Here is a 121,896-nt window from a genome sequence, read left to right as displayed (position 1 = left end):
CAGTACTCTGGAATGCCCTCCCGGTAACAGTTCGCGATGCCACCTCAGTAGAAGCATTTAAGTCTCACCTTAAAACTCATTTGTATACTCTAGCCTTTAAATAGACTCCCTTTTTAGACCAGTTGATCTGCCGTTTCTTTTCTTTTTCTTCTATGTCCCACTCTCCCTTGTGGAGGGGGTCCGGTCCGATCCGGTGGCCATGTACTGCTTGCCTGTGTATCGGCTGGGGACATCTCTGCGATGCTGATCCGCCTCCGCTTGGGATGGTTTCCTGCTGGCTCCGCTGTGAACGGGACTCTCGCTGCTGTGTTGGATCCGCTTTGGACTGGACTCTCGCGACTGTGTTGGATCCATTATGGATTGAACTTTCACAGTATCATGTTAGACCCGCTCGACATTCATTGCTTTCCTCCTCTCCAAGGTTCTCATAGTCATCATTGTCACCGACGTCCCACTGGGTGTGAGTTTTCCTTGCCCTTATGTGGGCCTACCGAGGATGTCATGGTGGTTTGTGCAGCCCTTTGAGACACTAGTGATTTAGGGCTATATAAGTAAACATTGATTGATTGATTGATATTGTTCCAGATGAAATATTTGGTAGGTGAAAAATGGTGCTTGTATACAAGAGAGCATGCTAGAAGGGCTTGTTTGTGGAAGTTTGAGAGTGCAACAGGAATCCTGTCAATGTTATAATTACACAATAGCAAAAATTTTAGGCCTCCAAGGTTAGAGAATACATGATGAGAAATAAAGTTCCAAATTGAGGTAAGGTCTTTCAAGTAGTGTCTTATCCAATTAATTTTAAAGGTGTTGTTTAGTGTAGTGAAGTCAAGAAAGTTTAGACCACCCTGATTGTAATTGTTCATTATAACAGATTTCTTAATATAATGAATTTTGTTTTTCCAAATAAAGTCAACCAGTATTTTGTCAATAGTTTTACATATTTTTTGGTGAACATCTAAAGAATTAGCTGCATACGTAAGCCTGGAGATACCTTCTGCTTTGGAAAGTAAGGTTCTGCCCACCCCTGCTTTATTGAGAGCTCATATTAATAGTTGGTGACGTCATCGTGCGTGATGACGTCACGCGCAACCCTCTTCACCGCCTGCTGTGACGTCACGCCGCCCGCCTCCCGCCTCCCTCCTCACTCGGCGCAGCGGCCACCGGATTCTGGGCTCCGAGCTGTGGGAAGCGCCGCTCCCCTCCGTGACAGTCAGCGCGGTTATTCGCCCCAAATTTCCCCCAGCGACTCCCGGGCGTCTCGGAAGGCACGAAGAGGGCGCCGGTTCCGTGTTGTCCATGCCTTGGAGGGGCGAAGACAGACGGTAAGTGTCCGCCGGCGCTTCCGCTCTCTTGGGGTAGGTTCCGGTGAACCGCGCCGGCTTTCGCTTCACCTCCTCGGCCCACGACTACCGCATTACTGCCCCCACGCTGACGCCGCGGACGGGGTAAGGGGTATTAGGAACTTATTTCCTCTGATAAAACTGAGCCGAATTGGGTTTGTCCAACCGGCTTAACGTCGGCGCCTCTCGGGTTGATTTACGGCGGTGCTTCTAGCCCGCTTTTGGGCCAGCTGTGCTGCGGCCACCGCGGTGTGTCATCCCCGCGTGACTTCGCACCGCCGTGTCGGCTTCCAGAGCAGCCATGTCGGGGCTCTCCAAAGCAGGGATGTGTACACCGCGTTATGTCGTCCCCACAGCACCCCTCCCTTCTGGGCACTGTCACGTCAGGACAACTGCTGCTGTGGATCATCTCCACATTCATTTTCAGCAGACCTTGGCAAACTAAGGCCCGGGGGCCACATGCGGCCCGTTAGGCTTTTCAATCTGGCCCGCCCGACATTCCCAAATATTTAGATGGAAAGTGGAGCTGCCATTATGATGTTTCAAATGACCATAAGTCTTTAATCAATCAATCAATCAATCAATGTTTATTTATATAGCCCCAAATCACAAATATCTCAAAGGACTGCACAAATCATCCTCGGAAGAACCCACAAAAGGGCAAGGAAAACTCACACCCAGTGGGCAGGGAGAATTCACATCCAGTGGGACGCCAGTGACAATGCTGACTATGAGAAACCTTGGAGAGGACCTCAGATGTGGGCAACCCCCCCCCTTCTAGGGGACCGAAAGCAATGGATGTCGAGCGGGTCTAACATGATACTGTGAAAGTTCAATCCATAGTGGCTCCAACACAGCCGCGAGAGTTCAGTTCAAGCGGATCCAAGACAGCAGCGAGAGTCCCGTCCACAGGAAACCATCTCAAGCGGAGGCGGATAAGGTCCCCAACCGATACACAGGCGAGCGGTCCATCCTGTGTCTCGACTCTGGACAGCCAGTACTTCATCCATGGTCATCGGACCGGACCCCTTGTGGAGGGGGGGACATCGGAGAAAGAAAAGAAGCGGCAGATCAACTGGTCTAAAAAGGAGGTCTATTTAAAGGCTAGAGTATACAGATGAGTTTTAAGGTGAGACTTAAATGCTTCTACTGAGGTGGCATCTCGAACTGTTACCGGGAGGGCATTCCAGAGTACTGGAGCCCGAACGGAAAACGCTCTATAGCCCGCAGACTTTTTTTGGGCTCTAGGAATCACTAATAAGCCGGAATCTTTTGAAGGCAGATTTCTTGCCGGGACATATGGTACAATACAATCGGCAAGATAGGATGGAGCTAGACCGTGTAGTATTTTATACGTAAGTAGTAAAACCTTAAAGTCACATCTTAAGTGCACAGGAAGCCAGTGCAGGTGAGCCTGTCTTGAACTACCGTATTTCCTTGAATTGCCGCCGGGGCGCTAATTATTTAAAACCTCTTCTCACGCCGGTGTTTACCAAAGGCATGCGGTAAATTTAGGCCTGCGCTTATAAATTTGAGTGTGATGTAAGGATACCATCATGAAAAGCACATTTAATAAAAAAAAAAAACTGTATCATGGTCTTAGCTTTACTTATAAATGAAGTCCATGCGCATCGATAACTTGTTTATAGAAGTCTTCCTTATCTTTCTTCAGTTTTAAAAGTCTGTCTCGATGGAGATCTTCCTTTATTAAATGATAAATGAGTTGTACTTGTATAGCGCTTTTCTACCTTCAAGGTACTCAGAGCGCTTTGACACTACTTCCACATTCACACACACATTCACACACTGATGGAGGGAGCTGCCATGCAAGGCGCTAACCAGCACCCATCAGGAGCAAGGGTGAAGTGAATTGAAGTGAATTATATTTATATATATATATATATATATATATATATTTTTTTTTTTACATTTAAACCAGTGTGGTTGGCACTGGGAGCAGGTGGGTAAAGTGTCTTGCCCAAGGACACAACGGCAGTGACTAGGATGGCTGAAGCGGGAATCGACCCTGCAACCCTCAAGTTGCTGGCATGACCACTCTACCAACCGAGCTATACCGTGAAGTGTCTTGCTCAGGACACAACAGACGTGACGAGGTTGGTACTTGATGGGGATTGAACCATGGACCCTCGGGTTGCGCACGGCCACTCTTCCACTGCGCCACGCCGTCCTCTTGCTTCGATTGAAAGTCCAGTTTAGAAAACATTTGTTAAAAGTGCAAGCGAGAGGAAAAAATAAACGATCGCTGCTCACTCTCGCTGCTTGTTGTCACTTCTTCTGCAGCCAAGTAGTCGCAAGAAGGATCACTAGCGCCCTCTACCACCAGGAGGCGGGAGTCATTTAATGACTCATATTTGACCCACGCAGCTACGGTATATTAATAAAACATAGCTGCTTACTGTTCTTTTTAGCATGTTCAACAGCTTGGACCTTAAATCCTACTGAATAGCTCTTAATCTTCTTCCCTTTATGCGATTTCAAATGATTGAAATCAGCCTCCTCCATTTTGAAAATGATGACTCGTGACGTGACGAGTTTGACCCGGCGGAAATTCTAGGCATATGCTAATTATTTGGCAAAACGAGTTTGACCTGGCATAAATTCTAGACATGCGCTAATAAAAATAATATTTTGCGAAAGAGTTTGACCCGGCATTAATTCTAGGCAGGTGCATACTATATACCTGGCGGCAATTCAAGGAAATACAGTATACGAAGTATTTCAATGGTTGGAATCTGCAGTTTTGCATGATATTTTAGTGACTAGTGTTGTCCTGATACCAATATTATTTTGATTATTTTCGGTACTTTTCGATTATTTTCTAAATAAAGGGGGACCAGAAAAAATCTTAGGGTGTGGCAGACCAACACTTTTCAGAGGCGGTATGGTACCGAATATGATTTATTAGTATCGCGGTACTATACTTATACCCGTATACCGTACAGCCCTACTAGTTGCTATGGTGATCTACAACAGTGGTTCTCAACCCTTTTTCAGTGATGTACCCCTTGTGAACTTTTTTTTAATTCAAGTACCCCCTAATAAGAGCAAAGCATTTTTGGTTGAAAAAAGAGATAAAGAAGTAAAATACAGCACTATGTCATCAGTTTCTGATTTATTAAATTGTATAACAGGCCCTGTGATGAGGTGGCGACTTGTCCAGGGTGTACCCTGCCTTCTGCCCGATTGTAGCTGAGATAGGCGCCAGCGCCCCCCGCGACCCCAAAGGGAATAAGCGGTAGAAAATGGATGGATGGATATAACAGAGCAAAAATATTGCTCATTTGTAGTGGTCTTTCTTGAACTACTTGGGAAAAAAGATATAAAAATAACCCAAAACTTGTTGTAAAATAAACAAGTGATTCAATTATGAATGAATATTTCTCCACATAGAAGTAATCATCAACTTAAAGTGCCCTCTTTGGGGATTGTAATAGAGATCCATCTGGATTCATCAACTTACTTCTAAACATTTCTTCACAAAAAAATAAATCTTTAACATCAATATTTATGGAACATGTCCACAAAAAATCTAGCTGTCAACACTGAATATTGCATTGTTGCATTTCTTTTCACAGTTTATGAACTTACATTCATATTTTATTGAAGTATTATTCAATAAATATATTTATAAAGGATTTTTGAATTGTTGCTATTTTTAGAATATTTCAAAAAAATCTCACGTACCCCTTAGCATACCTTCAAGTACCCCCGGGGGTACGAGTACTTTCATTTGAGAACCGCTGATCTATGTCACAGCAGCTCAGACGAGGCACCAAGCAGTGTGGGTGGGGAGCGTTTCCACAGAGTGTGGATGTGGATGTCAGGGACGGACGCGGAAGGAGATTTTTACAAGAAAGTTCTAAAGCTTAGTGATACATCACATATATCTGATTGTAGATGTTTTTTGTTTTTTTACCCTTCACGTTCATATTTCGCTGTGTTTGTTGCATTTGGCTTGATTGTAAAATATGTCCATTAAGGATGTTGTCAATATTCAGTGTTTTATCATTTATAGAAAAAAAATGAAAATTCCATTCCACTTTTAAAGTCATGACATTTTTAGCATTCAATCAGACTTTATTGTGAGGTTTTGTATTAGTTTTCCTAAAAATAGATATACTGGCCCCCCAGACACATTTTTTTTTTCTCTAAATTTTGCCCCCGAGTCAAAATAATTGCCCAGGCCTGATTTAAAGGCAAGTTTGAACCTGTCAGCAACATGCATATTCTGGGGATTTGGGAAAATGCCAGACTACCTGGAGAAAACCCAAGGACTGGACACTGGGGAGAACTCCTTCCAGAGATGTTACAAAGCAGTTTTGACCCTCAACTGGGAAGCGCAGAGTGATAAATGAGCTCTAAAATGCACCCACTCGAGTGGATAGTGTTGAGTCATCGTTCCTAAGCATTTTTTTAAGGGTTAAAGTAAAAAGTTTAAGTACCGATGATTGTCCCACACACACTAGGTGTGGGGAAATGTGTCCTCTGCATTTAACCCATCCCCTTGTTCACCCCTTGGGAGGTGAGGGGAGCAGTGGGCAGCAGCGGTGCCACGCCCGGGAATAATTTTTGGGTGATTTAACCCCCAATTCCAACCCTTGATCCTGAGTGCCAAACAGGAGGTTATAGGTCCGATTTTTATAGTCTTTGGTATGACTCGGCCGTGGTTTGAACTAACAACCTACCGATCTCTCACACTCTAACCACGAGGCCACTGAGTAGGTGAATCCTGTCTTTGCTAAACTCCTTGCTTCTTGTCTGTTTAATAGATGATATCAGGGGTTGAAGCTGACAGCTACAAAGTAAACAAAGACAGAATGCTGGACGACAGCAAAGACCCACAGCGTGCGGCGTAGAGACGGAGCCCACGATGCACGTCTGCATGCGACAATCAACAACGTCCACACAAAGAAGGACAGCGTCTGCACAACCGAAGCGCCCCCGACTGCCGATACAAAGCAGGAGGCGTTTCGGTTGTGCAGAAGCTGTCCTTCTTTGTGTTGACGTTGTTGATTGTGTAATCACACTTACCATTTTTCGTTTCGGTTAAAAGGTAAAAAAAAAAGTACCAAATATTGTCACCAATGATTATCCTCTGCATTTGACCCATCATCCTCGCCCCCTGGGAGGTGAGAGGAGCAGTGAGCAGCAGCGGTGGCCGCTCGCAGGAATCATTTTGGTGGTTTAACCCCCCAATTCCAACTCTTGATGCCGAGTGCCAAGCAGGGGGGTTATGGGTCCCATTTTTATAGTCTTTGGTATGAACTCACGACCTCCCGATCTCGGGGTGGACAGGTTCAAACACTGAACCTGTCAGGTGGTGACACCACCTGAATATATTTTACACCCCCGCGCTCCCAACCCCGCCCACTTTACCGACACTCGGGGGTTGCTGCTAGCGGGGTGTATAAAATACTCAGGATTTATCATGGATACAAAGGATTATGGGTATTTGTCGTGTTGTGTTTATGTTGTGTTACTGTGAGGATGTTTTCCCGAAATGTGTTTGTCAATCTTGTTTGGTGTGGCTTCACAGTGTGGTGCATATTACTAAGAGTGTTAAAATTATTTATATTACAACCATTAGTGTACTCTGTGTCACCCAGTATGCCTTGCAGTTGTGTGCGTGTGGCCTCGGAAGCCACACACAACATGATGCTGGACTGACAAGCAGATCGTAAATGCTGTAGAAGGCGAAAAAGCCCTAATACTTATCATTCTAGAGAATATTAGCGTCTCCTGTTGTCTTCTTCGCTTTGTGACACGGGTCTTAAATGGCTCTTTGAATGGTAAAGGATAACGATCCCAGAACCATGTATTTCAAATATTTCCGGATGGTTCAACCGCCACCCGCCCGAATCTAATTAAAATCTATTTTTTCGTCATGTCACCCACCCGACTCGCGGTTTATCCGTGGACTCCGCGGATGAGACCGCAAACCGCGCATTTCTAATATATATATATCTTATTTAGCTTCTCAGGCAAATCATATAGTAGATGTAGATACCCATATCGGATGTTCAGATTTACTTTACAAAAGCGAAGTATAGGATACTTCTCTTATTGCTTTATTTGTATGTGACTTTATTAAATATATTTATATTATCAGTTGGTGCTAAAATAAGTCTTAACAAGCTGCTACGCTTCGTACTGCCTCTGTCAGATTAGATTAGATTAGATAGTACTTTATTTATTCTGTCAGAAGAGTTCCTTCAGGAAAATTACAATTTTCAGCACAATCCCATTCAAGATCAGACAAACATTAAAGGGAGACAGAACAGGATCGCTGACGGGTCTGCCGGCTTCCAGCGCCCCTTACAAAAAAAGATGAGATACAGGTAAACAAGGGGGGGAGAAAAAAATAGAAGATTAAAATAAAATAAAAAAATCGGTCTTAGCCTGGGCAGTACGTCTCTGCAGCACCCAGCATTGTCCCACCCACACAACCATCTTAATATCTCAGGTAAATTGGACTATTTTGTGTTTTCTTTGAGATATATATTGTATATTGCCATTCAGCATACGGAGCGGAAAACACAAACAAAAATTGTAGGCCTCTGCATGCGACGAAGCCGGCCACAGTCTGTTCCCTTACCGTCTGCCTTCCCCCTGGAGACAAAACACCACCTTAACTTAAAAAATATTCTGGGGGGAAAATTGATTTATATTTTATATTTATTACTAGGACTTAACATGATGTAATTAATTTGCAGCAGCAAGTCTTTGTAGTTATATTTAGGTATAGCAACCACAAAAGAAGACAAACTAATTACATTTCTTGACCTTTTCTTACCTTTCATTTTGCTATCAAACACTACTAATATAACGTATTTCCTTGAATTGCCGCCGGGGCGCTAATTAATTTAAAACCTCTTCTCACTCCTGCACTTCCCAAAGGCATGCGATAAAATTAAGCATGTGCTAATTATTTTAAAACCTCTTCTCACTCTGGCACTTACCAAAGGCATGCAGTAAAAATTTGAGTGTGGTGTAAGTTTGGACCTTAAATCCTACTGAATAGCTCTTAATCTTCTTCCCTTTATGTGATTTCAAATTACCGGTATTGAAATCAGCCTCCTCCATTTTGAAAATGATGACAGGCGGTAATACTAAGCATGTGCTAATTATTTTGGGAAGCGAGTTTGACCCGGCAGTAATTCAAGGCAGGCGCATACTATATGCCCTGCGGCAATTCAAGGAAATACGGTAATAGGGAATAAACTTGATTGCATCACAGAACGTTTCTCAAACAAATCAAATGTTCAAACAAACATTTTACAAAGTGATCGCTGCAGACACAAGCATGGTCCAATTGTAGTCCACAAGTTGATGAAAGTGATATTTTTAAGAGCCATTTCCTTTGACGCACTTTTTTTCCCCCTGACTTTATTAACCACTTCTTTTCGGGGCTCTATGTAAGCTTTTTCCTATCTCGCTATAAAAACGAAAACGTGTGTGCTTGTCTTACTCAAGGATTGTCATTGATAAGCAAAATTCCCCAAAAATGTACTTCCTCTTTTAACATACCTATACGTTAGCGATGCACGGTTTGCGGTCTCATCCGCGGAGTCGGGCGGGTGACATGACGAAAACATAGATTTTAAATAGATTCGGGCGGGTGGCGGTTGGACCATTCGGAAATATTTGATATACATGGTTCAGGGATCGGCAACCTTTACCACTCAAAGAGCCAAACTAAAGAAGGCAACAAGAGCCGCAAAAATTCTCGCGAATATCTGCTGGCGTCGACCCATTTAACAAGTAATAGGTCGTGTTATGATCTCATTGCCTTGTACGCCTTTGCCAATATGTCAGTCCAGCAACATGTCGTATATGGCTTCCGCAAACTCACGCACACGACTGCAAGGCATACTGGGTGACACAGAGTACACTGATGGTTGTGATATAACCAATTTTAACACTCTTACTAATATGCACCACACTGTGAAGCCACACCAAAGAAGAACGAAAAACATTTCGGGAGAACATCCTCACAGTAACACAACATAAACGCAACACAACAAATACCCAGAATCCTTTGCATCCATGACTATTCCTGACTATATTATACACCCCGCTAGCACCAAACCCCCCCCCACCCCCCCGTGCATCGGTAAGGTGGGCGGGGATGTAAAATATAGTCAGGAATAGTCATGGATGCAAAGGATTTTGGGTATTTGTTGTGTTGCGTTTATGTTGTGTTACTGTGGGGATGTTCTCCCGAAATTAGTTTGTCATTCTTGTTTGGTGTGGCTTCACAGCGTGGCGCATATTAGTAAAAGTGTTAAAATTGTTTATATCACAACCATCAGTGTACTCTGTGTCACCCAGTATGCCTTTCAATCTTGTACTTGTGTCTGTGGAAGCGGCATACGACATGTTGCTGGACTGGCACACAGTTCGAACATGTTGATGTGCGTCAAAGGCAATGGTTTCATAGCGCCCACATAATCTCTTTATCTAGATGAGCACCAGCAAAATATTCGCGAGAATGATTGCGGCTCCCATTGACTTCTTTACTTTGTGAAAAGGGTCAAAATAGCTCTTTGGGTGGTAAAGGTTGCCGACCCCTGATATATAACAACGGGCAGGCGGTTGCGGTTTTGATAGAATGTTGGTTCGGGTGGATGGCGGGTGGACGACGACTTTAGTGATGCGGTTGCGGATGATATAATTGCCTATCCGCGCATTTCTACTATACGTATCTTTTAAATTGTTGACCTGGCCAGAGCAAGAAACTACAAGTGTGTATGCACCCTAAATGAGCATCTCTAATGCAGCATCAGCAACCGTTTTTATTTTCTGAGATGCTGTGTCTCCAGACCATGTTAATATAATCAAGCACTCTGCTCACCGACTTCCATCCAACTCCCCATTTGAAACCGTGGTCATGTTAGATGAACCCCCAAGGCTGGACTCCCGAGTGGGCAGCAGTCATGAGAAGTGGAGGACGGCACTGTGAAGGTCACTCTGCATATTCTCGTTGGCCTCGTAGCCACATCCTTTGCTTATATAACTGGGACTTTGCAGCTGCTAATATTTCAGATGTGGGTGTTTTGTCACAATAAATCCGACAATATATGTTGTGGGTAAGGCCGGGCGATATGGCCTTTTTTTAAATATCTCAATTTGTGCATGATACACAATATATATCTGGATATTTTGCCTTAGCCTTGAATGAACACTTGATGCATATAATCACAGCAGTATGATGATTCTATGTGTCTACATTCAAACATTCTTCTTCATACTGCATTCATATATGCTACTTTTAAACTTTCATGCAGAGAGGGAAATCACAACTAAGTCAATTGACCACAACTGTATTTATTAAACAGTTATTAAGCAGTGGCACAAACATTCATGTCATTTCCAAAACAGAAAGTGCAAGATTGTCAGAGACATTTTAAAACAAGCCATGAGTGCACTTTTGTGCATGATGTCACTAAGATGACTTATCAAAACAACACTAAATTAAAGTGCACTTTTTGTACAGAACGCCACTACAATAGTTTATAACAAATAAAGTGCACTTTTGTGCATGATGTCACACAAGATACTTTAATAAGTGTCAAATAAAAATGAAATCAAACAGTGTATATATGTCCTTAGTTCTGTGGTAGGTTCCTGCGGACGTTATCTCCTTCTGTTGACCAAAAGTGTATTTATTAATCAGTAATTAGTGGGTGACTTTTCCAATTACTGTATTTCCTTGAATTGCCGCCGGGGCGCTAATTCATTTCAAACCTCTTCTCGGGAAGAGCTGGACGAAGTGGCTGGGGAGAGGGAAGTCTGGGCTTCCCTGCTTAGGCTGCTAGAAGATGGATGGATGGATGTAACTGTGGCAATACGTGGTTTTGTGTCTCCAAAAACATCCTTAAAAAAGTCACTAGATTTGTTGCACTGTGGAAAAAAATAGCAGATCTCTGCTGCGCCACATCAGATCAATAAAACATTTCAAGCTGACTACAGATGTCAGCCATAGTGTAATCATTATATAGACAGAATCTTACAAAGTGACTATTATGCCAATTGACTATACAAATTGCATTCGTAACATTTCAGGGTTTATTATGACACGATAGTTAAGTAGCAATGACAGACGATAACCAGCCGGCAAGACAGGAGCCGTTTGAAACCTGCAATCACGTAATTGAGAAGGCGAACCATAATCAACGCCTCGGTCGGTGCAATCATTCCGACACTCCATTTTCACACACTTAAATACTCTCACCCTGCGGAGCTGGACGGAGTGGCTGGGGAGAGGAAAGTCAAGGCTTCTCTGCTTAGGCTGCTGCCCCCGCGACCCAACCTCTGATAAGCGGAAGAAGTTGGATGGATGGACGGATGGATGAAAGGGACAAGCGATAGAAAATAGATGGATGAGTGACCGTACCGTCATCATGTGAAAGTGGTATTGTTTACATTTTAAAACCTTATCTTTGATGGGGCAATTTGTTTATTTTGGGTCTTGCATTCCTGCAAAAAGACTCAGGACTGTAAACTACTTCACCGTCTTAGACTCTTTTTTTTTTCTCCATTTTGTTTTACTGCTGAGTAAAAATATTTTTCTATGTTCGTCTTACTTAATGCTTTATTTACCCAGTATGTTAATAATTATTAGGATAATATTAATGACAATATTAAATCAGCTCTAGTTTTTAGTACAGATGCTTTACAACTGGCGGGCTTACATTTGCATATTAATCGAGATCTTATTATATAAAATAATCATCGTGATTATTTTAATTTATTTTTATTTTTTTCATTTTGTTTTTATTGACATCCAGCATCCGACATTTCCATCCACTAAATCATATTCACATACATCACTTAGCCGTTGTCTGCCCTAAATGTCAAAAGTATTTTTTGTTTATATACCCATCCTGCCCCTCCACCCCAAAAAAAAAAAAAAAGAAACAGAGAAAATAAAAAACAGGTACTATCTACACATACATCAATTACATGAGCAAAAAATAAATAACATTGATAATAATGATAAACAGAAATAAAATAAAATACATATATACAGATATTTATATGTATATACACATATAGGGAGTACTTTTTTTTATTTTTTAAACAGTACACTAATTCGAGAAATTTAAGATAATTTTTTTTTCCAAATAGCCCAACTCTTTCATGTATTATTGTAACCTGACTATTACTGTACGTGCTGTAATGTTTGCCCCTTGTTTATCTGCATTAATAGTTGGAGAATTCTGACAGAGAACAAGTTATGAGGTCTTTTTCACCGTGCAGATAAAATTCATTGTAGCAATACAGGAAAAAGTGCCATTTATGGACATGTTCCTTTGTGAACACTAGCTTTTTTATATATATATATATTGCAAACTATTGTGATTTATTTAGATCATTGCAGTTGCAGTAGCAGGCAATGGCATATATGATTTATGCTGCTGTCATAAGACTTTTCATAAGAGTTATGTTTATTTTTGCTGTGTCTGTCGTATAAAAGAGTAAACAGGAACCCACACACAGCTGTAAGGCTTCCTGATCTGCATCTGTTATTATTATTCCTTATCAGTGAATCTAAATCTGTGCTGTTAGACAATATGGTGTGGAAGAAAGTGAAGGATTGTACACTGTTTGCAGTGTTGCCGAAAGGGGATACGGTTAAAGGCCGACTGAAAGCCACTACTAGCGACCTGTCTGATAGTTTATATATCAATGATGAAATATTAACATTGCAACACATGCCAATACGGCCGCTTTAGTTTACTAAATTGCAATTTTAAATTTCCTGCGAGTTTCTTGTTGAAAACCTCGCGGAATGATGACGTGTGCGTGTGACGTCACGCATTGTAGCGACATTTTGTTCCAGCCCGATCCCAGCTATAAGTCGCCTGCTTTAATCGCATAATTACACATCCATCCATCCATCCATTTACTACCGCTTATTGCGATGAGGTGGCGACTTGTCCAGGGTGTACCCCGCCTTCCGCCCGATTGTAGCTGAGATAGGCGCCAGCGCCCCCCGCATAATTACACAGTATTCTGGATATTTGTGTTGCTGAATCTTTTGCAATTTGTTCAATTAATAATGGAGACGTCAAAGAAGAAAGATGTAGGTGGGAAGCGGAGTAAACACAAACACAGCCGGCGTTTCTTTGTTTACATACCCGAAGGTGAAGCTTTACTATGGAACAGAGCGGTCAAGCAAGATGGTTCCCTACCACATGTTAAGCGTACGTGTGACGTCACGGACTGTTAGGAAATATTAGCGCTGCTACACTAGCAGCTAAAAGTCGTCTGCTTTAATTGCATAATTACACAGTATTTTGGACATCTGTGTTGCTGAATCTTTTGCAATTTGTTCATTTAATAATGGAGACGTCAAAGAAGAATGCTGTTGGTGGAAAGCGGTGGATTGCAGCTGCCTTTAGCACAGAGACACAGCCGGTGTTTCTTTGTTTGTTGTGAAGCTTTAACACAGAGCGGTCAAGCGAACATGTTTTCTCTACGTCAACCATCATGTTTTTGGATGGGGAAATTGTGATATATATCTTACGCACGGGGGGGGGGGGTACATGGGGGGATTGGCGGGGTTTGCTGCTAGCTGGGTGTATAAAATAGTCAGGAAGTGTCATGGATGCAAAGGATTCTGGATATTTGTTGTGTTGCGTTTATTTTGTGTTATTGTGAGGATGTTCTCCCGAAATGTGTTTGTCATTCTTGTTTGTTGCGGGTTCACAGCGTGGCGCATATTACTAAAAGTATTAAAATAGTTTATATCACAACCATTAGTGTACTCTGTGTCACCCAGTATGCCTTGCAGTCGTGTGCGTGTTGCCGCGGAAGCCACACACAACATGATGCTGGACTGACAAGCATGGGGCCGCATAGCTCGGTTGGTAGAGTGGCCGTGCCAGCAACTTGAGGGTTGCAGGTTCGATTCCCGCTTGTGCCATCCTAGTTACTGCCGTTGTGTCCTTGGGCAAGACACTTTACCCCCCTGCTCCCAGTGCCACCCACACTGGTTTAAATGTAACTTAGATATTGGGTGTCACTATGTAAAGCGCTTTGAGTCACTTGAGAAAAGCGCTATATAAATGTAATTCACTTCACTTCACTTATTTTTCGTCTTGCAGCATCTGTCAAAAAAGGCAGCTGTGAGCTTGGCTCCTCTGCTTCTCTCTGAGACACCGCGTGTTCACCGCAGCCGTCCGACCTCAAGATATGTCTTTACAGTCTTTAAAATCTCACTAAAACACTATTAAAAACAATAAGCAAATAAGGGATCTTCCAGAATTATCCTAGTAAATGTGTCTAATTACATCTGAAACGCTCACACTGCCGCCGCCCGGAGAGGTTGCTTTTTTTTTTTTTTTTCTAGTCCTTCACTATCAATATCGTAATTCACGAATCTTTCAACCTCGCTCAAATTAATGGGGAGATTGTCGTCTCTCGGTCCGAATTGCTCTTACTGCTTGTGGCTCCCATTACAAACAATGGGAATATGTGAGGAGCCCCGCAACTCGTGACGTCACGCGCACATACTTCCGGTACAGGCAAGGCTTTTCTATTAGCGAACAAAAGTTGCAAACTTTATCGTCGATGTTCTCTACTAAATCCTTTCAGCAAAATATGGCAATATGGCGAAATGATGAAGTATGACACATAGAATGGACCTGCTATCCCCGTTTGAATAAGAACATCTCATATCAGTAGGCCTTTAACTGCCCGCCACTGTTTTCGTTTTGCTCGATATATGTTCTGATTCTGTGCCAGGAGCATTACGTTGGAAAATAATAGCCCGTTCCTAAATCCCTTAACACTTTTCTCTTATTTTTTTTTCTTTGTCATGAAAAAGGGACGTTTTTGTCATGAAAAAGGGAGGTTTTTGTTGTTGGTGCACTAATTGTAAGTGTATATTGTGTTATTTATGTTGATTTAATCAAAAAAAATAGAAAATATATATATATATATTTAAAAAAAAAAAAAAAATTAATAAAACATTCTTCTGCGGCCCGGTGGTTGGGGACCACTGTTATAGGTGACCAAGTATATTATTATTATTAGTTTAAGTTAGTTTAGATACGTTATTTTAGAAAAATCACACATTTTTCAATTATATCAGACAAGGATGGATGGATGTTAGGTATATTTGCACAAAGTATCGGTAGTAGATCAGTATCGCCGATGCCAGCCTGAATATGACTTGTTATCGGGTCGGAAAGATAGTCAGTGGTATCGCACATCACTAATTCGAAAAACGAGGCTGATGAGGCAGGAAACAGAGGAAGAGCTTTCAGATAATAGTCTTTAAAGAAATATTGCAGCAAAGAAATATGATATCCTTTTTATTATTATCCACCCGTTGGCATTACAGTGACATTGAAAAAATTAATTTGACTGATTTATTGGGTGTGAGTTTTCCTTGCCCTTTTGTGGGTTCTTCCGAGGATGTTGTAGTCGTAATGATTTGTGCAGTCCTTTGAGACATTTGTGATTTGGGGCTATATAAATAAACATTGATTGATTGATTGATTGATTGATTATTCCTTTTTTTTCTTAGAATTATGTCTTCATTTGACCCAAAAATGGGTCTTTAAAAATGGAGGGGTGTTTTTGTATTAGCTTATATTTATGTCAGGTACAGTATTTTAGGTGCCGCCCCCATTTTCTCCTCTAGAAAAACCAACAGACTTGATACACTGTGGTTGACTAAGTATATCATTATTATTAGTTTAAGTTAGTTTAGATACATTATTTTAGAAAAATCACACATTTTTCAATTATATCAGACAAGGATGGATGGATGTTAGGTATATTTGCACAAAGTATCGGTAGTAGATCAGTATCGCCGATGCCAGCCTGAATATGACTTGTTATCGGGTCGGAAAGATAATCAGTGGTATCGCACATCACTAATTCTAAAAACGAGGCTGGTGAGGCAGGAAACAGAGGAAGAGCTTTAAGATAATAGTCTTTAAAGAAATATTGCAGCAAAGAAATATGATATCCTTTTTATTATTATCTACCCGTTGGCATTACAGTGACATTGAAAAAATTAATTTGACCGATTTATTCCTTTTTTTTCTTAGAATTATGTCTTCATTTGTACAAAAATGGGTCTTTAAAAATGGAGGGGTGTTTTTGTATTAGCTTATATTTATGTCAGGTACAGTATTTTAGATGCTACCCCCATTTTGTCCTCTAGAAAAACCAACAGACTTGATACACTGTGGTTGACTAAGTAAACGCTACATTCACTACTACATTATTCAAATTAAATTATTTCTAGATTAATTATTTCATTCTTATCTATGGAAACCTATTAGAGACATACTAAAACTGTCTACCATAAAATATTGTCCAAGTTCTATTGCCAAATCCTGCTCTAATCTAGGGAATTGTACCCCTGTTTTAGTGCAAGGGTGATTGGTGGTCAGAGGAGAGTTTATTGCCGTTGGAGAAAGGTCATTGCAGATTCTTCTTTTATGGTCGCCCCTGAGGACAAATGCTATTGTGTCCAATTGCCCCACTCATCTAGTGGTGTTTATAGAGCACAGGAAATATAAAGTAAGTTGAAATATGACTCTATAGGCCAGACCTGGGCAAATGAAGACCCGGGGGCCACATGCGGCCCGTTAAGTATTTCAATCAGGCCTGCAGGACATTCCCAAATCATTTTTTTAGATCTTTATTGGAAAGTTTAGCTGCCATTATGATGTGCAGACATGTTTTCCTGAACTATATAAAGTATTTCAATGTTTTGGAATCTGCACTTTGGCATGATATACTAGTTACTATGGTTATCTAGTTAGTTACTAATGTCATCTAATTAGTTACTATGGTCATCTACGTCACAGCAGCTCAGACGAGGCACCAAGCAGTGTGGGTGGGGAGCGTTTCCACAGAGTGTCAGTTTGAAATGTGGGTGTCAGGGACAGACGTGGAAGGAGATTTCTACAACAAAGTTGTAAAGCTTAGTGACATATCATATTGTGGGTGTTTTTTTTTACCCTTTGCGTTCATATTTCGCTGTTTGTGGCATTTTTGTTGTGTTTTGCATTTTTAAATATTTGGCTTCTTGGCTCTCTCAGCCAAAAATGTTCCCAACCCCTGCATGTTATCAACTCTAAATACTTCGCAAAATGTGGAGAAAAGAGACGTTTATTCTTACTGGACTCCAGCGAGGAAAATCCTCTGCCTGCAAAATTGTGTTTGTCCAATTATTTTGTGAGTGGGGATATTTTTGGTGATGCAGCACTATAGAAATGATGGAGAATGATGAAAGTCAGAACCCTCAAATGTTGGTAGAAGCCCAAAGCAGCTCTCGTTTCATGTTTAGTCAGAGAGCCAGCTGGAGGAGCAAAATCCACAGAGGCAGGAGAGGGCGTATAGAGATGAGAATGTTTTTCCCTGCCTTTACCCGAAGTAGTGGTGTGGAAACAGAGGAGGCCTAAACCTCCTGCAGCTGATGGCCCTTTTTCCCCCAGTTAGTGCGTGCATGCATTTACCAAGCAGCCCCCAAGAGAAAAGATGATATGGTTTATAGAGCAGTGTTTTTCAACCTTTTTTCAACTAAGGCACATTTTTTGCATTGAAAATTTCCGGAGGCACACCATCAACAGAAATCATTAAAAAACGAAACTCAGTTAACAGTAAAACGTTGTTGTCGCAATTGACTTTAAACCAGAGGTGTCAAACTCAATTTACGTGGGATGAAGAGTCTGGGTGAGGCCGGGCCGCAAGAAAATATTTCTTAAAAAAATATTTTAAAATGTCTTTATTTTTATTTTCAACGCAAAGTAAAATCAAAACATAAATGAACAAAATGAGAATAACCATATTTCCTTGAATTGCTGCTGGGGCGCTAATTAATTTAAAACCTCTTCTCACTACGGCACTTACCAAAGGCATGCGGTAAATTTAGGCCTGCGCTTAAAAAATGGAGTGTAAAGTAAGGATACCATCATGAAAAGCACATTTAATAAAAAAAAGTTATTATGGTCTTACCTTTACTTATAAATGAAGTCCATGCGCAGCTCCTTCTGATCAAAATCATCGATAACTTGTTTATAGAAGTCTTCCTTATCTTTCTTCAGTTTTAAAAAGTCTCTCTGTCTCGATGGAGATCTTCTTTTATTACCTCCCGCTTCGATTGAAAGTCCAGTTTAGAAAACTGTTTTATTTTAGATATGTAATCTTCCATGTTAAAAGTGCAAGCGAGAGGAAAAAATAAATAATCGCTGCTTGTTGTCACTTCTTCTGCAGCCGAGTAGTCGCAAGAAGGATCACTAGCGCCCTCTACCACCAGGAGGCGGGAGTCATTTAATGACTCATATTTGACACACGCAGCTACGGTATATTAATAAAACATAGCTGCTTACTGTTCTTTTTAGCATATTCAATAGCTTGGACCTTAAATCCTACTGAATAGCTCTTAATCTTCTTCCCTTTATGCGATTTCAAATGATTGAAATCAGCCTCCTCCATTTTGAAAATGATGACAGGTGAAGTATCACTTGTGACGTGACGAGTTTGACCCGGGGGAAATTCTAGACATGCGCTAATAAAAATAATATTTTGCGAAAGAGTTTGACCCGGTGTTAATCCTGAGCCGGCGGTAATGCTAAGCATGCGCTAATTATTTTGCGAAACGAGTTTGACCCGGCAGTAATTCTAGGCAGGCGCATACTATATACCCGGCGGCAATTCAAGGAAATACGGTATGTGTAGACTGCAAGATGACACCAGTAAACAACACAAAAATATAAATGTTTCATTGAGAAGATACAACATTACACTTAAAATGTGTCAAAATGTTTTACTACAACTTTGGTAAGCTATGAAGCCGCATCGCTTGATGGATTGTCCAAGCAGAACGACTACCGTAGTCAGACGTAATCTGCTTGAAGATATGGGTATTAATATGATGTATATAAGGAACACAAAGTGGCAACTATTGGCAGAAATATTATCCGGCGTTTTGTTTGGCAATTTTATGCAAAACCAACTTTTTTCATCTTCTGGTACCTGCTGATGTGTATTTGGGATTTGCATAAGTCCGGAACATTTGTGCACTTTTGCCATTGTAATAAAACATAGCTGCTTACTGTTCTTTTTAGCGTATTCAATATCTTGGACCTTAAATCCTACTGAAAAGGTCTTAATCTTCTTCCCTTCATGCGATTTCAAATTATTGAAATCAGCCTCCTCCATTTTGAAAATGACGGTTTGACCCGGCAGAAATTCTTGGCATATGCTAATTATCTTACGAAACGAGTTTGACCCGGCGGAAGTTCTAGACATGCACTAATAAAATAATATTTTGCGAAACGAGTTTGACCCGGCAGTAATTCTAGGCAGGCGCATACTATATACCCGGCGGCAATTCAAGGAAATACAGTAAGTAATGTGAGGCAATGCAAATTAAACAATAAAAAAACATAACAGTTTAAATTGGTCCAGGTTATCGGGGACTGTTATTACTGACGGACAGGTGTTGCGTTGCAGGGGGGGGTGGAGTTTACTGTTACGGTAGCACAATTTGCCCCGAACGGGCTAACATCACGACTAACGTGTTACACATCCGATTCTCCCAGCGACTCTCTGTCGGAGTATCAGTGCTGGGGTCCAGTGTACCACAGTTTTGTATTGTCGATGGGTTCTTCGGCGGAGTGCTTCGGAAGCTACCTGACCACTTGTCTCCCCGACGCCAAGAGAGGGAGCGAGAGAGAGACACACACATTGACAGAGAGAGAGAGAGCAGGCGGGCGAACGAGGGAGGGACGGAGGGAGGAAGAGCTCGTGCGGGTCTAGTGGAAAATAAGTTTCATCCTAGCACAGATACAAAAGTCTAACTTGAGCGCAATAGCTAATAACTCTAGCAACGCACTTTAAAGGCCTACTGAAATGAGATGTTCTTATTTAAACGGGGATAGCAGGTCCATTTTATGTGTCATACTTCATCATTTCATGATATTGCAATATTTTTGCTGAAAGGATTTAGTAGATAACATCGATGATAAAGTTCGCAACTTTGGTCGCTAATAAAAAAGCCTTGCCTGTACCGGAAGTAGCAGACGATGTGCGTGTTTGGACCGAGAAAGCGACAATTTCCCTATTAATTTGAGCAAGAAGGAAAGATTCGTAGATGAGGAAACTTGGAGTGGAGCACTAAAAAAAAAAAAAAAAAGGCGACGGCTCCAGGCGGCGGCAGTGGCAGCGTTTCAGATGTAATTAGACACATTTACTAGGATAATTCTGGAAAATCCCTTATCTGCTTATTGTTTTAATAGTGTTTTAGTGAGATTATAAAGTCATACCTGAAAGTCGGATGGCTGTGGTGAACGCCAGTGTCTCTGGGAGAAGCCGAGGAGCCAAGATCACAGCTGCCTTTTTGAGCTGCAGGAGGAGGTCGCATAATCCACTGAAGTCTCCGGTATGAGCCGACTTAATGTCGCAATTTTCCCATCCCAAAACTTGATGGTTGACGTAGAGAAACATGTTCGCTTGACCGCTCTGTGTTAAAGCTTCACAACAAACAAAGAAACACCGGCTGGGTTTCGGTTGCTAAAGGCAGCCGCAATCCATCGCTTTCCACCAACAGCATTCTTCTCGTCTCCATTATTAATTGAACAAATTGCAAAAGATTCATCAACAAAATACCGTGTAATTATGCAATGAAAAGAGACGACTTTTAGCTGTGAGTGGTGCTGGGCTGAAATGTTCGCTCTAACCAATAACGTCACAAACACGCGTCATCATTCCGCAACATTTTCAACAGGATACCTCGCGGGAAATTTAAAATTGCAATTTAGTAAACATGTGTTGCAATGTTAATATTTCATCATTGATATATAAACTATCAGACTGCGTGGTCGCTAGTAGTGGCTTTCAGTAGGCCTTTAAGCATACTAAAGTTGTGTGATGATATATACATGATTGTTCTAACAATTTTATACTAGTGTTCGGCCGCGGCACAGTGGATGAAAAACACTGGTTTAGAGCAGTGTTCCCCAACCTTTTTGTATCCGCGGACCGGTCAACGCTTAATAATTTGTCCCGCGGCCCGGGGGGGGTGGAACCCTTTTAATTTTTTTGTTCTTGTCATGAAAAAGGGAGGTTTTTGTGGTTGGTGCATTAATAGTAAGTGTATATTGTGTTTTTTATGTTGATTTATTAAAAAAATAAATAAATAAATAAACTTTTTTTTTTTTTTTTTTAATAACAATGAATAAAAAATTATTCTGCGGCCCGGTACCAATCGGGCCACGGCCCGGTACCGGTGGTTGGGGACCACTGGTTTAGAGTGCAAAAAGCCTCCTACACTATTTCAGACAATGCTGTAAGACAGCAGCTGTAATTGAATATTGCAAGTGTTAAAAGGTAGGAGGAGAGAGAGTTTGTAGTGTTAAATATAACAGTTACAAGCAGGTGAGTGGTCGCTGTTGCATAGCTACAGAACCATGCACCCTGCCAGTGTCTACCCACACACTGCCACCAGGCTTTTATTTTTTGCATTCGATGTATAGTCAGCTTAGGTTTTAGAGATCCCCCATCTTTGCAACTCCAAGCTGTTGACTACCTCCGATTTCTACTGCAAACACGCCAGCAGAACATCACTCAGAAGCACTCCGATGCAAAACAACGCTGCCAAAGAGCGACAGATGGAACTCGACCAAGCAACCATCCGTAGATGGCTTAGGGTTTTATCTCTGGACAAAACACTTTATGTGGCAGGAGTAAAATAAAATATGGACTTACCCCCCCCCCCCCCCCCCCCCCTGCCATCTGGGAAGACCATCTACGTTATGTAGAGGAGACTGAATGAGGTCACCTGAGACTGACTCACAATTTATGTTGTAGTTCCACACCAGGGTCCTTTATGGACATTTCATTGTGCATCTGGACACAGTCAAAAAGGTCCATCCCTGAAATGTTGCCAATAGAATGAAAACAGAATTCAAAAATTGCCAGAAGTTTAGCTAATTAGTTGATGTACACAAAATCTTCTTCTGTATATGTTGACTTCTTACTGATGTTTGTTACCGTATAATCCAGGGGTGTCGAACTCAAATACAGAGTGGGCCAACATTTGAAACGGAACAAAGCCGCGGGCCAAGGTTGAACAAATGAACCTTTTAATAGGGACCCAAACAAGTTTTGCATTAAATATTGAACAAGCAAGGCTTATATAACTTTAGTGACATGCAAAATCCAGTTTCAAATAATAATAATAATAATTAAAAAAAATATCAATGGCATATCAAATAAAATTTAAATAAAAATTGTATGCCTTTTTTTCTATTTGCAATCTTCTGAGGTGAATATCAATTTTTTTCCACAGGCTAATAATAAATTTGAAAATAAAACAACAATAATGAATGAACCAAACATTCAAGCCTTGAAGTAGCAAGAGAAAATGCATGAATAAAACGTTAATTATTGGTCAGTTTGCTGGAAGTTTTAGTGCTGCAAGGGGTTCTGGGTATTTGTTCTGTTGTGCTACGGTGCGGATGTTCACCCGAAATGTGTTTGTCATTCTTGTTTGGTGTGGGTTCACAGTGTGGCGCATATTTGGAACAGTGCTAAAGTTGTTTATACGGCCACCCTCAGTGTGACCTGTATGGCTGTTGACCAAGTATACCTTGCATTCACTTGTGCGTGTGTGTGTAAAAGCCACAAATATTATGTGACCAGCTGTTAGTATGGAGGAAAAGCGGACGTGACGACAGGTTGTAGAGAACGCTAAAGGCAGTGCCTTAAATGCACGCCCCCAATATAGTTGTCCAGGTGGAAATCGGTAGAAATTCGGGAGAATGGTTGCCCCGGGAGATTTTTGGGAGGGGCACTGAACTTCGGGAGTCTACCGGGAAAATTAGGGAGGGTTGGCAAGTATGAAATTTCACAGTATCTTGTTGGACCCGCTCGACATCCATTGCTTTCCTCCTCTCCAAGGTTCTCATAGTCATCATTTTCACCGATGTCCCACTGGGTGTGAGTTTTCCTTGCCCTTATGTGGGCCTACCGAGGATGTGGTAGTGGTTTGTGCAGCCCTTTGAGACACTAGTGATTTAGGGCTATATAAGTAAACATTGATTGATTGATTGATTGATTGATGAGTATTAGCGGTGAATGCGGTGTTACAGCGGCACTGACGCTGTAACACCGGGGGGGCAGCTCTAATGCTAAATTGATATTGTCTCAAGGGCCAAATTAAATTACACGCGGGCCAGAGTTTGACACCCATGCTATAATCAATCAATCAATCAATCAAAGTTTATTTATACAGTCCTAAATCCCAAGTGTCTCAAAGGGCTGCACAACGACATCCTCGACTAAGATCCCCCATCAGGGCAAGGAAAAACTCAACCCAATGGGCTACAATGAGAAACCTTGGAGGAGACCCCCGGGGCGACCGGTGCAATGGACGCCGAGCGGATCTATTCTATAGTGTGAGAGTCCAGTCCACAGTGCTCCCGTCCAAAGGCAAAACCTAGTAACTCCCGTCTAGCTGATTTTGCGAAAACAAAGGAAAACCAATCTATCTTGATGCCGTCTCACAAAGATCTACAAAGTCATCAAACATATAGATGTTTTCTTGAGCTTTTATTTTCCTTGCCGATTGAGCCATGGATTGAGTCTGCTCTCATGAACGTGTGCCCTTTCTCCAGATATTTGATCACAATCTCGGGTGGGCCCCATTCTGCAAGAGCCGTGTACAGCGTCCAGTTTTTATTTTGACCTCCACAGTTATCCGCCCAAAAGAGTATGCAAGGGGAAGCAATGAAGAACAATACATTTAATGAAGGTGCTTGCAACGTCCTGGGCCAATCTTCCAAATATCCCCTCCTGCCATAATATCACATAATCAGCTTGACCGTCGGCCCACATTCCTGCAAATGTCTCATTAAAGACAATAAGGCGACTGACAAAGAAGCTCCGATTGGTTCCTTGAGATACTAGGTTTTTCTGTTGTATCTATGTGGTAGTTGCTAGGTCCTGCCATGCGCGTAACAGCTTACTTACGGAACAAATGACAATATCGCATACACTAATGTAAAGCGTATCACCTAGGAACTCCAAAATTATTATCAGCTCAGTTTTGACCCATATTGAGTTACTGGGTTTTGCCTTTGGACGGGAGAGTGGGCTGCCAGCCGTAGATCTTGAGTGGAGACAAGTCAGCAGCTCAGAGACGTCCCCAACTGATGCACAGTTGAGTGGTCCACCCCGGGCCCTGACTTTGAACAGCTCCACAAAGGAGAGGGGGGGCAGAGAAAAAAAGAGACGGCAGATCAACTGGTCTAAAAGGAGGTCTATTTAAAGGCTAGAGTATACAAATTAATTTTAAGATGGGACTTACATTAAATGCTTCTACTGAGGTAGCATCTCTGACTGTTACCGGGAGGGCATTCCAGAGTACTGGAGCCCGAATAGAAACTGCTCAATAGCCCGCTCACTTTTTTGGGCTATCACGAATAAGCCGGAGGTCTTAGAATGCAGATTTCATGCAGGGACATATGGTACAAGATAGGATGGAGCTGGACCGTGTAGTATTTTATACGTAAGAAGCACAGGAAGCCAGTGCAGGTGAGCCAGTACAGGCGTAATATGATCAAATGTTCTTGTTCTCGCCGAAAGTCTAGCGGCAGCATTTTGTACCAACCTTAATCTTTTAATGCTAGACACAGGGAGACCCGAAATTAGTACGTTACGGTAATCGAGACGAGACGTAACGAACGCATGAATAATGATCTCGGGGTCGCTGGTGGACAAAACAGAATGAATTTTAGCGATATTACGGAGATGAAAGAAGGCAGTTTTGGTAACACTTTTAATGTGTGACTCAAAGGAGAGAGTTGTGTCGAAGATAATACCCAAACTCTTTACCGAGTCGCCTTGTGTAAGCGTTTGGTTGTCAAATGTTAGAGTTGTATTATTAAATAGAGGTCGGTGTCTAGCAGGACCGATAATCAGCATTTCCGTTTTATTGGCGTTGAGTTGCTAAATGTTAGCGGGCATCCATTGTTTAATTCCATTAAGACACGCCTTGTTACGGCCACTCTGTCGTTATAACGTTTCGAAAAAATACAAATAAAGTTTGCAGAGTAGCCTTGAGGAGGAGGTTTTATGACGCACTAAATTCCTAATAAGCACTCGCGAAGATACTTCCAGTTTCAAACAAATGTTGATTTATTTTCACACACAAAAAATATTCACCGTGTTTGAATTTCTATATAATACAAATAAACTTATTTAGTGGTAAACAAACAATATCACTCCTCACTCCTTCAGTATGACAGACAGACAAAGGCAGCGCCCAGCTGAAAACAATCAGTCAATCAATCATAATTCATCTAATACATCCAATAAATAATCAACAACTTCATTGGCATTATTGAATTAGAATTAGAATAATCATGTACTGTAGATATATTATCACGCAACTTTAGTATGCTTAAAGTCTGTTCCTTTAGTTATTAGCTATTGTGCTCAAGCTGCTTTTTTTCTATCTGTGCAAGGACAAAACGTCTTGTCTGAGGGGTGGCCTCAGCCGCAGATGTTATCTTTGTTTTAGCCCGGTAACATCCAAGGACTTCAAGGACCTCAACAAAGATAAGATGACAGCACGCAGACAAAGCAGAAACAAGGAAATTACAAGGCCCAGCACATTCCGTCACATATTGTGCTACTGGACCTGTTTTGCATAATATATGTGACCACTCCTGATGTTGACTATGGAACTCCTGAATAAATAGGACGCGGGAGCTGAACCTTAGAGCGTAGAACGAGACTGCGACTAAGTGTGCAGCTCCATGCGTTCTCCTCATGAGCTAAATTGAACTCTGTCTCTGCATGATTCCTTGCCTCCTGTCTGTTTAATAGATGTCATCAGTGTTTGAACCTGACAGTAGAGTTGGGTGACATGAAAGCTAACACCTCATGTCTCCTGCAGACAGCGCTGGTGCCCCTGACTGGCCCTCAGGATGAGCGAGGCAGATAGTCAGTTCTACAGTGTTCAGGTGGGGGACTCCACCTTCACTGTGCTCACCCGCTACCAGCAGCTCCGCGCCATCGGTTCCGGTGCCCAGGGCATCGTTTGGTAAGCATCTGTTTTACTACCTTCTGAGAAAGGATATTGTGTTTTTTGATAAATGAGTGAATTAAACGTTCTCCTCTTGGTTGATGTATTTCAGTTATTTGATTTGGTTTAATGGACATTTGATGGCAAAACTATCACACTAACCAATCAATTTTTTATAGAGACATTTTTGTATCTTATTAGATTTTGCACATTGGTCAAAAAAATAAACAATAAAAGCAGAATTGCCTTCAAGTGCATTCTCCCCCAAAGTTGTCATGTTGCCTTTCCCTTCATAGATTGCACTGTATTCAAATGGGGTGTTTGGACCATCATTTTGGACTTTAATCAAGTAACTATTAATCTTTTCAGAATGTTTGCCTCTAAAAAGTAATGGTCCGTGGCAAATGACCAGGAAAGCTAATGATCAGATTATCTTCTAATGTGTTCGGGCCTGCTTAGCCGTGGCAGCACCATGAAAGTTGTTAAAGTGAATAATTATCAAAGCCTAATGGAGTGTGTGCTGTTAATGCAGCTAATGAGACCGTGACACGCTCGACCTTAGCCGAGCATTAGCTTAGCGTCGTCTTGATTTACACATAATCTTACCGCCAAGTGTAAATATTTTCCGAGTTCAACATTTCCTTACGGTGTCTTTCTCCTCTTGAAAAGCTTAGTGACGAAAGGTTTCGCAAACTTTTCGTTCATCAAGTCGACTGCAAATGACATTTGTAAAGTTACAAAAGATTTAAAGTTAGTGTTATTTGCGGATGATACAACAGCCTTTTGTTCAGGAGAGAACACACAGAAGATGATACAAATAGTAGAAGAAATTAACAAATGAAAAAGATGGTTTGACAAAAACAGACTATCGTTGAATCTCAGTAAAACTAAAATAATGCTATCTGTGTTGGCCCTGCGATGAGGTGGCGACTTGTCCGGGGTGTACCCCGCCTTCCGCCCGATTGTAGCTGAGATAGGCGCCAACACCCCCCGCCACCCCAAAAGGGAATAAGCGGTAGAAAATGGATGGATGGATGCTATTTGGTAACAGTAGAAGAGAAAGTCTAACACAAATACAAATAGACAGAATACCATCCATCCATCCATTTCCTACCGCTTATTCTCTTTTGGGGTTGCGGGGGGCGCCGGTGCCTATCTCAGCTACAATCTGGCGGAAGGCAGGTGTACACCCTGGACAAGTCGCCACCTCATTGCACGGCCAACACAGATAGACAGACAACATTCACACACTAGAACCACATTTTTAGGTATAATGATTGATAATAAATTGAACTGGAAATCTCATGTAAAAAATATACAACATAAAGTAGCAAGAAACACATCAATAATGAATAAAGCAAAACATGTTCTAGACCAGTGGTTCTCAAATGGATATGCCAAGGGGTGCGTGAGATTTTTCAAAACTATTCTATAGCAACAATTCAAAAATCCTTTATAAATATATTTATTCAATCAATCAATCAATCAATGTTTACTTATGTAGCCCTAAATCACTAGTGTCTCAAAGGGCTGCACAAACCATTACGACATCCTCGGTAGGCCCACATAAGGGCAAGGAAAACTCACACCCAGTGGGACGTCGGTGACAATGATGACTATGAGAACCTTGGAGAGGAGGAAAGCAATGGATGTCGAGCGGGTCTAACATGATACTGTGAAAGTTCAATCCATAATGGATCCAACACAGCCGCGAGAGTCCAGTCCAAAGCGGAGCCAGCAGGAAACCATCCCAAGCGGAGGCGGATCAGCAGCGCAGAGATGTCCCCAGCCGATACACAGGCGAGCAGTACATGGCCACCGGATCGGACCGGACCCCCTCCACAAGGGAGAGTGGGACATAGAAGAAAAAGAAAATAAAAGGCAGATCAACTGGTCTAAAAAGGGAGTGTATTTAAAGGCTAGAGTATACAGATGAGTTTTAAGGTGAGACTTAAATGCTTCTACTGAGGTGGCATCTCGAACTGTTACCGGGAGGGCATTCCAGAGTACTGGAGCCCGAAATGAAAACGCTCTATAGCCCGCAGACTTTTTTTGGGCTCTAGGAATCACTAATAAGCCGGAGTCCTTTGAACGCAGATTTCTTCAACAAAATATGAATGTAAGTTCATAAACTGTGAAAAGAAATACAACAATGCAATATTCAGTGTTGACAGCTAGATTTTTTTGTGGACATGTTCCATAAATATTGATGTTAAAGATTTATTTTTTTTTGTGAAGAAATGTTTAGAATGAAGTTAATGAATCCAGATGGATCTCTATTACAATCCCCAAAGAGGGCACTTTAAGTTGATGATTACTTCTATGTGGAGAAGTCTTTATTTATAATTGAATCACTTGTTTATTTTTCAACAACTTTTTAGCTATTTGTGTATCTTTTTTTCCAAATAGTTGAAGAAAGACCACTACAAATGAGCAATATTTTGCACTGTTATACAATTTAATAAATCAGAAACTGATGACATAGTGCTATAATTTACTTCTTTATCTCTTTTTTTCTTCAACCAAAAATGCTTTGCTCTGATTAGGGCAGGGGTGTCCAAACTTTTTCCACTGAGGGCCGCACACTGAAAAATAAAAAGCAAGCGGGGGCTATTTTCATATTTTTTATTTTAAAAAACAATGCAATAAGTGTATTAAAAAAAATACATTTAGTCCTCCACTCAGTTATGATCCTGGGGACCCTAAAGGGTTTTGGTCAAAAAAAAATATTAAGAATTATTATTTTCTTTATTATTCAAGTTTTAAATCTCTAGATCAGTGGTTCTCAAATGGGGGTACGCGTACCCCTGGGGGTACTTGAAGGTATGCCAAAGGGTACTTGAGATTTTTCAAACATATTCTAAAAATATGAACAATTCAAAAATCCGTTATTGAATAATACTTCAACAAAATATGAATGTAAGTTCATAAAGTGTGAAAAGAAATACAACAATGCAATATTCAGTGTTGACAGCTAGATTTTGTTTGGACATGTTCCATAAATATTGATGTTAAAGATTTATTTTTTTGTGAAGAGGGCACTTTAAGTTGATGATTACTTCTATGTGTAGAAATATTTATTTATAATTGAATCACTTGTTTATTTTTCAACACGTTTTTTGTTACTTTTTTTCCCAAATAGTTCAAGAAAGACCACTACAAATGAGCAATATTTTGCACTGTTATACAATTTAATAAATCAGAAACTGATGACATAGTGCTGTATTTTACTTCTTTATCTCTTTTTTTCAACCAAAAATGCTTTGCTCTGATTAGGGGGTACTTGAATTAAAACAATGTTCACAGGGGGTACATCACTGAAAAAAGGTTGAGAACCACTGTTGTAGACCAAAAATCACTTCATATTCTCTACTGCTTGCTAGTTTTAGCATATCTGAGTTACTGTGCGGACATATGGGGAAATAACTACAAAAGTATCAATCAATCAATCAATCAATGTTTATTTATATAGCCCCAAATCACAAATGTCTCAAAGGACTGCACAAATCATTACGACTACAACATCCTCGGAAGAACCCACAAAAGGGCAAGGAAAACTCACACCCAGTGGGCAGGGAGAATTCACATCCAGTGGGACGCCAGTGACAATGCTGACTATGAGAAACCTTGGAGAGGACCTCAGATGTGGGCAACCCCCCCCCCTCTAGGGGACCGAAAGCAATGGATGTGGAGCGGGTCTAACATGATACTGTGAAAGTTCAATCCATAGTGGCTCCAACACAGCCAAGCGGATCCAATACAGCAGCAAGAGTCCCGTCCACAGGAAACCATCTCAAGCGGAGGTGGATCAGCAGCGTAGAGATGTCCCCAACCGATACACAGGCGAGTGTTCCATCCTGGGTCTCGACTCTGGACAGCCAGTACCTCATCCATGGTCATCGGACCAGACCCCCTCCACAAGGGAGGGGGGGACATAGGAGAAAGAAAAGAAGCGGCAGATCAACTGGTCTAAAAATCCAGGCTCGGGATCTTTCTGTGTGGAGTTTGCATGTTCTCCCCGTGAATGCGTGGGTTCCCTCCGGGTACTCCGGCTTCCTCCCACTTCCAAAGACATGCACCTGGGGATAGGTTGATTGGCAACACTAAATGGTCCCTAGTGTGTGAATGTGAGTGTGAATGTTGTCTGTCTATCTGTGTTAGCCCTGCGATGAGGTGGCGACTTGTCCAGGGTGTACCCTGCCTTCCGCCCGATTGTAGCTGAGATAGGCACCAACGCCCCCCGCGACCCCGAAAGGGAATAAGCGGTAGAAAATGGATGGATGGAATCACTCCCACCACCCTCGCCTTTTTTTTCTTCTTTTTCTTTTCTAGTTCTTCACTCTAACTTTCCTCATCCATTAATATTTCATCCTCGCTCAAATTAATGGGGAAATCGTCGCTTTCTCGGTCCGAATCGCTCTAGCTGCTGGTGGCCATGATTATAAACAATGTTCAGATGTGAGGAGCTCCACAACCCGTGACGTCACGCGCACATCGTCTGCTACTTCCGGTACAGGCAAGGCTTTTTTATTAGCCACCAAAAGTTGCGAACTTTATCGTGGATGTTCTCTACTAAATCCTTTCAGCAAAAATATGGCAATATCGGGAAATGATGAAGTATGACACATAGAATGGTGCTGCTATCCCCGTTTGAATAAGAACATCTCACTTCAGTAGGCCTTTAAGCAAAGCAATCAAACAATGCACTAATATGATCCCCTTTAGGAAATTCTTCAAACTTAAGGTTTACAAAGTAGAAAGAAAAAAACCATGATAAACATTCTAAATTAATTTCATCCATCCATTATTTTATTCTCAAAATAATTTGACTTATCATATGAAATATGACTTACTTCACATGTGTTTATTTATTTTTACTGTGATTACTTATTGAGTGTATTGTGAATAAATTGAGAACAGGAGGTGAATGAAAGTTTTAGCAACTGTTATGTCAAAGAAAAGGTGTAGGATTATATAAGCTCTCCTTCTTCCTACTCCTTTTCCAACATGTTGAAAAAGAGAAACTGGAAATTGTGATGCATCTTGTTGTATGCTTGCATGTTCCAAATGAACTCAAACTCAATCAAACAACAACTTTGTAGTTTGTGACACACTTTATCTTTTTTTGTTTTTTATGACCAGCTCTGCCCTAGATACAGTCCTTGGCATCCCGGTGGCGGTGAAAAAGCTGTGTCGGCCCTTCCAGAACCAGACACACGCTAAACGTGCATACAGGGAGCTCGTGCTGCTAAAATGTGTCAACCACAAAAATGTACGACTTATACACATTATTGGATTTTCCTCCCCTCCTGACTATGTACATAGCTATGGATTTATAACTGCGTAAAATGCACACTGATTCTTTTTTAGTACGTAATAACTTGTTCTACTCTTCCTGCAGTCCTGAAGTGTGAAGCACTTTTAAGTCACTGTGGTGAATACAAATGTTTAGCGCAAACTCTAAATGAATGTAGTGATAAACACAAATAATTTATGCAGTCATGTTTGTTTCACATATTAGCACAAACAATGCACACAACTGTAATCGTTGTACACCTCGAAATAGATAGGTCTAGGGGTGTAACGCTACACAAAAATTTCGGTTCGGTACATACCTCGGTTTGAGGTCACGGTTCGGTTCATTTTCGGTACAGTAAGAAAACAACAAAATATACATTTTTGGGTTATTTGTTTACCAAATTTGTAAACAAAGTTTTATACTTTTAACATTGGGAACACTGTAATAATTCTGCCCACGTTAATCAACATTAAACTGCCTCAAATTGTTGCTCAGATTAAACTTTTCTTTCTACTAAGGATGCACTGAAATGAAAATTTGTGGCCGAAGCCAAAGCCGAATAAAATTTAAACGCTTGGCCGAAGGCCGAATACCGAATAATGAATGCAGTTTTTCACAATTTTTTTAATATTGCATAAATAGACTAGAATAAATATTTAGACATGTTTTTCAAATAAAGTATTTTTTTTTTTAATATTGACATGTTTTTAATATTCCAGTAGTCTTTGCTTTTCAAAAAAAGCACAGTTTTTCATTTATATTAGGCTTTCAAACAAAACATGCATTCCAAAAAAAAATAAAGTGCATTAAAGTGGATAAACCCACAACAAATGAATTATTGTCCTTTTGGCAAAAGTCTGCTTAGCCCCAGTAGATATGCTAATAATGTAAACAGAAGGCTCAAGTAAATCTCAATAAGTGTGTGCTTGTAACCTCATACACTTATACAGGTAGCCTACACAACAGGCTAATAATGTAAACAGAGGCCCCACTAAATCTCAATAAGTGTGTGCTTGTAACCTCATACACTTATACAGGTAGCCTACACAACAGGCTAATAATGTAAACAGAGGCCCCACTAAGTGTGTGCTTGTAACCTCATACACTTATACAGGTACACAACATATCCCAACGTCACCGCGTCAAAAAATTGCGTCACACGCCACTATTCGGCCTTCTTTTTAACTCATTCCACCGAAGGCCGAATGTGGCTTTTTTTGCCATATTCGGCCAAATATATTCGGTTAACGATTAACCGGTGCATCCCTACTTTCTACATATAAAACGTGCAACATTAAACAGTTTCAAGTCAACTCATCATTCTTAATTTATCACAGCATTTGGGAAGCCTGTAGTTGATTTTTACTATGTAAATGTTATATTTTTATCAACATGTGATAGCAGGGACCCTGCCATTCAAAGCTTTTCTGTCCGTAACTCACACACAAACACACACACACCACAAAATGAGCTAACGATACGTTAAAAGCTAATTAGCTTTCACCTCAAGCCAGAACGGCGAGCAAGCTGAGCTGCAGTTTAAGTTTCTAGAAGGTCAACGGGCTCATAGTGATGTTTGTAGTAGTTGACTTGGAGGTGTTTATTATCATTTGGGGAGAGTACGCTGCCTTGTGCTCACCTGCTAAACACCTATCTGCTCGACGCTCAAGCATTTACGACATGCGCTCTGAATATGCACTGCTGATTGGCTGTTAGTGCTATATATGTAACCAATCAGTTGGTTGTGTGGGTGGGACAATGCTGGGTGCTGAGACAGAGGCAGAAGAAGCAAAGCAGCTTGTTAAGACTTTAGCTTAGAAAATCATTCGGTACACCGCCGTACCGAACCGAAACCCCCGTACCGAAACGGTTCAATACAAATACACGTACCGTTACACCCCTAGAATGTAGTGATAAACACGAATAATTGATGCAGTCATGTTTGTAATAGATATTAGCACAAACACTGCACACAACTGTAACCTTGAAATAGATAGATCTTATCTGAATGACGATGGATCAATCACTGAGTAAACTAATGACCATCTCTGCTTTTAGATCATCCGTCTGATCAACGTGTTCACGCCTCAGAAGTCACTGGAGGAATTTCAGGATCTGTGAGTTTGTCAGGTTTTGTTGTTCGTTGATAGCTTTAATTGTCTTCAATTTCTGTATGTTTCACTTTGGCTTGCCTATATTCAATACTTCATCAACCTGAAGATATCTGGTGATGGAGCTGATGGATGCCAGCCTTTGCCAGGTAATCCACATGGATTTGGACCACGAGAGAATGTCTTACCTGCTCTACCAGATCCTCTGTGGCATCAGACACCTGCACTCTGCCGGCATCATCCACAGGGTACGCACGGTGGAGCTCAAGATGTTTCATGTATTAAATAAACTCTCCATCAGCCATTCAATAGAATGTTGAGTTTCAAACATTGTTTGTGCCCCACAGGACTTAAAACCCAGCAACATTGTGGTGAAGTCAGATTGTACCCTGAAGATACTGGACTTTGGCCTTGCTAGGACAGCTTGCACCAACTTTATGATGACCCCATATGTGGTAACCAGATACTACCGAGCACCCGAGGTCATTCTGGGGATGAAGTACAAGGAGAATGGTAAGAAGGACAACATGTTTAAGATGCTTTGCTTCAGACCAGGGGGTCGGCAACCCAAAATGTTGAAATGGCCATATTTGGACAAAAAATACAAAAACAAATCCGTCTGGAGCCGCCAAAAATTAAAAGCCATATTACATACAGATAGTGTGTCATGAGATATAAATGGAATTAAGAGGACTTAAAAGAAACTAAATGAGCTCAAATCTAGCTACAAATGAGGCATAATGATGCAATATGTACATGCAGCTAGCCTAAATAGCATGTTAGCATCGATTAGCTTGCAGTCATGCAGTGACCAAATATGTCTGATTAGCACTCCACAGGGGCTTCACGGTGGCAGAGGGGTTAGTGCATCTGCCTCACAATACGAAGTTCCTGCAGTCCTGGGTTCAAATCCAGGCTCGGGATCTTTCTGTGTGGAGTTTGCATGTTCTCCCCGTGACTGCGTGGGTTCCCTCCGGGTACTCCGGCTTCCTCCCACTTCCAAAGACATGCACCTGGGGATAGGTTGATTGGCAACACTAAATGGTCCCTAGTGTGTGAATGTTGTCTGTCTATCTGTGTTGGCCCTGCAATGAGGTGGCGACTTGTCCAGGGTGTACACCGCCTTCCGCCCGACTGTAGCTGAGATAGGCGCCAGCGCCCCCCGCGACCCCAAAAGGGAATAAGCGGTAGAAAATGGATGGATGGTATAAACTCAACTGGTGGTGTTTGGAGGAAGAAGAATACTGAGTTGCATCCCAAGAACACCATACCTACTGTGAAGCATGGGGGTGGAAACATCATGCTTTGGGGCTGTTTTTCTGCTAAGGGGACAGGACGATTGATCCGTGTTAAGGAAAGAATGAATGGGGCCATGTATCGTGAGATTTGGAGCCAAAACCTCCTTCCATCAGTGAGAGCTTTGAATGGTTGACCAAATACTTATTTTCCACCATAATTTACAAATAAATTCTTTAAAATTCCTACAATGTGAATTCCCGGATTTTCTTTTCACATTCTGTCTCTCACAGTTGAAGTGTACCTATGATGAAAATGACAGACCTCTGTCATCTTTTGAAGTGGGAGAACTTGCACAATCGCTGGCTGACTAAATACTTTTTTACTGAAGAGATGCTCTGCAGATAACCATGTGAGTCATTTTTGAACCGCTAGCTTGCGGTGTTCCACAATCATGCAGGCAACAATGAACCAAAATGTAAGAGTAGAGTTCTGATCTGGAGACTATCCACTTAAAATCAGCAGAAATTAGTTAGAGGCTTGATTGATTGATTGATTGATTGATTGAAACTTTAATTAGAAGATTGCATAGTTCAGTACATATTCCGTACAATTGACCACTAAATGGTAACACCCCAATAAGTCTTTCAACTTGTTTAAGTCGGGGTCCACGTTAATAATTGCCATACATGAAGTTAAAGGTTAACATGGCAAGAAGATGGGAGGGACTGCACCCCTCCATGTGTGGAGCATATTGACAGCAGCTGTGCCAAGTGATAAGAAGACCAGCCTGTGTGTGGTTGCACAGGCCAGGAAGGCGAGACCAATCCAGCCTGAGGTTTAAAATGATGAAAGCACCAAACCAAAGCGCATAAAACATGCAACACTTCAATGCCCAGCCATCCGTTTCCTACCGCTTGTCCCTTTCGGGGCGGCGGGGGGGTCGCTGAGGCATATCTCAGCTGCATTCAGGTGGAAGGCGTAGTACCCCCTGGACTAGGGGTGTAACGGTACACAAAAATTTCAGTTCGATACGTACCTCGGTTCAGAGGTCACGGTTCGGTTCATTTTCGGTACAGTAAGAAAACAACAAAATACAGTGGGGCAAAAAAGTATTTAGTCAGCCAGCGATTGTGCAAGTTCTCCCACTTCAAAGGATGACAGAGGTCTGTCATTTTCATCATAGGTACACTTCAACTGTGAGAGACAGAATGTGAGAAAAAATCCAAGAATTCACGTTGTAAAAATTTTAAAGAATTTTTTTGTAAATTATGGTGGAGATTAAGTATTTGGTCAACCATTCAAAGTTCCAAATCTCACGATACATGGCCCCATTCATTCTTTTCTTTAACACGGATCAATCGTCCTGTCCCCTTAGCAGAAAAACAGCCCCAAAGCATGATGTTTCCACCCCCATGCTTCACAGTAGGTATGGTGTTCTTGGGATGCAACTCAGTATTCTTCTTCCTCCAAACACCACCAGTTGAGTTTATACCAAAACGGATACATGGATGATACAGCAGACGATTGGGAGAATGTCATGTGGTCAGATGAAACCAAAATAAAACTTTTTGGTATAAACTCAACTCGTCGTGTTTGGAGGAAGAAGAATACTGAGTTGCGTCCCAAGAACACCATACCTACTGTGAAGCATGGGGGTGGAAACATCATGCTTTGGGGCTGTTTTTCTGCTAAGGGGACAGGACGACTGATCCGTGTTAAGGAAAGAATGAATGGGGCCATGTATCGTGAGATTTTGAGCCAAAATTTCCTTCCATCAGTGAGAGCTTTGAATGGTTGACCAAATACTTATTTTCCATCATAATTTACAAATAAATTATTTAAAATTCCTACAATGTGAATTCCTGGATTTTTTTTCCACATTCTGTCTCTCACAGTTGAAGTGTACCTATGATGAAAATGACAGACCTCTGTCATCATTTGAAGTGGGAGAACTTGCACAATCGCTGGCTGACTAAATACTTTCTTGCCCCACTGTACACATTTTTGGGTTATTTATTTACCAAATTTGCTAAATCTTCCACCAGAAATAGTTCCCTTAGTGGAATATTTGATGTGAAGTAATCGGAACTTTGGATAGGTCAATAATTCATAATAACATTGATTTTGATTCAATATTTTGTTCAGCCTTTAAGCTTTTTTATTTCACTTTTGTTTATGTTTTTGTTTGTATTAATAGTATTTTTAGAATGTGCCGTGGGCCTTTAAAACATTAGCTGTGGGCCGCAAATGGCTTCTGGGGCACACTTTTGACACCCCTGCTATAGAAAATAATCAATAAAATCTGTTAAATCTGTGGGTAAAAAGCAGAGCCTGGCGACGCATGCGCGTTTATCATAACTCTCTCGCTCTCTCTGTCTCTGCCCCTCCCTCACAAATGTTGCTGCGTGCACAATTTGTTTTGTTTTTAACCCCTTCTTAACCCTGAACGTACATTGAAAATACACGCAACCCTAACTTAAAATGCCGGACATTTGAGGCATTTAAGAAACTCCACCCGGACAGCCCCACAAAAGAGGACATATCCGGTGAAAAGAAGAGGTATGGTCAGTCTATCGTAGCCCGGTCGTTGCTAGCATGCCCTGTGTTGTGCCCGGTGTGCATTGTTTACACAACGTGCGCTACGCTACTTAATATGTCCGTGTGGAAACTCGTTCGGTACACTTCCGAACCGAACCGAAACAGTTCAATACAAATACACGTACCGTTACACCCCTACCCTGGACAAGTCGCACCTCATCACAAGGTCAACACAGATAGACAACATTCACTCTCAGATTCACACACTAGTGCCAATTTTAGTGTTTATACTTTAAATCAGGGGTGCTCATTACGTCGATCGCGAGCTACCAGTTGACCGCGGGGGGTGTGTCAGTCGATCTTCAGCCAGGCTTTTAAAAAAAAATTGACCTAAAAATGAGTGATCATCAATCTTCACCAAGACGTCACTTAAATGACATTCACGGTACCGGAGGGTCTTGTGAGATGACGCTGGCTGCTGCAAGATCATTATTATGAAAATATGACCGAGAGGAAGGCGAGAAACACTTTTTATTTCAACAGACTCTCGCGCCGTACCTTCCGTCCAAACTCTAAAGGCCGACTGCACATTTCCTATCTTCACAATAAAAGCCCTGCTTCATGCTGCCTGCGCTAACTAAATACAGAGTCTCGGAAAACTGGCGTGCACAAGCGATCCCTCAGAAAGCTGGCGTGCACATCACTTGTGCACGCCAGCTTTCCGAGACTCTTATTTTGTTAGCGCAGGCAGCATGAAGCAGGGCTTTTATTGTGAAGATAGGAAATGTGCAGTCGGCCTTTAGAGTTTTGACGGAAGTCTGTTGAAATAAAAAGTGTTTCTCGCCTTCCTCTCTGTCATTTTTTCATAATAATGAACTGGCAGCAGCCAGCGTCATCTCACAAGACCCTCGGGTGCCGTGAATGTCAATCAAGCAAGCTACGGAATTTGCCGCCAATGTTTTTCTTGTAAAGTGTATGGAAGCTGGATGAATTAGATGCCAAAAACCAACCACTTTCATGTGGTATTGTACAGAAAGGACAACTTGTTTTCTCCTCCATTTGAAAATGTGGGCGTTATCATCATTACTGTCTGATTCCAATCAATGCAAGTCATCAGAATCAGGTAATACACCAACTTATATTCTTGTCTTTGTGAAAGAAAGACATCTATATGTGTTACACATGCTTGTATTATCATCAAACACATTTAACTTGTTTACAAAAATGTCTCTTTCATAAATAAATCAATATAAATGATATATATAAATGAGGTAGATCCCCTCGAGTTGGTCAATTGAAAAGTAGCTCGCCTGCAGAAAAAGTGTGGGCACCCCTGCTGTAAATGCATGAAACAACGCAGCCTGTATTTGTTTTCTTTTGCATATTAATGTGAATGATTTTGTAATATCCATTCTCGATATCGAATGTAAATATTTAACAGAGTTTTGTGTTTGCAGTTGACATCTGGTCCGTTGGGTGCATCATGGGAGAGATGGTAAAAGGTGGCGTCATCTTCCAAGGCACTGACCGTATCCTCCACCGCTTGTTTTCCTGCCTCTTCTGTCATTCCCTCCCAAATAATAGAAGTTTCGCATCAATAATCCCAATCAACCTGTAATTGTGTCCTTGTGAGTTTCTCACAGCACAGATTGCCTACTACATTCATATATTGCTGTTTTCTGAAAAACTAAAAACGTAAAGCAAGACAATTGAGAAACCTGGGCTTAGTTGTCATTAGATATAAAGTACAGGCCAAAAGTTTGGACACACCTTCTCATTCAATGGGTTTTCTTTATTTTCATGACTATTTACTAGGGATGCACCGAAATGAAACTTTGTGGCCGAAGCCGAATAAAATTTAAACGCTTGGCCGAATACCAAATACCGAATAATGAATGGAGTTTTTCACAATTTTTTAAATATTGCATAAATAGCCTAGAATAAATATTTACACATGTTTTTCAAATAAAGTAATTTTTTATTGAATATTGACATTTTTTTTGATATTCCAGTAGCCTTTGCTTTTCAAAAAAAGCACAGTTTTTCATTTATATTAGGCCTTCAAACAAAACATGCATTCCAAAAAAAAAAAAAAGTGCATTAAAGTGGATAAACCCACAACAAATGAATTATTGTCTTTTTGGCAAAAGTCTGCTTAGCCCCAGTAGATATGCTAATAATGTAAACAGAAGGCTCAAGTAAATCTCAATTAAGTGTGTGCTTGTAACCTCATACACTTATACAGGTAGCCTACACAACAGGCTAATAATGTAAACAGAGGCCCCACTAAATCTCAATAAGTGTGTGCTTGTAACCTCATACACTTATACAGGTACACAACATATCCCAACGTCACCGCGTCAAAAAATTGCGTCACACGCCACTATTCGGCCTTGTTTTAACTCATTCCACCGAAGGCCGAATGTGGCTTTTTTTCCCATATTCGGCCGAATATTTTCGGTTACCGATTAATTGGTGCATCCCTACAATTGTAAATTGTCACTGAAGGCATCAAAAATAAGAATGAACACATATGGAGTTATGTACTTAACAAAAAAAGGTGTAATAACTGAAAACATGTTTTATTTAATAATAATAATAATAATAACGGATTTTTTTTTTTTTTTTTTTAAAAAGCACTTTACCTTTGGCAAACAACCTCAAAGTGCCACAGTGTAAAACAAAATAAAAATAAAAATGATAATAATAAAAACATAATAAAAAAATATATATATAAAACTTGAAACAGCCCAATAGCTAGAACCAGCATGCATATCTATAAAAAGGCTTTTTTTAAAAGAAGGGTGGTGTGGCGCAGTGGAAGAGTGGCCGTGCGCAACCCGAGGTTCCGTGGTTCAAATCCCACCTAGCACCAACCTCGTCACGTCCGTTGTGTCCTGAGCAAGACACTTCACCCTTGCTCCTGATGGGTGCTGGTTAGCGCCTTGCATGGCAGCTCCCTCCATGTGTGTGTGAATGTGGAAGTAGTGTCAAGGCGCTCTGAGTACCTTGAAGGTAGAAAAGCGCTATACAAGTACAACTCATTTATCATTTAACCGTTTTTTAAAAGCATCCACAGTCTGAGGTGCCCTCAGGTGGTCAGGGAGAGCGTTCCACAGACTGGGAGCAGCGGAGCAGAAAGCCCGGTCCCCCATAGTCCGTAGCTTTGTCTTTGGAGGATGGAGGAGGTGTCGTTTGGAGGATTTGAGGGTGAGCAGTTCTTTGAGGTAGACGGGGGCATTTCCTTGGAGACACTGGTGAGTTAGTTAGGAGATTTTGAATTCAATCCTGAGTGGAACAGGAAGCCAGTGAAGGGATTTGAGAGTTGATGTGATGTGGTCATATTTCCGCACTCTCATCAGGATCCTAGCAACACTATTCTGTATTTACTGCAGCTTCTGGATGTTCTTGCTGGGGATCTCGACAAGAAGTGCGTTGCAGTAGTCGAGCCTAGTTTCTTCAAAATAGCCACCCTTTGCTCTGATTGGCATTCTCTCGAGGAGCTTCAAGAGGTAGTCACCTGAAATGGTTTCCACTTCTCAGGTGTGCTTGAAGCTCATCGAGAGAATGCCGAGAGTGTTCAAAGTCGGCGGCCTCGTGGTTAGAGTGTCCGCCTTGAGATCGGTAGGTCGTGAGTTCAAACCCCGGCCGAGTCATACCAAAGACAAAAAAAATGGGACCCGTTACCTCCCTGCTTGGCACTTAGCATCAAGGGTTGGAATTGGGGGTTAAATCACCATAAATGATTCCCGGGCGTGGCACCACTGCTGCCCACTGCTCCCCTCACCTCCCAGGGGGTGAACAAATGCAGAGGACAAATTTCACCACACCTAGTGTGTGTGTGTGACAATCATTGGTACTTTAACAAAGTAGTAATCAGTGCAAATGGTAGCTATTTTGAAGAAGCTACAATATACAACATGTTTTCAGTTATTTCACCCATTTTTGATCAGAACATAACTCCTCATGTGTTCGTTCATAGTTTTGATGTCTTCAGTGACAATCTAGAATGGTAATACTCATGAAAGTAAAGAAAACACATAAAATGAAGAGAAGGTGTGTCCAAACTTTTGGCCTGTACTACATGTACGAAAGTATTGGTACTCACTTTAATCAATTAGGGGTTGGGCTTGACCCTTAGTTCAGGGGTCGGCAACCCGCGGCTCTTTGATCGCTCTGATGTGGTTCAGCTGCATACTTGATCATCATTTTGACATAAAAACAAGCTACATATGTTTGTCCAGTACCGGTTACTGCAGGTGTATGGATCATATGTCCCAATATGTTTGTCCATTAGGTACCGCTTTTAATGGTTCCTCATCTTCTCTGTTGTTCCTTTCATCCACTCGCATTAAATACTCATGTTTCCCTAACGAAGCCCGATGGCCAGACATCGACCAGTGGAACAAAGTCATTGAGGTTCTGGGCACGCCCAGTCTGGAGTTTATGAACCGTCTGATGGAGACTGTGAGGAACTACGTGATGAACAAGCCACAATATCCAGGTGTCAGCTTTGCGGAGCTTTTCCCCGACTGGGCCTTCCCCTCGGATTCGGAACACGACAAGCTCAAGAGTAAGAATTGATGCAATATTTACAGAAAATGCCTGAAAGGAGTTTTACTAAGTTGATGCAACGGGAACAGAAGTAGCTGGAAGCATTTACATATTTTATAACAGACTTTGACATCACCGGAGACGACAACACCTTAAGGGCTTCTCCTCCGCTCATACGCCTCGGTCAATGATGTCATCGCTCTGTTTCCATAGTAACAGTTATTTGTCCTTTTTGCTGTGCCAGCGGGTCAAGCCCGGGACTTGCTGTCCAAAATGCTGGTCATCGACCCTGAGAGCCGCATTTCCGTGGAGGAAGCCCTCAATCATCCCTACATTCATGTTTGGTATGACCCCACCGAGGCCGATGCGGTGAGGACCACGCCCCTCCCACTACGGGGCACCTAATCAGTGCAGCGATTACATCGGGCCTCTCTGTGATTTATGTGTGCCTCTTTGTCTCTTTCAGCCTCCCCCCCAGATATCTGATAAGCAGCTAGAAGAGAGAGAGCACACCATTGAGCAGTGGAAAGGTAGGCTACGCTGCCCTCTGGTGGTGGACTGCGTCTTAAGTCTGGTTCGTTGCCAGGAAATGTGTGCATTGATTGATTGATTGAAACTTTTATTAGTAGATTGCACAGTTCAGTACAAATCCCGTACAACTGACCACTAAATGGTAACACTCCAATACGTTTTTCAACCACGTTCCTCTGTTCATGGTAACATGAATGCACACACCAACTAGAATGGCACCATGGCTGAACCGTTAACAAAAGTGGCATCTTTGTATTTGTTTGTTCGTTTCGGTTCACAGAGGATGACATAAGACTTTGAGCCGACAAGGCAGGGTCATTGTGGATGTACTGTCCGCAGTTTCAGTTACATAATGGCAAAGACTGCAAAAATAGATTTCCGTAACCACACATTTATTTTGCTCCCCACCACAACCAGTTTATGTTGTGCTCGAAGCTAGAAGAAGTGAACAGGTGGACGGAACTCTGTCATTTCCAAAGAAATTTATCCAGATCCTCCATTACAATGAGTTTAATTCTACTTGGTGACGTTAGGAACAGTGAGGCAGTGTCTCACCTGTCACCAGGTGGCTTAACCATGAGATGTCCCAAAACCAAGTAATAAAATGAAATACGTTTTAATTAGGGCTGGGCAACGATTAAAAATTTTAATCAAAGCTAATCGCACTATTTCTCCGATTAATCGCGATTAACTGCATTGTATACACAAAGCCCAATAATGAATTCCAAAGTAGTGTGTAGTGCACCTTTATTGGAATATTCTCCCACATGAACAAAAGCGCCAAAACATTTGTTGTGCAAACACAATTTAAATCAGTCCTTGTTAAACAGTAGCAGTTAAATAGCATATTTGATGAAAATCAACTCCAAAAATGTAAATACAAACATTGAAGCTTATTGCCACTGCCAGGGTATTTAAGTTATCCTGTTTGTTATGGAAAATAAATATAATCTACATACAAATCTCTGAGCCACAATCATAACATCTGAACAGGAAATTTCTGAGGTAACAGCAGAAACATTTTTTTTGATCAGGGATCTTATGTTTAAAAAACCTATATTATAGGTAGTGGGCTGTTTTAGGGAATTTTAATCAAATTATCCGTAGTAGCAATATTAATAATGTTGTGTTTATTCTGCGTAGTGCACTTAAAATAATTATGACCATATCTAGGAATTGATATGATGGGAATTTTCCGATTGTTTGCTTGGTGCTTTGATAAACTGAAGGCATCATATACATGGTACTATATTGTGATGTTATGAACCAGGGGAAAAAAAGAACTACCCTACCCAGCATGCAACAGGAGTGAGGAGCATGTATAGGTTGTGTCGCCATGACGACATCTTGTATGTTGTGATATGCACGCTCTGAAAGCAAACGTTAAGAAGTCAGCCAACATTCCTGGTCTGCATTATTCATAAATAGACAGACAACACATATACTCCGCTGCTTCACAGGCCGCTGGATGTAGCCGGCAAAGTATTCCCATGCTAGCTAGCCGCTCTAGCAAGCACGCCTCATTCAGTCCAAAACGGCCCGATCTATCCACATCCAGAATTGTCTGGCGGTCGTAAGTGATCCCGGAGTGACCACGCTGTAAGCCAGCCATGACATTTGCAGAATTGTCCGGTATTTTTGCCAAATGTTCCATCTTTACCAAGAGCCCCTCCACGCCGGGCGACGCCATCTTGTTAAGAAAAGGCGTTAACAAAATAAAAGCATGTAAACAACATACGCAAATGTGCGATAAAATAATTGTCGGCGTTAATAGATTGATGAGTTAACTCATAATTAACGCATTAATTTGCCCACCTCTAGTTTTAATACAAACCCCGTTTCCATATGAGTTGGGAAATTATGTTAGATGTAAATATAAACAGAATACAATGATTTGCAAATCATTTTCAAGCCATATTCAGTTGAATATGCTACAAAGACAACATATTTGATGTTCAAACTGATTAACATTTTTTTTTGCTTATGATTATTTGCAACAACAAAAAAATGTCTATCAGTTTGCACATCAAATATGTTGTCTTTGTAGCATATTCTACTGAATATGGCTTGAAAATGATTTGCAAATATTAATAAAAACAGTACAAAATAAAAAACTATAAACAAAATGTCTCTTTCTTGATATTACATAAAAGTAACATCTGCTGCTATGTTAGTGTTTAGTGCCTGCTATATTAACTTACAATCTGTAGTTTATTCAACACAGAATTCACACTAAACTGACCTAACGCTAAGCTACTGATAGTTAAGTGACACCTTTATGTTTAAGTCAGTGGTTCTTAACCTTGTTGGAGGTACCTAACCCCACCCGTTTCATTTGAGCATTCACCGAACCCTTCTTTACTGAAAAATGTTTTTCTTTTTTCAAATTAAAGACAAAGTTATGTGGTATTTTTTTTACTGGTGCACACAACGAACCATGGATGAGCATCACCTTGTCCAAAGAACAAAACCAACTCACAGCTAATTACACACCTGCAAATCAGATGGAACATTAGAGGGAACATTGTTTGGCGGTATCCATGATACGCCGTTTGAGAGAAGTTTTTATTCACACCATGAGTCGGGTGTGTCTTGACCTCCGCCGAACCCCTGAGGCCGACTCACCGAAACCAGGTTAAGAACCGCTGGTTTAGGTCAATCAATCAATCAATGTTTATTTATATAGCCCTAAATCACAAGTGTCTCAAAGGGCTGCACAAGCCACAACGACATCCTTAGTTCAGAGCCCACAAAAGGGCAAGGAAAAACTCACAACCCAGTGGGACGTCAATGTGAATGACTGAGAAACCTTGGAGAGGACCGCAGATGTGGGTGAACCATCCCCCCCCCTCCCCCTTTATGGGAAATTAAGTAAATTATTCATGAAATAACTTCCCACTAACATAATTGAACTGTTATGTCTATATCTTATTTTATTCGTCCGTTGTGTCCTTGGGCAAGACACTTCACCCTTGCTCCTGATGGGTCCTGGTGAGCGCCTTGCATGGCAGCTCCCATCATCAGTGTGTGAATGTGTGTGTGAATGTGTGAATACTGTCAAAGCGCTTTGGGTTCCTTTTAAAAAGGGTTAAAAAAGCGCTATACAAGTACAACTCATTTACCATTTACCATTTATTTTTACTCTGACATGTAAAGCTAGATAGAGATCCTGCAAATGCTGCACCATTTTGGACGTATTAGACCCTTCAACTGGGCAATTATTTTCACTCTGGGGGGCCAAATTTAGAGGGAAAAAAATATATATATATATATATAATATATATTGGTATGCTGTGAAAATCTGCTGTACAGTATGTGTGCTTTTGTCCTGTTATTAGGAACACTATCACAAAACCTCACAATAATGTCGGATAGAATGCTAAAAATGTTATGACAGACCGCCTTAAAAAAACTTTTTTACTGAATGAGACACCCAGAATGTGCATGTAAATAATGTGGGATTTATAGTATTAACTATGAAGGATAAAACACTGAATATTGACAACATAAGAACGTCACACCCCCTCTCGATCAACATCTTTTGTAATCAAGCGAAACCCAACAAAAATGCAACAGACAGAGCGAAAAATGAAAGCGAAGGGTAAAAACAAAAAAAAAATACACCTATATATCTGATATATCACTAAGCTTTAGAGCTTTGTTGTACCCACACTGCTCGGTTTCTCGTGTGAGCTGCTGTGAGTTAAATTGCAAAAGTAACTAATTCGATTCCTCATAGTAACTAATTAGATGACCATAGTAACTAGTATATCATGCAAAAGGGAAAATTCAAACCATTGAAATACTTTTTATAGTTCAAGACTTACGGTCATTTGAAAACATCACTGCACAACATAATGGCAGCTAAACTTTCCATCTTAAAGGCCTACTGAAAGCCACTACTAGCGACCACGCAGTCTGATAGTTTATATATCAATGATGAAATATTAACATTGCAACACATGCCAATACGGCCGCTTTAGTTTACTAAATTGCAATTTTAAATTTCCCACGAAGTATCCTGTTGAAAACATTGCAGAATGATGACGTGCGTGTGACGTCACCGGTTGTAGCAGATATTTTCCAGCCCGATCGAAGTTATAAGTAGTCTGCTTTAATCGCATAGTGACACAGTATTCTGGACATCTGTGTTGCTGAATCTTTTGCAATTTGTTCAATTAATAATGGAGACATCAAAGAAGAAAGCTGTTGGTGGGAAGCGGTGTATTGCAGCTGCCTTTAGCAACACAAACAGCCGGTGTTTCCTTGTTTACATTCCCAAAGGGGAAGCTTTACTATGGAACGGAGCGGTCAAGCGAACATGGTTCCCGACCACATGTCAACCGGCAGGTTTCGGTGAGAAAATTGTGCTAATAAATCGGCTCTTACCGTAGACATGAGCGGAGCTTGCGTCCTCCTGCAGCTGCGGACTATTACCTCCTCCCACCGGAGACACTGGCAGTCACCACACCCATCCAACTTTCAGGTACCATATAATCTCACTAAAACGCTATTAACACAATAAGCAGATAAGGGATTTTCCAGAATTATCCTTGTAAATGTGTCTAATAACATCTGAATCGCTTCCACTGCCCTCGCCTTTTTTTTTTTTTTCTAGTCCTCCACTCTCAATATCCTCATTCACAAATCTTTCATCCTCGCTCAAATTAATGGGGAAATCATCGCTTTCTCGGTCCGAATCCCTCTTGCTGCTGGTGGCCATGATTATAAACAATGTTCGGATGTGAGGAGCTCCACAACCCGTGACGTCACGCGCACATCGTCTGCTACTTCCGGTACAGGCAAGGCTTATTTATCAGCGACCGAAAGTTGCGAACTTTATCGTCGATGTTCTCTACTAAATCCTTTCAGGAAAAATATGGCAATATCGTGAAATGATGAAGTATGACACATAGAATGGAGCTGCTATCCCCGTTTAAATAAGAACATCTCATTTCAGTAGGCCTTTAAAGATCTAAACAAGTTTTTTGGGAATGTCCATCCAGATTGAAAAGCTTAACATGTCGCATGCGGCCCCCAGACTTTAATTAGCCCAGGTCTGCTTTATCTGCAAGTTCATTTTGGCAGTCTTTTCAAAATGATGAAATGACTCCCCGCTTTGGCCATTTTTGGGAAATTTTCACACACTTTTTTTGTTGTGGGAACAGTTCGCTGCTAGTCCTGCTTGCCATTTTGACACTAAAGTATACTAGTGTGTCTCTTAGTAGGTGCTTAGCTTGTGTACGGTTGTTTTTGGTTCTGTGCAGGATGTGACAAAAATAGCGTACCGGCATACTGTCCGTTTATAGCGAATGAGGAGGACTGAAATACATGCTGTAGTGGAGCCTCTTGCAATTAGATACATGGGTTAATGGTTGCATCCCTGGATGTGATGCATGCACTCATCTTGTGTTGTTTCTCCTCAGAGCTCATTTATGAAGAGGTGATAGACTGGGAAGAAAGGAACAAGAATGGCGTGGTGAAAGAGGACTGCTCTGGTAGGTTCATGTGCTAACAGGAAATTCATGGCGTGTTTTGACATACTTGCCAACCCTGCCCGTTTTCCCGGGAGACTCCCGAATTTCAGTGGCCCTCCCGAAAATCTTACGGGGCAACCATTCTCCCGAATTTCTCCCGATTTCCACCCGGAGAACAATATTGGGGGCGTGGCTTAAAGGGGAACATTATCACAATTTTAAAAGGGTTAAAAACAATAAAAATTAGTTCCCAGTGGCTTGTTGTATTTTTTGAAGTTTTTTTCAAAATTTTACCGGTCCCGGAATATCCCTAAAAAAAGATTTAAAGTGCTTGATTTTCGCTATTTGCGATGCGACTATCCATTTCCCTGTGACGTCACACAGTGCTGCCAATGTAAACAAACAATGGGAATACCACAGCAAGATATAGCGACATTAGCTCGGATTCAGACTCGGATTTCAGTGGTTTAAGCGATTCAACAGATTACACATGTATTGAAACAGATGGTTGGAGTATGAAAGTATTGAAGAAGAAACTGAAGCTATTGAGCGAATAGCTATTGACGCTATTCATAGCCATAGCATGGCCGAATAGCTGCGTTAGCATCGCCGGTAAAATGTGCGGACCAAACGATCAGGACTTTCGCATCTTGTGACACTGGAGCAACTTAAATCTGTCGATTGGTAAGTGTTTGTTTCGCATTAAATGTGGGTGGAAGGAAACGTAATATCGTTGCAAATGCATCTGCAGGTTATCCATACATCTCTGTGCCATGTCTGCTTTAGCACCGCCGGTAAATACTATGTAAGCGTCGATTAGCGTAGCATGTTAGCATCGATTAGCTGGCCGTCACGCCGCAACCAAATATGTCTGATTAGCACATATGTCAACATCAACAAAACTCACCTTTGTGGTTTCGTTGACTTTATCGTTGCAAATGCATCTGCAGGTTATCCATACATCTCTGTGCCATGTCTGTCATCGCCGGTCAAATGTGGAGAAACTCCGGCACATTCAATGGGGGTCTGGTGGCAGACACTTTGGCATCTTGGGGCCAGTGGTGCAACTTGAATCCCTCCCTGTTAGTGTTGTTACACCCTCCGACAACACACCCACCAGGCATGATGTCTCCAAGGTTCCAAAAAATAGTCAAAAAAACGGAAAATAACAGAGCTGAGACCCGGTGTTTGTAATGTGTTGAAAATGAAAATGGCGGGTGTGTTACCTCGGCGACGTCACATTCTGACGTCATCACCACAGAGCGATAAACAGAAACGCGTTTAATTCGCCAAAATTCACCCATTTAGAGTTTGGAAATCGGTTAAAAAAATAGATGGTCTTTTTTCTGCAACATCAAGGTATATATTGACGCTTACATAGGTCTGCTGATAATGTTCCCCTTTAATCGATTTAAATAAATCCAAAATCAATTTAATGAAAATAAAAAAATGTCTTAGTCTGTCCTGTCCAGCAACTCCGACAAATGATAGTGTTGATGTGGATCACAAGTGTCAAACTCAAGGCCCGGGGGGGCAGATCTGGCCCGCAAACGCCTGGTAAAATGTGTCAATGAAGTACTTACCGTATTTCCTTGAATTGCCGCCGGTGCGCTAATTAATTTAAAACCTCTTCTCACTCCGGCGTTTACCAAAGGCATGCGGTAAATTTAGGCCTGCGCTTATAAATTTGAGTGTGATGTAAGGATACCATCATGAAAAGCACATTCATAAAAAAAACATTATTATGGTCTTACCTTTACTTATAAATGAAGTCCATGTGCAGCTCCTTCTGATCAAAAGCATCGATAACTTGTTTATAGAAGTCTTCCTTATCTTTCTTCAGTTTTAAAAGTCTCTCTGTCTCGATGAAAATCTCCCTTTATTACCTCCTGCTTCGATTGAAAGTCCAGTTTAGAAAACTGTTTTATTTTAGATATGTAATCCTCCATGTTAAAAGTGCAAGCGAGAGGAAAAAATAAAGGATCGCTGCTCACTCTTGCTGCTTGTTGTCACTTCTTCTGCAGCCGAGTAGTCGCAAGAAGGATCACTAGCGCCCTCTACCACCAGGAGGCGGGAGTCATTTAATGACTCATATTTGACACACGCAGCTACGGTATATTAATAAAACATAGCTGCTTACTGTTCTTTTTAGCATATTCAATAGCTTGGACCTTAAATCCTACTGAATAGCTCTTAATCTTCCTCCCTTTGTGCGATTTCAAATTATTGAAATCAGCCTCCATTTTGAACAAAATGTGGAAAAAGTGAATTGCTGTGAATACTTTCCGGATGCACTGTATATCACGCTTTAAACTTTATTATTATTTACTATTTATTTGTATTATTTTTGTATTATTTTTTTTATTATTTCTTTATTATTTATTTTTATTATTTTTATTTATTATTTATTATGATGTATTATTTATTTATTTATTTATTTAAACTTACGCCATCAACATGTCGCGTTTCAGATGCGGCGTCCATCTCGGCCTCGCAGTCGTCTTCTGCCAACGACATCTCGTCGATGTCCACGGAGCACACGGTGGCGTCCGACACGGACAGCAGCAGCATCGACACCATCACCGGGCCGCTGGACGAGAGTCAGTGAACGCAATCAGTGTCTTCCTCCACTCTTGTTTACTCCCTCCTTCTCACAATCGTATCGTCTTCTCTTTTTCTGTTTCCTCTATCTTCTCTACTCTCTCGACGTTCCCCCGATTTCTTTAAAAAGTGGATCTTCTCGATCCCCTTCACCCCCAAAGCCAGTTTTGGACTGCTGCTTAGCGATCAAAGGCCGTGCTACCTTTCCAACATGGTGGATGACGCATGCATTGGTTGACATGGAGCACGTGTGTGTGTGTGTGTGTGTGTGTGTGTGTGGGTGTGTGTGTGTGTGTGTGTGTGTGGTTTGTTCTATATAGTTGTATTTTTTAATAGTTTTATTTTTGTAGCAGATATTCAGTTGAAATGCGAGGGTTTGCTCACCAATGAAAGACCACAAGCTGCTCGTTGCATGTCACGCCGAAACCAACAAAAGCTTAACGTAGATGTTTATATAGCAATCAACTCATCGAGTTACAAACCCCGTTTCCTTATGAGTTGGGAAATTGTGTTAGATGTAAATATAAACAGAATACAATGATTTGTAAATCATTTTCAAGCCATATTCAGTTGAATATGCTACAAAGACAACATATTTGATGTTCAAACTCATAAACTTTTTTTTTTTTGCAAATAATAATTAACTTAGAATTTCATGGCTGCAACACGTGCCAAAGTAGTTGGGAAACGGCATGTTCACCATCAATCAATGTTTATTTATATAGCCCCAAATCACAAATGTCTCAAAGGACTGCACAAGTCATTACGACTACAACATCCTCGGAAGAACCCACAAAAGGGCAAGGAAAACTCACACCCAGTGGGCAGGGAGAATTCACATCCAGTGGGACGCAAGTGACAATGCTGACCATGAGAAACCTTGGAGAGGACCTCAGATGTGGGCAACCCCCACCCCTCTAGGGGACCGAAAGCAATGGATGTCGAGCGGGTCTAACATGATACTGTGAAAGTTCAATCCATAGTGGCTCCAACACAGCCGCGAGAGTTCAGTTCAAAGCGGATCCAAGACAGCAGCGAGAGTCCCGTCCACAGGAAACCATCCCAAGCGGAGGCGGATCAGCAGCGTAGAGATGTCCCCAACCGATACACAGGCGAGTGGTCCATCCTGGGTCTCGACTCTGGACAGCCAGTACTTCATCCATGGTCATCGGACCGGACCCCCTCCACAAAGGAGGGGGGGACATAGGAGAAAAAAGAAAAGAAGCGGCAGATCAACTGGTCTAAAAAGGGAGTCTATTTAAAGGCTAGAGTATACAAATGAGTTTTAAGGTGAGACTTAAATGCTTCTACTGAGGTGGCATCTCAAACTGTTACCGGGAGGGCATTCCAGAGTACTGGAGCCCGAACGGAAAACGCTCTATAGCCCGCAGACTTTTTTTGGGGCTTTAGGAATCACTAATAAGCCGGAGTCTTTTGAACGCAGATTTCTTGCCGGGACATATGGTACAATACAATCGGCAAGATAGGATGGAGCTAGACCGTGTAGTATTTTATACGTAAGTAGTAAAACTGTGTTACATCACCTTTTCTTTTAACAACACTCAAATGTTTGGGAACTGAGGAAACTAATTGTTGAAGCTTTGAAAGTGGAATTCCTTCCCATTCTTGTTTTATGTAGAGCTTCAGTCCTTCAACAGTCCGGGATCTCCGCTGTCGTATTTTACGCTTCATAATGTACATTTTCGATAGGAGACATGACTGGACTGTAAAGTACCCGCACTCTTTTTTTTATTCATTTACAAAGCCACACTGTTGTAACACATGCTGAATGTGGCTTGGCATTGTCTTGCTGAAATAAGCAGGAGCGGCGCTTAGATGGCAGCATATGTTGTTCCAAAACCTGTATGTACCTTTCAGCATTAATGGGGCCTTCACAGATGTGTAAGTTACCCATGCCTTGGGCACTAATGCACCTCCATACCATCACACATGCTGGCTTTTACACTTTGCGACGATAACAGTCTGGATGGTTCGCTTCCCCTTTGGTCCGGATGTCGAATATTTCCAAAAAACAATTTTAAATGGCTTTCGCTTTGCATAGTCGAGCTTTAACTTGCACTTACAGATGTAGCGAAAAACTTTATTTAAAAACAGTGGTTTTCTGAAGTGTTCCTGAGCCCATGTGGTGATATCCTTTAGAGATTGATGTCTGTTTTTGATACAGCACCGTCTGAGGGATCAAAGGTCACGGTCATTCAATGTTGGTTTCCGGCCATGCCGCTTACATGGAGTGATTTCTCCAGATTCTCTGAACCTTTTGATGATATTATGGAGCGTAGATGTTGAAATCCCTAAATTTCTTGCAATGTCACTTTGAGAAAGGTTGTTCTTAAACTGTTTGACTATTTGCTCACACAGTTGTGGACAAAGGGGTGTACCTCGCCCCATCCTTTCTTGTGAAAGACTGAGCATTTTTTGGAACGCTGTTTTTATAGCCAATCATGGCACCCACCTGTTCCCAATTAGTCTGCACACCTGTGGGATGTTCCAAATAAGTGTTTGATGATCATTCTTCAACTTTATCAGTATTTATGGCCACCTTTCCCAACTTCATTGTCACGTGTTGCTGGCATCAAATTCTAAAGTTAATGATTATTTCCCCCCCCCAAAAAATGTTTATCAGTTTGAACATCAAATATGTTGTCTTTGTAGCATATTCAACTGAATATGGCTTGAAAGGATCTGCACAATTCCGTTTCTATTTACATCTAACACAATGTCCCAACTCATATGGAAAGTTTGTAGATCGCTCGATTCTCTGGCTGGCTTGCAATATCCTGCCAGCTTGGTCCGCACAAGGTTTTTCTTCTTGATTTGGCCTGAGTGGTGTAGAACATGTACACCGGGCAGCATGGCAAAGCTGTGATGGCAGTGTTTTACGCCGCCGTGTGACGAAATGTTCTGTATGTAAGGATGATCTCGCACGCGTCGTGCTCGTGGTCGTCGCAAATCGTGTGTTTGTCAAAAAGAAAAAACTCTATGTGCCTGTGTAAATGTATATTATTGCAATCACCCGACATTTGACATAAAGTACTGTGCTAATGAACATTATACGTCGTTGAAAATATCCTGTAAATTTGAGGGGGATGCAAAGAGATACATGCTTGTTGTTTCTGTTCTTGCAATATGTTGCACACACTGAGGCCCATCTGATCATTCAGCCTCCTGTCAATCATCGAAATTTCATCAAGCACTTCACACCATCACTAAACCATTCCGTAGCATCATGTAGAACAAAACTCCCACTACTGTTGCATGCAAAATGCAGTTGCACTATATATGGTGTTACAAAGGATCCTTGATGTTCTAGACCAGGGGTAGGGAACCTGTGGCTCTTTTGATGACTGCGTCCGGCTCTCAGGTAAATCTGAGCTGACATTGCTTAACACGATAAATAATTAATAATTAGGGACCGATGTCCCTTTGGGACAGAGGACCCTATTGAATTGTTTAAGGTTGTATTATAACTGTGGACCAGCTCTATACTCTGGGCAGGGTTCTTGAGGGTGCATGGGAGTTTGCCCAACCAGTCTACATGTGCTTTGTGGACTTGGAGAAGGCATTCGACCGTGTCCCTCGGGAAGTCCTGCTCAGAGAGTATGGGGTATCGGACTGTCTTATTGTGGCGGTCCGTTCCCTGTATGATCAGTGTCAGAGCTTGGTCCGCATTGCCGGCAGTAAGTCGAACACATTTCCAGTGAGGGTTGGACTCCGCCAAGGCTGTCCTTTGTCACCCATTCTGTTCATAACTTTTATGGACAGAATTTCTAGGCGCAGTCAAGGCGTTGAGGGGTTCCGGTTTGGTGACCGCAGGATTAGGTCTCTGCTTTTTGCAGATGATGTGGTCCTGATGGCTTCATCTGACCGGGATCTTCAGCTCTCACTGGATCGGTTTGCAGCCGAGTGTGAAGCGACCGGAATGAGAATCAGCACCTCCAAGTCCGAGTCCATGGTTCTCGCCCGGAAAAGGGGGGAATGCCGTCTCCGGGTTGGGGAGGAGACCCTGCCCCAAGTGGAGGAGTTTAAGTACCTAGGAGTCTTGTTCACGAGTGAGGGAAGAGTGGATCGTGAGATCGACAGGCGGATCGGTGCGGCGTCTTCAGTAATGCGGACGTTGTACCGATCCGTTGTGGTGAAGAAGGAGCTGAGCCGGAAGGCAAAGCTCTCAATTTACCGGTCGATCTACGTTCCCATCCTCACCTATGGTCATGAGCTTTGGGTCATGACCGAAAGGATGAGATCATGGGTACAAGCGGCCCAAATGAGTTTCCAGGTCTCTCCCTTAGAGATAGGGTGAGAAGCTCTGCCATCCGGGAGGAACTCAAAGTAAAGCCGCTGCTCCTCCACATGGAGGGGAGCCAGATGAGGTGGTTCGGGCATCTGGTCAGGATGCCACCCGAACGCCTCCCTAGGGAGGTGTTTAGGGCACGTCCAACCGGTAGGAGGCCACGGGGAAGACCCAGGACACGTTGGGAAGACTATGTCTCCCGGCTGGCCTGGGAACGCCTCGGGATCCCCCGGGAAGAGCTAGACGAAGTGGCTGGGGAAAGGGAAGTCTGAGTTTCCCTGCTTAGGCTGTTGCCCCCGCGACCCGACCTCGGATAAGCGGAAGAAGATGGATGGATATTATTATTATTCTTTATTATTATTCTTTATTATAATGCCGCCGCCTCTTTGAGCTGTAATTTGACCGCCTTAACATGCTTCAGAACTCACCAAATTTGACACACACATAAGGACTGGTGAAAATTGCGATCTAATCAAAAAAATCAAACCTCAAAACTCAAAATTGCGCTCAAGCGCTCCCTAGGAAGAAAACACAGACAAAACTGTCTGTAACTTCCAGTAGGAATGTCGTAGAAACATGTAACAAAAACCTCTACGTGGGTCTCAGTTAGACCTATATTTCATCCACTGAGACCGCCCCCCGGCTGAAAACAACAGGAAATTTGCTATTCCCACTTCAATACAAAAGTTGGCTAAAAAAATGTCGCTTTTTTTCCAAACATGATCTCCTCTGAGGCCGTTTGTCGTGTCGACTTCAAATAAGCACAGAAGAGAGGTTGAACCCTTTTGATTAAAAATTTAAAAAATAGTTTTAATTACTACCCCGGTTTGGATTTTATGAGCCCGCAAAGAACCATTGCACTGCTGCCGTTGTCACAAAATGGCGGTTTTCTGCTTAGATTAAACTGTAGGACTGTCATACACAGATGAAACAAAAACCTCAATATAGGTCTCACTGAGACCTATATTTCACACACTGACCGCCCCCAACTAAAATCAACAGGAAGTTTGCTATTCGCACTTCAATACAACAACTGCATTACATTCACCATGCATTATTCTTAAAATGTCGGTCCAAAGCCTCCTTATAAAATGCCCAAGCCACTTTACAACTGTTATTACTATGAACACATGTGTATACAACTTTTTCTCTGTGTAATAATCCATCCATCCATCCTCTACCGCTTATCTGGGCTTGGGTCGAGGGGGCAGCAGCCAAAGCGGTCGCGTCCATCGCTGTTTGCAGCTTTAAGTCCACTTGTATTCACAGTGTTAAAAATAATGTTCAAAATATAAAACATTGTCATGCATTTTTAATCCATCCATCCGTTTCTACCGCACCTGTTCAAGAAGTTGCGTCAATGGTAAGAAGTGATTTATTTATTATTGGTTAATGTGGGGATAACTCTCCTGGGGGTTCTTCAGACCACCAAGCACCGACATGAGAGCCTGTTTCTGGGTTAAAGTGTTGTTTTATTTCTCAATAAGTCTGTCAGTTGCTTTCCAGCATTGTCTTTTTCTCTTTCGTTCTCGCTCGCTCCTGGCTGCTGCTTATCACTGAGCGACAGGTGATTAGATAACGAGGTCCAGGTGGGCCATCTATGCACATGTCGCTGGTTTCGAGGCCAGTCCTGGCACAGCCCGCTTCGCTGCAGGCCCGCACGCCACGCCCCCTCCACAGTTAGCTTCAGAATAACAAAGAATAAGAGACCTATTATACTCTAGAAATGTTGGTCTTACTTAAAAATGCTCGCGTTTAGTTGTGTTCAGTGTTGAAAAAAATATTAAATGGCTCTTATGGAAATACATTTTAAAATATTTGGATTCTCAGCCAAAAAGGTTCCCGACCCCTGTTTTAGACTATGAGGTGTTTTTTTTTGTTCTGTTTTAGATGCATGTATGCCCATAAAGTTCTCAGTGGCCTCTCCGTGTGAAATGGAGGGATGAAATCATGGAAATGGACTTCATGCAGAAAAGGACTATTCTCACTCAAGCCTCGTTTTCCACATTCATCTTTTTCTGTGGAATTTGATCGTGTTTTGTTCCGCCTTTTCATTTTAAACTCGGCACGACCCGATTTTGTTCCTTTTTTGCCGTTTTCCTTTCAGAACTGTCTTGTGCATCCACAATAATCACACTATCATTCAGGGGGCTTGTCGTAGGATTTTTGTACAAAACGTACGTCAGCAGTAGAAGGGAACCAAAGGAAGAAAAAAAAAATTGCTGTTTTTCTCCTCTTCCGAGAATAACCGCAGGATGTTTTGTGTGATTTCCTACGGAATTTCAACGAGAACACGTATTCAGCCATATGCAATTATTGTCCAGTTTGTATCATTTCTGTATTTTCAGATTCCTCATAAAGAACTATGTGTACATTATGGACACAACATCCCCTTTCCTAAATAGGAAAGGGGATGTTGTGTCTACAGAGAGAGATAAAATACTATACAACATCTTGTGTTGAAGTTTATTTGTGCTTTTTTTCCCCTCAAAAGCTCCCGATGATGTTCTCTGTCTTCTTGGCCTCGTTGTTGAGCTCTCCGAACGTGTCGAAGAACTGCTCCATGTCTTTCTGCAGTGCCGAGTTGCACCGCTCCGCAGCGTCTCGATCCCTTTCGGACTCTGCGATCTTTGCCTCTACGACCTGGTACCAGTGACGCTGCCGGGTCAAGTTGGTTTTCAAACAAACCACCTCGTCCTGCAGCTCCTTGTTTCTCTCCTCTAAGCTGAGATCCACAGCATGAGTTGGAAGAAAGACAACATTAGATTCCCGACAGGAAATTCATTTGCGGTTTTAGAGCTCTCAATTAGGGTTGGGCGATACGGCCTTTTATTAATATATCGATATTTTTAGGCCATGTCACGATACACGAAATATATCTGGATATTTTGCCTTAGCCTTGAATGAACACTTGATGCATATAATCACAGCAGTATGATGATTCTATGTGTCTACATTCAAACATTCTTCTTCATACTGCATTCATATATGCTACTTTTGAACTTTCATGCAGAAACGGAAATCACAACTAAGTTAATTGACCAAAATTGTTTTTATTAAACAGTTATTAAGCAGTGGCACAAACATTCATGTCATTTCCAAAACAGAAAGTGGAAGATTGTCAGAGACATTTTAAAACAAGCCATGAGTGCACTTTTGTGCATGATGTCACTAAGATGACATATAAAAACAACACTAAATTAAAGTGCACTTTTTGTACAGAATGCAATGCCTGTAAATCAGGTTTATGTTTGGTCATGTTCTGTTTTGTTTTTGGACTCTTGCTTCACATTTTGCACTTCCTGGTTTTGTTTGTTTCCATGACAACCCATTAGTTTCCACCTGGTCCCCTTAGTCACGCCCCGATCCTCAGCCTCTCACACTCGCACGCACCCTACCCATGCTGTTCAAACCTTCACGTCCTCGTCCACAGTTTCATGCCGAGTAAGTTTATGTATTTATGCCACAGTGCTAGTTTTGTGCCGTTTATATGTGTTTGTTCATGTTTAGTTCTGGACTCGGCCGATTCGTTGTGTTTGAGCACTTCCCCGCTTAGTCACCATGGCAACGTAGTGTGCTCCTCCTCACGGGCTCCTGTCACACACCTGTTTTTGATTATTATTTGTGTATTTAAGCCCACCTGATTCCTCAGTTCGTGCTCGGCTCATTATTTGCTAACGGCAACAATCACGTATGTATCCTCTGCTTATCTCTGCTTTAGTTGTGCTAAGTTCCGTCTTAGCTTTGCGTGCATTCGGCACGTCAACGTTTTGGAACCCTTTTTGTATCCTGCTAAGTTTAGTGTTAGCTTTTGTGCGTAGGCACGCGGTTTATTTTTCTACTTTTCTGTCACGTGTTCGGCGCACTTGTTGCGCGGAGTTGCCACTTGGTGGATGCACAACGACCAGGCGGATCGTGACATTTTGTTTTGTTTGTATATAGTCATGCCATAGTCGAGCAAGTGTTTTTGTTTCCTGTTTATATTTTGTAGCCAAGTTTTATACCTCCGTGTGAGCGCCCTTAGTTTGATTATTTTTGATTATAGTGTTTAAATAAAAAAAACATGTACCTGAATTCATGCCTGACTGGTCCTGTAATCCCGCTGCGTCGAAGGAGCACACACAAGCCTTGTCCAAGCCAAGTTATGACACAGAATGCCAATACAAGTTTAAAACCAATAAAGTGCACTTTTGTGCATGATGTCATACATGATATTTCAATTAGGGTCAAATAAAAATGAGCTGCATAACAGGAAATCAAACTATGTGGTAGGTTCCTGTGGACGTTATTTCCTTCTGTTGTTGACAATTTTTTTTCAAACGGTGTTGATCTGGAAATAGTTGCTTCTGCATTTTGTTGGCGTGGCACCGAACGGAGATGTTGACATGCAGAGTTTCAAGCACTCTTCATTCTTTAGCAGGTGACTTTTCAAAGGATGCTACACATTAGCAGTGGTGCTGCTTTTTGTAGCAACGCTTTTGCCGCATAATTGCTCAACATATTCCCGTTCGAAGCCAAACCACCGCCAGACGATGGACCCTGTGCCGTTTTTCTTGGGAATGAATTATTCCTTCATTTGTTACCACATTCGCACCTTCTCTCTCGTAATGCCACCCGCACCTCACCGTTAGCATCACAGCTAACGTTGCCATTTCGCTACCTGTCTGCTCCGTGGGAGCGTGTGACGTTGCACATGTGACGTATGTAAGAAGGTGTGCTTGTTTTAAGTCTCTATGAGAAACAGAGACAAGAAAGAGTGAGAAGAGCCTGTAGTGTAATGCCTGCAGTTAAAAGCAACTGCGTGAGAACGTATACTCCAGGGGTAGAGAACCTATGGCTCTAGAGCCAGATGTGGCTCTTTTGATGACAGCATCTGGCTCTCAGATAAATCTTAGCTGACATTGCTTAACGCGATAATTATGAATGTTTCTGGTAGTCACAGTGCTAAAAATAACGTGCAAAATACAAAACATTCTCATGCATTTAAATCCATCCATCCGTTTTGTACCGCACCTGTTCAAGAAGTCGCATTAATGGTAAGAAGTTAAACGGGTCGCAGCTTGCTGCGGGGTCGTTCTCCCAGGAAGGCAGACGGACCACTCGGGACATGGCATTTAGGTAAAAACATGACTTAATTTAAGTTTAAAAAAAATACAAACAAAAATCGCTCACAGCGGAGGCACAACTTGGGCTAAGGAACAAAGCTAACGCATAAACAGACTATGAACATAAATCAAACAAAACTTACTTGGCATGGCATGAAGCACGAAACTATGGCAAGGCATGAAACAAGTCAGCACAGAGCAAGAAAAGATCACATTGACGCCAGGGCGACTGACTGGCAAAGACGAGCTTAAATACTGCCTCTGATTAGTGCTCGGGAAGCAGGTGAGCGGGCATTTTGTCCACCAGAGACAGGTGGACAAAATGAGTAACCAAGGAAACCAGACAAGGGAGTGGAAAAAAACAGGAACTTAAAGAGTCCAAAGGACAAACAGCACATGGCCAAACAAAAACATGATCAACTGACATGACATTTGATTTATTATTGGTTAGCTTCAGAATAACAATGTTATTAAAAAGAATAAGAGACTTATTAGACTCTAAAAATGTTGGTCTTACTTAAAAATGCACGCATTTAGTTGTATTCAGTGTTAAAAAATATGATATGGCTCTCACGGAAATACATTTTGAAATATTTGGCTTTCAGGGCTCTCTCAGCCAAAAAGGTTCCCGACCCCTGGTATACTCGAATGTCACGATTTAGTCATGTCTATATCGCACAGAGACAAACCCAAAATATATCGCCCAGCCCTACTCTCAAAATGAATAGTTAATGTGGATTGATCCGTCATTATTATTGAGTTATTGTCACGCGAAACAAGTCAACATGGAAGATGCTTACAGAGCGTTCTGATTGCCCTCTCAATGAGACATTTCAGTTCTAAAAAACATGGTACTTCCGTCTTAAAATATCACATTAATAACACAAAGAGAGTAACTGGTGTGTTAATAGAACCTGACTAAAAGGAGGTTTTCGCAGAACGTGGCCTCATCGTGTTTGACTCACCCGAGAGCTATTTGCCTGGAAAGGATACACAACCCCTAGCAAAGAAAACAAAAAATGGAACTACCCGACTTGGAGAATGTCCATTAGGTTGTTTACGTTTGTCGAAAAAAAAATCAGACAACAGATAAAGTTTGCTCAGTGGCCTTGTGGATAGAATGTCCGCCCTGAGATCTGTAGGTCGTGAGTTCAAACCCTGGCCAAGTCATACCAAAGACTATAAAAATGGGACCCATGACCTCCCTGCTTGGCACTCAGCATCAATGGTTGGAATTGGGGGTTAAATCACCAAAATGATTCCCGAGCGCTGCTCACTGCTCCCCTCACCTCCCAGGGCATGGGTCAAATGCACAGGACGATGAAATGGCGGGATTTCCACTGGAATCGACAAAGAGTATGGCGTCCAAAGGGTGCTACAAATTGTAAGTTCAAATCCTTTCTTTCATTATTTTTTCACGTTTAATATGTTTTTTGCCATTTTAATTTTGACAGTACCACATAAGGTTTGTTTTAATTGCTGATGCGGATTTATGGATTTTTACACGTGCCAGAAAATAACCCGTTTTGTACAATGCCCACTAGGGCGTAAATGTGTTTCCGTATACTATTTCTCCAGCATGTGTAGTATTTTAAGAGGTAACCATTGAAGTCGGACATCACTGAAGGCCTAGGTAGGAAACAACACTGTTCAAATGTGACTTAAAGATGTCGATAATGGGTTCCACTATGTAAAGTACTTTGAGTCTCGAGAGAAAATCGCTACACAAATATAACAGACTTCACTCTCTAAGGCAGTGGTTCTCAACCTTTTTTCTGTGAACATTTTTTTAATTCAAGTACCCCCTAATCAGAGCAAAGCATTTTTGGCTGGAAAAAAAAGGGATAAAGAAGTAAAATAGAGCACTATGTCATCAGTTTCTGATTTATTAAATTGTATAACAGTGCAAAATATTGCTCATTTGTAGTGGTCTTTCTTCAACTATTTGGGAAAAAAAAGATATAAAAATAACTGAAAATGTGTTGAAAAATAAACAAGTGATTCTTCTAAATAAAGATTTCTCCACATAGAAGTAATCATCAACTTAAAGTGCCCTCTTTGGGGATTGTAATTTTAGTTTTAGATAGTACTTTATTTATTCCGTCAGGAGAGTTCCTTCATAGAGATCCATCTCGATTTATCAACTTCATTCTAAACATTTCTTCCAAAAAAAAAAAGAAATCTTTAACATCAATATTTATGGAACATGTCCACAAAAAATCTAGCTGTCAACACTGAATATTGCATTGTTGTATTTCTTTTCACACTTCATGAACTCACATTCAAGTATTATTCAATAAATATATTTATAAAGGATTTTTGAATTGTTGCCATTTTTGGAATATTTTTCAAAAATCTCACCTCCCCCTTGGCATACCTTCAAGTACCCCCAGGGGTACACGTACCCCCATTTGAGAACCACTGCTCTAAGGTGTGAACACTGGTCTTTAACTGCAAACTAATGAACAGATTAAATCCGATGCAGGTGTTGGCTTTAGAAAATTAAAATGGATATCCCTAATTTTGTCTCAGAATTGAGCAATTCCATAACTTCTGCTTAATCTAGAAATAAAACCCTTACTGACCTCTACAGTTCATATTCTTGCTTCATCTGAGTGTTTCTTAAAGTCAGAACGTTGACATATAAAAATGGTTTTGTGTGAAGTGAATTATGGTCCTGAGTAGTCCTGGGTTCAATCCCGGTCTCGGCATCTTTCTGTGTGGAGTTTGCATGTTCTCCCCGTGAATGCGTGGGTTCCCTCCGGGTACTCCGGCTTCCTCCCACTTCCAAAGACATGCACCTGGGGATAGGCCCCTCCCACCTCCAAAGACACGCACCTGGGGATAGGTTGATTGGCAACACTAAATGGTCCCTAGTGTGTGATTGTTGTCTGTCTATCTGTGTTGGCCCTGCGATGAGGTGGCGACTTGTCCAGGGTGTAGATAGGCTCCAGCGACCCCGAAGGGAATAGTGGTAGAAGATGGATGGATTGCGCTTTTTTCTAGTGACTCATTGGACTTTTCCATAGTGAAACCCAATATCTGAGTTCCATTTAAAGCAGTGTGGGTGGCACTGGGAGCAGGTGGGTAAAGTGTCTTGCCCAAGGACACAACGGCAGGATGGCGAAAGTGGGAATCGAACCCGGAACCCCTCAAGTTGCTGGCACGGCCACTCTACCAACTGAGGTATACCGCTCCGTATGTCTGTTATTTGTTTTTTGTTTTTTTCTGTAAACTTATGTCTGTTATTTGCAAGGGTTTTTTTCCCCCTGTAAACTTAAGCAATGGCATAAATATCGTTCAAGTCAGGTCATTCCATATTTTCCCAGTCATTTTCTTCCCTAATAATCCTGTGATTAAATCTGATTAAAAGTGGTTTTTAATTCAATTCATGCCAATACATTGTTTTCTCCTTCCTTTAGCCACTGCTGTCCCTTGACCTTTTGCCCGGACGTGCTCCGTCTATATTGGTGAGAAGGTATGTGGGTTGGGACCAGGTCAGCTGCATGGACTCTTCATTTAGTGCTGCCTCCCTGTATCAGGTGCTTTTTACATAGAACCACGACATGGAACTAGGGCTGGGCGATATATCGATATACATGATTTAGGTATCGGACTGTCTTATAGTGGCGGTCCACTCCCTGTATGATCAGTGTCAGAACTTGGTCCGCATTGCCGGCAGTAAGTCAAACACATTTCCAGTGAGGGTTGGACTCCGCCAAGGCTGTCCTTTGTCACCCATTCTGTTCATAACTTTTATGGACAGAATTTCTAGGTGCAGTCAAGGCGTTGAGGGGTTCCGGTTTGGTGACCGCAGGATTAGGTCTCTGTTTTTTGCAGATGATGTGGTCCTGATGGCTTCATCTGGTCAGGATCTTCAGCTCTCACTGGATCGGTTTGCAGCCGAGTGTGAAGCGACCGGAATGAGAATCAGCACCTCCAAGTCCGAGTCCATGGTTCTCGCCCGGAAAAGGGTGGAGTGCCATCTCCGGGTTGGGGAGGAGACCCTGCCCCAAGTGGAGGAGTTCAAGTTCTTAGGAGTCTTGTTCACGAGTGAGGGAAGAGTGGATCGTGAGATCGACAGGCGGATCGGTGCGGCGTCTTCAGTAATGCGGACGTTGTACCGATCCGTTGTGGTGAAGAAGAAGCTGAGCCGGAAGGCAAAGCTCTCAATTTACCGGTCGATCTAAGTTCCCATCCTCACCTATGGTCATGAGCTTTGGGTCATGACCGAAAGGATAAGATCACGGGTACAAGCGGCCCAAATGAGTTTCCTGTCTCTCCCTTAGAGATAGGGTGAGAAGCTCTGCCATCCGGGAGGAACTCAAAGTAAAGCCGCTGCTCCTCCACATGGAGAGGAGCCAGATGAGGTGGTTCGGGCATCTGGTCAGGATGCCACCCGAACGTCCAACCGGTAGGAGGCCACGGGGAAGACCCAGGACACGTTGGGAAGACTATGTCTCCCGGCTGGCCTGGGAACGCCTCGGGATCCCCCGGGAAGAGCTAGACGAAGTGGCTGGGGAGAGGGAAGTCTGGGTTTCCCTGCTTAGGCTGTTGCCCCCGCGACCCGACCTCGGATAAGCGGAAGATGATGGATGGATGGATGGATGATTTATTGCGGGTTTGTTTTTGTGCCATATAGAAAATGACTCGTGACATTCGAGTATACGTTCTCACGCTTTTAGCTGCGGGCATTACACTTCATGCTCTTCTCACTCTTATCTCTCCTTATCACAGACAAGCGCACCTTCTTACATACGTCACTTACGTAAATGCTCTAGCACCAGATGTGGCTCTTTTGATGACTGCATATGGCTCTCAGATAATTATATTTATATAGCGCTTTTCTCTAGTGACTCAAAGCGCTTTACAAAGTGACACCCAATATCTAAGTTACATTTAAACCAGTGTGGGTGGCACTGTGGGCAGGTGTGTAAAAGTGTCTTGCCCAAGGACACAACGGCAGTGACTAGGATGGCGGAAGCGGGAATCGCACCTGGAACCCTCAGGTTGCTAGCACGGCCACTCTACCAACCGAGCTATGCCGAGTAACCGTGTAATACTCTTCCATATCAGTAGGTGGCAGTCGGTAGCTAATTGCTTTGTAGATGTGGGAAACAGCGGGAGGCAGGGTGCAGGTAAAAAGGTGTCTAATGCTTAAACCCGGGGTAGGTAACCTATGGCTCTAGAGCCAGATGACTGCATCTGGCTCTCACATAAATCTTACCTGACATTGCTTAACACGATAAGTAATGAATAATTCCGCCGGTAATCACAGTATCAAAAATAATGTTCAAATTATAAAACATTCTCATGCATTTTAGTCCAGCCATCCGTTTTCTACCGCGCCTGTTAAAGATGTCGCATTAATGGTAAGAAGTATTATATGTATTATTGGTTAACTTTTATAATAACAATGTTGTTAAGAAGAATAAGAGACTTATTATACTTAATGTTGGTCATACTTAAAAATGCACACATTTAGTTTTTATACGGAAATACTTCGTGAAATATTTGGCTTTCATGGCTCTCTCAGCCAAAAAGGTTCCCGACCCCTGCCCTAGCGGAGCAGAGAGGTACTAGCAGCATGGGTAACATTAGCTGTGATGCTAGCAGAGCCGTGCGAGTGGTAATACGCGAGAAAGAAGGTGTGAATCTGGTAGCAAATGAAGGAAGAATGAATTCCCGAGAAACACAGCAGGGGTTTGCATCGTCTGGCGGTGGTTTGGCTTCCAGTGGGAATATGTCGAACAGACAACCGTAATTTGTCAAGTGTGGGGCAAAAGCCTTGCTACAAAAAATAGCGTTACTGCTAATATGTAGCATCATTTGAAAAGTCAATCAATCAATGTTTATTTATATAGCCCCAAATCACAAATGTCTCAAAGGACTGCACAAATCATTACGACTACAACATCCTCGGAAGAACCCACAAAAGGGCAAGGAAAACTCACACCCAGTGGGCAGGGAGAATTCACATCCAGTGGGACGCCAGTGACAATGCTGACTATGAGAAACCTTGGAGAGGACCTCAGAAGTGGGCAACCCCCCCCCACTCCCAACAGGTGTAAAAGTAAGTGCATCTCTATATTCCTTCAAAACTGCTCTAAAACAACACCTCCAGGCAACTTCAACACTTTACTAATACCCTCCTCCATTCACATCCCATCTCCCCGGATTATAAACAACTCAAATGTACTTCTAATGTATATACTTGTTCTTATGCTATGTGAACTCACTATGTTCTCTGCTGGCTGTACATATCCTACTAAATAAGACCTACACTGTTTCAATGTCCACATTTCTCTGTTGATGCAATTGTTGATGACTGAAGTACTGATATCAACCAAAGCTCCTCATCCCACCCCCGGATTGTAAATAATGTAAATAATTCAATGTATATACTATGACGATTAACTTGTGTGATTATTCTGATAGTATATATTTGTACCATGAATTGATTAACGTGGACCCCGACTTAAATTAGTTGAAAAACTTATTGGGGTGTTACCATTTAGTGGTCAATTGTACGGAATATGTACTGTACTGTGCAATCTACTAATAAAAGTATCAATCAATCAAAAAGATCAAGGCAAAACATCAAGAGATATATATCATGCATTGCGACATGGCTTAAAAATATCGAGATATTAAAAAAAGGCCCAGCCCTACATGCAACCTCTTATCCCGTATTAAAACCAACAAAACAATAAGTATTGGATGAAGTACGGTGGAGCATTTTTATCTCATAAATCCAAGAGTTGGGAAATAGCAGACTATGCAGAGCAGCTGGGAGCTCAACAGGATGCTTGGGGTTAAACCCTCTAACACATTCCCAAGAAGAAAGTGAGTCTTACCTGACTATGCGGGCTTCGTACACTTCCTGTTGTTTGAGGATGTGCTGCTGGAGGTTGGTGAGGAGGCTGCGGAGTGCACCGGCAGAAGGGTCAGCCAGGGGCAGAGGAGGGGGCACCTTAGGGACCCAGTGAGTCTGCGATTGGTGCTGAACCTGGCTTTGGGGCCCCGGTGACCGTCGGTAAAGCAGCATCTGGTCCTCTTGTACAAACCCGCAGTCCAACTCTTGGTGGTCGTTGCAGCCGTTCTCTAACCGACCTTCATCAGCTGCTTCCTGGATCAGCTTAGTGGCCCACGTGTGCTCCTTGAAGCTGGGTTGCATCTCGGCGACTTCCTCAGGGAGGTTATCGTAGAACGAGAGCGTGCTCCGATGTTCCCAGCTCCGCCTCGGACCGGGGTTGTCATCTGGCCCGTATCCTCCTCCTCTTGTGTTTATTCTAGGATCATGCGCCAACACTCCCAAAGGTCGTCTCCAGTAGGAGTGATCTGGCCCACCGCCAGGCCTTAGTCCCTCTCTGACCCGTGTGGGAACCACAGTCCCAGCAGTCTGAGGGCTGCAGAGGCCAGGGGGTCCGGTTACAGCGCGGAACACGTGTCTACCCTCCGCTCCCTGGTCTCTGCCTGCTCGGGTAAAAGGTGGGCAGTTGTCGATCGGGGGGTCCTCGGAGCAAGAAGTGGCTGAGGTGGAAGTGTCCACAAGAAGACCTTGCATCGCCATGATCCGACTTTAAAGAAATGTTTCCTCTCTGGGGGATTTTGGCCTTAGATTGTGACACTAGAGCAGTTCTGCTGGCCGTGCCAAGAAAGTGTGCGTGCGTGTGTGCGTGTGTGCGTGTGTGTGTGTGTGTGTGTGTGTGTGTGTGTGTGTGTGTGTGTGTGTGTGTGTGTGTGTGTGTGTGTATTTTTACCCTTCTTGAGACATCAACAAGGAAAAGTACCGTCCATATGAACAAGTTAGGATATACAGTAAAACATGGTCCTATACGGAAAAAATAGAGAATGTCTCATTTGCACCCCTGGTGGTGAAATCTATCAAAATGAAGGTGAGCCCTAAAAGGAGGCATTTTTCAAAATGACCGTGTGTCGGTTTTAAAAGTGCTCCTCCTGCTGGTCAACATATGAAGTGACAAGTGTGGGTAAGAAATTGAAATGCCCCCCTTAGGCCAAAATTCATCAAAAACATTAAATACTAATGCAGATAGGCTATATATATATATATATATATATATATATATATATATATATATATATATATATATATATATATATATATATATATATATATATTATTGTTGTTGTTGGAAATACAAATCCTTATATATCTAGAAAGGGTGGTTCTAAAGAGGTAGGCACTTTTCGGAGGTCTCAAAAAGGTAACAAATACAAGCGTGTGTGTGTGTGTGTGTGTGTGTGTGTGTGTGTGTGTTGTATTTTTACCCCTCTTGAAACATCAACAAGGAAAAGTACAGTTGGAAATACAAATCCTTATATATCGAGAAAGGGTGGTTCTACAGAGGTAGGCACTTTTTGGAGGTCTCAAAAAGGTAAGAAATACAAGTGTGTGTGTGTGTGTGTGTGTGTGTGTGTGTGTGTGTGTGTGTGTGTGTGTGTGTGTGTGTGTGTGTGTGTGTGTGTGTGTGTGTGTGTGTGTGTGTGTGTGTGTGTGTGTGTGTGTGTTCTTGTATTTTTACCCCTCTTTAGACATCAACAAGGAAAAGTACCGTCCATATGAACAAGTTAGGATATACAGTAAAACATGGTCCTATACGGAAAAAATACGGATAACCATGTCTCATTTGCACCCCTGGTGGTGAAATCTATCAAAATGAAGGTGATCCCTAAAAGAAGGCATTTTTCAAATTGACCGTGTGTCGGTTTTAAAAGTGCTCCTCCCGCTGGTCAACATATGAAATGACAAGTGTGGGTAAGAAATTGAAATGCCCTCCTTAGGCCAAAATTCATCAAAAACATTAAATACTAATGCAGATAGGCTATATATATATATATATGTATATATATATATATATATATAATATTATTGTTGGCAATACAAATCCTTATATATCTAGAAAGGGTGGTTCTAAAGTGGTCGGCACTTTTCGGAGGTCTCAAAAAGGTAACAAATACGAGTGTGTGTGTGTGTGTGTGTGTGTGTGTGTGTGTGTGTGTGTGTGTGTGTGTGTGTGACTGACAAAAGCTGTTAGCACTGCTTTTGAGGGAGGGAAGAGTTGTGCTTGAAGACATTCACACACAACTTGACCACAGAAATAGATGCATGGTCATGACCAGTGTGTGTGTGTGTGTGTGTGTGTGTGTGTGTGTGTGTGTGTGGGGTTTACAGTTGTACCTCGATTGCATATATATTGTATTTGTATCAGTCACACACGTACAGTACAGGCCAGCAGTTTAGACACAACTTGTCATTCACAACACAACTGATGGTCCCAACGCCGTTAATAAAGCAAGAAATTCCACTAATCAACCCCGGTAAGACACACCTGTAAAGTGGAAAGCATTTCAGGTGACTAGATCTTGAAGCTCATGGAGAGAATGCCAAGAGTGTGCAAATCAGTAATCAGAGCAAATGGTGGCTATTTTGAACAAACTAGAATATAAAACATGTTTACAGTTACTTCACCTTTTTTTAGTTAAGTACATAACTCCAGGTGTGTTCATTCATAGTTGTGATGCCTTCAGTGACAATCTACAATGTAAATAGTCATGAAAATAAACAAAAACACATTGAATGAGAAGGTGTGTCCACACTTTTGGCCTGTACTGTATATACAGTATAGGCATCTATTAAAAGTGTGTGGCATTCATTAAAAAAGTGTTTTGAACTGATTGTAAGGGAAGAGACTACATTAAACATGCTATATGTTTTAAAATAGTAAATAAATAAAGCCTTATTTCACATTTGTTTTATTCCTCAAACAGCTCATTGCAATCACATTTTATTAATTTTTATTTTACAATAAGTAAAGTTATTAAATGTTTGTATATTTATATTACTATGACTATTATATTGTTTTCATTTGTATTATTTGAATTAAAAAATGTAACTTTGAAAATCTAATTTGATTGTATGGAACATGTTTTTTGTTTTTTTTTAATCTATAATAATGATGATTATTAATATTATTTTTATTTGTTAAAACCTTTTTAAAAACAAACTTGAAAAAATCAAATCTTATTGGCGCACATTTGTAAAAAAAAAATAAAAAATACGATAAATATTTTTTTTTAATCAAACTTGAAAACAACTCCAATTGGATTCTTTTAGAGAAAGTTTGTGTCAATGTAATTATGATTTTTAATTTGATTTTGTATTATTTTTTTTCATCAAACTTTTTTCTGATTGCTTGGAGCAAGTTAGTTGTTTTTTTTTTTTTAAATCAAACTTGGACAAAAGCGACCTAATTGTTTGGAGAAAGTTTGTATATATATATATATATATGTATATATATATATATATATATATATATATATGTATATATATATATATATATATATATATATATATATATATATATTTGACTGTTAATGTTATATGAATGTTTTATATTTTTGTAAATCAAACTTGAAAAAATGTAAATTGATTGGAGCACATTTAAAAAAAGACAAAGAAAAGAGAATTAATTTATTTTTTTAAATCAAACCTGAAAACAACTACAATCGTATTTTTTTAGAAAAAGTTCGTGAAAAAAATTATAATTATAATTATGATTTTTAATTAAATTATATATATATATATATATATATATATATATTATTTATTTTTTTTAAATCAAACTTATCTGATTGTTCGTACAATTAAAAAAAAAAAACAATCAGCAAAATTTAAAAAAAAAAACCTAATTGTTTTGGAGCATGTGTGTATTTATTTATCTCTAATATTATTTTGACGACTGTTAATGTCAAATGTCTGTAAATCAACCTTTGAAAAAATATATTATTTTTTTGAGCAGGTTTGTATAAAGTTATTAAAAAATATGATGGTTATTATTATTATTTTAAAATTTGTTTATTTTTTCAATCGAACATAAAAAAGATCAAATCTGATTATTTGGAGCAGTTTTGTAAAAAGTCTATTATGATGAGCATTTAAATTAATATTATTATTCATTTATACATTATTTTAATCAAACTTCTTCCTTAAAGCCTTCATTATGTGCATATTTTGAAATATGCCCAAAAGTCTTAATATTCGTCAGTCCCATCATGCATTGACACAAAGCTATATATCGATACTGATATCGACCTGTGCTCCACGTATCGTGCGTGGATCTTCAACTTTTGCAGAGTCAGCACTTTCCCACTGAACATCCATCCATCCATTTTCTACCGCTTATTCCCTTTCGGGGTCGCGGGGGGCGCTGGCGCCTATCTCAGCTACAATCGGGCGGAAGGCAGGGTACACCCTGGACAAGTCGCCACCTCATCACAGGGCCAACACAGATAGACAGACAACATTCACACTCACATTCACACACTAGGGACCATTTAGTGTTGCCAATCAACCTATCCCCAGGTGCATGTCTTTGGAAGTGGGAGGAAGCCGGAGTACCCGGAGGGAACCCACGCATTCACGGGGAGAACATGCAAACTCCACACAGAAAGATCCCGAGCCTGGATTTGAACCCAGGACTGCAGGAACTTCGTATTGTGAGGCAGACGCACTAACCCCTCTGCCACCGTGAAGCCCCACTGAACATGTGCTGCACAATTCCAACACAAACCTCGCAGTTCTGCGCAACAAACCCAATACTTCTGCGAACGGATAAATTAATACAATATTTTGAAACAAAATAAATAATAGTTTTAGCTCATTTTAGGTGACGAGAGGATTATTCCACAATACATTGTCGAAGATTTAATGCACTGTCGCAGGCACAGATGCAGCCTGTACGTCTCCAAACCACCAGGGGGCGCCACATACACATCTATTACATATATAACATCTATTACATATACAACATCTATTATATATATAACATATATTATATATATATATATATATATATATAAAACATCTATTACATATATAACATATATATATATATATATATATATATATATAACATCTATTACATATATAACATATATTATATATATATATAACATCTATTACATATATAACATATATATATATTTATATATATATATATATAACATCTATTACATATATAACATATATTATATATATATATAACATTTATTACATATATAACATCTATTACGACTCCGCCCTTCAACATAACACGGACGTAAGTATTAATAGTAATAATTAATACTAAGTGATTAATAATGTAATTTTAGTATTCATTCTGTTTTCACAAATGTTCTATTTGCTAGACATTAAAAGTGTTATTACTAATGTCTTTTAATCTAATAAAAGTTCAGTAAAGCGGGTGAAAACAACACATTTAACATGTAAATAACTAGTACTAGTAAGCAAGGCAAAAAGATAGAACACCTTGTTTTGTTGTATTATTTTTAATGACTTGCAAATATCTTTACATTAATACTTTAGCAAATACAAACCCCGTTTCCATATGAGTTGGGAAATTGTGTTGGATGTAAATATAAACGGAATACACAGATATTTGATGTTCAAACTCATAAACTTTATTTTTTTTTAAAATAATAATTAACTTAAGAGTTTCATGGCTGCAACACGTGCCAAAGTAGTTGGGAAAGGGCATGTTCACCACTGTGTTACATCACCTTTTCTTTTAACAACACTCAATAAACGTTTGGGAACTGAGGAAACTAATTGTTGAAGCTTTGAAAGTGGAATTCTTTCCCATTCTTGTTTTATGTAGAGCTTCAGTCCTTCAACAGTCCGGAGTCTCCGCTGTCCTATTTTACGCTTCATAATGCACCACACATTTTCCATGGGAGACAGGTCTGGACTGCAGGCGGGCCAGGAAAGTACCCGCACTCTTTTACTACGAAACCACGCTGTTGTAACACTTGTCTTGCTGAAATAAGCAGGGGCGTCCATGATAACGTTGCTAGGATGACAACATATGTTGCTCCAAAGCCTGTATGGACCTTTCAGCATTAATGGTGTCTTCACAGATGTGTAAGTTACCCATGTCTTGGGCACTAATACACCCCCATACCATCACACATGCTAGCTTTTCAACTTTGCGCCTATAACAATCCGGATAGTTATTTTTCCTCTTTGTTCCACAGTTTCCAAATATAATTTGAAATGTGGACTCGTCAGACCACAGAACACTTTTCCACTTTGCATCAGTCCATCTTAGGTGAGCTCGGGCCCAGTGAAGCCAGCGGCGTTCCTGGGTGTTGTTGATAAATGGGATTTGCTTTGTATAGTAGGGTATTAACCTGCACTTACAGATGTAGCAACCAACTGTAGTTACTGACAGTGGTTTTATGAAGTGTTCCTGAGCCCATGTGGTGATATCCTTTACACACTGATGTCGGTTTTTAATGCAGTACCGCCTGAGGGATCAAAAGTCCATAAAATCATGGCTTACGTGCAGTGATTTCTCCAGATTCTCTGAACCTTTTGATGATTTTACGGACCGTAGATGGTAAAATCTCTAAATTCCTTGCAATAGCTCGTTGAGAAATGTTGTTCTAAAACTGTTCAACAATTTGCTCACAAAGTGGTGACCCTCGCCCCATCCTTTCTTGTGAAAGACTGAGCATTATTTGGGAAGCTGCTTTTATAGCCAATCATGGCACCCACCTGTTCCCAATTAGCCTGCACACCTGTGGGATGTTCCAAATAAGTGATTGATGAGCATTCCTCAACTTTGTCAGTATTTATTGCCACCTTTCCCAACTTCTTTGTCACGTGTTGCTGGCATCAAATTCTAAAGTTAAGGATTATTTGCAACAAAAAATAAAGTTTATGAGTTTGAACATCAAATATGTTGTCTTTGTAGCATATTCAACTGAATATGGCTTGAAAAGGATTTGCAAATCATTGTATTCTGTTTATATTTACATCTAACACCATTTCCCAACTCATATTGAAACGGGGTTTGTAATAAGAAACGTGTAAGTCTGTTCTTAAAGGGACTGATGACAACTTTTGCCATGCAGTTCTTTTCCAGCCAGTTAGTGAAGAAAGGTAACAATCGGAATAATTTTTTAATTAAACAAACGCTGTATCTGTATTGTCAATATAATGATAATATTATTTAAAAAATAGGGTTACAAATGCACTAAGTAAGAATATAAAGCAGATGAATGCAGTCTAACAGCAGGTTACAGCAGTCAGCCAGAATAAATGCCATCAAGTCACAGAATGATATTTAAAGGTCCCAAAAAAACCTTCTTATGGATATCACCACAATAACTACAATGGGCAGAATCATAAGAATCTGGCATTTACGTCAACTGCAGACAACCTCGTGACCTTTACCTCGTGACCTTTGACCTGGCCAGCAATCAAAGCTGAGGCTCCACTGGTGCAGAGGTGAGGTTATCTCCAAAACCTGCGTCTCGCCGCTTGGACCAGTACATCTGCGTAATTGTTTGTAACTATGACGACAGGAGCCATGGCAACACGGAGCGCCACGGTTCCAAACAAAGTAGATGGACTTGAAGTGATGGGGGGGGGTCGTGATGTATTTCAGTGGGGAGTACAGGTAATGACCCTTTGATGATGTTTTATTAGGCAAGGCAGATGTGTTGAATGTGACAAACTTACAGGAACTGAATGGTATCAATATTGAATGATTCTCCATTTGGTTGAGACTTTGGGCGGCAATTATTAAAGGCCTACTGAAATGAGATGTTCTTATTTAAACGGGGATAGCAGGTCCATTCTATGTGTCATACTTGATAATTTCGCAATATTGCCATATTTTTGCTGAAAGGATTTAGTAGAGAACATCTTGCAACTTTTGGTCGCTAATAAAAAAGCCTTGCCTGTACCGGAAGTAGCAGACGATGTGCGCGTGACGTCACGGGTTGTGGAGCTCCTCACATCTGAACATTGTTTACAATCATGGCCACCAGCAGCGAGAGCGATTCGGACCGAGAAAGCGACAATTTCCCCATTAATTTGAGCGAGGGTGAAAGATTCGTGGATGAGGAAAGTGAGAGTGAAGGACTTTAGAGTGTATTGGGAGCAATTTAGATGTTTTTAAACACATTTACTAGGATAATTCTGTGAAGTCCCTTATCTTTCTATTGTGTTGCTAGTGTTTTAGTGAGTTAAAGGCCTACTGAAATGAGATGTTCTTATTTAAACGGGGATAGCAGGTCCATTCTATGTGTCATACTTCATCATTTCGCGATATTGCCATATTTTTGCTGAAAGGATTTAGTAGAGAAAATCGACGATAAAGTTTGCAACTTTTGGTCGCTAATAAAAAAGCCTTGCCTGTACCGGAAGTAGCAGACGATGTGCGCGTGACGTCACGGGTTGTGGAGCTCCTCACTTCCTCACATTGTTTATAATCATGGCCACCAGCAGCGAGAGCGATTCGGACCGAGAAAGCGACAATATCCCTACTAATTTGAGCGAGGGTGAAATATTTTTGGATGAGGAAAGTGAGAGTGAAAGACTAAGAAAAAAAATAGACGGCAGAGCCATTCAGATGTTATTAGACAAATTTCACTAGGATAGTTCTGAAAAATCCCTTATCTGCATATTGTGTTACTAGTGTTTTAGTGAGATTAAATGGTCGTACCTGTACAACCTGAAAGTCGGAGGGGTGTGGCCACAGGTGTGGGGACTGCCAGTGTCTCCGAGGGAAGCCAGGTTTCTCGACAAGGCAAAGGCGGCCGGTGGGGCCGGGCTGAGGGACGGCGTGGCGCAGTGGGAGAGTGGCCGTGCGCAAGCCAAGGGTCCCTGGTTCAAATCCCACCTAGTACCAACCTCGTCACGTCCGTTGTGTCCTGAGCAAGACACTTCACCCTTGCTCCTGATGGGTGCTGGTTGGCGCCTTGCATGGCAGCTCCCTCCATCAGTGTGTGAATGTGTGTGTGAATGTGGAAGTAGTGTCAAAGCGCTTTGAGTACCTTGAAGGTAGAAAAGCGCTATACAAGTACAACCCATTTATCTTTTTTTTTTTTTTTTTTTTTTCCCCTCCTTCACAGTGGAAGCATCCGTCGGTCGGGGCCGGCCGAAGGGAGGAGGCAAGAGAGTCCGCAGCTGCCTCTTTGACAGGTGCAGGAGGAACGACGCAAGCTCTCCACTCATGTCTATGGTAAGAGCCGACTTATTACCACCATTTTCTCCCCGAAACCTGCTGGTTGACATGTGGTAGGGAACCATGTTTGCTTGACTGCTCTGTTCCATAGTAAAGCTTCACCGTCATCTTTCGGGAATGTAAAGAAGGAAACACCGGCTGTGTTTGTGTTGCTAGAGACGGCCGAAATACACCGCCTCCCACCTACAGATTTCTTCTTTGACGTCTCCATTATTAAGTGAAAAAATTGCAAAAGATTCAGCAACACAGATGTCCAGAATACTTTGTAATTATGCGATGAAAAGAGACAACCTGTAGCTGTGAACGGTGCTGGAACAAAATGTCCTCTACAATGCGTGATGTTATGCGCACGCGTCATCTTACCACAACGTTTTAGCATGGTTTCCGTCCGAAATTTAAAATTGCAATTTAGTAAGCTAAAGTGGCCGTATTGGCATGTGTTGCAATGTTAATATTTCATCATTGATATATAAACTATCAGACTGTGTGGTCGCTAGTAGTGGCACAAACATTCATGTCATTTCCAAAACACAAAGTGCAAGTTTGTCAGAGACATTTTAAAACAAGCCATGAGTGCACTTTTGTGCATGATGTCAGTAAGATGACTTATCAAAACAACACTAAATTAAAGTGCACTTTTTGTACCACTACAATAGTTTAAAAGAAATAAAGTGCACTTTTGTGCATGATGTCACTAAGATGACATGTCAAAACAACACTAAATTAAAGTGCACTTTTTGTACCACTACAATAGTTTAAAACAAATAAAGTGCACTTTTGTGCATGATGTCACTAAGATAACATGTCAAAACAACACTAAATTAAAGTGCACTTTTTTGTACCACTACAATAGTTTAAAAGAAACAAAGTGCACTTTTGTGCATGATGTCACTAAGATGACATGTCAAAACAACACTAAATTAAAGTGCACTTTTTGTACCACTACAATAGTTTAAAAGAAATAAAGTGCACTTTTGTGCATGATGTCACTAAGATGACACATCAAAACAACACTAAATTAAAGTGCACTTTTTGTACCACTACAATAGTTTAAAAGAAATAAAGTGCACTTTTGTGCATGATGTCACTAAGATGACATATCAAAACAACACTAAATTAAAGTGCACTTTTTGTACCACTACAATAGTTTAAAACAAATAAAGTGCACTTTTGTGCATGATGTCACTAAGATAACATGTCAAAACAACACTAAATTAAAGTGCACTTTTTTGTACCACTACAATAGTTTAAAAGAAACAAAGTGCACTTTTGTGCATGATGTCACTAAGATGACATGTCAAAACAACACTAAATTAAAGTGCACTTTTTGTACCACTACAATAGTTTAAACGAAATAAAGTGCACTTTTGTGCATGATGTCACTAAGATGACACATCAAAACAACACTAAATTAAAGTGCACTTTTTGTACCACTACAATAGTTTAAAAGAAACAAAGTGCACTTTTGTGCATGATGTCACTAAGATGACATATCAAAACAACACTAAATTAAAGTGCACTTTTTGTACCACTACAATAGTTTAAACGAAATAAAGTGCACTTTTGTGCATGATGTCACTAAGATGACGTATCAAAACAACACTAAATTAAAGTGCACTTTTTGTACCACTACAATAGTTTAAAAGAAACAAAGTGCACTTTTGTGCATAATGTCACTAAGATGACATGTCAAAACAACACTAAATTAAAGTGCACTTTTTGTACCAACACAATAGTTTAAAAGAAATAAAGTGCACTTTTGTGCATGATGTCACTAAGATGACATGTCAAAACAACACTAAATTAAAGTGCACTTTTTGTACCTCTACAATAGTTTAAAAGAAATAAAGTGCACTTTTGTGCATGATGTCACTAAGATGACATATCAAAACAACACTAAATTAAAGTGCACTTTTTGTACCACTACAATAGTTTAAAAGAAACAAAGTGCACTTTTGTGCATGATGTCACTAAGATGACATATCAAAACAACACTAAATTAAAGTGCACTTTTTGTACCACTACAATAGTTTAAACGAAATAAAGTGCACTTTTGTGCATGATGTCACTAAGATGACGTATCAAAACAACACTAAATTAAAGTGCACTTTTTGTACCACTACAATAGTTTAAAAGAAACAAAGTGCACTTTTGTGCATAATGTCACTAAGATGACATGTCAAAACAACACTAAATTAAAGTGCACTTTTTGTACCAACACAATAGTTTAAAAGAAATAAAGTGCACTTTTGTGCATGATGTCACTAAGATGACATGTCAAAACAACACTAAATTAAAGTGCACTTTTTGTACCTCTACAATAGTTTAAAAGAAATAAAGTGCACTTTTGTGCATGATGTCACTAAGATGACATATCAAAACAACACTAAATTAAAGTGCACTTTTTGTACCACTACAATAGTTTAAAAGAAATAAAGTGCACTTTTGTGCATGATGTCACTAAGATGACATATCAAAACAACACTAAATTAAAGTGCACTTTTTGTACCACTACAATAGTTTAAAAGAAACAAAGTGCACTTTTGTGCATGATGTCACTAAGATGACATATCAAAACAACACTAAATTAAAGTGCACTTTTTGTACCACTACAATAGTTTAAAAGAAACAAAGTGCACTTTTGTGCATGATGTCACTAAGATGACATATCAAAACAACACTAAATTAAAGTGCACTTTTTGTACCACTACAATAGTTTAAAAGAAACAAAGTGCACTTTTGTGCATGATGTCACTAAGATGACATATCAAAACAACACTAAATTAAAGTGCACTTTTTGTACCACTACAATAGTTTAAACGAAATAAAGTGCACTTTTGTGCATGATGTCACTAAGATGACGTATCAAAACAACACTAAATTAAAGTGCACTTTTTGTACCACTACAATAGTTTAAAAGAAACAAAGTGCACTTTTGTGCATAATGTCACTAAGATGACATGTCAAAACAACACTAAATTAAAGTGCACTTTTTGTACCAACACAATAGTTTAAAAGAAATAAAGTGCATTTTTGTGCATGATGTCACTAAGATGACATGTCAAAACAACACTAAATTAAAGTGCACTTTTTGTACCACTACAATAGTTTAAAAGAAACAAAGTGCACTTTTGTGCATGATGTCACTAAGATGACATATCAAAACAACACTAAATTAAAGTGCACTTTTTGTACCACTACAATAGTTTAAAAGAAACAAAGTGCACTTTTGTGCATGATGTCACTAAGATGACATATCAAAACAACACTAAATTAAAGTGCACTTTTTGTACCACTACAATAGTTTAAAAGAAACAAAGTGCACTTTTGTGCATGATGTCACTAAGATGACATGTCAAAACAACACTAAATTAAAGTGCACTTTTTGTACCACTACAATAGTTTAAAAGAAATAAAGTGCACTTTTGTGCATGATGTCACTAAGATGACTTATCAAAACAACACTAAATTAAAGTGCACTTTTTGTACCACTACAATAGTTTAAAAGAAATGAAGTGCAGTTTTGTGCATGATGTCACTAAGATGACATGTCAAAACAACACTAAATTAAAGTGCACTTTTTGTACCAATACAATAGTTTAAAAGAAATAAAGTGCACTTTTGTGCATGATGTCACTAAGATGACATGTCAAAATAACACTAAAGTAAAGTGCACTTTTTGTACCACTACAATAGTTTAAAAGAAACAAAGTGCACTTTTGTGCATGATGTCACTAAGATGACCTATCAAAACACTAAATTAAAGTGCACTTTGTGTACCACTACAATAGTTTAAAAGAAACAAAGTGCACTTTTGTGCATGATGTCACTAAGATGACATATCAAAACAACACTAAATTAAAGTGCACTTTTTGTACCACTACAATAGTTTAAACGAAATAAAGTGCACTTTTGTGCATGATGTCACTAAGATGACATGTCAAAACAACACTAAATTAAAGTGCACTTTTTGTACCACTACAATAGTTTAAAAGAAACAAAGTGCACTTTTGTGCATGATGTCACTAAGATGACATGTCAAAACAACACTAAATTAAAGTGCACTTTTTGTACCACTACAATAGTTTAAAACAAATAAAGTGCATTTTTTTGCATGATGTCACTAAGATAACATGTCAAAACAACACTAAATTAAAGTGCACTTTTTGTACCACTACAATAATTTAAACGAAATAAAGTGCACTTTTGTGCATGATGTCACTAAGATGACATATCAAAACAACACTAAATTAAAGTGCACTTTTTGTACCGCTACAATAGTTTAAAAGAAATAAAGTGCATTTTTGTGCATGATGTCACTAAGATGACATATCAAAACAACACTAAATTAAAGTGCACTTTTTGTACCACTACAATAGTTTAAAACAAATAAAGTGCACTTTTGTGCATGATGTCACTAAGATGACATGTCAAAACAACACTAAATTAAAGTGCACTTTTTTGTACCACTACAATAGTTTAAAAGAAACAAAGTGCACTTTTGTGCATGATGTCACTAAGATGACATATCAAAACAACACTAAATTAAAGTGCACTTTTTGTACCACTACAATAGTTTAAAAGAAATAAAGTGCACTTTTGTGCATGATGTCACTAAGATGACATGTCAAAACAACACTAAATTAAAGTGCACTTTTTGTACCACTACAATAGTTTAAAAGAAATAAAGTGCATTTTTGTGCATGATGTCACTAAGATGACATATCAAAACAACACTAAATTAAAGTGCACTTTTTGTACCACTACAATAGTTTAAAAGAAATAAAGTGCACTTTTGTGCATGATGTCACTAAGATGACATGTCAAAACAACACTAAATTAAAGTGCACTTTTTTGTACCACTACAATAGTTTAAAAGAAACAAAGTGCACTTTTGTGCATGATGTCACTAAGATGACTTATCAAAACAACACTAAATTAAAGTGCACTTTTTGTACCACTACAATAGTTTAAAAGAAATAAAGTGCACTTTTGTGCATGATGTCACTAAGATGACATGTCAAAACAACACTAAATTAAAGTGCACTTTTTGTACCACTACAATAGTTTAAAAGAAATAAAGTGCTTTTTTGTGCATGATGTCACACAAGATATTTCAATAACTGTCAAATAAAAACGAGCTGCTAACAGGAAATCAGACGCTTTATGTCCCCTGCTATGTGGTAGGTTCCTGCGGTTGTTTTCTCCTTCTGTTGTTGACTATTTTGTTCATATGGTGTTGATCTGGAAATGGTTGGCATTTTGTGGGTGTGGCACCGTGAACAGCTTCCTGCCGCCATCGTGTGAGTTGCATGGATCATTAACGGAGGACATCGCTTCACACAGGTTTGACTCGTTATTTTGCACATAAAGTCGCTCCCAGTGTCAGTAGGTCGCTCTTTCACCGCCTCCATCTCTGCCCGCGGCGGTCTCCTTTTCAGTCGCCCGTCTTCCTGTGCTGGTCTTTGTCGCTCCGTGGTTCTCGCTCATCTGATCGCTCGTCTCTCTCCTTCTCCTTCTGCCCTGATTGCTCCTCCTTCTCCCCTTTTATACAGCAGGAGGAGATGCAGCGATTGAGATCAGGTGTGTGTATTACGCACCTGGTTCCGATCGCTGCAGCGCCTCTCCATTCCACTGCATACTCCGCCTCCTGGCCGCCATCTTGAGTAGGACCACGGTTTGTCCTAGCCCGCTGTCGGCCTGTCGGCTCCGCCTCTCCACAGGCACCAAACGGAAATGTTGACATGCAGAGTTTCAAGCACTCATCATTCTCTAGCGCAGGGGTGTCAAACTCAAATACAGAGTGGGCCAAAATATTAAACTGAACAAAGCCGCGGGCCAAGGTTGGACAAATTAACCTTTTAATAGGGACCCAAACAAGTTTTGCAATGAATATTGAACAAGTAAGGCGTTCAAAAGACTTATTAGTGATTCCTAGAGCCCAAAAAAAGTCTGCGGGCTATAGAGCGTTTTCCGTTCGGTCTCCAGTACTCTGGAATGCCCTCCCGGTAACAGTTCGAGATGCTACCTCAGTAGAAGCATTTAAGTCTCACCTTAAAACTCATCTGTATACTCTAGCCTTTAAATAGACCTCCTTTTTAGACCAGTTGATCTGCCGCTTCTTTTCTTTTTTCTCCTATGTCCCCCCCTCCCTTGTGGAGGGGGTCCGGTCCGATGACCATGGATGAAGTACTGGCTGTCCAGAGTCGAGACCCAGGATGGACCGCTCGTCGGGACCCAGGATGGACCGCTCGCCTGTGTATCGGTTGGGGACCTGATCCGCCTCCGCTTGAGATGGTTTCCTGTGGACGGGACTCTCGCTGCTGTCTTGGATCCGCTTTGAACTGAACTCTCGCGGCTGTGTTGGAGCCACTATGGATTGAACTTTCACAGTATCATGTTAGACCCGCTCGACATCCATTGCTTTCGGTCCCCTAGAGGGGGGGGGGTTGCCCACATTTGAGGTCCTCTCCAAGGTTCTCATAGTCAGCATTGTCACTGGCGTCCCACTGGGTGTGAATTCTCCCTGCCCACTGGGTGTGAGTTTTCCTTGCCCTTTTGTGGGTTCTTCCGAGGATGTTGTAGTCGTAATGATTTGTGCAGTCCTTTGAGACATTTGTGATTTGGGGCTATATAAATAAACATTGATTGATTGATTGATTGACTTTGGTGATGCGGTTGCGGATGATATAATTGCCTGTCCGCGCATCTCTAATACAAATACACGTACCGTTAAACCCCTAAATACATATGATCTAACCTCCTAGAAATTGTTTTAAATGTAGAAAAAAAAAAATCAGAAAATGATCCTTTTAAGAGAAAATGAGCATTTGATTGGTTGAGCGTCTTATGATCTTGAAAAGACTCCTGCATTGTTATCCCCATGCAGTGATCCTTTGTGGATTACAAGATTGGTGAGTTAGTATGTTGTAGTGATTGTGGATGACCTTTTAAAGAGGATTTGCTCTTCAAGCAGAACCTTATTAACATATACAGACTTTCTTAAGAACATTTAATGTCAGATGATTCATCCTTCATCCATGCAAAGTACAATTATTACATGCTTTTAGCTTGTCAAATCTACTCAGTGCTGCCTTCTTGACATCTATTTGTTGTGTGTCTATAGGTCCTTTGGATCATCAGTGGATGCCTGAAGAACATGAACAAGGTCTTCTAGCAACAAATCCACAGCCAACCCACTCTGAAAATGTGCATCACTGCTAAGTTCTGGTATGTTGCTGCCATGATGAGATGATGTTGCTGCCGTGATGAGATGATGTTGCTGCCATGATGAGATGATGTTGCTGCCATGAAGAGATGATGTTGCTGCCATGATGAGATGATGTTGCTGCCATGATGAGATGATGTTGCTGCCATGAAGAGATGATGTTGCTGCCATGATGAGATGATGTTGCTGCCATGAAGAGATGATGTTGCTGCCATGATGACAGGATGTTGCTGCCATGATGAGATGATGTTGCTGCCATGATGAGATGATGTTGCTGCCATGATGAGATGATGTTGCTGCCATGATGAGATGATGTTGCTGCCGTGATGAGATGATGTTGCTGCCGTGATGAGATGATGTTGCTGCCGTGATGAGATGATGTTGCTGCCATGATGAGATGATGTTGCTGCCATGAAGAGATGATGTTGCTGCCATGATGAGATGATGTTGCTGCCATGAAGAGATGATGTTGCTGCCATGATGACAGGATGTTGCTGCCATGATGAGATGATGTTGCTGCCATGATGAGATGATGTTGCTGCCATGATGAGATGATGTTGCTGCCATGATGAGATGATGTTGCTGCCATGATGAGATGATGTTGCTGCCATGATGAGATGATGTTGCTGCATGATGAGATGTTGCTGCCATGATGAGATGATGTTGCTGCCATGATGAGATGATGTTGCTGCCATGATGAGATGATGTTGCTGCCATGATGAGATGATGTTGCTGCCATGATGAGATGATGTTGCTGCCATGATGAGATGATGTTGCTGCCATGATGACAGGATGTTGCTGCCATGATGAGATGATGTTGCTGCCATGATGAGATGATGTTGCTGCCATGATGAGATGATGTTGCTGCCATGATGAGATGATGTTGCTGCCATGATGAGATGTTGCTGCCATGATGAGATGATGTTGCTGCCATGATGAGATGATGTTGCTGCCATGATGACAGGATGTTGCTGCCATGATGAGATGATGTTGCTGCCATGATGAGATGATGTTGCTGCCATGATGAGATGATGTTGCTGCCATGATGAGATGATGTTGCTGCCATGATGACAGGATGTTGCTGCCATGATGAGATGATGTTGCTGCCATGATGAGATGATGTTGCTGCCATGATGAGATGATGTTGCTGCCATGATGAGATGATGTTGCTGCCATGATGATATGATGTTGCTGCCATGATGAGATGATGTTGCTGCCATGATGAGATGATGTTGCTGCCATGATGAGATGTTGCTGCCATGATGAGATGATGTTGCTGCCGTGATGAGATGATGTTGCTGCCATGATGAGATGATGTTGCTGCCATGAAGAGATGATGTTGCTGCCATGATGACAGGATGTTGCTGCCATGATGAGATGATGTTGCTGCCATGATGAAATGATGTTGCTGCCATGATGAGATGATGTTGCTGCCATGATGAGATGATGTTGCTGCCATGATGAGATGATGTTGCTGCATGATGAGATGTTGCTGCCATGATGAGATGATGTTGCTGCCATGATGAGATGATGTTGCTGCCATGATGAGATGATGTTGCTGCCATGATGAGATGATGTTGCTGCCATGATGAGATGATGTTGCTGCCATGATGACAGGATGTTGCTGCCATGATGAGATGATGTTGCTGCCATGATGAGATGATGTTGCTGCCATGATGAGATGATGTTGCTGCCATGATGAGATGATGTTGCTGCCATGATGAGATGTTGCTGCCGTGATGAGATGATGTTGCTGCCGTGATGAGATGATGTTGCTGCCATGATGAGATGATGTTGCTGCCATGAAGAGATGATGTTGCTGCCATGATGACAGGATGTTGCTGCCATGATGAGATGATGTTGCTGCCATGATGAGATGATGTTGCTGCCATGATGAGAGGATGTTGCTGCCATGATGAGATGATGTTGCTGCCATGATGAGATGATGTTGCTGCCATGATGAGATGATGTTGCTGCCATGATGAGATGATGTTGCTGCCATGATGACAGGATGTTGCTGCCATGATGAGATGATGTTGCTGCCATGATGAGATGATGTTGCTGCCATGATGAGATGCTGTTGCTGCCATGATGAGATGCTGTTGCTGCCATGATGAGATGCTGTTGCTGCCATGATGAGATGATGTTGCTGCCATAATGAGAGGATGTTGCTGCCATGATGAGAGGATGTTGCTGCCATGATGAGATGATGTTGCTGCCATGATGAGATGATGTTGCTGCCATGATGAGATGATGTTGCTGCCATGATGAGATGATGTTGCTGCCATGATGAGAGGATGTTGCTGCCATGATGAGAGGATGTTGCTGCCATGATGAGAGGATGTTGCTGCCATGATGAGAGGATGTTGCTGCCATGATGAGATGATGTTGCTGCCATGATGAGATGTTGCTGCCATGATGAGAGGATGTTGCTGCCATGATGAGATGATGTTGCTGCCATGATGAGATGATGTTGCTGCCATGATGAGATGATGTTGCTGCCATGATGAGATGATGTTGCTGCCATGATGAGAGGATGTTGCTGCCATGATGAGAGGATGTTGCTGCCATGATGAGAGGATGTTGCTGCCATGATGAGAGGATGTTGCTGCCATGATGAGATGATGTTGCTGCCATGACTAGAGGATGTTGCTGCCATGATGAGAGGATGTTGCTGCCATGATGAGATGATGTTGCTGCCATGATGAGATGATGTTGCTGCCATGATGAGATGATGTTGCTGCCATGATGAGATGATGTTGCTGCCATGATGAGATGATGTTGCTGCCATGATGAGATGATGTTGCTGCCATGATGAGAGGATGTTGCTGCCATGATGAGAGGATGTTGCTGCCATGATGAGAGGATGTTGCTGCCATGATGAGATGATGTTGCTGCCATGATGAGATGATGTTGCTGCCATGATGAGAGGATGTTGCTGCCATGATGAGAGGATGTTGCTGCCATGATGAGAGGATGTTGCTGCCATGATGAGAGGATGTTGCTGCCATGATGAGATGATGTTGCTGCCATGATGAGATGATGTTGCTGCCATGATGAGATGATGTTGCTGCCATGATGAGAGGATGTTGCTGCCATGATGAGATGATGTTGCTGCCATGATGAGATGATGTTGCTGCCATGATGAGAGGATGTTGCTGCCATGATGAGAGGATGTTGCTGCCATGATGAGAGGATGTTGCTGCCATGATGAGATGATGTTGCTGCCATGACTAGAGGATGTTGCTGCCATGATGAGAGGATGTTGCTGCCATGATGAGATGATGTTGCTGCCATGATGAGATGATGTTGCTGCCATGATGAGATGATGTTGCTGCCATGATGAGAGGATGTTGCTGCCATGATGAGAGGATGTTGCTGCCATGATGAGATGATGTTGCTGCCATGATGAGATGATGTTGCTGCCATGATGAGATGATGTTGCTGCCATGATGAGAGGATGTTGCTGCCATGATGAGATGATGTTGCTGCCATGATGAGATGATGTTGCTGCCATGATGAGAGGATGTTGCTGCCATGATGAGATGATGTTGCTGCCATGATGAGATGATGTTGCTGCCATGATGAGATGATGTTGCTGCCATGATGAGATGATGTTGCTGCCATGATGAGAGGATGTTGCTGCCATGATGAGATGATGTTGCTGCCATGATGAGATGATGTTGCTGCCATGATGAGATGATGTTGCTGCCATGATGAGAGGATGTTGCTGCCATGATGAGAGGATGTTGCTGCCATGATGAGAGGGTGTTGCTGCCATGATGAGATGATGTTGCTGCCATGATGAGAGGATGTTGCTGCCATGATGAGAGGATGTTGCTGCCATGATGAGAGGATGTTGCTGCCATGATGAGGATGTTGCTGCCATGATGAGAGGATGTTGCTGCCATGATGAGAGGATGTTGCTGCCATGATGAGATGATGTTGCTGCCATGATGAGATGATGTTGCTGCCATGATGAGAGGATGTTGCTGCCATGATGAGATGATGTTGCTGCCATGATGAGATGATGTTGCTGCCATGATGAGATGATGTTGCTGCCATGATGAGATGATGATGCTGCCATGATGAGAGGATGTTGCTGCCATGATGAGAGGATGTTGCTGCCATGATGAGAGGATGTTGCTGCCATGATGAGATGATGTTGCTGCCATGATGAGATGATGTTGCTGCCATGATGAGAGGATGTTGCTGCCATGATGAGATGATGTTGCTGCCATGATGAGAGGATGTTGCTGCCATGATGAGATGATGTTGCTGCCATGATGAGAGGATGTTGCTGCCATGATGAGATGATGTTGCTGCCATGATGAGAGGATGTTGCTGCCATGATGAGATGATGTTGCTGCCATGATGAGAGGATGTTGCTGCCATGATGAGATGATGTTGCTGCCATGATGAGAGGATGTTGCTGCCATGATGAGATGATGTTGCTGCCATGATGAGAGGATGTTGCTGCCATGATGAGATGATGTTGCTGCCATGATGAGAGGATGTTGCTGCCATGATGAGATGATGTTGCTGCCATGATGAGAGGATGTTGCTGCCATGATGAGATGATGTTGCTGCCATGATGAGATGATGTTGCTGCCATGATGACACATCTGTGCAATTGTGTGCTTGTTCACCTCATTAATGTCCTCACAGGAAGCTACGCTGTTGTCATTCAATAAAATAGTCCAGGGGTCACCAACGCGGTGCCCATAAGGACCAGATGAGTCGCCCGCTGGCCTGTTCTAAAAATAGCTCAAATAGCAGCACTTACCAGTGAGCTGCCTCTATTTTTAAAATTGTATTTTTTTTTACTAGCAAGCTGGTCTCGCTTTGCTGGACATTTTTAATTCTATTAGAGACAAAACTCGAATAGAATTTGAAAATTCAAGAAAATATTTTAAAGACTTGGTCTTCACTTGTTTAAAGAATTTCATACATTTTTTTACTTTGCTTCTTAGAACTTTCAGAAAGACAATTTTAGGGAAAAAATACAACCTTAAAAATTATTTAAATCAATATTCAAGTATTTTATTTTTATTTTAAAGAATAATAAATACATTTTAATTTATTTCTTCATTTTAGATTCTGTTTTTTTTGTAAAAAGATTTCTTCAAACTTATTATGATTAAAATAAAAATAAAAAATATTCTGGCAAATCTAGATAATCTGTAGAATCAAATGTAAATCTTATTTCAAAGTCTTTTGAATTTGTTTTAAAATCTTTGTTCTGGAAAATGTAGAAGAAATAATGATTTGTCTTTGTTAGAAATATAGCTTGGTCCAATTTGTTCTATATGGGGCGGCATAGCTCGGTTGGTAGAGCGGCCGTGCCAGCAACTTGAGGGTTGCAGGTTCGATTCCCGCTTCCGCCATCCTAGTCACTGCCGTTGTGTCCTTGGGCAAGACACTTTACCCACCTGCTCCCAGTGCCACCCACACTGCTTTAAATGTCACTTAGATATTGGGTTTCACTATGTAAAGCGCTTTGAGTCACTAGAGAAAAGCGCTATATAAATATAATTCACATTCACATATTCTAACAAAGTGCAGATTGAATTTTAACTTATTTAAAACATGTCATCACAATTCTAAAATGAATCTTAATCAGGAAAAAATACTAATAATGATGTTCCATAGATTATTTTTTTAATTTTTTCAAAAGAGATTCGAATCAGCTAGTCTTTCTCAATTTTTTTCGGTTGAATTTTGAATTTTAAAGAGTCGAAATTGAAGATCAACTATGTTTCAAAATTTAATTTTCATTTTTTTTGTGTGTTTTCTCCTCTTTTAAAGTGTTTAAGAGTTTTTTTCATCATTTATTCTCTACAAAAAACCATCCGTAAAAGGAAAAAAAAAACGTACAACGGAATGACAGACAGAAGTACCCATTTTTTATATATATAGATTTATTTATTAAAGGTAAATTGAGCAAATTGGCTATTTCTGGCTATTTACTTAAGTGTGTATCAAACTGGTAGCCCTTCGCATTAATCAGTACCCAAGAAGTAGCTCTTGGTTTCAAAAAGATTTTTGAAACCAAGGTTTTTGAAACCAAAATACGTGTATTTGTATTAGAGATGCGCGGACAGGCAATTATATCATCCGCAACCGCATCACCAAAGTCGTCATCCACCCGCCGTCCACCCGAACCAACATTTCATCAGAACCGCAACCGCCCGCCAACCGCCCGTTGAAATACATCAGAGGTCGGCCTTTTTGACCATGACAGTTTTTGATGATTGTCTGTGGATGTTCTCATTCGTCTAGGTCAGGGGTCGGCAACCCAAAATGGTGAAAGAGCCATATTGGACCAAAAATACCAAAAAAAAATCTGTCTGGAGCCGCGAAAAATAAAAAGCCTTACATAAGTGTTATAATGAAGGCAACACATGAGGTAAGTGTCTATATTAGATATAATAGCCTACTATCAAAATGAGTGTGGACAGAAATGTTGAAATATAATATTCTACCTGTTTTTACAACATTGGAAAACATTAGTAAAACAGAGGCTTCTCAGAGGCTGAGATAACGTTTAGCTCAGGGGTCAGCAACCTTTTTGAAACCAAGAGCTACTTCTTGGATACTGATTAATGCGAAGGGCTACCAGTTTGATACACACTTAAATAAGTTGCCAGAAATAGCCAATTTGCTCAATTTACCTTTAATAAATAAATCTATATATATATAAAAAAATGGGTATTTCTGTCTGTCATTCCGTCGTACATTTTTTTTCCTTTTACGGAAGGTTTTTTTGTAGAGAAAAAAACACTTAATTGGACGGTTTAAAAGAGGAGAAAACACGAAAAAAATGAAAATTAAATTTTGAAACAGAGTTTATCTTCAATTTCGACTCTTTAAAATTCTAAATTCTACCAAAAAAATTAAGAGAAAAACTAGCTACTTTGAATCTTTTCGACAGAATAAAAAATAAAAAACATTTATGGAACATCATTAGTAATTTTTTCCCGATTAAGATTAATTTTAGAATTTTGATGACATGTTTTAAATAGTTTAAAATCCAATCTGCACTTTGTTAGAATATATAACAAATTGGACCAAGCTATATTTCTAACAAAGACAAATCATTATTTCTTCTAGATTTTCCAGAACAAAAATTTTAAAAGAATTTCAAAAGACTTTGAAATAAGATTTAAATTCGATTCTAAAGATTTTCTAGATTTGCCAGAATATTTGTTAGGAATTTTAATCGTAATAAGTTTGAAGAAATATTTCACAAATATTCTTCGTCGAAACAACAGAAGCTAGAATGAAGAATTAAATTAAAATGTATTTATTATTCTTTACAATAAAAAAAAAATGTACTTGAACATTGATTTAAATTGTCAGGAAAGAAGAGGAAGGAATTTAAAAGGTAAAAAGGTATATGTGTTTAAAAATCCTAAAATCATTTTCAAGGTTGTCTTTCTCAAAGTTATAAGAAGCAAAGTAAAAAAATAAATGAATTTATTTAAACAAGTGAAGACCAAGTCTTTGAAATATTTTCTTGAATTATCAAATTCTATTTGAGTTTTGTCTCTCTTAGAATTAAAAAGGTCGAGCAAAGCCAGACCAGCTTGCTAGTAAATAAATACAATTTTAAAAATAGAGGCAGCTCACTGGTAAGTGCTGCTATTTGAGCTATTTTTAGAACAGGCCAGCGGGCGACTCATCTGGTCCTTACGGGCGACCTGGTGCCCGCGGGCACCGTGTTGGTGACCCCTGCTTTAGATATTACTGGCTTAGAATGGTCAAAGGTCCAAGTTAAAGAAAATGGCAGGCTGTCTTCTTCGAATGGATTTATAACAATCTATGCAAGCTGAAATGCAGGCAATATCACAAATAGATAATATGACATGAAAAAATGCAGATATAAATTAAATAAACAGAGGACATAGAAAATTAAATGAGCTCAAATATACATACAAGTGAGGCAGAATGATGCAATATGTACACAAAGCGATCATGTGACGCTTAGCTGGCATTGTGGTTATGCGGGTGTGTTCTCTCTATAATGCAGGCGGTGAAGGTAAGAAAGGATTTATTTCTACTAAAAAACAGACTAAGAACAAAAAGACTTGCACAAGGCACTGAAGACAAAACCAACAGAACTAGCATGGGAGCTAGAAAGAACTGAAAGCGCTAGCATGTGAGCTAGGGACACAAACGAAGGAATAGCGTGGAAGCTAACGAATACAAAAATACTTTTACCACAATAGGAATCAGCGACGTCACCTGTTGCGTCGATCAGCAAACTAGACTACGAGGATGAGCAACGGAAAATGCAGGTTTATATAAGGACAGAAATTACGATTGTAGCTGAGATAGGTGCCAGCGCCCCCTGCGACTCCAAAAAAGGGAATAAGCGGAAGAAAAAGGATGGATGGGGTGCGCGTCAAAAACGAAAGGCAGGTGACACTAATACGTGACTATGGCAACAGAAACAAACAGGAAGTGCCACCAGGAACTAAGGAAGACAAATACTAAACAGGATGTACCACAAAAACAGAACAAAACCAGAATATGACATGATCCGAGCCGCGGATCATGACAAATCCTAAATAGCATGTTAGCATTGATTAGCTTGAAGTCATGCACTTACCACATATGCCTGATTAGCAATCCACACACGTCAATAGCTTCAACAAAGCTCACATTTGTGCATTCACGCACAGCATAAATAGTTTGGTGGACAAAATGAGACAAAGACTGAGTTGCGTGAGACATTTTCACGGGCATCGTTGGAGAAGGTTATACATGTAAACAAACTCCGGTGCCAGCGCCCCCCGCGACCCCAAAAAAGGGAATAAGCAGAAGAAAAGGGATGGATGGGGTGCATGTCAAAAACCAAAGGCAGGTGACACTAATACGTGACTATGGCAACAGAAACAAACAGGAAGTGCCACCAGGAACTAAGGAAGACAAATACTAAACAGGATGTACTACAAAAAAAGAACAAAAACAGAATATGACATGATCTGAGCCGCGGATCATGACAAATCCTAAACAGCATGTTAGCATTGATTAGCTTAAAGTCATGCACTGACCACATATGCCTGATTAGCACTCCACACACGTCAATAGCTTCAACAAAGCTCACATTTGTGCATTCACGCACAGCATAAATAGTTTGGTAGACAAAATGAGACAAAGACTAAGTTGCGTAAGACATTTTCACGGGCATCGTTGGAGAAGGTTATACATGTAAACAGCGCCCCCAGCGACCCCAAAAAAGGGAATCAGCAGAAGAAAAAGGATGGATGGGGTGCGCGTCAAAAACGAAAGGCAGGTGACACTAATACGTGACTATGGCAACAGAAACAAACAGGAAGTGCCACCAGGAACTAAGGAAGACAAATACTAAACAGGATGTACCACAAAAAAAGGAACAAAACCGGAATATGACATGATCCGAGCCGCGGATCATGACAAATCCTAAATAGCATGTTAGCATTAGCTTAAAGTCATGTACTGACCACATGTGCCTGATTAGCACTCCACACACGTCAATAGCTTCAACAAAGCTCACATTTGTGCATTCACGCACAGCATAAATAGTTTGGTGGACAAAATGAGACAAAAACTAACTTGCGTAAGGCATTTTCACGGGCATCCTTGGAGAAGGTTATACATGTAAACAAACTCCGGTGAGTTTAAGAACTGCCAAAATTAGTGGGACAAAATGGCACTCGCCAAATACTCTCTTCAGCAAATCATGTTTAATATAAATAATGGGATTTCTAACAATTAGGAAGGTTTGTGTCATGTTGGTCCTCCCAGAGAAACCTTATTAAAACAAAAATACATGTTTTCCCCATCTTTTTTTTATTTTCATCCATTTTAGAAAAGCTCCAGGGAGCCACTAAGGTGCCGCAGGTTGCAGACCCCTGGTCTAGGTCCTTGTATGACGGTAAGATTTCTCTTTTGCATCTCAACAGTTGTTTTTCTCACTAGGATAGGACAGGAACATCCCTCCTGGAGTATAAATATTTGGGATTTTGGCACCAGCTGATAGATTAAGACTAGAACTGATGAAGGGCGAAACGTCTTCAAAGACAAACCAAACAGGGTTTATTTTTTGGGTAGTTATTATATCCCTGGGCAAAGTTACCATGGGAACAGTTTCTTTGAGTGAGCACATAGGATAGGAGAGAAGACGATGAAGCAAAACCTAGCAACCGGTCTGCCTCTCAGTGACGCATGTGCAGCGTGCACACGTGCAGCCGCCGCTTTGGATCTCACGCTTCTTCTTCCCGAGATGCTTTGTGCCGTACTTCAGCCTTAAAATGAAGTGGAGGGATTTCCCTTTGAGTTGAGATTATTATCGGAAAATGGTACATTTTAGAATTGTAAAAGATTCTAAGCTTGAAGGCCTACTGAAAGCCACTACTAGCGACCACGCAGTCTGATAGTTTATATATCAATGATGAAATATTAACATCGCAACACATGCCAATACGGCCGCTTTAGTTTACTAAATTGCAATTTTAAATTTCACGCTGAAAAATCCTGCTGAAACGTCTCAATCCGTGACGTCACGGATTGTAGAGGACATTTTGTTCTAGCATCGTTCCCAGCTACTAAGTCGTCTGTTTTCATCGCAAAATTCCACAGTATTCTGGACATCTGTGTTGCTGAATCTTTTGCAATTTGTTCAATTAATAATGGAGACGTCAAAGAAGAAAGCTGTTGGTGGGAAGCGGTGTATTGCGGCCGCCTTTAGCAACACAAACACAGCCGGTGTTTCATTGCTTACATTCCCGAAAGAAGACAGTCAAGCTTTACTATGGAACGGAGATGTCAAGCGAACACGGTTGGATTGGACCACACACACAAAGTACAGTGTTTTATGTGGATTAAAGGCCTACTGAAATGAGATGTTCTTATTTAAACGGGGATAGCAGGTCCATTCTATGCGTCAAACTTGATCATTTCGCGATATTGCCATATTTTTGCTGAAAGGATTTAGTAGAGAACATCGACGATAAATTTCGCAACTTTTGGTCGCTAATAAAAAAGCCTTGCCTGTACCGGAAGTAGCAGACGATGTGCGCGTGACGTCACGGGTTGTGGAGCTCCTCACATATGAACATTGTTTATAATCATGGCCACCAGCAGCGAGAGCGATTCGGACCGAGAAAGCGACGATTTCCCCATTAATTTGAGCGTGGATGAAAGATTTGTGGATGAGGAAAGTGAGAGTGAAGGACTATAAAAAAAATTTATAAAAAACTTAACGGCAGAGCGATTCAGATGTTATTAGACAAATTTACTAGGATAATTCTGGAAAATCTCATCTGCTTATTGTGTTACTAGTGTTTTTGTGAGATTATATGGTCTTACCTGTACAACCTGAAAGTCGGAGGGGTGTGGCCACGGGTGTGGTGATCGCCAGTGTCTCGGAGGGAAACCACGTTTCTCGACGAGGCGAAGGCAGTTTGTGGGGCTGGGCTGAGATTTTTTTTTCCCCCCCTCCTCAACGGTGGAAGCATCCGACGGTTGGGGGTGGCCAGTGGGAGGAGGCAAGACAGTCCGCAACTGCCTCTTTGACAGGTGCAGGAGGAACGACGCAAGCTCTCCGCTAATGTCTACGGTAAGAGCCGACTTATTACCACCATTTTCTCACCGAAACCTGATGCTTGACCGCTCTGTTCCATACTAAAGCTTCACCGTCATCTTTCGGGACTGTAAACAAGGAAACAAAGAAACACCGGCTGTGTTTGTGTTGCTAAAGGCGGCCGCAATCCACAGCTTCCCACCTACATCTTTCTTCTTTGATGTCTCCATTATTAATTGAACAAATTGCAAAAGATTCAGCAACACAGATGTCCATAATACTGTAGAATTATGCGATGAAAAGAGACGACCTATAGCTGTGAACGGTGCTGGAAGAAAATGTCCTCTACAATGCGTGACGTCACGAGCACATTATGCAAACCATCACATTTTTAGGCACGTGTCTACCATTTTTGTTGCATGTTTTTCTGTAGGACTTATTTTGCCATGTATTGTTGCAGACTTACTAGGCTGGACTTGTACTAGACCAGGGGTCAGCAACCTTTTTGAAACCAAGAGCTACTTCTTGGGTACTGATTAATGCGAAGGGCTACCAGTTTGATACACACTTAAAACATTTGCCAGAAATAGCCAATTTGCTCAATTTACCTTTAATAAATAAATCTATATATATAAAAAAAATGGGTATTTCTGTCTGTCGTTCCGTCGTACATTTTTTTTCCTTTTACAGAAGGTTTTTTGAAGCGAATAAATGATGAAAAAAAAACTTAATTGAATGGTTTAAAAGAGGACAAAACACACAAAAAATGAAAATAAAATTTTTAAACATAGTTTAATCTTCAATTTCCAGTCTTTAAAATTCAAAATTCAACCGACAAAAATGAAGAGAAAAACTAGCTAATTTAAATCTTTTTGAAAAAATTAAAAAAACAATTTATGGAACATCATTAGTAATTTTTCCTGATTAAGACTAATTTTAGAATTTTTAAGACATGTTTTAAATAGGTTAAAATCCAATCTGCACTTTGTTAGAATATATAACAAATTGGACCAAGCAATATTTCTAACAAAGACAGATCATTATTTCTTCTAGATTTTCCAGAACAAAAATTTTCAAATATATTCAAAAGACTTTGAAATAAGATTTAGATTTCATTCTACAGATTTTCTAGATTTGCCAGAATATTTTTATTTTATTTTAATAATAATAAGTTTAAAGAAATATTTCACAAATATTCTCCGTTCAAAAAACTGAAGCTAAAATGAAGAGAAGGCTGGACAAGTGCGTTAGATTCCGAGGGAATTACTTCAAAGGATTAAACTTGTAGTTGTGTTTGGGATTTTGTAGCGCGTTACTAGCCACCTCTAATTGTTGTTGGGATTGAGTCGTGCAATGAAAGAAGCAGAACCGTCGTAAATGTGCATGGTTTAAAAACCGCTAGCAGGAAAGGAAATATTGGTGCAGAATAGTTGTGAGTAAAATAAACACCACACCGGCTGGCTGAATGATGAGAGAAAAATGCTGATTTGATGTCTTATTCAGGATTTCTTTGGAGTGGGTCTCTTTGAAAGTGTTTGTTGATGCTTAATTCTTGGTCGGCTGTCATGAAGGATGTAAAGCCGAGGAGTTTTAGAAGCGAACGCCGGACGGATAGGGAGGAGGCAAGATAGCGAGGGACGGCGGTAGAAGAAAAACTGGCTGGAAATAAGAGGACATGTGGGCGATGTCAGTGAGGAGTCCTCCTCCGCACAGATCAGCCCACAACATGCAAGAAGTATAAAGAAGAAAAGTTATCAAAGAAGGCCGTGCTGGAGAGAAAACACAAAGGAAGGTGGGAGAGAAATAAAATGACCGTGTAAGAAAGTGATGTGGACATAATCAGCAGGATGTGACACCTCCCCCAGACTCCAACTGGGACGTCTGCAGGATAAGTGGACGCATTTCAACCGGGTCCAGTTTGCACAGAGAGCTCGGCTCATTGGCCAGCTTTCTGTCGCCGTGGGAGACCGTCCCGGCCGAGTCTGGGAGAGCAAACAATGGGGACGATGGGAACAGCTCACGTGAGGGGCGGCAGGTCAACTCGGGGGACGGCATTCATCATTCATCACCTGTCAAGCCTTTCTGGGGCTGCGGCTCACGCAGATTTGACTGACAGTTCATGTCCGTTCATGTAAATGGACCTCTGCACCATATTGTGTGTGTGTGTGTGTGTGTGTGTGTGTGTGTGTGTGTGTGTGTGTGTGCGGGGGTGACGTCCAGGTTAGAAAAGAGTGCAGCACAATGTTTTACTTCAGCTGCCTTTCTATTGTTTAGGGGTGTGGGGAGAAAATCGATTCGAATACGTTGTGCGATTCAGAATCGATTGTCATTTATAAAAAAAAAAAAAAAAGATTTTTTTTATTTTTAATTTTTTTAATCAATCCAACAAACCACTACCCAGCAATACCATAACAATGCAATCCAATTCCAAAACCAAACCTGACCCAGCGACACTCAGAACTGCAATAAACAGCAATTGAGAGAAGACACAAACACGTTTTGGTCATGCTATGTTTAGTTTTTTTCGGACATTTAGCTCTGTTTTGCATTTCCTTGTTTGTCTTGTTACCATGCCAACTGATTTAGTTTTCTGTCATGTCTGATCGTGAGTTTTGTATGTCCATATTACCCTGAGCATCCCCAATCTTATCTGTTCTCAAAGCTAATCAGTCTCTGACCTGGTTAGTACTTGGATGGGAGACTGCCTAGGAAAACCAGGTTCTTTTGACCTTTGGACTCTAAGTTCCTTTTTTTTTTCCACTCCCTGTTTTGTTACCATGACGACCAATCAGTTCAGCTGTCTTGTCTCACACCTGTTTTCACTTATCATGTTCATTATTTAAGCCACAGTTACCAGGTAGTCAGGCTGGCAACATCACCTCATTCACACCCTCGATTATCTGCTTCATGCCTTGCAATGCTGTCCATTTTGTCCACGTAAGTTTCTTGTTATTCATGCCATAGCACAAGTGTTTTGTTTCATGTTCATAGTTTATAGCCTTTGTGCTAGTCTTTTGTTTCATAGCCCAAGTTTTGTACCTCCATTTTGAGCGCTTTTTTTTTTGTTCCTGTTTTTAGTTAATGAGTAAATAAATTAAATATGTACCTACCTTCACGCCGTTTCCAGTCCATTCGCTTCGCACCTCGGGAAAACAACCCAAGACCTGACAGACACAGAACAAACCAAAAGTAGTGAAACAAAAATTAATATTATCAACATCAGTATCAATATTAGTTATAATTTCAGCATAGCAGTGATTAAAAATCCCTCATTGACATTATCATTAGACATTTATAAAAATAATAAAAAAGAACAATAGTGTCACAGTGGCTTACACTTGCATGGCATCTCATAAGCTGGACAACACACTGTGTCCAATGTTTTCACAGACAAAATAGGTCATATTTTTGGTTCGTTTAATAGTCAAAACAAATTTACATTATTGCAATCAGTTGATAAAACATTGTCCTTTACAATTATAAAAGTGTTTTACAAAAATCTACTACTCTGCTAGCATGTCAGCAGACTGGGGTAGATCCTGCTGAAATCTATGTATTGAATGAATACACAATCCTTTTAAATCGGGAAAAATATCGTTTTTGAATCGAGAATCGAAACAAAAAAATCGATATATTATCGAATCGTGACCCCAAGAATCGATATTGAATCGAAATGCAAGACACCCAAATGTTCACAGTCCTACTATTTATAGTCCCAGGGAAGCCACAGTTTATATTCATATAAACACAGAACTGAGGGGTATTTTATGCATTTATGTGTGTGGCTGACTCTAGGATTATTAAAGGCCTACTGAAATGAGATGTTCTTATTCAAACGGGGATAGCAGGTCCATTCTATGTGTCATACTTCATCATTTCACGATATTGCCATCTTTTTGCTGAAAGGATTTAGTAGAGAACATCGACGATAAAGTTTGCAACTTTTGGTCGCTAATAAAAAAGCCTTGCCTGTACCGGAAGTAGCAGACGATGTGCGTGTGACGTCACGGGTTGTGGAGCTCCTCACATCTGAACATTGTTTATAATCATGGCCACCAGCAGCTAGAGCGATTCGGACCGAGAAAGTGACGATTTCCCCATTAATTTGAGCGAAGATGAAAGATACGTGGATTAGGAAAGTGAAAGTGAAGGACTAGAAGAAAAAAATAAAATACTAGACGGCAGAACGATTCAGATGTTAGTAGACAAATTTACTAGGATAATTCTGGAAAATCTCTTATCTGCCTATTGTGTTGCTATGTTTTAGTGAGATTATATGGTTGGTCCTGTACAACCTGAAAGTCATAGGGGTGTGGCCATGGGTGTGGTGACCGCCAGATTCTCCGAGGGAAGCCACGTTTCTCGACGAGGCGAAGGCAGCCGGGCTGACATTTTTTTATTTTTGTTCCCCTCCTCCACAGTGGAAACATCCGACGGTCCGGGGCGGCCAGTGGGAGGAGGCAAGAGAGTCCGCAGCTGCCTCTATGACAAGTTCAGGAGGAACGACGCAAGCTCTATGCTCATGTCTACGGTAAGAGCCGACTTATTGCCACAATTTCTCACCGAAACCTGCCGGTTGACATGTGGTAGGGAACCATGTTCGCTTGACCGCTCTGTTCCATAGTAATGCTTCACCGTCATCTTTCGGGAATGTAAACAATGAAACACCGGCTGTGTTTGTGTTAGAGGCGGCCGCAATACACCGCTTCCCCCCCTACAGCTTTCTTCTTTGATGTCTCCATTATTCATTGAACAAATTGAAAAAGATTCAGCAACACAGTTGTCCATAAAACTGTGGAATTATCAATCAATCAATCAATGTTTATTTATATAGCCCCAAATCACAAATGTCTCAAAGGACTGCACAAATCATTACGACTACAACATCCTCGGAAGAACCCACAAAAGGGCAAGGAAAACTCACACCCAGTGGGCAGGGAGAATTCATATCCAGTGGGACGCCAGTGACAATGCTGACTATGAGAAACCTTGGAGAGGACCTCAGATGTGGGCAACCCCCCCATAGGGGACCGAAAGCAATGGATGTCGAGCGGGTCTAACATGATACTGTGAAAGTTCAATCCATAGTGGATCCAACACAGCCGTGAGAGTTCAGTTCAAAGTGGATCCAAGACAGCAGCGAGAGTCCCGTCCACAGGAAACCATCTCAAGCGGAGGCAGATCAGCAGCGTAGAGATGTCCCCAACCGATACACAGGCGAGCGGTCCATCCTGGGTCTCGACTCTGGACAGCCAGTACTTCGTCCATGGTCATCGGACCGGACCCCCTCCACAAGGGAAGGGGGGACAAAGGAGAAAGAAAAGAAGCGGCAGATCAACTGGTCTAAAAAGGAGGTCTATTTAAAGGCTAGAGTATACAAATGAGTTTTAAGGTGAGACTTGAATGCTTCTACTGAGGTAGCATCTCGAACTGTTACCGGGAGGGCATTCCAGAGTACTGGAGCCCGAACGGAAAACGCTCTTTTGCCCGCAGACTTTTTTTGGGCTCTAGGAATCACTAATAATTATAATAAATAAAATTATGCGATGAAAAGAGACGACTTATAGCTGTGAAAGGTGCTGGACCAAAATGTCCTCTACAGTGCGTGACGTCACACGCACGCGCGTTTTAGCATGATACTTCCGCCCGAATGTAAAACTGCAATTTAGTAAACTAAAGCGGCCGTATTGTCATGTGTTGCAATGTTAATATTTCATCATTGATATATAAACTATCAGACTGCGTGGTCGCTAGTAGTGGCTTTCAGTAGGACTTTAACACAAAGCTGCACAGCAGTGATCATACTTTTATGTGCTGCAGAGCAATTTGACAGAAAAAGGAGAAAATGATTTGGTTGTAGCCTGTAAGAGACTTTGTGTGTGTGTGTGTGTGTGTGTGTGTGTGTGTGTGTGTGTGTGTGTGTGTGTGTGTGTGTGTGTGTGTGTGTGTGTGTGTGTGTGTGTGTGTGTGTGTGTGTGTGTGTGTGTGTGTGTGTGTGTGTGTGTGTGCTCTGCAAGTGAAAAGGTTGGCAGGCTCCCATCCCCCCTCCGAGAGCGGACTTTTTGGCTCTGCTTACACAGTAAACGGACAAGAGCTGTGCTTGCCGTTTAAATAATTTTGTTTTTCCCAACCGACCCGCACAAAATACTGCAGGTCTACTTTCTCTTCAAGTGAAAGCATTACTTCTCAAACAGTGAGTGACGGGGAGCAGGGTGCGATGCCGGGAGGGGCGCGTGTGACCCCCCCGGGGATCCTGCTGTTTTAGTATCATGCTTTAAAACCCACTTCAAAAAGCTGTGCACTGCAGAATGTGCTGATTGTAGCCACTAATCTTGAAGTCCTCATTTTGTCATGTAGAAAAAAAAACAAATAAACAGCACATGAATTGATTAACGTGGACCCCGACTTAAACAAGTTGAAAAACTTATCCGGGTGTTACCATTTAGTGGTCAATTGTACAGAATATGTACTGTACTGTGCAATCTACTAATAAAAGTTTTAATCAATCAATTAAACAAATTGTTTTATGTACTTTTGTTTTGTAGGTTGAATTGTTCTCGGTTGGTAGAGTTGGTAGACAGCGCACTCCAGACACAACCCCGCGCTCATCAAGCAGACCACACCCACAGCCGGCCGCAGTCCACGCCTGACACACCTGTGTCTGATGACGTGAGGCTGTATAAAGGGACCAGTGGACCAAGGATCGGCGCGGGAACTTAGTTCGCAATTAACGTTCAGTAAGCGATCACCCTGCTTTATGCAATCCTGCTCTCCCTGTGTTCTGTCTCTCGGTGTTCTCGCAGAACCCTCCGTCGCCTGCAAAGTGAGCAGTGCGTCTCACTCTTCCTCGGATCTCCTCCTTCCTCTGATTTCCTCCGTCGTCCCTAGACTCCTCGCTCGCCCCTGGACTCTGACGCCTTTCTATCGCCCCCTGATCCTGCCGGCCCATGGACTTCCTCGCTCCTTCGTTCTCGCCAAAACTTATGGTAAAACGCTCCAATTAAATACTTCACATAGTCTTACACCATACACACTTGGGTTTTTGACACACACACCATTCTATAGTATATTGTCTATTATTGTTTAGTATTCTCATTATATATATATATATTTACTATATATATAATACATTATTGAACACTGCCACCTGGTGTCCATTTTCCGTCACCTCCATTAGTTAAACACGATAAAATATCAAATAATATTTAGCTCATTCACGTAAGAGACTAGACGTATAAGGTTTCATGGGATTTATGGATTAGGAGTGACAGTTTGGTAAAGGTATAGCATGTTCTATATGTTATAGTTATTTGAATGACTCTTACCATAATATGTTAGGTTAACATACCAAGTACCTTCTCCGTCGGTTATTTATGCCTCATATAACCTACACTTATTCAGCCTGTTGTTCACTATTTATTTATTTTAAATTGCCTTTCAAATGTCTATTCTTGGTGTTGGGTTTTATCAAATAAATTTCCCCCGTATTTCCTTGAATAGCCGCCGGGACGCTAATTATTTTAAAACCTCTTCTCACCCCTGCGCTTACCAATGGCATGCAGTAAAAAATTGAGTGTGATAAAAAAATAATACTAACAATTAAAAATTATTCAGCGGCCGCGGCCCTGTGGTTGGGGACCACTACTCTACATGTCATCGCTACCGCATCTACACAACGCTATCTGCGTGCCGGACGCATGCATTTCGCTGCTTCTCATACGAGATTGCAATGCATACTTGGTCAACAGCCATACCTTTTACACTGATGGTTGTGATATAAACAACTTTAACACTCTTACTAATATGTGCCACACTCTGTGAACCCACACCAAACACATTTATGGAGAACATCGGCTCTGTAACACATTATAAACGCAACATAAGAATTACCCACAATGCCATCCATCCATGACTCTTGGCTATATTATACACGCGCCCACCTCAACCGACGCACGGAGAGGGAAAGTGGGGGTGTGGTTTGGTGCTAGTTTGATCATTTTCCTCGACTGATGTACTGACATCATGTGGTTTATTTTGTACATATGTAGCATCGTCTACAACAAGGGTCGGCAACCTTTACCACTCAAAAAGAGCCATTTTGACCCGTTTCACAAAGTAAAGAAAACAATGGGAGCCACGTAACTCTTTTGAAATTTATTATGAAATAATACGGCATGCTTTGTGCTATGTATAAACCAAGGGTCTCAGACACGCGGCCCGCACCTTAATATGAAAATTTAATGTTAGCGCTGCCCGCTGCCACCCCTCCCAATTTTCCCAGGAGACTCCCGAATATCAAAGTAATTATTCTCTCGAATTTACGCTGGTGTTCACCCGATGAACAATAATAAGTCCGTACAATGATGACACTGCCGCTAGCGCCCTCTACAGCTTGTACGAATAACTTGCCAGCCCAAAGAATTGTTTGACGAGGCTATTGCAGACCCACGTAAGAGACTGCAAGGCATCCTTATTCAACAGCAATACAGGTCACACTGAGGGTGGCCGTTTAAACAACTTTAGCACTCTTAATAATATGCGCCACACTGTGAACCCACACCAAACAAAAATGACAAACACATTTCAGGAGAACATCCGCACTATAGCACAACTAAAACACGACAGAACAAATACCCAGAATCCCATGTATCCCTGACTCATCTGGGCTACCACCACACCTGTTTGTAATTATCATGTTCATTATTTAAACCTGTAGTTGCCAGGTGGTCAGCCTGGCGATTTTTCATATCCCTCAACTGCCTTTATGCCATGCCATGCTGTTTATTATTCTGTCCATGCCACGTAAGTTTGTTTTATGCCACAGTGTGTGTCTTTTGTCCTTAGTCATGCCTTTGTGCTAGTCATTTGTTTTCAGTAGTCAAGTTTGTTCTCCGCCGTTGTGCGCGCCATTTGTTTTCGTTTTTGTTGTGAGTGTGAATTTTGTCTATCTGTGTTGGCCCTGCGATGAGGTGGCGACTTGTCCAGGGTGTACCCTGCCTTCCGCCCGACTGTAGCTGAGATAGGCGCCAGCGCAGCCCCGCGACCCCTAAAAGGGAATAAGCGGTAGAAAATGGATGGATGGATGTTCTAAAATATCAGACAAAGATCAAAATCTGGGATCAGGTTTTGTTTTGGTCATGTTTGGTTTTATTTTTTTTTGGACACTCTGTTCCTGTTCCTGCACTTCCTTGTTTTCTTTGTTACCATGCCAACTCATTAATTTTCACCTTTCCCTCATCTCACGCCCTTTCCCTCATCTCACGCCCCCTGTCCTCAGTTCTCACACCTGTGTGTATTTATCATGTTCTTTATTTAAACCTGTAGTTGCCAGGTGGTCAGCCTGGCGACTTTTCATATCCCTCAACTGCCTTCATGCCGTGCCATGCTGTTTATTATTCTGTCCATGCCACGTAAGTTTTTGGTTTGTTTTATGTTAGTTTGTGTCTTTTGTCCTTAGTCATGCCTTTGTTCTAGTCATTTGTTTTCAGTAGTCAAGTTTGTTCTCCGCCGTTGTGCGCGCCATTTGTTTTCGTTTTTGTTGCGAGTGTGAATGTTGTCTGTCTATCTGTGTTGGCCCTGCGATGAGGTGGCGACTTGTCCAGGGTGTACCCTGCCTTCCGCCCGACTGTAGCTGAGATAGGCGCCAGCGCCCCCCGCGAACCCAAAAGGGAATAAGCGGTAGAAAATGGATGGATGGATGTTCTAAAATATCAGACAAAGATCAAAATCTGGGATCAGGTTTTGTTTTTGTCATGTTTGGTTTTATTTTTTTTTGGACACTCCGTTCCTGTTCCTTCACTTCCTTGTTTTCTTTGTTACCATGCCAACTCATTAATTTTCACCTTTCCCTCATCTCACGCCCCTGTCCTCAGTTCTCACACCTGTTTGTAATTATCATGTTCATTATTTAAACCTGTAGTTGCCAGGTGGTCAGCCTGGTGACTTTTCATATCCCTCAACTGCCTTCATGCCGTGCCATGCTGTTTATTATTCTGTCCATGCCACGTAAGTTTTTGGTTTGTTTTATGTTACAGTGTGTGTCTTTTGTCCTTAGTCATGCCTTTGTGCTAGTCATTTGTTTTCAGTAGTCAAATTTGTTCTCCGCCGTTGTGCGCGCCATTTGTTTTCGTTTTTGTTGCGAGTGTGAATGTTGTCTGTCTATCTGTGTTGGCCCTGCTATGAGGTGGCGACTTGTCCAGGGTGTACCCTGCCTTCCGCCCGACTGTAGCTGAGATAGGCGCCAGCGCCCCCCGCGAATCCAAAAGGGAATAAGCGGTAGAAAATGGATGGATGGATGTTCTAAAATATCAGACAAAGATCAAAATCTGGGATCAGGTTTTGTTTTTGTCATGTTTGGTTTTATTTTTTTTTGGACACTCTGTTCCTGTTCCTGCACTTCCTTGTTTTCTTTGTTACCATGACAACTCATTAATTTTCACCTTTCCCTCATCTCACGCCCCCTGTCCTCAGTTCTCACACCTGTGTGTAATTATCATGTTCATTATTTAAACCTGTAGTTGCCAGGTGGTCAGCCTGGCGACTTTTCATATCCCTCAAATGCCTTCATGTCATGCTGTTTATTATTCTGTCCATGCCACGTAAGTTTTTGGTTTGTTTTATGCCACAGTTTGTGTCTTTTGTTCTTTTGTCCTTAGTCATGCCTTTGTGCTAGTCATTTGTTTTCAGTAGTCAAGTTTGTTGTCCGCCGTTGTGCGCGCCATTTGTTTTCGTTTTTGTTGTGAGTGTGAATGTTGTCTCTGTGTTGGCCCTGCCATGAGGTGGCGACTTGTCCAGGGTGTACACTGCCTTCCGCCCGACTGTAGCTGAGATAGGCGCCAGCGCCCCCCACGACCCCAAAAGGGAATAAGTGGTAGGAAATGGATGGATGGATGTTTATTAGAGTATAAAATAAAAATGTACTTACATTCACGTTTGACTCGTGCCAACTTTCCTTTGCGTTGGAAAGACAAACTATCCCCAAGTCCAAGTCGTGACAAAATCGTACGAAAACCAAATACACGTTTCCCATATACCAATCAAATTAAATTAATCCCAAAAACGCAAACCACATTTTATAGATAATATTTATAGTTTTACGTGCAAAAAATAATGCAAAATACAAAAAAACGATTGCAAAAAACATTCAGCAGTACAATTTAGTAAAAGCTGATTCCAGCTGCTTTTTGTGAGTTCATATGTGTGCAAATCCTCATGATTTGCTGTCATCAATAACTCGATACCCGCAATTTATTAAAACTGCTCTTATAATAAATCATGCATTGCCTATGTGATTTATTTATTTATTTTTTTTACCTTCCTACTCATAGCTGCCTGCTGCTTCATCACATTTCAAAAAAGGAATCTTCTTAATTGCTTTCCCTGTTTCATAAGAAGCCTCATTAAGGAGAGGCAACACCCCCTCTTCCACACTCTGACTATTCCCTGGGATCTTATTCAGACTAGAGAAATCAATTAGGAAGATTACAAGGACTTCCTTCCTTGCTCAGCCAGCAGTTAAAGATGAGCTGCGTCGTCATTGTTTAACCACTAAATCAAAGTCCAGACCGGCAAAGAGGCAGCTTCCAATGCCACAAAGTGGAGTGGAGGAATGATGACAGGCATGAAGAGGAGAAGGATGGACGTGAGGATGCTGAGAAATCCTTTGTTTTGTCCTGATGTGACGGAGATGTGGGACGTTTTTAAATGAACCTTTCTTTTTAAACAGCTTGACTTCCTGTTAAAGGCCTACTGAAATGAGATGTTCTTATTTAAACGGGGATAGCAGCTCCATTCTATGTGTCATACTTCATCATTTCGCCATATTGCCATATTTTTGCTGAAAGGATTTAGTAGAGAACATCCACGATAAAGTTTGCAACTTTTGGTCGCTAATAAAAAAGCCTTGCCTGTACCGGAAGTAGCAGACGATGACGTCACACGTGTGAGGGTTCCTCACGTCCTCACATTGTTTTTAATGGGAGCCACCAGCAGCAAGAGCGATTCGGACCGAGAAAGCGATGATTTCCCCATTAATTTGAGCGAGGATGAAAGATTCGTGGATGAGAAAATTTAGAGTGAAGGACTAGAAGAAAAAAGGCGATTGCATTGGGAGCGATTCAGATGTTATTAGACACATTTACTAGGATAATTCTGCGAAGTCCCTTATCCTTCTATTGTGTTGCTAGTGTTTTAGTGAGTTAAATAGTACCTGATAGTCGGAGGGGTGTGTCCACGGGTGTGTTGACGCCAGTCTCTGAAGGAAGTTGTGAAGCTGCAGCAGGAAAGAAACTCAGCTGATCTCCGGTAAGAGGCGACTTATTACCACAATTTTCTCACCAAAAACTGCCGGTTGACATGTAGTCGGGATCCATGTTCGCTTGACCGCTCTGATCCATAGTAAAGCTTTGCCTCGTCCTTATGGCCCGGCAAGAAATCTGCGTTCAAAGGACTCTGGCTTGTTCGTGATTCCTAGAGCCCAAAAAAAGTCTGCGGGCTATAGAGCGTTTGCTGTTCGGGCTCCAGTACTCTGGAACAGTTCGAGATGCCACCTCAGTAGAAACATTTAAGTCTCATCTTAAAACTTATTTGTATACTCTAGCCTTTAAATAGACCTCCTTTTTAGACCAGTTGATCTGCCGTTTCTTTTCTTTCCCTCCTATGTCCCCCCCTCCCTTGTGGAGCGGGTCCGGTCCGGTGGCCATGGATGAAGTACTGGCTGTCCAAAATCTGGACCCAGGATGGACCGCTCGACTGTGTAACAGTTGGGGACATCTCTGCGCTGCTGATCCGCCTCCGCTTGGGATGGTTTCCTGCTGGCTCCACTTTGGAGCGGACTTTCGCTACTATTATGGATCCACTTTGGACTCGATTCTCACGGTTACGTTAGATCCACTATGGATTGGACTTTCAAAGTAGGATGTTAGATCCGCTCGACATCCCTTGCTTTCGGTCCCCTAGGGCAGTGGTCCCCAACCACCGGGCCGCGGCCCGACTGGTACCGGACCGCAGAATATATTTTTTTTATTTATTAAATCAACATAAAACACACTATATACACTTACAATTAGTGCACCAACCACAAAAACCTCCCTTTTTCATGACAAAAAAACAAATACAAATAAAAAAGGATCCTACCACACCCACCCCCCGGGCCGCGGGACAGATTATTAAGCGTTGACCGGTCCGCGGATACAAAAAGGTTGGGGACCACTGCGTTAGATCCACTATGGATTGGACTTTCACAGTATGATGTTAGATCTGCTCGACATCCATTGCTTTCGGTCCCCTAGGGCAGTGGTCCACAACCACCGGGCCGCAGAATATTTTTTGTTTTTATTAAATCAACATAAAAAACCCGATATACACTTACAATTAGTGCACCAACCACAAAAACCTCCCTTTTTTCATGACAAAAAATAAAATAAAAATTCAAAAAAAATAAAAATAAAAAAGGATGATGTTAGATCCGCTCGACATCCATTGCTTTTGGTCCCCTAGGGCAGTGGTCCCCAACCACCGGGCCGCAGAATATTTCTTTATTTTTTTATTAAATCAACATAAAAAACACAATATACACTTACAATTAGTGCACCAACCACAAAAAACTCCCTTTTTCATGACAAAAAAACAAATACAAATAAAAAAGGATCCTACCACACCCACCCCCCGGGCCGCGGGACAAATTATTAAGCGTTGACCGGTCCGCGGATACAAAAAGGTTGGGGACCACTGCGTTAGATCCACTATGGATTGGACTTTCACAGTATGATGTTAGATCTGCTCGACATCCCTTGCTTTCGGTCCCCTAGGGCAGTGGTCCCCAACCACCGGGCCGCAGATTTTTTTTCTTTTTATTAAATCAACATAAAACACACAATACACACTTACAATTAGTGCACCAACCACAAAAACCTCCCTTTTTCATGACAAAAAATAAAAATACAAAAAAAATAAAAATAAAAAAGGATGATGATAGATCCGCTCGACATCCATTGCTTTCGGTCCCCTAGGACAGTGGTCCCCAACCACCGGGCCGCGGCCCGATTGGTACCGGACCGCAGAATATATATATTTTTTTAATTAAATCAACATAAAAAACACAATATACACTTACAATTAGTGCACCAACCACAAAAACCTCCCTCTCTCATGACAAAAATGTCCCTTTTTCATGACAAAAAATAAAAAAGGACCCCCCCCCCCCCCCCCCCCTCGGGCCGCGGGACAAATTGTTAAGCGTTGACCGGTCCACAGATACAAAAAGATTGGGGACCACTGCGTTCGATCCACTATGGATTGGACTTTCACAGTCTGATGTTAGATCCGCTCGACATCCATTGCTTTCGGTCCCCTAGGGCAGTGGTCCCGGTACCGGGCCGCGGCCCGATTGGTGCCGGACCGCAAAATATATATATCTTTTTTTTTTTTTTTTATTAAATCAACATAAAAAACACAATATACACTTACAATTAGTGCACCAACCACATGACAAAAATGTCCCTTTTTCATGACAAAAAATAAATAAAAATTAAAAAAAAAAAATAAATAAAAAAGGATCCCCCCCCCCGGGCTGCGGGACAAATTATTAAGCGTTGACCGGTCCGCGGATACAAAAAGGTTGGGGACCACTGCCCTAGAGGGGACGGGGGTGGGGGGGTTGCCCACATATGTGGTCCTCCTCAAGGTTTCTCATAGTCATCATGGTCGACGTCCCACTGGGGGGAGTTTTTCCTTGCCCTTATGTGGGCCTTGCCCAGGATGTCGTTGTGGTTTGTGCAGCCCTTTGAGACACTTGTGATTTAGGGCTATATAAATAAACATTGATTGATTGATTTGAAACAAGGAAACACTCTGTGTTTGTGTGGCTAAAGGCTAAAAGCTTCCCACCTCCATCTTTCTACTTTGACGTCCATCCATCCATCCATCATCTTCCGCTTATCCGAGGTCGGGTCGCGGGGGCAGCAGCCTAAGCAGGGAAACCCAGACTTCCCTCTCCCCAGCCACTTCGTCTAGCTCTTCCCGGGGGATCCCGAGGCGTTCCCAGGCCAGCCGGGAGACATAGTCTTCCCAACGTGTCCTGGGTCTTCCCCGTGGCCTCCTACCAGCTGGACGTGCCCTAAACACCTCCCTAGGGAGGCGTTCGGGTGGCATCCTGACCAGATGCCCGAACCACCTCATCTGGCTCCTCTCCATGTGGAGGAGCAGCGGCTTTACTTTGAGTTCCTCCCGGATGGCAGAGCTTCTCACCCTATCTCTAAGGGAGAGACCTGGAAACTCATTTGGGCCGCTTGTACCCGTGATCTTATCCTTTCGGTCATGACCCAAAGCTCATGACCATAGGTGAGGATGGGAACGTAGATCGACCGGTAAATTGAGAGCTTTGCCTTCCGGCTCAGCTCCTTCTTCACCACAACGGATCGGTACAACGTCCGCATTACTGAAGACGCCGCACCGATCCGCCTGTCGATCTCACCATCCACTCTTCCCTCACTCGTGAACAAGACTCCTAGGTACTTGAACTCCACTTGGGGCAGGGTCTCCTCCCCAACCCGGAGATGGCACTCCACCCTTTTCCGGGCGAGAACCATGGACTCGGACTTGGAGGTGCTGATTCTCATTCCGGTCGCTTCACACTCGGCTGCAAACCGATCCAGTGAGAGCTGAAGATCCCGGTCAGATGAAGCCATCAGGACCACATCATCTGCAAAAAGCAGAGACCTAATCCTGCGGTCACCAAACCGGAACCCCTCAACGCCTTGACTGCGCCTAGAAATTCTGTCCATAAAAGTTATGAACAGAATGGGTGACAAAGGACAGCCTTGACGGAGTCCAACCCTCACTGGAAATGTGTCCGACTTACTGCCGGCAATGTGGACCAAGCTCTGACACTTTGACGTCTCCATTATTAATTGAACAAATTGCAAAAGATTCAGCAACACAGAAGTCCAGAATACTGTGGAATTATGCGATGAAAAGAGACGACTTTTAGCCATTCCGTGACGTTTTCAACAGGCAACTCCGTGGGAAATTTAAAATTTCAATTTAGTAAACTAAAGCAGCCATATTGGCATGTGTTGCAATGTTAATATTTCATCATTGATATATAAACTATCAGACTGTGTGGTCGCTAGTAGTGGCTTTCAGTAGGCCTTTAACCATCCATCCAGATTTTTAGTCCCAAAAACTCATTTCAGAAGAGCTTTCCCTAAAGTGTGCAAGAAGAAAAGGTGCCCAAAGCTTTTCTAAATGGCTGTAATATGATCTCGCCCATATCTATTTTCTTATTTTTCTATTTTTTTACAAATAAAAAGAGAAGCCCACGCAGGCTATTCTTCCTCTCTCTCTCTCTCTCTCTCTCTCTCTCTCATCCGCCAACTGCCGTCAGTCACTTCTCAACCATCCACTAAGTGCAGCAACACAGAGCCTGGAGGATAAGAGGGGAAGGTTCTCACTTTCTGAAGGGATTTTCAGAGCGATGGAAGGACATTAAGAGAGGTAACAATAAATGTGTCATCGGTTACAAAGCACGGAAAGAAAGATGGCAGGCAGTACAATATTCAGGATGGAAATATAATATAATATAATACAATATGCAAATATACTCTGTGACCTACTTTGTCATGACTTTCAATAAGTTAAACTTTGTCGACAGTGTGTGCTGTTCAACCTCAGATTTGTCCAAAACAGTTCTTTCTGAATCCACACAACTTATTGTATCACATCTTTCAATTAGAGGTCAGGAGTCAGGTCATATTCCACATTCTAGTTGGAAGCTCTAGTCTGCCAAAGTACCAGGTGTGTCAGGCTCAAACACAACTACAACTTTAATCCTTTGAAGTAATTCCCTCGGAATCTAACGCGGTTGTCCAGTCTTCTCTGCCAACCCTTATTATCTCCTTGAAGCATTCTCTTAGGACAGAGGTCAGCAACCCGCAGCTCTTTAGCGCCTCCCTAGTGGCCAGAGGTGGGTAGTAACGTGCTACATTTACTCCGTTACATTTACTTGAGTAACTTTTGGGATTAATTGTACTTCTACGAGTAGTTTTTATGCTACATACTAATGCTATATATGCTAATATATACCCTGCGGCCATTCAAGGAAATACGGTATTTGGAAAGCACCGTTTTGTCCTGCTAATGTCAGCGATCCTTGAACTCATCGTAGTTTGTAACTTTTTCCGATGCTGCCACAGAAAAGTTTTTTAAAGTTTTTTGCCACTCCTTCTTTGTCTCATTTTGTCCACCAAAAGTTTTATGCTGTGCGTGAATGCACAAAAGTGAGCTTTGTTGATTTCATTGATTAGTCAGGCATATTTGGTCAATCCATGGCTGCAAGTTATCTCACCCTTTGAGAAGCCTCCATTTTACTAATGTTTTGCAATGTTGCAAAAATGTGTAGGGTAAAAAATTAAATACAAAATTTCTGTCCAGGGAGATTTGCACCAGCCTTTGATAGTAGGCTAATATAGCTAATATAGACATTTGCATCATGTGTTTTTTTTCATTAATAGACTTATGTTAGGCTTTGAATTTTTTGAAGCTCCAGACCGATTTTAGGTCCAGTATGACTCTTTCAACATTTTGGGTTGCCGACCCCTGTCTTAGGACGCCTCACTCTGTCACGCCCATATTGATATTATCCTCATCTTCAAAGCAGGACCCTTTGATGACTTCCCTCAAATTTGGAAAATATCGCCAAGAACCAGGTCAGGTGAAGGGAGAGGTTTTTTTAGCGCTGCAACCTTCTCCTCGGCCAGGAACTCTCAAATGTTTTGGGCATTGTGTTTTGTAGCATTGTCATGGTGAAGCGGCCATGAGTTGTCTTGCCACAAGTCTCGCCTCATCTTGAGCATTAAAAGACGCAAATTCTGTAGAATCTCTATATAGACGGCTGGTTAACCGTCTGGACTTGGGCAAGAACCTTCTGTGGACGATACCCTTCGCGTTAAAGGGGAACATTATCAGCAGACCTATGTAAGCGTCAATATATACCTTGATGGTGCAGAAAAACGACCATCTATTTTTTTAACCGATTTCCGAACTCTAAAAGGGTGAATTTAGCGATTAAAACGCCTTTCAATTGATATCCTGTCGGAGCGATGACAACGTCAAACGATCCGCCATTTTCTCAATCTCATTACACGCCCGTTTTTTCGACTGTTTTCCCGTACCTTGGAGACATCGTGCCTCGTCGGTGTGTTGTCGGAGGGTGTAACAACACGGACAGGGACGGATTCAAGTTGCAACATTGGCCAAAAGATGCGAAAGTGGCAAAGAAATTGGACGAAATTTGTTCAAAATACGAGGGTGTGGGGAAAGCCCACGAAATGGTCCCTCGTTGGTTCCGCACACTTTACCTACGACAGCTATGCTACGACAGAGATGGCAAGAATGTGTGGATATCCTGTGGCACTCAAAGCAGATGCATTTCCAACGATAAAGTCAACGAAATCTGCAATATTGGAAAATAGACCACCACTGAATCTGCCGGAGTGCGTGAGCTATTCAGGGACGATGGACCTCGGGAGCACGGCAAGCACCTTTTTTTTTTTTTCAATCATTCGAGTACATTCGGGTAGTCTTGTGTAATGCAGTATTTTGGTAAATGGGTTGTACTTGTATAGCGCTTTTCTACCCCGTTTTAAGGAGCCCAAAGTGCTTTGACAGTATTTCCCCATTCACACACACATTCACACACTGATGGCGGGAGCTGCCATGCAAAGCGTTCACCAGGACCCATCAGGAGCAAGGGTGAAGTGTCTTGCCCAAGGACACAACGGACGTGACTAGGATGGTAGAAGGTGGGGATTGAACCAATAACCCTCAGATTACTGGCACAGCCACTCTACCAACTTCGCCACGCCGTCCCTGTGTCTAATCAATCAATCAATCAATGTTTACTTATATAGCCCTAAATCACTAGTGTCTCAAAGGGCTGCACAAACCACTACGACATCCTCGGTAGGCCCACATAAGGGCAAGGAAAACTCACACCCAGTGGGACGTCGGTGACAATGATGACTATGAGAACCTTGGAGAGCTTTGGGAATCACTAATAAGCCGGAGTCCTTTGAACGCAGAGTTCTTGCCGGGACATATGGTACAATACAATCGGCAAGCTAGTGATAAGGGACAACGGAAAATAAAGTCAACCCGATAATCGTACATTGCGGATATCACCCAGAGGCCAGTTTTCAACACCAGATCATCCCACAAAAATGCGCAGAAAACCGAAGCAAACAAATTACAAAGAATGTAAACCTAGTTCATCGTTGTTAGTTTGTTTCCTTTAATGCCAAACAAACACATACCAATCGTTGGTTAGAAGGGGATCGCCGGATTCGTCCTCGCTTTCTCCCGTCTCCCTATCTGTCGTGTCGTTTTTTTATCGGTTTCGCTTGTATGCGGTTCAAAGCCATATGGTTCAATAGCTTCAGTTCCTTCTTCAATTTCGTTTTAGCTACCTGCCTCCACACTCCAACCATCCGTTTCAATACATGCGTAATCTGTTGAATCGCTTACGCCGCTGAAATCCGAGTCTGAATCCAAGCTACTATCGCTATACCTTTCTGTGCTATCCGCCATGTTTGTTTCTGGTGGTTTCTCGCTGTGACGTCACAGGATAATTGACGGCTGGATATACTGATGGTGAAAATCAGGCACTTTGAAGCCGTTTTTCGGGATATTGCGTGATGGGTGAAATTTTGAGAAAAACTTCAAAATATAAAATATGCCACTGGGAACTGATTTTTATTGGTTTTAACCCCTTCAGAAATTGTGAAGATGTTCCCCTTTAAGGAATGTGATCAACTTCAAGAGTCCTGGAACTTTTCCAACACACCAAGCAGAGTAGTGGTCATTTCTCCATTGCTTGCAGTGTTTTTTGTCTTTCTCTCCGTCAATAGCTGTGAAGAAACTGCCACCCAAAACACAATGAACCAGACCCTTTTCTTGACGGTCTGGTGGGTTCACAGGGTCGTGATTCAATATGGACTTTTGTTGGACTGAGCTGTAAAGGTCAGACCACCAGACGGTCAACTGGAAGCCCCTTCCGAAGTTGTCACGTCCTCTCTCACCAGGTCATGCCTTGTTTTTCCTTTTGTTTGCGGTTTTCCTATGTTTAAAGTCTATTTCTGTTTCAACGCTTCTTTGTCGAAATTCTTGTTGCTATGTGCACTGATCGTAAACACCAGTTTCACTAATTCTGGCCCCATTATAGACACTTTCTGCCGTTTACTCATTGTTCGTCGTTGGCCACTGCAATGCGTTCATGTTAGCCTCACACTAATGGTTTGTTTTGTTTTGTTCTATGCTGAGACTCTCAAGCTTATTAGGGTCCTTGCCCTATGGCAAAGGACTCCACAGGCCAAGGACCCTATTGAAACGGCTGTGTTTTATTATTATTCCGCACCTACGCGCTGTAATTTGACCCCCTTAACATGCTTCAAAACTCACCAAATTTGACACACACGTCGATATAGCAAACCTTCCCAACATATTAAGAAACCAATCCCCCAAAATGAAAATTGCGCTCTAGCGCCCCCTAGGAAATAATTACAGACAAAACTGCATGTAACTTCTGTTAAGAATGTCATAGCGACATGAAACAAAAACTCCTATGTAGGTCTGACTTAGACCCAAATTTCATACACTCACTTCTTTCAGCAAAAATCTACAGGAAGTTGGCAAAAACCCCTCCAAAATAAAATTTTCGCAAAAAATACAATTTTTGCCTCTTTGCGCTGTAATTTGACCCCTTTAAAATGCTTCAAAAGTCACCAAACTTGGCGCACACATAAGGACTGGCAAATATTGCGATCTAATGAAAAAACCAAACCCCAAAACTCAAAATTGCGCTCTAGCGCTATTTTTGAATAAAACACTGAAAAAAATGCTCCTAGGAAGAAAACACAGACAAAATTGCTTGTAACTTCCGGTCAGAATGTCGGAGACACATGAAACGAAAACCTCTATGTAGGTCTCTTTTAGACCTACATTTCATAGATTGACAACCCCCAACAAAAATCAACAGGAAGTTTGCAATCCCCCCTTCAAAACAAAAGTTTTGTAAAAACCGGTCACCTTTCTTCAAACATTATCTCCTCTGAGTGCGTTTGTTGTTTTGGCTTCAAACTCGCACAGGAGAGAGATTGAACCCTTCTGATTAAAAGTATAGAACAGAGTTTTGATAAGTTCTCAGGTTTTGATTTTACGCTCCTTCAAATAACCCCTGTGCAAAGTCTCCTAAAAAATGTCATTTTTGCCTCTTTGAGCTGTTATTTGACCCCCTTAAAATGCTTCTAAACTCACCAAACTTGACACACACATCAGGTCTGGCAAAAATTGCGATCTGATGAAAAAAACCTAACCTCTAAACTCAAAATTTCACTCTACTGCCCCCCTAGGAATACAACACGGACAAACTGCTCCTAGGAAGAAAACACAGACAAAACTGCTTGTAACTTCCGGTAGGAATGTCAGAGAGACATGAAACAAAAAACACTATGTAGGTCTCACTTAGACCTACATTTTAACAATCAACATACTTTGGCAAAAATCAACAGGAAGTTTGATGTTTTCACTGCAATACAACTGCATTACTTTCACAATGCATTAGATTCTCAAAATAGTGGCTCCAAGGCGTCTTCTAACGCTTATCCGGCCGTGGGTCTCGGGGGCAGCAGCCAAAGGCGGACCCGACCAACGCTGCTTGCAGCTTTAATTCCACTTGTAATCACAGTGTTAAAAATAACGTTAAAAATATAAAAATGCTCATGCATTTGAATCCTTCCATCTTTTTTTCTACTGCACCTGTTCAAGAAGTTGCCTTAAGGGTAAGAAATAATTTATTTATTATTGGTTAGTGTAGGGCAGGGGTAGGGAACCTATGGCTCTAGAGCCAGATGTGGCTCTTTTGATGACTGGATCTGGCTCTCTAATAAATCTGAGCTGACGTGGCTTAACACGATAAGTAATGAATGATTCCACTTGTAATCACAGTGTTAAAAATAACGTTCAAAATATAAAACATTGTCATGCATTTTTATTCCATCCATCCATTTTGTACCGCACCTGTTCAAGAAGTTGCGTAATGGTAATAAGTTATGTATTTATTATTGGTTAGTGTGGGGCTTGCCCTCCTGGGGGTTCCTCAGACCACCAAGCACCGACATGAGAGCCTGTTTCAGGGTTACAATATTGTTTTATTTTTCAATAAGTCTCTCAGTTGCTTTCCAGCAATTGTATTTTTGTCTTTAGTTCTCGCTCTCGCTCTGGATCCAGCCCCAACCCCGTCTCTCCTACTGGCTGCTGCTTATAACAGAGCGACAGGTGATTAGATAACAAGGCCCAGGTGGGCCTTCTACGCACCTGTCGCTGATTTCGAGGCCTGTCCTGGCACACCCCAGTTCGCTGCAGGCCCGCAGGCCACACCCCCTCCACAGTTAGCTTCAGAATAACAATGTTATTGCAAAGAATAAGAGACCTATTATACCCTAGAAATGTTGGTCTTACTTAAAAATGCACACATTTAGTTGTGTTCAGTGTTAAGAAAAATATTATATGGCTCTTACGGAAATACTTTTTGAAATATTTGGCTTTTTGGCTCTCTCAGCCAAAAAGGTTCCCGACCCCATGTGTAGGGCTAGCCTCTTGGGGGTTCTTCAACAAGGCCCAGGTGGGCCGTTTACACACCTGTGGCTGATTTCGAGGCCGGTCCTGGCAACACCCCGCTTCGCTGCAGACCTGCAGGCCACGCCCCCTCCTAAGTTAGCTTCAGAATAACAACATTATTACAAAGAATAAGAGACCTATTATACTCTAGAAATGTTGGTCTTACTTAAAAATGCACACTTTTAGTTTTGTTCAGTGTTAAAATATATTATATGACTCTTACGTAAATACATTTTTAAATATTTGGCTTCTTGGCTCTCTCAGCCAAAAAGGTTCCCGACCCCTGCCTTAAGGGTAAGAAATAATTTATTTATTATTGGTTAGTGTAGGGCTAGCCCTCTTGGGGGGTCTTCAACAAGGCCCAGCTGGGCCATTTACACACCTGTCGCTGATTTCGAGGCCGGTCCTGGCAACACCCCGCTTCGCTGCAGACCCGCAGGCCACCCCCCCCCCCCCCCCTCTAAGTTAGCTTCAAAATAACAACATTATTACAAAGAATAAGAGACATATTCTACTCTAGAAATGTTGGTCTTACTTAAAAATGCACACTTTAAGTTGTGTTCAGTGTTAAAATATATTATATGACTCTTACGTAAATACATTTTTAAATATTTGGCTTCTTGGCTCTCTCAGCCAAAAAGGTTCCCGACCCCATGTGTAGGGCTAGCCCTCTTGGGGGTTCTTCAACAAGGCCCAGGTGGGCCTTTTACACACCTGTCGCTGATTTCGAGGCCGGTCCTGGCACCACCCCGCTTCGCTGCAGACCCGCAGGCCACGCCCCCTCCTAAGTTAGCTTCAGAATAACAACATTATTACAAAGAATAAGAGACATATTATACTCTACAAATGTTGGTCTTACTTAAAAATGCACACTTTTAGTTGTGTTCAGTGTTAAAAATATATTATATGGCTCTTACGTAAATACATTTTAAAATATTTGGCTTCTTGGCTCTCTCGGCCAAAAAGGTTCCAGACCCCTACCTTAAGGGTAAGGAATAATTTATTTATTATCGGTTAGTGTAGGGCTAGCCCTCTTGGGGGGTCTTCAACAAGGCCCAGGTGGGCCATTTACACACCTGTCGCTGATTTCGAGGCCGGTCCTGGCAACACCCCGCTTCGCAGCAGACCCGCAGGCCACGCCCCCTCCTAAGTTAGCTTCAGAATAACATTATTACAAAGAATAAGAGACATATTATACTCTAGAAATGTTGGTCTTACTTAAAAATGCACACTTTAAGTTGTGTTCAGTGTTAAAATATATTATATGACTCTTACGTAAATACATTTTTAAATATTTGGCTTCTTGGCTCTCTCAGCCAAAAAGGTTCTTGACCCCCTGCCTTAAGGGTAAGAAATAATTTATTTATTATTGTGTAGGGCTAGCCCACTTGGGGGTTCTTCAACAAGGCCCAGGTGGGCATTTTACACACCTGTCGCTGATTTCGAGGCCAGTCCTGGCAACACCCCGCTTCGCTGCAAACCCGCAGGCCACGCCCCCTCCTAAGTTAGCTTCAGAATAACAACATTATTACAAAGAATAAGAGACCTATTATACTCTAGAAATGTTGGTCTTACTTAAAAATGCACACTTTTAGTTGTGTTCAGTGTTAAAAATATGTTATATGGCTCTTATGTAAATACATTTTTAAAATATTTGGCTTCTTGGCTCCCTCAGCCAAAAAGGTTCCCGACCCCTGCCTTAAGGGTAAGAAATAATTTATTTATTATTGGTTAGTGTAGGGCTAGCCCTCTTGGGGGGTTCTTCAACAAGGCCCAGCTGGGCCATTTACACACCTGTCGCTGATTTCGAGGCCGGTCCTGGCAACACCCCGCTTCGCTGCAGACCCGCAGGCCACGCCCCCTCCTAAGTTAGCTTCAAAATAACATTATTACAAAGAATAAGAGACATATTATACTCTAGAAATGTTGGTATTACTTAAAAATGCACACTTTTAGTTGTGTTCAGTGTAAAAAAGTATGTTATATGACTCTTACGTAAATACATTTTTAAATATTTGGCTTCTTGGCTCTCTCAGCCAAAAAGGTTCCCGACCCCTGGTGTAGGGCTAGCCCTCTTGGGGGTTCTTCAACAAAGCCCAGCTGGGCCATTTACACACCTGTCGCTGATTTCGAGGCCGGTCCTGGCAACACCCCGCTTCGCTGCAGACCCGCAGGCCACCCCCCCCTCCTAAGTTAGCTTCAAAATTACAACATTATTACAAAGAATAAGAGACATATTATACTCTAGAAATGTTGGTCTTACTTAAAAATGCACACATTTAGTTGTGTTCAGTGTTAAAAATATATTATATGGCTCTTATGTACATACATTTTTAAATATTTGGCTTCTTGGCTCTCTCAGCCAAAAAGGTTCCCGACCCCTGCCTTAAGGGTAAGAAATAATTTATTTATTATTGGTTAGTGTAGGGCTAGCCCTCTTGGGGGGTCTTCAACAAGGCCCAGCTGAGCCATTTACACACCTGTCGCTGATTTCGAGGCCGGTCCTGGCAACACCCCGCTTCGCTGCAGACCCGCAGGCCACCCCCCCCCCACCCCCCCTCTAAGTTAGCTCTAAAATAACAACATTATTACAAAGAATAAGAGACATATTATACTCTAGAAATGTTGGTCTTACTTAAAAATACACACTTTTAGTTGTGTTCAGTGTTAAAAATATATTATATGACACTTACGTAAATACATTTTTAAATATTTGGCTTCTTGGCTCTCTCAGCCAAAAAGGTTCCCGACCCCTGGTATATATTGACGCTTACATAGTTCTGGTGATAATGTTCCTCTTTAAATACAACATACATACACCCATCTTTAACATGTCCAGAAATGTGTCAGCCTGTTCCGGTCCTGTGTCTAATCAAAATTCAAATAAACATTTACAGTGTTTGTAAAACGGTGACAGAAAGCTTGAAGGCTATTTTACAGGCAAGTGTCAGCTTTACCATGCGGGCTAATTCCTCACCTGTCACACAAGTGGAGAGCAGCCTCCCCTGCAGCGAGCTATTATAATGCTAATGTAACAGAATGAGATAGGATGTTGAAAAGCCTGTAGAAATGTCAGACGTATTGCTATTCAAGCACAAGATGAAAAGGCACCCGTGGCGTACAAACGAGGCGGTCTAAGGCTCATTTATATGCCAGGAATAGGAACAGTTTTCCCTGCAGGACTTTGTGAAGCAAAACTGATTGACTAAAGGTGCGCTGTCCAAGTAGTTTAAAGTACAATTGGTGTAAAATGCTCATCAGAGACAGCTGTGGAACCTCTCTCGTCGTTCAGGAATATTATTGCAATAATTTTAAAGAAAGAGTTTTGTGGGATTCATTGTGGTCCATACCAAGGGCGTGGAATTGGGTAGGAACGCTAGGGACACGTCCCTACCGATATCCAGCCGCTACTGTGTAGTCACTATCGATACAAGCGCTGCCCGTGATGTTTAGTCAATGATTATGGCACAGAAAGGGTTAAATGAGGTCTCTGCTAGAAGTCCTGCCTCTAACCTAAATATCGCTCCCTGATTGGTTGGCAGTTTCATGCTAACTTACGTGTGATTGGCTGTCACTCCTGCTTTTAAAAGCTAGCCTACATGCTAGTTGCTAGCGACTGGACGAGAGGTGGTGCAACAGTCAGTGTAAGTTGTCATTTTTTGTTCCTGGCACACGGTAGCGAGATGGATTTTAATATCAGTGCTGTGATTTACATTGCGTTTGTGTCTGTTTGCGTGCGTGTGTGCTGTAGGTTTTGAAGGATGTCAATGAACAGAAAACTGGATAGAAGAGACTTCTTTAGGAGCCAAACTGTAAGTTACTTCAAGGGTGTATAGAGGCTCAACAATATTGATAAGATGACAGAGGTCTGTAATTTTCATCATAGGTACACTTCAACTGTGAGAGACAGAATGTGGAAAAAAATCCAGGAACTTTAAATAATTTATTTGTAATTTATGGTGGAAAATAAGTATTTGGTCAACCGTTCAAAGCTCTCACTGATGGAAGGAGGTTTTGGCTCAAAATCTCAGGATACATGGCCCCATTCATTCTTTCTTTAACACGGATCAATCGTCCTGTCCCCTTAGCAGAAAAACAGCCCCAAAGCATGATGTTTCCACCCCCATGCTTCACAGTAGGTATGGTGTTCTTGGGATGCAACTCAGTATTCTTCTTCCT

At 41.4% G+C, this 121,896-nt stretch overlaps 2 protein-coding genes and 1 long non-coding RNA gene across 4 annotated transcripts; 2 read left to right on the top strand and 1 right to left on the bottom strand.

Moving 5' to 3' along the window:
• Positions 1–1,128: 1,128 nt before the first annotated feature.
• mapk9 (mitogen-activated protein kinase 9) lies at positions 1,129–57,538 on the top strand. 2 transcript variants are annotated; one of them, XM_061902092.1, is made up of 13 exons: positions 1,129–1,325; positions 26,299–26,445; positions 31,570–31,699; positions 33,785–33,843; positions 33,947–34,085; positions 34,185–34,350; positions 39,072–39,143; positions 42,005–42,187; positions 42,413–42,537; positions 42,635–42,698; positions 48,126–48,197; positions 50,648–50,776; positions 56,977–57,538. In XM_061902092.1, exons 2-13 carry the CDS (start codon positions 26,330–26,332, stop codon positions 57,030–57,032), a joined length of 1,311 nt encoding a protein of 436 aa, XP_061758076.1. In that variant the 5' UTR covers positions 1,129–1,325; positions 26,299–26,329; the 3' UTR covers positions 57,033–57,538. The 2 variants fall into 2 exon arrangements, with proteins under 2 accessions (XP_061758076.1, XP_061758077.1); XM_061902093.1 differs by having other exon boundaries at positions 50,908–57,538.
• A 2-nt stretch (positions 57,539–57,540) lies between these two features.
• LOC133553642 (uncharacterized) lies at positions 57,541–67,779 on the bottom strand. The gene is made up of 2 exons (XM_061902094.1): positions 67,049–67,779; positions 57,541–57,811 (listed from the first exon to the last, which is right to left on the bottom strand). The coding sequence occupies exons 1-2, from the start codon at positions 67,762–67,764 to the stop codon at positions 57,574–57,576; spliced, it is 954 nt and encodes a 317-aa protein (XP_061758078.1). The 5' UTR covers positions 67,765–67,779; the 3' UTR covers positions 57,541–57,573.
• Positions 67,780–76,134: 8,355 nt separating this feature from the next.
• On the top strand, positions 76,135–102,065 carry LOC133552418 (uncharacterized). Its single transcript, XR_009806715.1, has 5 exons — positions 76,135–76,246; positions 83,376–83,479; positions 93,334–93,399; positions 99,468–99,577; positions 101,592–102,065. It is a non-coding gene; the product is annotated as an uncharacterized LOC133552418 (long non-coding RNA).
• The last annotated feature ends 19,831 nt before the right edge of the window (positions 102,066–121,896 follow it).

This window comes from Nerophis ophidion, linkage group LG05, assembly GCF_033978795.1.
Source record: "Nerophis ophidion isolate RoL-2023_Sa linkage group LG05, RoL_Noph_v1.0, whole genome shotgun sequence".
NCBI lineage: Eukaryota > Metazoa > Chordata > Actinopteri > Syngnathiformes > Syngnathidae > Nerophis > Nerophis ophidion.
Note: the sequence above shows the minus strand (reverse complement) of the source record. Positions and strands in the feature narration are given on the sequence as shown.

What these genes read in the sequence shown, in the direction of transcription:
- LOC133553642 (XM_061902094.1), bottom strand. Translation starts at nt 67,764, where the DNA reads ATGGCGATGCAAGGTCTTCTTGTGGACACTTCCACCTCAGCCACTTCT. An exon ending in TACGAAGCCCGCATAGTCAG is followed by an intron (nt 57,812 to 67,048) that starts GTAAGACTCACT and finishes TGTGGATCTCAG; the next exon opens with CTTAGAGGAGAGAAACAAGG.
- mapk9 (XM_061902092.1), top strand. Translation starts at nt 26,330, where the DNA reads ATGAGCGAGGCAGATAGTCAGTTCTACAGTGTTCAGGTGGGGGACTCC. An exon ending in AATGTGTCAACCACAAAAAT is followed by an intron (nt 31,700 to 33,784) that starts GTACGACTTATA and finishes CTCTGCTTTTAG; the next exon opens with ATCATCCGTCTGATCAACGT. An exon ending in CTGCCGGCATCATCCACAGG is followed by an intron (nt 34,086 to 34,184) that starts GTACGCACGGTG and finishes TGTGCCCCACAG; the next exon opens with GACTTAAAACCCAGCAACAT.